This window comes from Phoxinus phoxinus (assembly GCF_949152265.1).
Source record: "Phoxinus phoxinus genome assembly, chromosome: 17".
NCBI classification, from domain to species: domain Eukaryota; kingdom Metazoa; phylum Chordata; class Actinopteri; order Cypriniformes; family Leuciscidae; genus Phoxinus; species Phoxinus phoxinus.
In genome coordinates this window covers 18,800,855-18,944,214 of record NC_136892.1, presented here as the reverse complement: position 1 = coordinate 18,944,214, position 143,360 = coordinate 18,800,855, and the positions used below count along the sequence as shown (strand labels likewise).

Below are 143,360 nucleotides of genomic sequence, written 5' to 3'. Positions count from 1 at the left end.
GCAAATGTTTGCGAGAAGACAAAGGAAAGGACCTTCTGGGAAAGCCATCTTTCATTCTGACAGTGTTAGTACTGTGGAACTTTGGCCTTCTAATTGTTGACCGTATCCTTGGAGATCTGGCACATTAATAAGTCAAGTCATGCATGCCCTGCTGTGGCTCAGGCATGTAATTTCCCTAACCTAAAAATTAATTTCACTTGACTAAATTCCTGCAGATATTCATTTTCAGTATAATGGCTTCCTGTTTGGAGTTCTACTTCTATCAATTGCCAGACATTTCCAGGTATTGGTTATCATTTATGTGTGTCAATTAGAGAGTTTTAAGACATAACTATTATGGAATTTTATTTAAATGTGTATCATACATGCGTTTTATTTGAATTTCACTTGGACTTTGTTTTGACTCGAAATGTCTTTCTGATTTTCTGTGTTTACAGAATAGACACTTAGAGGGGGCTTTGCTGTTTTCAATACTTCTAAACTTGAAGCATATATATCTATACATCGCCCCTGCATACGGTATCTTCCTGCTGAGATGTTTTTGTTTCACCCAAAACAATGCAGGTAATTAATGGTCTTTGTCAGAATATGGAAAAATTTATTTCAAAATGACATTTGATTAAAAAAAATACAGAAAAAAACACTGATATTGTGAAATATTTTAAAAAAACTTTAAAATATAATTTATTTCTGTGATCCGTCCAGTCTTCAGAAATCAATCTAATATGCTGATTTTTTTGCCTATGAATTTTTGCATATTAGAATGATTTCTGAAGGACCATAAAGACTGTAATGGCTGATGAAAATTCAGCTTTGCACCACATAAATAAATTATATTTTATATTTCACAATATTGCAGGCTTGATGATCATAAGAGACTTCTTTCGAAAACATTAAAAAAAGCAATATTTCAAACTTTTGACCGGTACTGTATATTTTTCTTGCTTTTCAGATGGGTCTTTGCAGTGGAGAGGATTCAGTCTCTTGCGACTGGTAGCACTAGGAACTATTGTCTTGACTACTTTTGCAGTGTCATTTGGACCCTTTATAGCACTGGTTTGTTATCTGTATATCTAACATTAAAAATAATTTTTTGATGAACAGCATTTATTTGAAATGGCTGAAAAAAAATGTGTTTTTATATTTAATAGATAAACTGATCAATTGTATTCGTCTTTAATAGGGTCAGCTTCCACAAGTCCTGTCACGACTCTTCCCCTTCAAACGTGGTCTGTGTCATGCGTACTGGGCACCAAACATCTGGGCGCTTTACAATATTGCAGATAAAGCTTTTTCCATTCTGGGTGTGTTCAGTAACTCCAATGATTGTGTTGTATTACTGTAGATAAAATGGATTAATTTGATTGTATGTTTATTATGAGTGTTTTTTATACTGATTGTTACTGATTCACTTATTCAGGTGTGAAATTGAAACTGCTTGACATGAACAAACTTCCCAAGGCCTCAATGACTGGTGGTCTGGTTCAAGAGTTTCAGCACTCTGTGCTTCCTTCAGTTTCTCCTTTAGCAACCCTTGCTTGTACGTTACTGTCAGTGTTGGTGAGTTCTTTTTGATTTCCATTGTTAATCTGAATATTCAAACGGATGGCCTTAATTTCATCCATTGACAGAAACTCTAAAGTGTATACCATTTTTGTCACTTTGTTCCTTGCAGCCTGCTCTTCTCAGAATATGGCATAGACCTGATGGAGCGAGAGGATTCTTGCGCTGCCTTGTCATTTGTGCCCTTGGATCCTTTATGTTTGGTTGGCATGTACATGAGAAAGCCATTCTGATGGTCATACTTCCTTTAAGGTGACGATGGTATCCTCACATAAGCACGCCTTGCCAGCCGCCTACTCTCAACAACAGTTTCTTGTTTTTCAGTTTGCTCGCTGTGGAGAGTAGAGAAGATGCCAGGATTTTTCTTATCCTCAGTATAACCGGTCATTATTCCTTATTTCCACTCCTCTTCACAACCCAAGGTATGTCGCATTCAGGGATATACCACTCATATACAAAAAGCATTTCGCATCATCGCTGATTGTAATTCTTAAACATTTCCATTCTCAATTCCAGAGTTGCCCATTAAAATATTTCTAATGTTGCTGTTTACAATCTTCAGTTTCACTTCCCTAAAAATGCTGTTCAGGTCAGTATTTAAAATGGGATTATTGGACTTGATGTTTAATCAAACGATTGGTAATGTAATTCATTCTTTGATTTTTTTCAGGAAGGGTGGGTCTTTGTTGAACCCGCTGGAAGCCACGTATCTCTTGGGCCTGGTTCCTCTGGAGCTCATCTGTGAGTTTGCTTACCCGCTGACAGTCTGGCAAAAGACGTTCCCCTTCCTCCCTCTGATGTTCACCTCCGTTTACTGCGCACTGGGAGTGACGTATGCCTTCATCAGACTATATATTTCATTGCTGACATGTTCAGACACCACTAAAAGGGTCAAAACGCAGTGAATCATGTGACTCAGAGGCTAGGTTTAATTTCTAGAAACTTTTTATTTCTGTTGAATTGGACAAAAATGTTTTGTTGGACCAAAGTGATAGATATGTAGATATCTCAGGATTTTTGGGGGGATGGTTTGTGGAATATGAGTATCTCGGTACTCAATTGTTTATTACTTTATTGAATATAGACTATGGATACAAATGTTTATTTTTTAATGTATTTTGCTCATTAAACTTGCCTATAACCTGCAGTGTTTTTATTGTTCACTAAAAAAAAAGTGAATTGAAATAGAGCTGAAATAACTTAAAATAGAAATATTGATGAAAAACTTAAACGATCATTAAAAGAACATGCTTTGGCAACTAACTTAAATTAAATAAGCTGAAGTACTAAAATTACTTAAACTGAAATAAAAATAAATAAAGCTTAATAGAAAAAAAGCACATACCAAAATGGCTAAAACTGAAAATATAAAAATAATAGCCATTTAAAAATATTTATAAATACTTAATAATTAAAAAATATATATGATATATAAATAAACCTAAAACAACACTGAGGACTTCTTTTCACCCATTTATTATTGTTTCCGATCAAATGAAACTGGTTTGTTTAAACAATTTAATTAATAAGGCAACATAAATATTCCATACCAGATGACATACTACCTGATTATGACTAAGTACAGGAAGACAATACCTCATTCAAGTACTTGATGCTTTTTTTTACCTGAAATATTTCTAGGTCAAATGCAGAGATTCGTCACTGGAGGCAAGTGTACAGTGCAGGGTATGAAAACATGATCATCTCACGAGTTACTAAGCTTGAAATTTGTGGCTTCCATTAAAACCATTTAGAAAACAAAGCAATCAAAAACAGTTCACACTCGCCACGCCAGACCTTATGAAGGTGCCGACTAAGTATAAAAACCCTTATGGAAGTCGCATCACTGAATGATTCCCACCTTATTGCTTCAGTTCTGATCTGTATTTGGTGTGAATCGTCATGAAAAATGTCATGTTGGCAGAGCTCCTCACTGGACTGTTTCTGCTGTATACTGTTGTTACACAATTTAAATGTATTTCTAAAGGTGCAATCCTGTGTCTAGACACGCATCCTGTTACTGGCTGCTTACTAATGATGTCGTTAAAATATTTCAAAAAGTAAAAGCACTTTTTCGAGTCCTTTTGTGATTTGCCTGCGTTTTCCAATGCAAGGCTTATCCAAAGGTCTCAAGAATGTTAAAACACATGCAGACCTCTATACAGTGATATTACAGAATTTGACATTTAAATGTGTGCATTGCCATTCAAAAGTTTAGGGTTTGGGTCAGTAAGATTTTTAAAATTTGGAAATAATCTATCATGCTCACCAGGGCTGCATTTATTTGATCATGTTTGAAACATGGTACGAACAGTAAGACAGATAGTGTAATATTATTACAATTTAAAAATACTGTTTGACTTTATTTGAAAATGTAATTAAAAGTGGAATTTCAGCAGCCAATCCTTTAGAAATCATTCCAATATGCTGATTTGGTGCACAAAAAAACATCAGTGATTTTTAACAGTTTTAAACCAATACAAAGTTTAAAAACACCACAACAGAACAGCTGTTTTTTTATATTATAATGTGCAACATTATAATGTGTCATGGCATAATATACATATATTTCATTAAAAATATATAATCTTACTGACCGCAAACTTTTGAACAGTAGTGTATATGAGTCTAAAACATGCACTTGCTAGTATTTAAAACTGTGGTGGAAATGCATTTAATGAATTTCTTTTGCACCTACTGTCAGATAACTTGATCAGGTAAATTTGATACGTTCCTTGTATAAAGTGCTGTATTTGTGATATGTCATCAGTGGTTCTCAAATGGTGGGTTCCAACCCAAAAAAATGTGTCTTAGGTCTGTTCTGATGGGTCATGGAGAGCAAAATAAATTGACCTCAGTATATGGGAAGTTGATGAGCCTAAGACGTGTTCAACCTTTGTTACGTTACTAATTTGTTTACTGTGCCGCAATAATGCAGTTCATTGTAATAATATGTGGAATACAACATTTTATAGAAATGTTTGATTTACTGATTTACAATTTTCTTTGTGTTGGGTTGGGTTGCCATTTGATGTCATATATAAAATGTAGGCAAAAACAAGTTGAGAACCACTGCTCTATAGGTTGATAAATTCACAGTTTTTAGGGCAATTCAGGCCACGTCAATGGACTGTCTCAGAGTTTACTCTCGGAGCAATCTAGTGATGCCATAAACAGTTTAAGCACAAGTACATGGATTATATGATGTGCTCACCCAATGAAAGTCACTAGATGAATGCTCAGTGTTCTCCTCTGAGCCTTTCCTTAAAAAGCACCACATCGCTCAGGCCTAAGTCTTGCCAGCAGTTCCTTAGTCTCCTGAACCCCTTATAGCATTAGAGGATCAATGTTCAGCTGAGGACAGCTCGGATGCAAGGCTTTGTATCTCCGCTGGAGTCGTAGGTCACCGTGATTGGGCAAAAGTCAGAGTTCTCATGTGAACTTTCGGTCAAGGAAATCGCACCGGTGCCGTGGGAAGCTACATCTGATCCTCAAGAGCTAGACCTCCAAACTCCATTTTCAGTTTCAAGAGGGGAATTTTCTTCATTGTCCTTTAGATGGAGTAAACTCAGCCCAACTTGCCTTGATTTGTTTCTGTCGCCCCATTGAAAATAATAACCAGGACTGGAGTGAGGTCCATCAGTTTATACAGCATATCCATAATGTCAGGATGTCCTTTCGCTCCTTCAATGAACTCCTCCAGCGTCAGTTCACCTGAACGTTTTGAGCAGAAAGAGTTGCCATTAACTCACTAGAATATATGAAAGCATTCTGATGAGGACTTTCATGAATTAACTGGTGCTCACCTTCTCCATGAACATCAATCTTTTCATATATAAGGGCCACTATTTCCTCTGGCACAATATCACGATTTCTTGTGATGTCTTGTATAGCCTGTTGAAGAATTGTTATTTTATTTAATAGAAACAACACTGAACATCTTTATACTAGAATTTTGTTTTTTAAGTAGCCAACCAGCCACCTGAGGTCAGCTGAACATAAAATGGCACGCAACACTATTTCCGCTCTAAGAGGCGTCAGTCTCAGAAACCGAGGTACAGAAACAGCTCAAGGAAGACCGTTCTGTAACTGGATTAAATCAGCTCATCTGCAAGTTAAGAAGACTGATCCAGGGTTCATGTTAACCCGACCTATCTTTTGAATCGGTTTCTGCAATGACTATTTTGGTTCGTTCACAAAGACTTGATGTGGAAGCAAATTTACATGTAGAGAATCCAGCGATAATCATAAGCAAAGGTAATATCACACATAAAAAAGTAAGCTGTTGAGGATGGTTTATGGTATTTGATGAATCATTCACTCACCGTAAATATTGTTTCCAATTCATCCTTGTCAATTTTTCCATTGCCGTCCTGGTCAAAAAGTTTGAAGTACCACTTGAGTTTCTGGTTAATTCCCCCCTTGAGCATCAAGCTAACAGCAGCGATATATTCCACAAAATCTATGTATCCATCCTAAAGAAAGAGAGCGGAACAGTTATTTTCTTTTTTTTTCTTTTTTATCCCAAAGAGACCATTTAAGATGTTTTAATATGAATAGTCCCCCTAAGGAGATCAGGTGAGGTCATCCTGTTGAATCTTTTTAACCTGAACCGATGCAGGCTTTCTAACATTGTTGCATTATAAGCTTTTCTCTTCAAAGCTGAACAGTCAACACTGACATCTCAATGTAAACCAATCGAGTGCGCTTGGGAGGATTACACTACAAAATGTAGCCTCCATATTTCGTATTATACATCACATATCATATAGCCTGTTATGTCTTTTTATATCGATATAAAATATATGGCAAAATATAAAAGTGACCAAAATACATGGCTAGTGTAAACGTTAAAATATATTGACAATACGTGTTCTAGTTATTTCCTCATATATTTTTGGTCCTTTTCATATAATTTTTTTTCAATCTAGATGTATTTATACTGTCCAAAATATATTTTTTAAATTACATTTTGCGTTGACTCAAAATGTATGTTAGGAGTGGATTAGAAGTATTTTCTTGAAGTAGATTTTGTAATGTATGCGTTGCATTTTAACGTGTTATTACTATTAATGTTTTTATTAATATTTTAATCGTTTTTATTTTTATATTTTCCCTTTTCATTTTAAAACAAAGTTTTAGTGATTTTGTTGTATTTTTGTTCTTTTAAAAAATATGTCTGTATAGTTTTAAAACTGAGTTATTTTAGTACATCAAGATAAATTAAATTGGCAATAGCTGAAATAAAATAAGAACAAATTTACATGTATATGAAAATGTAATGTATATGTGTATATATAAAATTGTGGTTTTAGTTTTAGTTTCATTTAACTATAATAACCCAGATTTGAACTAAATGAAACGGTTGAATTACATTATATATATATATATATATATATATATATATATATATATATATATATATATATATATATATATATATATATATATAAATATATATATATTATTATTATTTATTTTTTTTATCTGGAAAAAATAAATATATATATACATTTTTTTATACGAAAAATATGTTTACTTCTATTTTGGCCAGATTATTTTTTCTATATTCTTCAGAAGGCATTTGACCACAGTAAAGCGATAAAACATTTACATGTATAATTTAGCATCCAAATCAGATTCACATTTGTCTCCTCTTCTGAGGTACTAATACCTGTGCAAAGGATAAATGGTTTACCACTAGAGTTGACCTCAATTTACCCATCTGATCCCTGGTGCACAAATCCTTTTGAAATATCCATTTAAGTTCAAACTCTAAATGATAATATGTAACAAGCATGAATGATGATCTCGTGCTTTGCCAGACTGAAGATCATCAGAAATTACAATGATGATTTTACATGCAAATGTGAGCTTATAAACCAGAGGATGCAATCTTACCCCATCCATGTCGAAAGTGAAGAACACCTGATCCACGTAACTGTTGGCGTTCTCATTCATCCCCTGCAGTCCCAGAATGGACTTGAGCTCAAAAAGCGTGATCAGGCCTGATGGAGACTCCCTCATGAACTTGTTGTACCAGTGGTGCATGTCCTCAGCGAGGATGTCATCCAGACTTGCGTGTTTGTTACCCATGGCTGTGGCCTGCAGAAGTAGGGACCACCCTCGCCTCGCACACCTTCTGGTCCAGGCAGCAGCCCGTGACTACTGGCCTCCGCACTCTCCAGTGTCTGAACCTATTAGATCCAGCTACTAATAAAAAGAGGTGGCACCTGAAAATAACTCCTGCTAATGGGATGATGGCAAGACCGGTCCCTTAAAGAGTAACTGGCACAGAGAGAAGGCTTATGTAACAGCCTTCAGCCTCAAGATGAACCGTTTGCACGGTCATTTTAGTGCAGAGTGCATTAGAGGCCACCTCTCAGTATGGTATTTTACTGGTCCTGAACTCTTTGACGTAACAGTCATAGTCTCTTAAGGCAGACTTTAAATCATTCTTATTTTCACTAAATAACAATTCAATTAAAAGTACAACACTTAAAACTATGGTTACACTTTATTTGAAGGTGACATAGGCTAGATACATTGTACTTACTCAAATAAGTAATTACCTACAGTGGGGAGAACTTTGTACCCACTTACAAAGTAGAAGTCTGTAATTTTTATCATAGGTAGTACTCTTCAACTGTGAGTGACAGAATCTAAAACAAAAATCCAGAAAATCACATTGTATGATTTTTAAGTAATTAATTTGCATTTTATTGCATGACATAAGTATTTGATACATTAGAAAAGCAGAACTTAACCTTTGTTTGCAATTACAGAGATCATACGTTTCCTGTAGTTCTTGACCAGGTTTGCATACACTGGGGATTTTGGCCCACTCCTCCATACAGACCTTTTCAGATCCTTCAGGATTCAGGACTGTCACTGGGCAATACGGACTTTCAGCTCCCTCCAAAGATTTTCTATTGGGTTCAGGTCTGGAAACTGGCTAGGCCACTCCAGGACCTTGATATGCCACTCCTTAGTTGCCATGGCTGTGTTTTTTGGGTCGTTGTCATGCTGGAAGACCCAGCCACGACCCATCTTCAATGCTCTTACTGAGGGAAGGAGGTTGTTGGCTAAGATCTCACGATACATGGCGCCATCCATCCTCCCCTCAATATGGTGCAGTCGCCCTGTCCCTTTTGCAGAAAAGCATCCCCAAAGAATGATGTTTCCACCTCCATGCTTCACGGTTGGGATGGTGTTCTTGGCGTTGTACTCATCCTTCTTCTTCCTCCAAACACGGAGAGTGGAGTTTAGACCAAAAAGGTCTATTTTTGTCTCATCAGACCACATGATCTTCTCCCATTCCTCCTCTGGATCATCCAGATGGTCATTGGCAAACTTCAGACGGGCCTGGACATGCGCTGGCTTGAGCAGGGGGACCTTGCGTGCGCTGCAGGATTTTAATCCATGACGGCATAGTGTGTTACTAATGGTTTTCTTTGAGACTGTGGTCCCAGCTCTCTTCAGGTCATTGACCAGGTCCTGCCGTGTAGTTCTGGGCTGATCCCTCACCTTCCTCGTGATCATTGATGCCCCACGAGGTGAGATCTTGCATGGTGCCCCAGACCGAGGGAGATTGACCGTCATCTTGAACTTCTTCCATTCTCTAATAATTGCGCCAACAGTTGTTGCCTTCACACTAAGCTGCTTGCCTATTGTCGTGTAGCCCATCCCAGCCTTGTACAGGTCTACAATTTTATCCCTGATGTCCTTACACAGCTCTCTGGTCTTGGCCATTGTGGAGAGGTTGGAGTCTGTTTGGTTGAGTGTGTGGACAGGTGTCTCTTATACAGGTAAAGAGAATACTTTTTGTGCGCAAAAAACAAACAAAACTAACGACTTTATTCCACTATTCATTATATTCTCCATGGGTCTGAGTATGTTTACGTAGTATAACTGCGCAGCGCGTCTGTGTTGCAGTACGTCACCACGTAGACACACTATTGGCCAACGCTGGTCATGTGTGTGATGCGTGTGACGTACAACACAGAAGCACTGCGCAGTTATACTAAGTAAACACACTCAGGCCCACGGAGAATATAATGAATAGTGGAATAAAGTTGTTAGTTTTGTTTGTTTTTTGCGCACAAAAAGTATTCTCATCGCTTGATAAACATATGGTTGAGCCACTGTAGTCACTTGGACTATTTTAACGATGTCTTTAATAGCTTAATGGGCCGGCAAGTTTCAATCCCTTAAGAAGCCTGAAGGAGTGAGACAGCTCTCAGATTTCTTAAAAAATATCTTAATTTGTGTTCCGAAGATGAACGAAAGTCTTACGGGGTTGGAACAACATGATGGTGAGTAATTACTGACAGAATTTTCATTTTTGGGTGAACTATGCCTTTAATACAGGTAATGAGTGGAGAACAGGAGGGCTTCTTACTGGTTGGTAGGTGATCAAATACTTATGTCATGCAATAAAATGCTAATTAATTATTTAAAAATCATACAATGTGATTTTCTGGATTTTAAATTCCATCTCTCACAGTTGAAGTTTACCTATGATAAAAATTATAGACCTATACATGCTTTGTAAGTAGGAAAACCTGCAAAATCAGCAGTGTATCAAATACTTGTTCTCCCGTACTTACATGTACTTACTATAGAGTTACGGTTAGGGTTTGTTTTAGGGTTAGTTGTAATTATGGATAATTTGCTGTTTTTACTAGTACATGTAGTAACGTGTAACTACGTCACCTTAAAATAAAGTGTTACCAAAACTCTAATCAGGCGTTTTAGATACTACAAACTAATTTAGACATTGCAACATTATAAGTGAAAAAATGGATATTCATTTTGAGATTTGCAGATTATTACATTTAACAACGTTATTAAATGATTAGTATTTTGGATGATTATTACCTTTGTGTGATGATTGAAACGTAAAATAATGTGCAGTTAAATATCAGCCAAAAGAGATCATTGAAAAACCTCATGGTAGCCTACCTATATAAATATGCATTCCTAAATTTAATTATTTAATCAGCGATTGCACTTTATACAGGTATATTATTTTAGGATTTATTGTCATGTTTTTATGCATAAATTAATGTGAAATAAAATATTTATGTAAATAAGATGTTTGATTTACATCAGCTAAATCATTGTACAAAATAGACAAAAAAATCAGCTGCAAATTTTGTAATTGAGTTTGAAACTGAAAGCTCAAATAAAAAATAACTGTTTAGCGTGCAATCACAATAGGCTAGGCCTTGTTGCGGATGAGAACGATTTAATTTTCGGTCAAGACAATGCACTCTGAATTAGTTATACATAAAAGGTTAGAAGGCATGTTTTTTTTTTATTATTATTTATGGGTAATAGAGACGCATAACACTTTATTGCAAATGCTATTGCTGACGATGATCTCCCACCCCTTTTTGCCCGCTTGCCAGTCAGATCACTGACTTTTCTCACTTGAAAGTGACGAGGCAGATCCGTGCTCTTCGTAAGGGTCTTAAGGTGGTTTGTATCCACTACAGTAAATGGGATTAAGTGACTGTAGTCATTAGCTCAAACGTTCATTGTGGGCATTATAGCCTGAACCTCTCAACTCATTAATTTCCTGCCATTTCTAAACGCCTTCCTGTAATTTAAGATACGTTTCCTATGATGGGATTAGCAGTGATTCTGTTTAACGTCACGTGATAGAACGAAACAAATTAACGAGGTGCAACACGTGCACACCGATACCATTATATGATTTGCACTGAAATATGATATTCAGGGAAGATGACCTCGTGTTTAGTATGCAAGAGGAGAGTTTTATATCTGGTTATAAACAGTATTAAAAGTATTATCATTAATAATTATATGTAAATTATAATACATGTAACGTGCAATCAGAACAGTAGCTAGGCTACTAGAACAAAAAGTGAACAGGCTATATTTCCGCCTAATAGTCACCTGTCTTTTTCTCATCGCAACAATGATAACCTCATTCGTTTTTTATTGTGTTTTTAATCAGACTTTGCTGTGCCTATATTAGCAACCAGGACAAACCAAGGAGTCTGGCAGTATTTCAGTAAAAGCCTGATTAGGAAACATGAGTTGATCCACCGTAATCCTTCCTCCCCTGACCTATCTGATTCCAATCATTAATTAATCTCAGTGCCATTACTGGACAATAACGAATCCTTTCAGGACCTAAAATCAGTATATTGGGTCTGTGTCATTGTAGCTAAGTATACTAGTCTGTTGTGTTCAGGGTAAATATTAAAACACAAAATGCATGCTGAATGAGAGCGCTAGAGAGATCTATTTAAATGGTAATCTGTCCCTTACTAGAGCTTCCATGAGGTCAACACTGATTCCAGAGATGAGAACAGGTCTGGGAGGTTGAGCTTGTCAATGACCTGATTAAGAGATGTTATAAGAGAAATGAATCGCTTCGGCAACATTTCAATGGTTCTCAATGTTTTTTCATTCGAAGGCCACCCAATATATTTCTGATATTTCTGCTTAAAACGGCTGGTTTTTTAATATTTGTATTGACAGAAACTAGAAATGGCAATTTATTAAAAACAACCAAGTAAAATAATTATAAATAAATATTAAATAATACATTCCGTAATTCTAGAAGTTTTCACCGAATGTTCTTTAAGGTTTACACTCTTTATGATAAATGTATTTATATTACTTTTCCAGTTGTTCATGATTAGGGGATAAGGCTTTTATTTTTTAAACAATTTTATTACTCACAAATAGCAAGCAATTGTCAGTAATTTATACCCATTAAAATATTTTACATCTCGATAAGAACAACTGTTAACACTTTATTTCGATGGTCCACTTTAGACATTCTGCTAACTATAAGTAACTTTGCAACATGTCAGTATTAGACTGTCTGCTTTATATTTGCTATTTTGATGGTCCTCCAACAGACATTCTACTGACTATAAGTGTTGCAAGTACACGTCAACTTACTCTAAGCCTAACCAAACAATCTACTAATACTCAAGAGTTGTAGCTGCAAAGTTATAGTTGAATGTCTTACTCTTAATGGACTAAGTGTAACCGAAAAACTAGAAATTTCCTTTACTTAAGTTTATAATTTCCAGCTTTTCCAGGTCGAGAAATCACACTTCACATATTAAATAAAATTCTTCCATAAAGCTAATTATTCAGTGAGAACCTTGGGTTTTAAATAAGTTAAAGTTAAAATAATCTTGATTTTTAGCTTTAGCTCATTTTAAAGCTTGTTATATCTTTTTTTAAATCATTTTATTGTTAACCCATTGTGCTGAGACTGAATCCTTGCCCTCTGAACCTACTGTATTATACAATAGTTGTCATTTACACTATAGGCCACTAGTTATCAGTGAATATTTTGGCCACTAATGAGGCAAGCTTAATATTGGAATATCCTGTCAAAATGTTGGGCAGAATAGGACTAGCCCTAAATTACAACCTCGGGTGAGGCTTCTAGAACCAGAACATTTCATCTTAATGATTCTTACTATTATACGCACACAGGGCTTGGCATTTACTTTTTTGCTCACCAGCCACTGTGGCTAGTGGTTTTCCAAAGTTACTAGTCACGCATTTTCATTGGCCACACTTTTCCAATATGGGGAAAACCTACCATATATTATCTCATAATTTGGTACTGAGTACTGAGAGGCGGCTTTATGTGCACACACTTCGGGTGTAAGCACAAAATCTGTGGGAATGAGTAAAATTATGCGCAATGCGCGCAATTGTTTATTGTTTAAAATGTTCTAAAATGGCGGGTGTTTATGTCAAGCCATTTGTTTTACATGCAACAGTACAATAAGAAAACAGTATTTTCCAATGAAATGTGTTAGTTTTTCATATTTCCATTTTTAATTTCTGCAAGTAAAAATCGCAAGATCAATATTCATTATTTTGATAGGAATACAGCTACGCACAACACAAACAGAATAAAAAAAATTGTTTAGTGGAGACAAATAATTATATACAAAAAGTATATCTCAAAACCAAACTTTACGTGTAAATTCATACAAGCGGCTCAGAACAGAGGTATTATCAAAATATCAACACAACTGTACAGGGAATATACTGTTGTTCTCTGCATCTGAAGGATTCACTTCCACATTCAAACGACTCAAATGTTTGACATAGACTAGAAGTCTAATACCAAGTTATTCACATTATCTCTTCTCCTGATGTCTTTGCTTTGGTTAAGCAGAGCGTTTAAGGGAGTTCTTCGGCATGAGCCAGTTGATTTGACCTTCTTCTCAATTTAGAGACTTTAAATCCCTGCAAAATACAAATGAAATCAAATGAAACAGTAAGTCTGTGAAACACTAAGACTTATAATGAACATAAATATGCTAGTGTGGCATTGTCCTCTCTTCCTCCATCCTGGAGCTAAAGGTGTAAATGCTAACTCACTTGGTACTAATGGTTCACTTCATCTTCTTTCTGTTCCTCTTCTTTCTCATCTGTTGTGTCAGGTTCTGTCTGTGCTTTCCCATGAGGTACAATGACTGGCTCTTCACGTGTTTCTTCTGTACTGTTAGCCAGCTGTGGTTCAGCCTCACCTTTCTCTTCCTTTAGCTCTTGTTTCATCTTCTCTTCCTTTAGCTCTTGTTCCATCTTCTCTTCCTTAAGCTCTTGTTCCATCTTCTCTTCCTTAAGCTCTTGTTCCATCTTCTCTTCCTTAAGCTCTTGTTCCATCTTCTCTTCCTTAAGCTCTTGTTCCATCTTCTCTTCTCCCTCTTTCTTTTCTGAAGTCACAGTCTCCACTTTTCCCTCTGGTTCCACCTTCTCTGAATCTGTCGATTTAGTTTCCTGCTCAATCTGTTGTTTAGAGGAGAGAGATTCTGTGTTTGGTGACGCCTTCTGTTCTTCAAACACATCTCCTTCGTGTCCATTTGGAGTCGTGTGTTCGAGGGTTGCTGAGGCTGTTTTATCCTCCTCTTCATCGGCACTAGACTTCCTGTTTCGGCGAGACGGTGGCCGCCGCTTGATGGAATGTCGAGCTCTACCCTGCGCAGATTCAAAAAACACATTCGAATTCAAATACTGCACCAATTTTTATCGGTTTAAATCAAGTGTGCCGCGCACGTCCTGAAAAATGAAGCCAAAGTTTTTCGATCGCCCCCTGGTGGCTGGCTACAGTATCGGTCATAAACCCCGCCCTCTACATGTAATCGAATGGAACACGAGCCAAAAAAAAAAAATCACATTTTCTGTCATTTTAGCCTTTAGGTAGTTATTATCATGTAGACAACCCGGTCACACTAAATGCGTCTCTATAGCACGCTTTGTGTTTATCGTGCAATTTATACGTGAAAAGGAGTTTTTACGTGCATATGATACGCATGGGTAGGTTCAGTAGTGGTGTGGGGTACGTATGTATTATACGTTTGGTAAGGATTTGTGGTGTGGGGTGTATGTGTATTACACGCAATAAAATGCGTATCATATGCACGCAAAAAACTGCGTATCATATGCACGTAAAAATTCATTTTCGCATATAAATTGTACGATAAACACAATGCGTGCTATAAAGAAGCATTTTCATGAGATCAGGCTGTGTAGACATATGTTTAAGTATTCATTTCCCAGTAAGTTTGGTTTTAGTTAGCAATGTGATGTGATGTGTACAAAAATGTGATGTAACATCATGATTGACAGCTGTGCTTGCAATTGAGTTTGCTCCACCTCAGGATAACTACTGTGCAGACTCTGGCTCCAAATAATCGACAACGACCCCTTCTGGGATATTTTGGCTTAATTTTTCTCATCCATCTTTGGTTTTAATTAATTGACATATGAAATTATATAAAAGCCTCAAACCTTAATGATGCTTTTGAGAACAGTTCCCTCTGTGGGATTCTCAAAGCTGGCAGCAGTTTCCTCCTGTTTGGGTGTGACAATTACAGGAGGACTAGAGGGGCTGCTGGGAGAGCTGGGAGAGCCGGGGGAGAAGGACGGCACCGGTAACTTCAACACCCCTTGGCTCTTTGGGAAGGGCAGTGGCCCCGTGGGAGAAAGCGCAAGGTTGGCCTGTGTGAAATGAGATGGAAAATTACGTCCGATTCTAAAGCAATACAACCTCTGTCCACTAGAGGGAAACACTGCTGTATAAGATTAGGGAACGTGAGAATAACAAACCTGCAGTTTCTCAATAAGGGCAGAGTTTCTGTTCTTCCTGGGTGATGCTGTTTCAGCTGCTTTCTGAATGGATAAAAAAAAGAAAAGAAAATCTGTATCATTGCTACACAAAATTGAATACTTTGATTTGAGGTAATATAAAAACTAAGGAATTATATTAGAATTAAAGTAAATTAATTGAACCCTCTATGGTACGCATTATGTTCGAACCATGAAATATTTTATGAAATACGTTTTATTACATGAAATCGCTTCAATCATAGAAATGCAAAAAAAAGATTGTTGAAAAAAAGATTTACTTAGGCTGTACCTCAATGGAATATGGTAAAAAAAAGTAGTTTTTGTATAAATTTATGATTTTCTTTTCTATTTAATGTTTTTATTAAATGTATAGATTTATATACTTGGAACTCATGCAAACCAAAAATAAGTAGATCCCTATCATTTAAACTCATCCTCTAATCACGTGGAAGAGCTAACGTTGCACTCTTCCTATTGCCATTTCCGTAAAATATTGCTGTATTCATTTTCTGAAAATAAGAAATAATTTTTTTATTTATACACAAATACAACTATACTACAATAAACACTTCAAATAAATAAATAAATACATAACTGCAATCATATTGTTGATGCTACTATCTATAAAAAAAATCCCAATGGGAAAACATATTCCTGCAATTCCACTGTGGTACAGCGTTGCCATCAAGCAACATACCTATTTTTCCATAGTGCTACAGCATTGAATAAAATCGAATTTACTTATTTATCTCACCCCCTTGAGAAAAGAGGTTTAGAAATTAGGTTAATAGATCAATTCCTGGAGCACTTCCACAGGTGTCTTCCGTGTGAGGGAAGAGAGATTTGGAGGGACATTGAAAATGTCACTTGACTTAAAAACAGCACATCATTGGCTGCCTTACGGCCTGCCCTTTTAATTCCCACAGTGCAATATATTGTTTTTTTTCTGAATAACAAGGAAATGAGTAGAAATTAATGGTTGCCAAATGGAAACGCCATACCATAAAGGGTTAATTAACTCCCTGACCCTCTCACCTCATCCTGGGCTTGAGCAGCATCATTACTAGCGGGCAGCTGGAGCGTGCGTGGGGGTCTCCTCCGCACAGGCTTGTTCTGGAACAAAAGACGTACGTCCACTTTATCTTATATACCGACAAAATACTTCCACAGAATTCTAGTTATCAATAACGTAAGGTTACACTAGTTGACCCTTTAGACATTCTGTTGACTATAAGTAATGTTGCACCTGTCAACTAACCCTCATTAGAGTATTAGTAGAGTATTAGTAGACTGTTAAGGTTAGTAGTAGAATAAGTTGACATGTAGTGCAAAGTTTCTTATAGTCAGTAATGTATGTTGGGGGACCATCTCTAATACTCTAATGAGAGTTAAATTAAATAAATGTGATTATTTAAAAAAAAGTTTTATATTTTAGAAACAATAAATATAAATAAGAATGACATTTTTTAAATTATGAATTAATAAAAAACGACATAGTAATGAATGAATACAATTATTTAAAATAAAATATTAAATATCTAAACAATAAAATAAATTTATTTAAACAACCATATCTAAAAAAATGAAATAGTTTGGAATGAGGAAATGTTTGAGAAATGTTACCAAAGAGAGCAACAGCACTTAAAAAGGAGGGAAGAAGGAAGATAGTGGTAAAAACAAGATAACCCATCTGTCACCTGCATAGACATGCAACGTAATATTTCTGTATTGCATAACGTTCGCTCTTATTAATATCTGTGCTTAGGTACTCCTTGCTTCGGTGTCTGTTTCCAAAGCGATAGAATGACACTTTGCAGTACATGAGGATTTACACAACCAATCTTAACATTAAAACCATAAGGACATAACAAGAGTCACACATTCAAAGGAAAAAAATCTGGCACGCACAAAACCAAAAATACACTGTGGAATTGTTCCAAAGAATGAGACTGGGAAATGTGTTTCCTGGTCTGAAATATAGGGGAAAGAACCAACTATCTCTGAGATTTTCCTCTGTATTATACACTTTCCGTTTAAATGAACACACAGGGTATCAGGTAACAGGTCTGTGAAACAAAATAATTCTACATAACTGTTCTCATATAGCAGTATAGAGATCTTAATATAAGTATACCTATTCTTTAGCTTTGGATAATTAACCTCACATATTTGACTGGTAATGTCATTTATATTATCATTTGTGGGTTTTGTTTCGTTTGATTTTGTCTTTTGGGAAGATTCACGTCTTCTTTTATCGTTTTGGCAACACTAAGGGTTAACTGTTTAAGGAAATTTAAAAGAAAACGAGGAAAAAGCAGAAAAACTGAAGACAATATAAAAAAAATAAAACAACAACAAAGCAACAGCAGAAAAAAACTAGATGACTTTGTCCAGACTTCGAATCACAGACGTCCAGAAAAAGGAGATGGGACACATTAGGAATATGAAGTGCGAAAGCAGAGAGGATGTGATCAGACAATATGAAACCTCACCACTTCAGCATCTGTCGTATGGGGACAACTGAATTTTCCAGCTAGTTCAGCCACAGAGCGCTTTTTTACAACAGAATGCTCCTGAAATACAAAATGTTAGTGTATGAATGAGAATGTCCCATTCTTTTTGATGAACTATCTGTAATATTAAACCATGTCATCCAAGGCAAAGCACTTTAAAATGAATTTAATTGTGAAATCTCCGCCCACCTTAATATACAACAAATCTTCTTAAAATGTAGGAGAACACACAATATTGCAAAGTCCAAAGCAACACCTCCAATTAGAAGAGTTTAGTCCAGCTTTTACTCTTCAATCTTCTAGTAAAGATTTCTAATGACAAGTTTTGTAATGCCGACTTTCAGAGAGAAGAGTGAAAAGTCTTGTTTTTCACCACAGGAAACCACGAGAGTCGTGAGCATTCATTAGAGCAAAGTGATGGAAAAAAGTGCATTTCATAAGAAATGGTTGAGAAATATCCTCAGGGGGACACAGGCTCAGTCGGGTATGACTTCACTGTTATCATCCCGAGCTCAGGCTCTTCCATCCACATGCTTCCATCTACGACCATTAGCGCTCTCACTATCAGTGGAGGGAAACCAGTTTGCCTTGACAAGAGTGATAGCACAATGTGGTATTTTTAGGGTGAGGCAATGTCTATGGACTCAGACAACTGTTTGCCGACAAGGCGTTCAGTCACTGAGTTTTGTGGGAACCCACCATTACTGAGCTGCATGCAGTCTATAGTTTACAGGATGTTGGTTATACAATGATGAGGCAACTGAGCTGATGTATATAAGACAAGTCAAAAACAGGAAGGGTGTTTGAGCGGGCCAAGAGCTTAAAATCATACGTGTCATTTCCATTTAAACTATTCTTGAGTTGATTTTGAATGTAACTTTTTGCTGAAATTGTGGGAGAATTCGCAGGTATAATGCAATGCGGATCGAATGCAATGATTGGACGAACATTTTCTGGTTCTGAAACTTCCACATAAAATATACGAACACATTTTTCAATATTTAGACCACTTCTTTATTGATTTCTATGAGGATGTGAAGAGAGTAGGGGTGGAGCCGAACCCGAATACGGTATTCGGAAAGGCACAAATAACGTGTTTTTTACAAATACTTATTTTGAACAAATACTTTTAAAAATATTTGTATTCGGGAACAAAAAAAACTTTATATCAAAAAGCTGTGTTTCCTTATGAGACCGCAGTGCACGCCCGGATGAGTGAGAGAGTGACGGACACAGGCTGCTCCACACAGCAACAGAGAGCGAAAAAACTCTTAACTCCATCACTATTTTTGTTGAATAGATTTCTGTACCTTAACTGGGTTCCTGAGGCAGTTTATAACTTTCGGGAAGCGGAGTTTGATCGGGAGATTATTCCATTACGCTGCATTATTGAAAAAGTTGAAAAATGGTTGTGTATTTGTGTCGAATTGTATGCACATGTGGGAGTTATATGGTACGTTTAGGTTACTCTGTCTTTTGCAGACAGCAAGGTGTAGGCTGTATGCTTCATAATGTTCACAATGGTATTTTATTAGTTGTTGGTTTAACCATGGATGAGGTAATGGCTGTTATGTTATTTTCTTTTCAATGACGTTCATTGTTTCATTGCTGGATTTATGGAAAAACATCAACCAATATTGCATATACATAATTATTATAATGGATATAATTAAAGAATACTTACACTATAACGTAAATTAGAAGTGTAACGCAAAAAAAAAAAAAAATTACGCCTATTTTGAATTTTATCCGAATACAAATACAAATACTTTTCCCCCCTCAACAAATACAAATACAGATACAAATAGCGGCTGCTTTGCACACCGAGTTTCAACCAGCATCACAAAAAGTATATATATAATACACCGGTATATATATATAAAAAAAACTACCATACCTTTAAAGTAATATTTAACTGTTGTATAAAAGCAATTCCGCACTAACAATGATGCTGTTTTAATCTAATTTTATATTCCTTTTAATATGTAAATATATTAGGTTGGGATTTGAACCAGAATCTTTACTACTACACTAAACATGTTGAACTAACACAAGTCTATTTAAAAAAAAATAACTTTATCTTATCTTGCTTAGCTGTTTTATGGTGTGTTCACACTTGTAGTTCGGTTCTCTTGTTTGTTTGTTTTTGGACCAAAAAACAATGATAAATTTAGTCCTGGTTTGCTTAACGTTCACATTGTCATTCTAACACAGAGCCTAAAGATACAAAACAAACAAACAGCTTTTATGATGTATATTTTACAACTGAACTTACCAACTTACTAACATCCACAACAATGCTGTCTGCTGGGCTAAATGCACTTGTTGTATATGAGTACATATGACGGTATTTTTACCGGCTAAGAAAACACAGAGAGCTTATAAAATGTGTAAAGGAATCGAAACAGTGCCAGGAATTCCTCCATTGCCACAAACCATGATCTACTGCAAGGAGACGCGAGTCCGACGCCTGTACCGAACTGTGATGGGCAACATCGCGGCTGTGACTAGAGGAACCAGGTATGCTTGAGCATTCTGTCCTTTTTATGGTCACATCTTGTGATATCACATCCTGTTTTTAGTTCGTTTAGATGTCTTTGATCCGTGTTGGGTTTATATTTCAGTTGAACTGCATCAGAGTTTGGTGAAAAGGGGTGTGCACCAGGGTTCGGTTGGCACCGCTCACACTTATTCAAATGAACTACACTAACAGGGCAATCGCAGCAGAGTTCGTTTTAATCACACTAAACTTGCCAAGTGTGAACACACCCTAAGTGAGCCTGGAAGCCCTTTTAAAATAAAAATAGGTACATGACGCCACTGCTTAAAATGGCAGAAAAAGACACCTAACTTGACGCATTTAGACCTCTGTTCAAAAGGCCTCTATTTCCCCCCCAACCTCTTTCTGTCTGTTTCTCTCAGTCGTGCCTGTGTCTGCTGCCCATGTGTTCCAGCTTCACTAGATCCAGTCCTCTTTAAGATAAAAGCATTCCATCTCATCATGACATCATTTGCCCTATTTAGTGTCCAAGATGGAGAGAAAAAACTTGTTCTGTGAAAATTCTTGTTGCAATATTACATCTAGGCACGTTTAGGATTCACTGATGCATCATTGCATCTCCCAAACTTTGATATTCTGTGTTTTGTTTAGCATTGTTACAAGAAAACTAGAAATTAGTCGTAAGAGAAACAGATACAAGCAGTTTAGCCCATATCATGACATGAAGTTACGCATTTTATTTTGCAACCCAGTTCACTGCAGAATCCAGCATGAGAAAGCTTCCTCCAGTGTGACCCCCAAGAAACGTTCATAGAAATTCTTAGTGTCACTGACAAATTAAAAATGTTATGCTAACTGCCAAAAACAACATGGCAAGACGATGAGGACCTGCCCCAGAGACTGATCCGCTCCCATGCCTGAAATGCAACGTAAGAGCATGTTTGCCATTTTAAACAACAGCAACTGAGAAAACACTGTATAGAGGGAACTGGTTGCAGGAAATCAATCACATATTTGAAGTAAAAGTGACATTACAGTACATTTTATGCAAATATATACATGATCTGCCATTGTTATGTATTTCTGCTCTATACTCTGTGGGAATATTTTACAGAAGAAGTCCTTAAAATATGAAAATAAAATCACAAATGGTGTGGTTTACTTTTGAAAGCTTTAATACAAGCGCTGTGTATCTCACATGTTAAGTACAGGGCGTTGAGCTCATTACTACTCATTTAAGGCAGGGTGCGGGCCGCTTTTTCTCTTGAGACCCAGTGGGTGGTGAGATTTACAGCATATGTGTGTCTGAATGTGTGTGTGCCCCACAGCTGTGCCTTTGCACACATTTAACACACACACACACACACCTGCAAAGATGACCCCCGATCATGTCATCACTGTTGCAATCGTCACTCATAGTTTCTCTAACTTTTGCTACCGTAATAAACACCGTGTAAGCAACAAAAGCTCAGATTCGTTCCAAAGCTTGCTTTACCTTTAAAACAGTTGGCAGCAGTCAGATGACACACAGCGAGTAAACAAAGCAACAAACAGCACAAATGCATTCAAATCAGCATGAACTTTTCTCCAAAACAGAGACATGCTCATGATGACATACTGGATTTTTTACCGCACACTGCAGTGCTGGAGCAGGACTCAGCTCATTAAACACAAGGCCATCATGAGTGTGGGAGCAGTTATGTGTAAAACAACATCCAAGCAAGCGGGACTCTGGGGTATTTCATCTGCGTTTCCTCTTCAACTGTTTCAGCCACACTGTGACCGTGGGTGTTTTTTTCAGAGGCAGAAAGGGAGTAAAAAAAATTACGAAAATTAGACAAATATTCAAAACTTGAGATTGAACAGAATGTGAAGAATTCAATTTCTAGTAGCAATTTACAAAAGCAAAAGCTCCAATTTTCGTTTGTAACAGCAATATCATATACAAACTACAACAAATACTTTTTACTGTATTATTGAAATACTTAGTTCACTAACAGTCAAAAGCCTGGGGTCAGTAGATTTAAATAGTTAATAGTGAGAACTGGACCCTAAACTAAAGTGTGACCAACTAAGACTTTTGCCTCACTAACTATTATTAATCAGTAATTAGGAGTTTAAGGCAGTTGCTAAATTTAGGTATTGGGATTAAGGAATGTAGAATATGGTCATGCAGAATAAGGCATTAATATGTGCTTTATAAGTACTATAAACAGCCAATATCATAGTAATATGCATGACAATAACTCACTAAATAATAAAGAGAATTGGACCATAGACTAAAGTGTTATCAAATAAATACTTATATTTAGCAAGGGTTCATTAAATTTATCAAAAATGACAGTAAAAACATTATAAAGTAACAAAAGATTTCTTATTTTGACTGCTGAAAATTTTGTATATAAATATTAAAATAGAATACAGTTTAAGTTGTATTAATATTTTACAATATTATAGTTTTAGCTGTTTTTTTATCAAATAAATGCAGCATAAGATACTTTTTCAAAAACATTAAAGATCTTACCGACCCCAAACTTTTGAAGAGTTGCGAGCGTATGATGTGACCAAATACTACTAATATAACAGCACACATACATTTGATTTTTATAAACCTTTGACCCGGAAACTATGAAAACATCAAATGTGACTGGAACATTAACTTCATTAGACTTCAAAACTCCAAAAGCAAACCCAAACACCCTCCTCATTTTAGAAGTCGACCAGCACACACAACGCTGATTGTAACCCAGGCAGTGGAAAACAGAATCTTATTAGTGTCTCACAAAGAATCTGTTGTATATCAGAGAGTTGAAGAACACGAAGCAGCCATGATTCAATTTACACTGAAACATGTCCCCTAATGGGAGAGGGTGCACAGGAAGGAAAAGACAGAGACTTTCCATCTTAAGGCCCAAAACATGCGCTACAGAATGCCATGATCACAGACGCTTTTACCTGCACAAACTGTCCTTGCTTTTCCAAGCATGTCAGAATGCAATGTGAGGAAGGAATTCATTTTAAAGGAATAGTCAAAGAGCTAGCACACTTTTCTTTGAAGAATGTTGGTTACAAAACTGTTTTGGTTACATTGACATTCATTGTATGGACAAAAAATAATAATCATTGAGACATTTCTCAAAATATCTTCTGTTTCACAGAACAAAAATGTAAAAATTTTTTTTCAAAATAAATAAAGTAAAAATAATTAATGTCCCCCTGTGGTGAAAATCAAGCTTTTAATGTTGTTTATGTGTCTATGTGGTGTTTTTAATATGCTTTAAGACAAACCATGTGAAAATTCATAAGTCAACACCATTGCTAAGTATCTCCGTAAAACTGCAGTGAAAAAAAGACTCAAAAAGGTGGCTTGAAATCGCTGGTGTTTCTGACGGATCTCTGAGCTGCTGTGAGTGAGTGGAGGTGGGGCTAATTTGCATATTCATAGAATATACTAAATTGAGGCAAGGAAGTTACATTCAAGCTATTTTTAAGGAAAAAAACTTTAAATGTGTCATTTTGGTGATCAAAGATTCATTTAAGACACAATTATTGACTACAGTGGGGCTTTAAATAAAATACAAATTTGATCACTCACAAAAATCGATGATATGTTGAAATATTTACAATTGATGTTCCTTGCAAAAAAAGAAAAAGAAAATACATTGCCACTTTTAAATGGCAGTCAATAGAAAAAATATACCAGCTGGGGAAAGCTGGGTCATGCTAAATAGCCAAACCTTGACCTCTTTAGTTAAAGTTAGCTAAAATGTCTATATGTGTACAACTAGCTACCCGAATAATAACACTTTAGGCACTGACAATTGAGGTTTGTTAGCGCCCACATTAACGCATTTTCTGTACAAAAATACCACACATTTGTGTGTAGAGAACATTTAAGGCCTAAGCCACCATTTCTTCACAAAATAACAGAGATCAAGGACAATCACTTTCGTCTATCTAGAGTGATCTCCAGCCAGAAATGCCCCAGTACTATGACCTCATGTTCTGGCTCTAATATATTTGGAGTGGAAGGTGTGTTGGAAAAGTCGAGCTTTCGCGAAACACTCTGGTGTGAGTCAGTGAGTTATGATGACGGACTCCACCTCACACCCATATCCCATCAGGGTCCAGGTCTTGAATCAATCACACAGTGTTCCAGGAGTATATAAAGACTCCATCTACAGCGGCACGGACATCCACATCCTGCCATTATCTGACATCTGCAAGATTTGCATGGATGGAACGGCCATTGCCTGACAGTGATGCCACTATTTACCAAACAACACTTTCATGAAACATGGCATTAAAAAGAAACGGACATTATGTCCTTAAGACAGCTGCACTGCACATTTACATCATTTGCTACTCCAAATGAAGTCATGTCCATGAATTTTGAAGGGTGGCTGGGACAAGTTCACACCCATATGCTCTCACAGTCTCCCAGCACAAAGTTCAGCAAGTTCTCTATGAGGTAATGAATGATTGTTCTCCTTAACACTCTTCAATACAAAGAACAAACAAAATATACAAGTCTTTTAGGGAGGAAGCTTGTTGTAGTTGGTTAATGTCATGTTGCAATAACATTTCCCTTCTCCAAATCTCCGTTTCATCTCTGAGCAAACTGAGAGGTTGCGTACAGCTCAGTCAAGAGAGGGCCGTCGCCCATAACAGCTGCCGAGGTGGGACTGACACTGACCCGCATGCTCACATAGCTGACATTCAGGAGATAATCAACTTAAATAACCAGAAGTCCATGCGGTACAGTGCTCTGAGAGTCAATTCAGTCAGTCCAGGCTTCACAACTCCTATAGCAAATACATTCTTTGATGGCAGGAGTTAAATCATCTTTAAATGTGGCTCAGCTCAGATTGTATTCAGAGAATGGTTTCTCTGGCTTAAACATATGCAAAAGTTAAATATCATAATAAATTGAGATGAGAATCTTGTTTATTTTGTCTTTCTTTCACACCAATCTCAATATTTGTGCAATTTGCCACTGCATAAACTCACAGTTCTCCTGACCAAGTCTTTTCTCAAACAATAGAACCACATGCAATTTTGTATGTTATATACTAGGTTCCCAAGAGGAACCAGCACATTAAATGTATGCTATAATATTGTGTAACGCCACACTGTACCCTCTGCCTCCATGATCAGCCATTATTATAATAATAAAATAATAATAATTATAATTATATTAGACTCATATAACATAATAAAGAACCAATTTTAACTATATGATGAGTAACATTTAAGTTAAGATGTTTTCAGTTGCACTCATTTTGCAAAAGTTGCAAAAGAACTGCATAGAAGGCACTTTTTTTTACATGAAGATGAATTAAGAATAATTAAAATTTCTCAACTCTTATTAACTATATCTTATAGAAATATAATTTGTTAATCAAATGCTAATTTATTTTTAGGAAGAAGACTTCAATAATACGTAAATGTTAACTGATGATGGATTGTTAAATATTTATTTTGCTATGTCCAACTCTCACTTTTTATTGAGGTAGCATAGCTATTTGTTATCTTGACATTTACAAAGACACTAAAATATGGATGGCAACTTTATAGGCACGTAATATATAGAGGTTATATAGGAGCAGACAGTGTTGCCAACTATTTTCAATGGAAAGTAGATAAAGCCTGTCAAAAAAGAGCTAAATGTTGCTAGATGACGTAAACTGTCAGCAATTTACATCAGATTTCTATCCTAATCCATGCTCACATAGCCTACTGTATTTTAATCAAATATATAACCGAATGTCCAGTGAAGCTGTTCTTGTTTACATATTTTCTGTCAGACAGTGGAAAGGATATGATAATAATGGTTGGCTATGTTAACCAGCAGTCCAGAAAGTCACTAGATTTATTTTAAAGGTGCTAATGGCTTCTGAAAAGGTGCTAATATAGCGTCAAAGTCATAACACACGTTGGCAACACTGTATAAGACAAATAGTAGAACAGAAATATAGGGTTAGAGCCTCCAGCTACTTTAAATTGAAAGCAAGCTATTGAAATCAGTGATCAAATCTGCAATCACAAGAATATATGTGCATACAAACACAAGCACGTGGGTCTACCATCCAAACCCGCCATTTTAATCTGTCATACGGATGAGGTTACACCACTTCCTGTGTCAGTTAGCTTGCTGCCATTCCAGTCATACTTTCTTTCTAACTTGAGACAAGGGAGGCAGTTTCAAGGCAATATAATTCATTGGTCAAAACGCAATTCAAAGAGTCATTGAGACCAACACAACCATAAAACTACTACTGATGAGAGCAGCCTCTGCAAACAAGCTTATGTAATTATGATTGATGGAGGTTTGCAGGTGGGGTTACAAATCTGAATGACACAGCCACAGCTATGCTTTATTCATCTTTCACCCACTAACTCCAAACTCGCATATGAACCACCAGACAAATACCTGCCGAGAGGAATATGTGGAATGTAAGCCATTTATTATCTCTTAATCAAGACCTGCAGTTACAGACATTTTAAAGCATAATTAATTGTTGTAGTAGAAACATTATGAATTTAAAATAATAAAAGCTGCACTAGCAATAACTTATTATTAATCCAAACATACTGTATGTATTTTTTAAAACAAAATATGTTGTGTACAGTGTACTGACCACAAAATCTGATTTAAAATCCAATTTAAAAATAAAATTATGATTTTGAAATATTTTCAAAGAAACGTTATGATGTAAAGACATTCAAGAAGATTTAAGAAACTATTCAATATAACAATCAGGTTCCACACAAGGCAGTTCATGCTGATTTAGTGCTGCTGTCATTAAGCAAATGAACGAACCAATATTTAGGCATTTTCAAAGTTAATGCAAATACTAAAATTGTCAAGCTGATTAGATAAGTTGTACTGAAAATTAATTAAATTATAAAAATGCAAAACACAAGCTTTTCACTAGTTATGTTTGAACCCCACTATAATCAAGACGACATAGCCTTCTGCATAATGCAGTTAGGGCCTATATCTGTCAGTCATATAAAAGTTGATGCTTTGACGTCTTCAATATAATAATATCATCTCGTGGCATCTCATGGACTGAAATGCAACATAGCAAGTTGTTGTTTACTCTGCTGCTCATCACATGTTGTCTAGTAGCTACTGCAAAGGAAATAAACTTTCAAAGTTTGAAAAAAAAAAAAAATCGCAACAACAATGTGAAGCGAAAGCATAGTAAATTATTTCATACCTCCATCTTCTAGCCCTGTTGACGAGTTCTCAATTTATTGTCGCTGTTTTGGTGTGACACTTGCTGAAGTAACCCGCGCTCTCTCTCCTCCTCACATGAACGCAAAGTGTGCACGCGCTCTCTCTCTCTCTCAGAGTCAAGAGGGTGGTCTTTAGTTATATTTAGGTCTGACTCTTACAACATTTCCACGGTCAAAAGATTGAGCCATGCACAGCAAGAAGAGCTGTTGCAGAGAACTGACCTGTAGTTTCTTACACATATTCCCAGATAGATTACAGAAACTACTCATGAAATATCTGTGCTGCTGCTGCAGGCTAATTGCTTCAAATAGCCTATCGTTATTACCAAGTAAGAAAAATACCAATGTTCACTTGTTAATGTTTTGCAAAAAGAACAGCACTTGATCAATATGATTAAAATGATGTTCATGTATTGAAGACTCCAGACATCAGTCTTCTAGAAAAAACATTTATTCTACATTGAGCAGGTCGCCCCCTCATGGGCGCAGCCATATTTACATCACATGACGAGCCACATCACATTGAAATTAGTTTAATGCCTGAAGATACGCTACCAGTAGTTTCAGTTGCGGTTTAAAATCGGTCCGTTAACACCTACATGATATTAATATTATGAGTTTCTTATATCAATGTATCATTGAACAACACATTTTTCACAAGATACAAATATCTGAGTTTTTAAAATCTCAGAATACCCTTTATAGTTTGGTGACCAACATATAACGTGATTTTAAAACACTGACTAAAACAAGTGAGCTGCCTATCTAGACAGCTTGCATGTATAATGGCAAACATTTCTGCACAGTACCCAAAAAATACTGTCTAAGTCTGTAGCTCACAAGTCTTCGAGGCACAACCTTGTGTTGATGCTGAGGACCTTCTTATCTACTTCAATCAGGTTGGTCAGCATGTAACATAATGGGAGGGGCTTCTGTAAGAGAACATCAGTTTAGTGACATATTTCCATTTATGGATGAAATGAAAGAGGAAGAGGTTTTTTTTTTTTACTGACCTAAGACTATTGATGTATAAACAAAACAATCGCTGTGGAAACGGTTTCCATGCCACTTTTTATATATATCGACTCTCTAAGGATCGCGTCTTGATTTTTTTTTAATGCAATCTACATAAAACGCATTTCTAATGAACTCCTCGTGACCATATTTCTAACATGATAAGATGTGCAGATGTGAAAAAGATCAACTGATATCAACCACACAAAACTGAGCTTCCTCATGTGAATCCAATGACAAATAAACATCACAGATATCTACCACATACATAACTATAAAAAAAAAATGTCAATATGTAAACCTAAAAAGAGGAATGAGCACAGTTTTAATGTGGCGACAAGGAGAGCAGCGAGAAGCAGGTGTGTGCAGAAAGCCACATGCTTTGCTTGCAGTACTTGGGCTTCCTGATCACACAGACTTCAACATGAGACACGTGCCAAAGATGCACAGAGAGATGTGAAACCTCAGTAAAGGTCCAACATAATTGAAGACATTGAAAATAAACATTGAAAACATTATGCTATAGTATGCCTAAATATTAGCATGATAATTCAACACCATAATAATGAGGCAGTGTTCATGCTTACAGTGATTTGCAACAACAGCAATCACTAGCAAAGCTACAAAGTTGAGAAAAGTTCAACTTTATGTAAATGAGCAGTGACGCATTGCAGCAACTAACAATGGAAGACGACAGAATGGATTACTATGGAAGTCTGTTTCCACTGTGGAATAAAACAATTTAAAAGATAATTGGTACTTTTTATCCTACAATTCTGACTTTTTTCTCAGAATTGTGAGTTATAAACTCACAATTGCAAATCATAAAGTCAGAATTGCGAGATATAAGCTGCGTCCCAATTCAGAGGCTGCATCCTTCGAAGGCCACGAAGGACGAAACGAGCATTGGTAAATGGGACAGTCTGGCCAACGGAGGACTGTTCTTGTCAGCTAGCAACTGTAGGCGCATTTCCATTACAGATTTGCGCAAAACTTTTTTTTTCTTTCTTCTAAATGTCGACAAAAAACTATTGCGAAATGACGGCGTTTCCATTAACCGATGTTATGCGACTAAAACTTATTTTTTTCCTCTCGTGATAAGTCATTCCAAAAATCATGATGACGGATGTTGGTAGGTTTACATATATACCAGCCACTGCACTGGCCATTATTATTTATCGAAGGAGATGTGTGCGTGTGTGTGTGTGTGTATGTTATCCAAGCATTAATGGTAAGGAAAGACCCTTACTTATTACTTAATTACCCTTACTTGGAGCAGCCAGTGTTTCTCCCTCATATCTGCTTCAAGGTCTTGATTGTGGCATTTCTTTGAGGTTTAGAATCCAAAAATTTCTATTTGCGCAATTTGAAGGGTAATGAAAACGCGGCTTGTGACAGCTGCTGTTGATGAGTGACAGTAACGCTTGTACATCCTAGTAAGATACAAGTCAACATTTGAACCGCTTTATAGTTTATTTTTATTTTTTTATATTTTCTTAATTTGGTGCGCAATGAATTCTGGGGTAGGCAAGGACGCAAATGATCCATCTGTTTTATCCTCCATTTCACGGGAAACGAAGGATGCATTTGGAGGCTGCATTTAAAGGGATAGTTCACTTTAAAATGAAAATTCTGTCATTATACTCACCCTCAAGTGGTTTCAAACCTGTATGAATTTCTTTCTTCTGCTGAACACAAAGGAAGATATTTTGAAACATGTCAGTAACAAAACAGTTACCAGGTCCCATTGACTTCCATAGTATTTTTTTTCCCTACTATGGAAGTCAATGGGACCTGGTAACTGTTTGGTTACTGACATTTTTCAAAATATCTTCCTTTGTGTTCAGCAGAAGAAAGAAATTCATACAGGTTTGAAACAACTTGAGGGTGAGTATGATGACAGAATATTAATTTTAAAGTGACCCATCCCTTTAAAGGAGCCTTTGAATTGGGACAGCCTTCATCATGCCGCTGTGACGCAATCGGCCTTAGAAGGATGCAGCCAAGTTTATATCACGCAATTCTAACTTTATACAATGCAATTGCGAGTTTATATCACGCCATTCTGAGAAAAAAAAGTCAGAACTGCAAGATGTAAACTCGCAATTGCTAGAAAAAAAAGAGTCAGAATTGTAAGATAAAAAGTCACAATTCGTTTTTTTTTTTCCGTTTTTTTTCTGTGGTGGAAACAAGCTTCCAGACAGTGATCTGCTGCCTCATTTAATTAAATATGGAGTGGGAAAACAACAACTTTAAATAAATACATTTGAAAATAAAATGAAGGAATATACCTAGTTCAATACAAGTTAAGCTTAATCGTCATCTTCAGTGGCATGTTATCACACACAAAAAACATTTTACATTTAGGATACATTCAATTCCTTCTGGGAAATTCGTATTTACGAGTATGGAAGTCGTAATTACCTCTTTAGGCGAGTTTAAATCACAATGGACGAAGCGAGATGGTGATGCACATTTCCTGCAAAAAATGTAGCAAGATTTTTTTAACTACTTCTACAAAAAAATTAATAATCAATCAGCATCAGGTGTGTTTTGCTTTTTCGTGCTTTTAATTCAAAACTATTTTGTACATGCAACTTATCTGCATTTATAGTTCCCCCCTCTTTGTGGTGACGATCAGGTGCGTTCAACATGTAAATATGAATTTTCCAACATGACTTGAATGTACCATTACAATAGAAGTACATAGGGCTAATTTTTGGAGGATTTACAGCTTTTCATTATATAAAAGCATGTTTATTCTTTTGTTAAAACCTATTTGAGCTGTAAAGTTGTTCTCGTAATTTTTATGGTAATTTTTATGGTTTATGGCATTGAAGGTTTATGGCATTGAGGGTTTATGGCATTGAAGGTGATGAAGTTGTACAAATTATCTTTACACAGAAAAGTTCTTTCAATTGTAGCCATTGAAAGTGAGTAGCCTATTATCATGAATGTTAAATTAGCCTAATTCAGTTCCATTGCCAAGTAATAACCCAGACATTCTTTTTTTTAAAGAAAAATTAAGGAAAGTCATAATTAATTTATGTGGTAATCAAAATTATGTCGATTGAGCTTAACTTGTAATGAGCCCAGAATATTAATTTAAACACTGTCAGTTTAAACGCCCCTAATGCCGGGGACACACTTAAAGCTGCAGTCGGCACGTCTGGCAGATTGAGGGGACTTGTTTACAACTCTCATGCCCCTTACCCACAACCACAGAGCACCGTGCCATCGAGTTTGCGAGCTCGTCAGTGCGTGTGCACTTTATCGCTCCATCACACTTTGCACAATCCAATACATCTGCGAACTTCAGACGTGTGCATTTGATATTGTAACGTGCGCTAGGGGCGATCTGTGGCGTGTGCACGAACTGTGATTGACAGTCAGATCTCACACAGCCCTGCTCTGATTGGACCAGAACAACCAGGGAGCGGTGGATTTTTGCAAAACAAGTAACAGGCTCTAGGTGGAGGTAGAAGCGCAGGTTTTTTTTCTAAAAAAGTCTGATTTATGTTGTTCTGTCGGAGCATAGTGTCAGTTTCAGTGAATATGATAAAAAAAAAAAAATCTTGCCGACTTCAGCTTTAACGACAAGCCGAAACATTCTAAGACTTTTACAGAGTTTCCAACGACTGCAGCAGATTTTAAACGCCAACTGTGAACACTGACTGAACGCAACTGTCTCGGACTAGTCACGTCTGGGCATGATCAGTCGTAAGTATCAAATACTTCATGCTTGAAAACCATAAATCTTAAAAGGCCAGTCAGTCAAAATATGACCTTTTTGTGTTGTACATCTATTTATGAAGTACCTAGAAGAATGAGGTACTTCTGGTCTGTTCTTTGTTATCTGTTAAGCCTTGTTTCATTTACTTCTGTAAAACCTGTAACTCTTCCTGCTGTGGGTTTCTCCCTGTAGCACAAGCGCTACTTTTTCTTCCTCCTGTCCATTTAGCGAAGAAAGATCGTGAATTTTCCCCAACGAAGAAGAAAAGGATAGGGTCCAGACAACTGTTAGCTGTACACAAACAATGCGCTACAACGGCAGCTTTGCGGACTGCCAAAATAAAGTCACACGAGTCTCCGTATCCGTTCATCTTGACATGCTTCTCAGCTGATAAGAAGATCGTCCGCACTACGTGATAAGGTAAAAAGCACACCAGAAAGATCCCAAGGCTGATGATGACCAGAGCGCATGCCTTCTTCCTGCAAGGTCTGGTCCTACCTAACGCAGGACTAGGCCTCAGAAGATTCTTTGCGACAAAGACAGAGCAGAAAATGATGACCACCAAGGGCACCACAAAGCCCACCGGAAACGTGACGTTGTTGATGAGGAGCAATTGGTCCACACCGTCCATCGCCAACTCCAAGCATCGAGAACTGTTCTCATCTTGAAGTCTTCTCTTAGTTAACAACAGCGGACAGCAGGCTAAACCCATCAAGACCCAAATGAGGCCACACACGATACCGGTGACGTAGTGGGTCTGTATCCGTATGTACAGGTATGGCCGCGCCAGCGCCAGGTAACGCAAGACGTTCAGGGCAACCATGAAATACACCGAGCTGTACATATTGAGATAGAACACGTACATGATGAGTCGACAGGCGACGTGACCAAACAGCCATTGAGAGTTCATCATGTAATAAGAGATCCTCAGGGGCAAAGAGCACACCAGCATCAGGTCTGAGGCCAACAGGTTCACCATTAATAGGGTGACTGGAGTGAAACTCTTCTGGGTCCTCCATTGGCTGAAGAAGACGCAGATAGATAAAGAGTGGCCGACGAGTCCGAGGACAAAAATCAGAATGTATGCTGAAGGGTACACTAGGCGTTTGAAGTGATCGGTGTTATTGAGGCCTGAACAGGAGACGTTTTCCCAGAGCCCTGGAACAGACAGATTCATGTCCTTCCCTGGAGAAAGATGACAAGGTTTGGATGAAGATTTAGTGATTTAAAACAAATTTTTTTTAAAGGGATAGACCCCACCCCCTCCCCAATAAAAAAAAAACACACCCATGTCTTCCAAAAGGAAGATATTTTGGTCCATACAATGAAAACAAAACAAAAACAACATTGGACCTCATCGACGAAAAAAAGGGACATATTTTAAAAATATCTTTGTTTCTTGAAGTAAGCAAGCCCTTTTTAAGTGAACTATCCCTTTGAGAATATATGCATTACCTTTTTATTATACTGTAGACTCAAAGTTATTTATTGGCATCTGTGGTTCCATGACATCCATGGAAACTTTCCACTGCATTCCATTCTTTATAGTGGAAAAAGGTTCTTCAGATTAAAATATTCTTCACACTAAGAAAACAGTGATTCTTCCAAGAACTGTTTAATGAACAGTTATTTGAGGAGTCCAAAATGGTACTTTTATTGCATCACTAAGAAAACCCCCTTTTGGAACCCCCCCCTTTTTTTTTTAAAGAGTGCAAGTGCTTTGTATTCTTACTGGAAGTTTTACTGTATGTAGCATTTGCAATTCACATTCTCATTGTCTTCTATTTTCAAAGGCTGTACGACAAAACAGGCTTTTCTAGTCAGGCACGAACAATCTCCGTTACATACCCAGTTAATAACATGTCTTTTAAAAATTAATCCTGAAATCAAATTACTTCTCAAACATTCAACGAGAGACACATTTAAGAGTAAACATTAAAAGCAAGACTTTACCTTTTCTGCAGTGTGAAGAGGTGAAATCAGGTCTTCCAAAAGCGGTCACAGTTTTGTCACCAGCCCAACCAGCCCAGCATTGTCATCTACTGGAGGAGGTGAGGTACAAAACACAGTAGGAGGAGGATGTCCCAAGAACGACCTCCCCATCATCACTTCAAACAGTTCAAAAGGACTGATTCATTTCCTTCTCGAAGAACAACAGCCATCCTATAACAGCACTTGTTACATGCATTGTTCAGTATGGCAGTTCTACTAATGGCTTTAGATTTAAAGTATTTTGAATGCTGTCCTGATATATAGCATGTATAAAAAGGTCCAAAGTCCAAAGCTTATCTTTATTGTGCGACTCAGGCCATTTAGATGCAAAACACTAAAACACTCGATATTCTGTTTTGTGCACTGCAGCTTTAAACCACAACTTATGCAGATGTGCATCTTTTCCTCCCCTTTATTCAGTTCCTCTGGTAATATATAATTTAAGCCACCTAGTTGTGCTGCCCTAAATTTTCTCTTTGATCACAAGCACTTCTGATGATGATGAGGATGTGCTGATAACCTTTTAACAGAAGCCACAGCTGACAAAGCAGAGCCTTTGTGAGCGTCTATGACGATAGCAGTACATTAAAACCCATAAGTTATGTGCTGGGGAAATTTAAATGAACAAACTGCATTGAACTTCAGCTTCTGCCTTTAAGTTCCAGTATTTGAGTCACGATCATGCTGAAGAATTCAAACGAGTGATGCACGTATGAAATAAATGATTGGGAAGCAGGCATGCAAAAATGATTTCATAGTAAATATGAAGTCTCTGCTAAGAGATGATTCTCGGAACTTCAAACTCAACTAACGCTAGCAAGACATCTACAAGCTTGCCATTTCCTGACAAACAGCATTCCGGTAGGGAATAAATCAGCTGACACTTGCCTAAACAGAGCTAATAAAAAAAACATAAGTAGTGCGATTAATCATTTTAGCACCATGTGCTATGGCTAGTCTCAGTTTGTGGCTACAAGAAGCAGGCAAAGGTGCCACTGTCCTCCTTGAATCAACAACAGGACACTTTATTTTTCTTAAACAGGACACTTTATTTTTCTTAAACAAGTCAGTTGTTAAACTTGATGCATTACATAATTTTTCAAAAAGAACATTTGAGGTATAACATAATTTTTTGAATATTAGTAACAAAAGCTCAAAAACAGTCTTAAAATTAGCAAAATAGCAAAAACAACAACGCGGCCCAGGAAGAACATAAAAAGGTCAGGCCGCACATATGCACATCCACTCACACAGCAATCACATCCTAAAAAACTCAGTAATGCCGAAACAGCAACACATTTATAATACAGTCTCCAAATTAAATCAGTTTACTTTTACCACAAGCGGGGTTCACATCTGCAAAAGATGTGATGTCTTTACCTAAAACATGATTAAAGGAAACACTGGTGTAAAATTTGATCTTAAACCCTATGTCATTCACAATTTACTGTACAGCAATACTAAAACAGGTGAAGTCTAAAATGTAGTAACGTAAAACACTCCTCAGGCAGTACAGAGTGGATTCATTTAGGGCTCTAGATGCTCTTTAACGGACTCTTCCTTCAGTTTCTGTTCCTGCATACGAGAGCGTGTCGAGCCTGAAGAGACGAGAACAAATGTTTAAGCAACAATACCGTATCACGTGATGTTAAATTATACGCAACAATGACTATGCCATTTTGCTATGATTCTGAATTATAGCAACGCATGTCATAGCATTAATTTGGCTGGATAGAAAATAGGTTTTATTCATTGAATATTTAGCTAGAAAATATGGGATGCTTGTAATTCTTAACTATTATTAATAGAAACACTATCATTCAAAAGGTTTGGGGTTGGTTAGATTTTTTTAATGTCTCATTCTCACCAAGACTGAATTTATTTGAACAAAAATACAGTAAAATCAGTAATAATGTGAAATATTATTACAAATTAAAATACCTATTTTTCAGTTTTCTATTTAAATTTATTTAAAAAAGTAGTTCCTGTTAAAGCAAAGCTGAAGTATCAGAAACAATACTACAACAATACTTGCTGCTCATTAAAAATGTATTATTATTATCAATGTTGAAAACAGCTGTGCAGCTTAATATTTTTGGGAAACCGGGATTAATTTTTTCCCCAGTATAAATGAGAGCAAAGAACAGCATTTGATTTGTTATATCATTATAAATGCCTTAACTGTCACTTTACATGTTGTAAAGCTTTTATTGCACTGATGCCAGAATTATAATTCATTTAAGAACAATTTTTTCCTTTAGTTTGCATTAAGTTACAAAATAAAGAGAAAATAAATAACTTTTTAATAATTTCTGAGGTATTAATTTTATTACAATGTGGTTATTTATTGCACACTACCGTTCAAAAGTTTGATGTCAGTAAGATTTCCTTGAAAGAAATTGATATTTTTATAAAGCAAGAATGCATCAAATTGATCCAAAGGCACAGCAAAGACTTTAACAAACGATTTTTAATGCTGTTCTTTTGAACTTTCTATTCATTAAAGAATCCTGATTTTTTTTATTTATCACGGCTTCTCCAAAAAAAATTAAGCTGCACAAATGTTATAAAACTTGGATAATAATAGGAAATGCTTCTTGAAGGATCATGTGACACTGAAGACTGGAGTAATGGCTGCTAATAATTCAGCTTTGCCATCACAAGAATAAAATAAATTTGAAAAAAACAGTTATGCATTGTAATAATATTTCACAATATTACTGTTTGTGCTGTTTTCAATCAAATATAATCAAATAAAACCTCAATCGAATAAAGCCAATAAAAACATCTTGCTGACCCCAAACTTTTGAATGGTAGTGTATAAACCATTGATTCATTGAATTTCCTATTGTGATGTATAATGATTTTGTTTACTCAGAATTGTCACAGCGCCTACCCTGTTTTGAAGTATATAGTACACAACACCACCATTTGACTCAAAACAAAAAAATCGGCCTAAAAAAATGTCTAGACAGGAAGTAGTGTGACTGCAGAGCATCTTTGTGGTTCTGTGAAATCCAGGTTACAATTCAGACAACAGACATGTACGAAGGTTAAAGGAAACTTACTCATCTCAGCCAGCTTCTGGATCAGCGTTGACTCGCCACTTGATTTGCTAAAAATGACCAAACAGTCTCAATGATTCACTGGATTCAAACTTCGAGAGATAAATGAAGAAAAAATAGAACATAAATCCCACCTTCCATCAGCTTCATCTTGTCCATCCATGTCAAAGCGCAATCTCTTCAGGGGTTTGGGGGCGGAGCCTCCATCCAGACTCCTCTTGAGGGACCAATCAGTGCTGCTCATCATCTGATTGATCTTCTGAAATTTGTCTGCAGACTGTTGAGATTAAGAGAGATTTTTAAATCAAGTCAACACATTCTAAATAGTTTGAAAGTTTAATAAGTGCTTTCCATCACTAACCCCAAAGGATTCGCCGATAGATATAAGAATTCTGTCCAGGACACCACAAAGAAAAGATACAATTAGCACAAATCAACACACATAAATCCACATAATCTGAAAGACTTCGAAGTTTACGTTTTTCGACAATATATAAATATATATATATATTTTATTTTTTTTTAAAGAAAAAACTAGTCAACCTCACTAATAATCCCGCCTCACAGTAAAAGAGAAAGTTAACAAGTCACATTTCAACACAATTCAAGGTTTAAAATGTAAAGGTATTAAGATTTAATTCTGTATATGCCCAAAATCAGTAGACAATCTCCCGAATGTAATGACAGATGTGAACACTGACCTGCTCCGTGGTGTCATGGGTACAGGGGACATTCGGCTGCTTTTCAAGGGGGAGACGTAGACGTTATTGCTGCCGGGCACGCGCAGAGGAGAGTTTTTATAGGGGCTGCAGGGGATGTGAGGAATGGGAGACAGAGGCGGCGGCTGGGAGACAAACAGAAACATCCTCAAGTCAACCACAAGTTGTTTGTAGGAACTCTTTCGTTCAATTGAACACGATTTCAGGCCACAAGGGGGCAGTATAACACAAGAAAGCATTCAAAGAATGTGTGTAGCATGTCTCACCCGAGGAGAGGAATATTGAAGAATGTTAGTCTTGAGCTTCTGCATGAAGACCAGATTGTAGAAGACAATGATGGAGTCGTACTGACCCTCTCTGATCAGCACACGCTTAAATGTCTGACACATCCGGACAAATCAAAGAGAGAGCGATGTTGTTTGTTAATATCACTTTAAAGGCATTCTTAATATACTTGAATGATCATCTGAAACAAGTCATTTGAAAGGGAACAAGACATTTGACTCTCACCTCCTGATTAGTATTGGGCAGCTCTTTATAAGCGGTCACAATAGTTTTGAAGCGCAAGTCCACGTTCTTCACCTTGCATATCGCATACATAGCCGACATGATCAACTGCAATGAACAGAGGAGCGAGTCAAGTTTCGAAGACATATTATTGAACATACCCAGAAAGCTTAAAAAAAATAAAATATGCAGCATATTATAATGTTTCTGAAATAAAGAAATGGTAGTACCTGGTCTAAGTGTCTCTCTTGCATTAATTCGTGCTCATTCTGGAGGGTGTGCTGAAGTAGGGTCCATATTATAGGTTCCAGTTCTGGGTGTGAGGTCAGCAGGTGCGAGAACAGTGTTTTCAGTCGCAGGTAGGCCATCCTGTACACTGCAAAAAAACAAAACGACAACAAAAAATAGTTTTATCTCAACAAGTTAAAAAAATGAGTATGTTATGTATTAATGACTCTCTCAAAGAATGCTTTATGCTTTAACGTACACTTTTTGTAGAAAAGGCTCAGAGAGTTTGAACGGGGTGCTTTGGTGCCTGGTGTTGGGGGCTCAGCTTCTGTTGACAGGGGTTGACGGCTCGGTCGCACAGGAGAGAGATACCTGGGGAAGGTGAGAAGGTTAAACAAGTTACATACTAATTTTGCAGATGAAAAGAAGATAAAAATGAGCGAGCTAATAGATGTCAGAAAGTTTAGGGTCGGTATGACTTTTTAAATGTTTTTATAAGAAGTCTCTTATGCTCACCAAGGCTGCGTTTATTTGATAAACAATATAGTAAAAAAATATGGTGAAATATTATTACTAATACCAATTTTCAATAACTAAATGGGAAAGCTCTGAAAGCTGAATTTGATCCCTCTGAAATCATTATAATAATCTGATTTGCTGCTCAAAAACATTTATTTTTTATTATCAATTTGGAAAACAGTTGTGCTGCTTAAAGGGTTACCGGTAGTTCACCCAAAAATGAAAATTATCCCATAATTTACTCACCCTCAAGGTGTATATGACTTTCTTCTTTCAAACAAACACAAAATCGGAGAACAAACACTGTTCCAAGCTTTATAATGGGAGTGAATGGTACCATTTTTTTAAGCTCAAAAAAGCGCATCCATCCATCATAAAGGTAACCCATACGGCTTCAGGAAGCAAAGAAGCGATGTATTTTTGTAAAATGTGCCCTCTGACCCAACATATGACGTCTTGATAAACGCAGAAGCGTAGATGATAGAGCAAAACAAAAACCTGGTCACGAATTAGGAGGACTTTGAGAATGAATTTTATTGACTATCTTTGGATTTGGCGATAGGCTTAGGCTCTAAGGGGCTGAAGCTGCCATACTAGACAGCTTGAGATACATCCTTGAGACAAACCCCCCAAGCCTTTTAATAACCAAATGTTTCTTAGCATATGTTACTGAAGATATACAATGATTACGTACATAGAGTTTCTATACAGCATCCACTGCTTTATTATGAAGATGCTAGGAGGTGAAGGGGTGGAGGTGGGTGTAAATATCTGTGCGACAGACTGCGGAGACTTAAGAAGGCCTTTATAAACCCTCTGGAGCAGTATGGATTACTTTTATGATGGATGCACTTTTTTGTAAAAAAAGAAAAAAAGAAAAAAAGCACCATTTCCTCCCATTTGAAAGCTTGGAAGAGCCAGGTTCTTTTTTTAAAATATAACTCTGACTGTGTTTGGCTGAAAGAAGAAACTCATATACACATAGTATGGCTTGAGGGTGAGTAAATTATGGGATCATTTTCATTTTGGGGTGAACCTTTGATATTTTTTAAGTAACAGTGACACATTCTTGGATTAGTAGGATTAACCCTCTGATGGTCTTCATTTGGAGTGACACTTGTGGTCTTTGGGGTCTCCTGAACCCCAGACAATAACATTTTAAAATGTTTTTTTTTTTTGCAAATATAATTTCACTGTTTATTAATGTTTTTACTCAAAATTTGTGCAGTTTTTGTAGGATTTATTATATCTTTCAAATTTCTATAAATAAATAAATATTTATTTAAAGAAAAAAAATCACTTTAACCACTAGATGGCTATAGAGCTCCACTATATGCTATTTGACTAACTGAAAGATATCTTTTCACAAGTTGGATTCATAATCATATCTAAATATTATTAAATCACAATTATAACAAAAATCGTTATTTAAAAATCGTTAAAAATCCTCGGGTGGATGAGTTACCCCTCTCTCTATCGGTTGCGCTGTTTGTTTACTGCTTACTATCTGGGTGCGTTGCCTCCTATTTAGTCAGCTGTTTTGGTGAAGTGACGTGCAGGGTTTGGCTAACATGGTTCTGCTTGTGATTGGGCTCTCACTTTCTCAGTATCAACATGCCTTGGGCAAAATTTTTTTTTTCTTTTTTCCTCTGCCTCATTTCTTGTCTTTCATCCGTGATGGATATTGAATATTTTCCATCGCAACTGAGGGCCTTTAATTGCCGCCCGCGTCTTGATCCGATGACGTATGAATACGGTCAGAGACTCGGGATTCTCTATCGCCCAAGATACATACACCGTTCGCGGCGCACACTCATGAGTTCCTTCTGTTCAAAGCCTGATGCTCCTCCATGCATCTGGACCAACAATAGACCATCATCCATACCTAGACAACTGCCTGCCGGTCCCACCATTCAGCGCTCTCTGATCCATATCACTGATAGCGATCAGCAACATACATCTAATTTAAATCTCTTGCATCATCACTTTGAAATGATCACCGACAATAAACTTGACATATTTTCCTTCTCACTGAAACTTGGAAAGTTCCTGAAGATTTTCTACAGTTAAATCTACTTACGCCAGATGGATACAAGTATCTGTCTAGACCGCGACTCCATGGTAAAGGGGGTGGTCTCGCTATCATCCATCATAATAACCTCTGAATCAAGCAACTTGACTTTCACGACACCAATACATTCGAGTACATGGTTTTGAAGGCTGAATCTCTCATAATTATCTTGCTCTATTGACCTCCTAAGGTCCTGTCCAACTTCTTTTCTGAACTCAGTGAACTGTTGACCCTTGCTTGCTCATTGTCATTTCCCATTCTACTGCTTGGTGACTTTAATATTCATGTTGATGCTGTTTGCTCTAACACCAACCAGTTACTTTCTATTTTTGATTGTTTTAATCTGACTCAGCATGTTCATTTTCCTACTCATACGCGTGGTCATACCCTTGATTTGATCTGTACATCAAGGGCCAATATCTCTTCCATCTCTTCTATTGACAATGGTATTTCTGATCATAAATTTCTTGATTTTAGCTTCAGCCTGCCTATGCGTAAGAACTGTTTATCAACTGTTATATCCTACAGCAATCTCAAAGCTGTTGATACTGCATTATTTTGTACCTCCATTGCCTCTTCTAATCTCTCTGATGTCTTTGATATTTCTTCTCCCTCCCTGATATTATCTAACTATCACTCCATAATCTCGGATATCTTAGATAAGCATGCTCCTGTTAAGACCAGAAGCGTGCATCCCTTCCGCCCATTCGTCTCCTTGGTACACACCTGAGCTCCGTATCCTAAAGGCCACTGTAGACGGCTTGAGCGTCATTATAGGAAAACTGGCCTGACGGTTGACCATTTGGCTTTTATTGAACATGTAAAAAATTACAAATCTGCCCTGAACTTGGCTCATTCTAGTTTTGTATCTGCCACAATTAATAAATCAAGCAACAGACCAAAAGCATTATTTAACACAATAAATAAACTTACCAAACCTCCATCTCATGTTACTCTAGCTTCTGATGAACTTCATTCTTGACTCACTTGCTAGAAAAGACAAATGCCGTAAACCAGTGCCTCTCTACTGATGCTACGAATATTAGATATCTGCCGAATCAACCTGGTCAATTCCTGCCTTTCTTTTCTCTGACTACTCCTGTCTCCGAGTTAATCTTGAAATCCAACCCTTCATCTTGTCGTCTTGACCCTGCTCCTACTCTACTTCTGAAACTTTGCCATTCAGTTATCTCTGCACCTATCCCTCACTTCATTAATGCATCGCTTACCTCTGCCTCATTCCCTCTGCCACTCAAAACTGCTGCTGTTACCCCTGTTCTCAAGAAACCCAGCCTTGATCCCTCAGTTTTATCTAATTATCGTCCTATTTAAAATCTACCCTTCATAGCTAAATTACTAGAAAGTACTGTTGCCTCCCAGCTTCAGTCTTTTCTAGTGGAAAATAATCTTTTTGATTCTCTTCAATCTGGTTTTCGCCCTCTACATAGTACTGAAACTGCACTAGTTAAGGTACTGAATGATCTGCTTCTCTCTGGTGACTCTGGTTCTCGGTCTATGCTCCTGCTGCTCGACCTCAGCTCTGCTTTCGATACCGTCTCCCATCAACTACTCATTTCTCGCCTTTCGGATGTGGGTATTTCCGGTGCTGCTCTTTCTTGGTTTTCTTCCTATCTCTTTGACAGACAATTCTACATTTCACTTCAGGATTTTCGCTCACCTTCTGTCCCCCTGAAGCAAGGTGTCCCTCAGGGATCCGTTTTAGGGCCATTATTATTCATAATTTATATAATACCTCTTGGTCAGATCCTCCGCCATTATGGTTTTAATTATCATTTTTACGCTGACGACATTCAATTATATACTACCTATACATCGACTTTATCTATCACAACCGACAAACTCTCTGCTTGTGTGCATGAAATAAAAGATTGGCTTCATTCAAATTTCCTAAAACTTAACATGGACAAAACTGAGATTATTTTTACCGGACCTCCGTCACTCACCAACTTCACCTGTGAGATCGCTGGCTCTCATATCAAACCATCCAGTACTGTTAAAAATCTTGGTGTAATCTTTGACTCCTCTCTATCTTTCCACTCTCACATTAATTCTATCACTAAATCGGCATTCTTTCATCTACGTCGTATCGCTCAACTCCGTCCCTTCATCAGTATCTCAGACGCTGAAACTGTCATCCGTGCATTTGTCACATCACGTCTTGATTACTGTAATGCACTTTTCATTGGCCTATCTGCTAGCACCATTTCCAAATTGCAATACATTCAAAACTCTGCTGCCAGAATACTCACCCACACGAAGCGTTCTGCACATATCTCCCCAATTTTGCATGATCTTCACTGGCTTCCTGTGGCTTACCGTATAAAATTCAAAATTCTCCTTCTCACTTTTAAATCTCTACACGGCCTGGCTCCCCCTTATCTCTGTAACCTGCTCCTCCCCTACACCCCGACTCGCACTTTATTTTACGATCCTCTGACTCTAGCCTTCTCGTCGTCCCTCGGCATCGCCTCGCTTCTATGGGGGGCAGATCATTCAGTGTTGTTGCACCCAAAATGTGGAACTCTCTCCCCCGATCACTCTGTTCTGGTAACACTACTTCTGATTTCAAATCCATGCTCAAAACATAATTTTTTACTGAATGTCATATGAATCTCATTTTTTTTTACTATCTGTTCAAGCTATCTGTTTGAAGAAACAAACAAAGAGAACAAAAATGAACAGAAACGAACAGTTATATTACATATGGAGTAAAAATACATGACATGAACATCAAAATGGAATGAAGTGAACAGCAATAACAAATTACAAAAGCAGTAAAAAAAAAAAAAAAAAAAAAAAAAAAGGGAAAAATAATTGGTGGTCTTATCGCAGTCTCAGTCTACAGTGCACTGCAGGTGTTTATGCGTTAGTGCACTGCAGGCAGTATGCATGGTAAACCACATGACTTCCGCAGACAGGGTTGGAGCAGGTTTGTTGTGTGTGTGTGTGTGTGTGTGTGTGTGTGTGTGTGTGTGTGTGTGTGTGTGTGTGTGTGTGTGTGTACGTTGTCGATGCGTCAGTGTCATCAATTTATATTTGTGGTGGTTCTTCATTTTGTATGATTTTATTTGATAAATTATAAGACTTTTATAGCCTCCTTACAAATGTATTCCTGTGTGTGTGTGTGTGCACATTTTCAATGTGTCTTAGTGTTACCAATTTATTTTTGTGGTGTTTCTGCATTTTAGATTATTTTATTTTACAAATGATAAGAGAACAGTTTTTATAGTCTCAATGTATTCCTCTATATGTGTGTGTTTGTGTGTGAGTGTGCGCATGTGGTGAGCATGATCATTTTGGATTGTGGATGTTTTTTGCATTGTTGGAAGTGTGCCACTTTATTTCTGTCATTTCTGTCTTTGTGTTCTGCGTTGTTTCTGATTTTGATGATAAATTTTGTTTATTTTTGAGTGCGGCTCCATTAGACCACGAGTGTCACTATTTTTGTCACGCCAACATAAAACCAGATATCATTCCATTTTTTTTTTTGTGTAGATCTAGAAAGTGTTGAGAGCCGTAGAAAGTTTTATACTGTAAGATTGGAAATAATCCAAGATATTCTCTCTCTCTCTCTCTTAAAAGGTAAGGGGTTAAAAGGTAAAGAAAAAACAGCATTTATTTGAAGGAGGAATGCATCCTTGCTGAATAAAAGTAAAACAATAATAAAAAATAAAAAAACTTGCTGACCCCAACCTTTTGAACACAATTGTAAGTCTGTACTATCAAGAATCTTTATGCCACTGTTACTTCAGAAGTCACTGTGAACGGATCATTGAATCAGTAAGTTTTAAGTTCAATCTGTCATTAAGGTGAACAAATCATTTAGTCTGTTTTAGAATCAGATCAAATCACTGATTCAATGATCCAATTGCAGTGGTTTTTGAGAGTTAACTCAGTGGGGATGTGATGGATTTATTAATTCACCTTAACTAACATTTATTTTTCTTGCAGGAATAACATTCATATGCTTTTGAAACCTAAATGTTCCCAAACACTTTGGTCAAAGTAAAAAAACAAAAGGGGAAATTAAGCTAGACAGATGTGTAAATATATAAACTCATGAACCAATCATATTGGAGAAAAATTATGTAATGAATCATGTCACCTTTGCCATGCTCCTATTCTATAAAAACTGTTATTCTTTTTGCTGGTGGGATTCTCTCTGAAACTGGTCTGAGATCCGTGATTAAAGCATATTCTAAGGCATTGTCTGGCGTCTGTCTATTAATGCTGCGCAGTAGCTGTAAATCGATGTGTATGGCCATTTGCCGGAAGCTAGTTATTTTAGTCGATAAAGTTTAAAATATGAATATTTTTCTTAAACAAACCCATCGCTTCACTTCATAAGGCCTTTAAAATGTTTTAAGGCAGGCCAGTTATTTATAATTATACAGGCCAGTTTATATATTTTGCTGTAGTGTGTTAGTAGGAAATTTTCAGTTCACATTTCCAAACGTTCTTTTTGCCATTCATTTTAAGATTTTCTATGCACAAGGAGTCAGACAACAGACAGTATAATTCACATGGAGCACCGCCTGTTGTCAGACTTCTTGTGCATAGAAAATCTCAATGGATTATTACAATTAAAGGTAAAAGGAATGTTTCCTATATTTCCTACCTATTACAGCAAAATATATAAATAACTGACTCAAAACCATTTTTTGGGGCCAAAATATTAACGTGCCTAAGACATTTGCACAGTACTGTATATGTATCTTCTTTTTATAAATGCAACATGAATCTCTTCAAGATCTGAAATATCGACTGTTTCCCACCATCACGCGCAAAAATAGCACATGAGGCAACAGACACATGCAATGGTGTTGACCTTGTTTTACAGACAAGACTAACATAGAATAACCACAGCACACAGCCCCTAGGCCTAATATCCTATGAGCTCGTGTTAGCGACCTCAAAGGTCAACCGGAGAGTTTTTGGTTCCCTGTTCTGCTTGTTAATCAAAAAGGAAGCACGCCACTTCGTTCTCACGAAAAGGTTCCTTGAAACTAGCATTAATCTCTTAATCTATGACTAATCTGACATTATACAATAGGCAAAGCAAGTGTATTTATGTAGCACATTTCATACACTATGGCAATTCAAAGTGCTTTACACAGAAAGGAATTGAAATAATCACAAAATAAAAGCAAGAAAAATTAAAACGGTTATAAAAGGAATTAAAAGAGATGTATGACACAGCTATAAAATAAATTAAACAAGTAAAAAGATTAAGGAGAAAAAAAATTAATATCTGTCAAAACACCGGTGTATCATATTTTTCACAATTCAAAGTTTTACTCTGAGATTTCCCATGGTGATTAGACTGTGTCTGTGGTGTTCTTTCAGCGCACCAAATAAATCTATTGGACGTCTCCGAATGGAGCAGATTTTACCCTAAAATCGGACAGGAGCAGCTCTAGGACTGACTCACGGGGTAACCTCGGGTTCAAATCCCCACCAGTCCGCACCCCAAAAACCCATTTGTTCGTAAGCTCTAGGAATGGAATCAATCCAGTCCGCACCCCACAGAACCCTGAGTTTAACTACACATCAAACTCACTACTCCACCACAGACCCAGGCCATCAGCATGATTTCATCTCTCAAGTTCCCCAATTAAGTAATTTATGTTTGTCTCTTACCCAATTCTCAGTGCCAAATATTTACAATGGTGAATGCTTCTGTAGTTTATAATCTACCACTTTATTTTAACTTATTTTGTCATTTTTCATATTTTTTGATGACTATACTAACTTAATACTAGTTTGGGGCTGCTATTTAGTAGCTTTACCTTATACTGTTATTCATCAGCGTTGAAATTTGGTTCGCTTCATGACTTTGGGACAATGTGGGTGCCATGGAGAACCACTGAACTAAATTATAGGCCCAAGAATCACAAAAACAATTTTTTTTCTAATCAGAATAAACTCTTAAATAAACATATATATTTAGTAGTTCATGCACTTCCTGTGAATCAGACCATGATCTTTGTGTTGCGTGTACCATGCTCACTATATTTTAGCTACAAGTAGACCAATTAAAAATAATCCTTTCAAAATACCCCAATAAAAGTCAAAGTAAAATCATATTCAGAAATTATTTAGCAATTCAAGGAAATTTCAATCCCCTTTGGAAATTAAGATTTTAGCTAAACCATTTGCTAATCAGTGTAGAGGTATTTTATGTGTCAAAGGTTGATGGTAAGGCCCTAATGCTTGAAGCCGGACTAAAAACCTACTAAAGGTTTCACAACAGGGACATGCACATTTTGAGGGGCAGCGGCCAAAACCAAGAAAAAGGGCAAGAAAAATAATCATTACTACAATAATACCCTCAAAACAAAAATAAAAAACATTACATATCATGATTACATAGGCTATTGTATGCATTGACATTCATTTTATTTTAAGTCCTAAACAAGTGTCAGAAATCTCCCTTTCCATAAAGTGGCAATATTTGCTAGTAGATGGCAGCAAGTCACTGTCTTCATGAGTGAGTCATTGAATCATTTAATTCAACTGATTCGTTCCAAAACAGATTCATTTAGGAAACGAAACACCACTGTGTGTTGCTCAGACACACATCTGTTCGCCGTTTGTTTGGAACTATTTTGTTGGCAAAATAGAGCAAAAACATTGTGTATTGATTTTGTATAAAATCAAGATCACATTTGCAATCGTGCTGATAGGTATTTGAGAAAAGACAGCTCTCTTGCATGTGATATCTTATTAAAAAATAACTCAGAGGGGACTCTTGAATTAAACCATTTTTATTAATTATGGTGGCATTTTTGCCCCATGCTCCCATTAAATTCTGAAACTGGTAATTCTATCTTTTAGCTTATTAATTGACTAATAGACTAGACTACTGAAATGTGTCAGTCTACCATTTAAAGATTTCTCGATTCAATTTGAGGAAAATTTTTCAGAATTTAAATTTGTACATTTTAAAAACCGACAGAAATATTTGAGCGTAAATCTTAAATTGCTGAATAAACTGCTTAAATTTCCAGACTGAATCAGCTTTCCTGTACTGCGTTAATACTGCGTGTTTAAGCCCCATTCATTCTACATCAATCCCAATAGACATTTCCAAGCACTGTGTGATTAATTCACTTCAGTATTCTGTGCTGCTTCATAAACGTATGTATTGCAAAAGTCACATTATGTTGATAAACAGGTTTATAATTCATTTTTGTCTCGCAACGTGTTGTCTGCTAAGTTCTGTGTGAGCGGCGCGGCAAAAAGTCAAGTTAACGAGACTTTGTAGCGACAATGACATCCGGCCTGCTGCTTGTCAAATTAGTGAATCGTGATTCTCGCAAACACTTCATTCGTTGTGTGAACAGACGAGAGCTTTGTCTCTTTCTCCCATTTCAACACACACACACAAAGAGACACGTAACATGACACCCACATGTCTTCACACAAAGAAAAGGACTGCTACCATAGTCACTCTTAAAGGGCACCTATTATGGAATTTTGAAATTTACCTTTCATGTAGTGTGTAACATAGATCTAGGTGAACAAAAACATCCTGCAAAGTTTGAAATATGAAAGTGCACCGTATATAAAGTTATTGTCTTTCAAAAGTGAGAGTCGACTCTGAGTCATTTTTATGAATCGTTAGAAGACCGAAGCTTTTTCTCTGACTAGATGACGTCAACTTGAAAAGTTATTTGAATACGATACGCCCACTTATTGCGCTCCAAGCCCAGGGAAAATATCATGGCGACGAGACGCTGTGTTCTGAAGTGCGACTCAAACTCAACTTTTTTCATCTGCCCAAGGAGGAGCATTTGAAGACTAAGTGGCTACAATTCATATAACTATACCACAGAAGTATAGTCCGAACCTTGGTGCTTTGTTCGCGTCATTTTGTATATGCGTCACTTAATAATTATTTTGTTTGTTGTGTAAGCACCGTTTAGCTTCTAGGTCTTCAATGACAATTGTATTGAGATATGTGAAGTGTTTGTCGTTGTTTTCGGAGTTGTCTAAAGAATAGAGTAATACCTCGTAGTAACGTAACTGCATTTTTTTTTTTGTAAAAAAGTTATGTTTATGCATCGGGCTAATGCAAACAAAGACTGATTGTGCTTTTACAATATGAACTATGGGCTATGCTCGCTAACATAACATTAAATTATTTATCTTATTTTTCGTTTTTTACTACAAACTATAAAGCAGTGGACTATAACCATTATTATAACACGATTTAATTGATAAAAGCATCATTGTACTCCGTGTTAAAAATAAGTATTATCTCTGTAAACACTGCTGGGTCATCTGACCAATCAACGCAGATTAGCGTCGCGCAAAGGAGGGGTTTGAAAAACGAGTCGTTGAACGAATCATTTGGGAGTCGGTGGGCAAATCAGGTAAAAATAAATGCATATTATACGAAAACAAAAGTGTTTTTTGTCATTGCATGCATGTAAAACTGTTGTTGGGGACTCCCACAACAACATTAGGAACATTTTAAATGTCATAATAGGTGCCCTTTAAATGTAATAAATATATCCCTTTTTGTGTTAAGATGTGTTTATAAACCATAGGAAAGCATATATATGTCCTAGTGTAACATTAATCGAACTTTAAATGTCTATACTAATGCATAATAATCAAACGTTGTATTCAATGAGATTTACGATCCAAGAGCTACCAGCGCTCATTATTTACTACATTGAGTAGTTTTAATTTTATAAACACCGGAAAATTAATGTTCCCGGCCGGAAGTTAATGTTTCTTGGAGTTTATAAGGAGGGATAGCTTTACTGAGAGGTTGATGGGTGATCTTTGATGGTTTTTGCGGGACAAACACCTATTTGATCATTACATGAATTTCCCTTAAAGGTTATCTCATAATCGAAATTAAATAAGATTATTGATATATGAATGAGGAATTATAAGACGTTGTGATCGATTATTCATATATTCATATAATCTATACATTTTCAATTTCGATAATTTAATGTAACTGTAATATGCAAAATATTAATCATATTCATGATTAGTTATTAAAATTCCCTATGGATCATTTGAGTTAATTCATACGGACCCAGAGTCCGAGGCATTTACCTTACAACTTAAAGTCACCAATACCGCAGACATTTATTTAACAGTGAAACTTGAAAGGCAGAAGACTGGTATGTAAATGAATATGACACTATTGGCGCTTTTCCACTGCATGGTACGGCTCGGTTCGGCTCGGTACGGTTCGACTCGGCGCGGAACGGTTCGGCTCACTTCGCTTTTCCACTGCGTGGTACGACTCAACTCGGTACGGCACGGTTCGGTTCGGGTTTAATGTCTCCTGTCGTGTTGCAAATACAATGACGCTGAAGTGACGATTCTGTCTGACCAATCAGTGATCTGCAGTGTTTTCACGTCACGTTTAGTATCGGTACGGTACGCTTGGAACCTCAACAGAGGTGGTACCATTTAAAGCGAGCCGAAGCGAGCCGTACCGTACCGTACTATGCAGTGGAAATGCGCCATAAGTGAGCCGTACCGAACCGAGCCGTACCGTACCATGCAGTGGAAAAGTGCCAAAGCGTGCCGTGCCGTACCGAACCGAACCGTACCTTACCATGCAGTGGAAAAGCGCCATATGGAGGAGCGAAGGGAACTCGGAGCGCGGCTGCGGTGAAATGAGAGTCTGCTACTTGGGTCTGGAGCAGAAGATTCATTAGAGAATGATTTGAAATCCACTCCACTACAGTAATCTGCCTGCTAGAGGAGCACCTCAGCCAATGAGGGCAAAGGGGCAGTGGCTCGAGAACCTGTTTCGCAGTGACAGAAAAATCTGATTTTGTCTACTTTCCCATCATTGGTTATGCAATAACTTCCTATGTTAGAACGTGTCATATTTGAACTATGTTAGAACGTGTCATATTTCCTCTTTAAGGCAAATTATATTCAGGCATTGCAGCTGCATGTGCAACATTCATTGAGTAGAGCGACTTCAAAAGAGTTGATTCCTCAATTTAAACTACCCCTTTCTTTTAACTTATGCCACTGTATCCTTTTGAAGAGGACGTTGTGACTGGCTCAGAATTACATAGCCCTAGTTTTAAGAGACGACTCACAGGTCAGCAGCGGTGTGGTTGTGATGCAGGGGTTGGTTCAATGTTGCTGGGGGCTCTGCTTGTTCACCAGGTCCTTCCTCACGAGACTGTTTGAGGAGCTCAAAGAGAGGAGAGTCCTGTAGAGAAGAACAAGACAGTTACATCACTGATCTGAAACCGAGAGTATTGCCGGCTCAGTGAAAAGGGAACTGATTATAGGATAGTCAGGATACAATGAGTCTTATACTGAATGGGTATACTTATACCGTTTGACATTTCATTTGAACACTGTTTGATCAATACATCCATTCATTTAATTCATCTGAAGTACTTTATTTACACCCAAAACCTCATGATTATGTCTGCATGTAAATCAAGACATTTTTTGCAATAAATAACTTATTAAATAAATGGTGATAATTTAAAACAATACTTAAGCTATATAATAAACTTTTTTTAAATATAAAATCGATTAAAAAAAATGTCTTTAGGAGATTTAATAATGCAGCAAAGAGTTAACTTAAAATAATAAGAAAAAAATAAATAAAACAAAGCTTTCTAATTCAATAATTGTATTAAAATAACTTCCAGGTTTAACAAACAGTAAATTAACTCTAAACACTCCCTTGATTTACAAGCTCAGAGTTTGCATAGTGTGTTGCATGCGTGATGTCACATTCAGTTAAACATGTAAACTTTGGACTGACAATCCCTCTTTGTATGCAGTGCACCAAGGAATCAATGAGCAATGTGCTGTTACATCACACACACACACACACACACACACACACACACACACACACACACACACACACACACACACACACACACACACACACACACACACACACACACACACACACACACACACACACACACACACACACACACACACACACACACACACACACACACACACACACACACACACAGAGAGAGAGAGAAAGAGAAAAGAACAGCCCAGAGCAACAGTTACAATCTTCTTTTATCCCTTCCTTGACACAAATGTGAGACATTCAAACTGACCAATCAGAAGATGACAACTCCCCCCACCATACTAAATGTGTGACAATTACCAAGACCCCCGAAGTACACAGATCTTGGCCTACAGGCTTTGATCACTATCAGCACCTCTCTGCCTTTAGGAATTTCAAATGGCCCTTGTAGGGGGTTGGAACAGGAAAGCAAAAGTCTTTGTTGATCTTCACCCTTACAACATCCATTTTACTTAATAAAAGAAAGAATCAGTCTTTGAGAGACTGTTTTCACTATTAAAGGTAGGGTAGGTCAGAATTGTCTAAAAAAACTTTTATTCACATTTGTTTAAACTGTCTTTATATACCAATACATAATTAAAATGCAAGTACTCTGAAATAGAGAGTATAAAAAACTGAGTGACTCTAGTGTATTTAATCTTCAATAAACACAGCTCATTAATTCCATTCACTCCCACCTAAAAACGGGTGCGCGACTGCGCGCACATGGGCAGAGCCAATAATAGCGGCGGTAGTCATGGCGACGGAGAGTGACAGTCGCGCAAGCCAATCACTTGTTTCGTCCCGAATGAAATTAATGAGCTGTGTTTTTTGAAGATTAAATACACTATAGTCACTCAATTTTTATACTCTCTTTTTCAAAATACTTACATTTTAATTATGTATTGGTATATAAAGACAGTTTAAGCCAATATGAAAAAAAGTTATTTAGACAATTCTTACCTACACAGGTTTTTTGTATTCATCCAGTATAGAATAACAAATAATTAAGAGATCATAAAAATATTAGAGCATTTAATAGTTAACAAATGTGATTTAACAAGAAATAATTGAGATATTATCTTTAATATAAAAGAAATGTTGCTAGACTGCAATATGCTAAAACATAGTTCACTAGGTATTCAAACCAATAACGTGTGAACTGTGTTTAGAAACTCCTTCTGAAAGTGTGCTACGTGCAAGAGGGAAGAACAAGGGAGCTAGATGGTAATTTACGGGGGAGGTGCTTTAACCTCAGCCCCACCTTCTCTTCTGCTTTGCAGTCCACCACATTTGATTCACATCTCATTGTGTAAACTAGAGACTGAACAGCAGGTTGGGTACTAAATACCTCACATTGCTACAACAAAGTGACAAACTATGACTAAAATCTTGAAGAGACCAAGAAGATCATCAAGTCACAGTGGAGGGAATCCGAGAGGAGGAACAAGACACTGAAATCAAAACTGGGCTGATTTAGATCTTGTTGCTTTTTTGTGTGAAGAAAATCAACAGGCTATGGATGAACTATTCATCAAAGGGTAAATATTCATTAGTATCACGAAACTTGCGAGCACCTTGGAACTTTAGATACGAAGAGCAAACAACTACAAACCAACTTCCTGTGATGATAAGGCAGCTATTCATTGAAGCACACACAAAGGATCTTCCACCATACCTTGTTGAGAAGAGAAACAAGGTAATCTAATGCGGCTTGTTAATGCAAATGCTTACGTGTGAACTTCCGTTGCACGTTGAGAGTAGGATTATGCAACATCTGAACGGTAGGAAGCTTCTCAAGGCAGCCCTGTGAAATGTATACAGACTGGATTTGTATACTTTTACATGGATCTCCATGGAATTTCATGTTGTGGTTCTCTGACCTTTGAAAGCAACACACGACACTGACTCCTTTTAAGCCAAACTCTAAACATTAATGATGGCCGATAATAAGAGTTGCGCCAGCAATGATGTTTTTAAATATGTATTATACAGCTCTGTTTTCAGTATCGTCTTTATTCTCGGGCTTCTCTTCAACATGATGGCCATGTACATTTTTGCATGCAGACTGAAAATACGCAACGAGACCACGACGTACATGATGAACCTTGTGGCCTCGGACACCCTCTTTGTCTTCAGCTTGCCTTTCAGGACGTTCTACTTCATCAATCGTGAGTGGCCTTTCGGTAAAGCTCTCTGCCAAATCTCAGTGGCCTTGTTCTACACCAATATGTATGGCAGCATCCTCTTCCTCACGTGCATCAGCGTGGATCGCTTCCTGGCAATCGTTCATCCCTTCACATCTAAAACATTGAGGACCAAGCTCAATGCTAGAATAGCCTGCTGTGCGATATGGGTGCTTCTGCTGTCAGGAGGCCTAACCGCAGGGTTTGTGATGGACACCACATCGTACACGAACAACAAAACCTACTGTTTTGAGAACTACTCAAATTTGCAGTGGAAGTCCAAGGTATCAAAAGTTGTGGTGTGTATGTTCACAGTGGGCTTCTTGATTCCGTTGTTGATCAACTTTACCTGCTCTATGAGGGTCCTGCAGACTTTACGACACCCAGAGTGCATCAACCGTGGAGGGCAGCTGAACAAGGCCAAGATCTTGCGTATGATTGCAGTGCACTTGTTCATTTTCTGTTTTTGCTTTATTCCGTACAATGTCAATCTGGTCTTCTACACCCTGGTCAGAAGTCAGGTTATTACGAACTGCACTGTGGAGTCAGTGGTCCGGACGATTTATCCAATCGCGTTCTGCATTGCTGTGACCAACTGTTGTTTTGACCCAGTGATCTATTACTTCACCTCTGAGACGATTCAGAACTCTATTAAACGGAAGTCTTATGCTGTCCGCGAAAACACATTAAACAACATAGTTGACACCGGTGAAAACAGAAGCAATTCGATGAATAAAATCATATCTCTAAAAGCTAAATTCAAAATTGAAGAGTCTACAATTTAACCAAAGTTCAGGCAGCCATTTTTTTTATACCAATAGTATATACCAAATTCCCATCTGACATATTCAGCCAATGTTAGCAATTGGTTGGCACAGGATATATTAGGCTGAAGACTGAAAAAATATTAAGTATATTTTTGGTGCTACAATGGATGTGTTTACAACCCAAACTCTTAACATTTGCCTTAATGGATTAGTGATCTTGAAATTGTAAAACAAGTGTATTTGACTGTGACCTGAATAAGAAAAAAACAGTATTTCTGGACTAAGCGCTACATTTCAAGACAGACAATAGATGAAATAAGCCTCAAATTGTCTTGCTTTACATTACATTAGTTAACATTAGTTAATGGATTAGGTATCATCAGTTAACAATTGATACATTTTTTTTACAACATTCAATATTCCAGGTTAATGTTAGTTTATAAAGACACTTACTGTTGTTCATTGTTAATTCATGTCTGTTCAAAATACATTGTTAATTTATACAAAATGGATACATACAAAATTAACATTAACCCAGATTAATTAATGCTGCAAAACTGTAAAACTTGTGGCTGCTGTATTGTTCATTGTTATTTCATATTAGCTCTTGCATTAACTAATGTTAACTAATTGAACCTTGTAAAGTGTCTGTTTTGTTTTACATTTAAATGTATTAATGACTATTAAATGATTCATTAAACCTCTAGTTTATGTTTACCAAAACTTCCGTGCCAAGTCACAATTATACTTAATTATATAATTTCATTACATCCGCTCAGTCGGAGAACAAACAGTGAGAGTAAGGAGGGAGCGACCCACAGAGAATGATGACATTAACTGATGACGGAGAGGTCTGCAGGGTGTGCCATCTTTTATGTGGTTAGAGATTTACCCAGCAGTAGCTCATGCAGTTTTTTTTGTTTTGTTTTTTGTATATGACAATTTCTGATTTTTATAATCTCTTATTTTATTTTTAAATAACTTTTTTTTTTTTTTTAAATACAGTTTTTAAAACATACCATGAAGGAATTGAATAACTCAAATCAAAATTGAAACTGCATTTCAGGAGCGTTTAACAGGTCTGAACGAGCCATGATAAATTACACTCATTCCTCGCATGCCTAGGGGCTACGCTCTCAAACACTCTTGAATTGTACCTCTAAAGGACATTTTAAACAGAATGTGATAGGCAGGCAGGCAGGCACGCAGGCAGGCTCGCACACACACTGTAATGAATGTCACTTCAGTTCTACTTTATGAATATGAATTATCAAATGCATTGAAAGACAACAATATAAAAGCACTGTAAAAGGTTTTGCCACATACTCAACTGACTGGGTTTTCTCCTGTATGATTTCACATGAGTCTCTTCAGACCTTACCGTACATGAATAATGAACTTTCAGATCTTCTGATTGAGGCTGTGTGACCTCCTAATTTAACTCCTTTCCACAAATTGAACATAGAAATTAAAAGTATAAATAACAGTCTTAAGTGCAAACAATAAGTTCAAGTGCAACCATAATCAAAGTACTATAGCGCACAGACTCTATAATTGCAGTTATAGGGATAAGCGAGTACGGGAAAAGGCCGGGAAGAGAGAAACGTGCAAGTGAGTTAGGCTGGTTCGTTTGTATAGAGTTGTTCTTGCATTCCAATTAAAGGTTCAGAAACGGAGCCTCCCTTGTCTGGCGTTCTTCAGACGTTACAGTACTATCTAAATATTCAAAGTGCAAACAGAGACCAGAGCCACAACTACACACAGTCCAGAGATAGGTTTGATATTGGGAGACAGACTATTGTGTGTAGCCTAATTTGCGTGCATTAGGGAGCTCGCGTTTCACTTTCGGGTACACAATCGCACATATTCGGTGTATAGGAAGCGGCGCATTCTACAAGATAACATATTTATCAGACGCTATAGACCTTATGCGCCAGAGAAACAAGTGCGCACCCATCTTTTGAATATTGTGTTTGAACTTCCGTTTTAGCGGTAGCTCTGTATATTTCTATGGCATCGCTGTCGAAGAGTAATTAGCTGCCGAAGTAGATTTACTTATTGTAGAGTTAACGAAAGTTATCATGAGCATTGTAATGTTTAAAGCAGATGTCTTAACAAATGTTAGTAGACCGGGAATATTTAAAAACGGGCAGTTCATTCATAAATGCTTAAAGGGGTCATCGGATGCCCATTTTCCACAACTTGGTATGATTCTTTAGGGTCTTCATGTAAAGTTTGTAACATACTTTGGTTAAAATTCCTCAATGGTTGTGTAAAACAACACCATTTTACCTCCTCAAAAACAGCTCTGTTCACAGCAACCAGTTTCGGTGCATGTCTCTTTAAATTATAATGAGCAACTGCTCACCCCACCCCTCTGTTCCATGGGGCGTGTCAACACAAAACACACAAAGTGCTGCCTTTGCAGACAGTATACAAATGGCTGAGGGCGGAAATATGCTAATACGGGACAGTCCGTCAGTGGTCGTGGGCGGAGCATGAGCAATATGACATCATATTGCTCAGAAAATCCAAGCTGCTTGATTTATTGAGAGTGTTTAGGCTTTTTGAGGATTGAAAAAAAAAAGAAGGAGTGAATGGATTTTTTTCATTGTATGGTGGTTGTGTATGAATGGTGGACTGCAACTGGTGCTGGATGAGAAGAGCAGACGTTTACAATAGTTTTTATTTTTATAAAAACAGCAAAATGACAGTGGGGGCGGTGCCTGTAATGTAATGTGAATGTAGCGGTGGCATATTCTATGCTAATTTCACTCTCACACTCGCAAGACAACTTTTCACTCGACGAGAAATCTCAGTCTGCATGAGCATTCACAGCGGTAGGTCACACAAGTTTACATGCTGATTTAATAAAGCCATATTTCTTGTAACTCGTTGTTTCATACGTTATTATACTGGTGTAATTGTGACCAAGTCCCTCTGTGATGGACATACGTAGGTTTTATTAATTATTAGGGATGCACCGATACCACTTTTTCCAGACCGAGACCAGACTTTCATTTTTGGTACTCGCCGATACCGATACCATAACCGATACCTGTATTTTTAATTTTCAATTAATTTTTAATTTTCAATTAATTTTTAATTCATGCATTTGTAATTTGTAAATGTATTGGTAGAGAAACCAAAAGAATATCAATCATATTAGTTGTTTATTAAATTTAAACTTAATTTGTTCATCAAATATATATTTATTGCACTGCATATTCATTACTGTATAAATTAAATATAGATGGATCTTTTTGTAAAGTTAAAAAAAGGTAGCCTATTTAGTCAAGAGCAGTGAGTCATTTATTTGTCCTTTGTTTGATTAACATTAAAACACAGCAGCAGATTAATTACACTGCTGCACCTTTAAGACCGAACGCACGGACCCCATTTGAATATACCGTCTACGTTCACTTGAGATATAACAGACTTTATTTATCAGGATACTTGCCAAGATGGGCATTTTTACATATTTTTGTGTGAATTCATCCGTACAAGTGCAAGACGTGAAAGACTTCAGTTCAGTATTCGCGCGCTGAGACGCTGGTTTTCGGGGCGCTCGCTTTGGATGTTTGAAGTTAATGGAACTTCTTGACCTCCAAATGTCCTGTAATAATGCAGGCAACCACTTGTTAAACATAAATAAGGTAACAGTTCATGCAGTGTTTCCTCTAGGATTTTTTCCAGCTGTGGTGGCAGGCCCATTTCCCCAGGGGGAGGGGGCGTCGCCCATGCGTGATATTCCCATGGGCCACGCCCCCTTGCCCCAGGTGTTTAAACCTCCCCTAATGGGTATCGATTCAGATGTTCCGATTCGATTTCAATTCGCAAGCTCTCAATTCGATTCAATTTCGATTCTCGATTCCACTCAATGAATATACTGTAGATTTAACACAAAACCTATATTTATAAAAAAGAACAGTGAACATAAGTTTACGAGTGGTTAATTAATAAAAAGAAATTAAGAGCCAGTATATTAAACTCTTATTATTTTAGGTACACTTGGGTACATTAAAACAGCATATATCAAATGCATACAATGAATAGACAGGATTTTGATGCAAGATGAAAAATTGATTATTGAAAAAGTCAGAACAGTCTCATGCCTTGATCAAACAGGATCAGGTTATTTTATGTTTAAGATAAAACAAACATAAAATCTCACTGCATTAGAATAACATGGAGGCTGCAAGCCTATGAAGTGTAGGAAAACTAATAATGGCTTTTGGGTGATATATAAATAAATATGGGGGAAAAAAATCGATTCATAGCCTTTGAGAATCGATATTGAATTAACCACAATTTAAAAAACGATTAATCGAAAAATAGTTTTTCTAGTTATAATATGAAGGTTCCAATTTACAGCGGCAATGCGATTATGCGCATCCCGTGCGCCGAATGATGCACTTGAAGTAACTCGAAGTCACAGCGTGCAGCGCTCCGCATTGAAAAGTGTTAGCAGAGTACACAGACAACACACGAAATACTGTTTCACAACTACCAGTCTCTCTGACTGGCACACTTTATTTAAAAGCGAAGAGATATTTGATGCTTACTGTATTATATCTATGCAACAGTTTATTTAGCCTTTTCTTTTAACAGTTTTACATTTCAGTTACAGTGCGCATGAAGAACAATTCGAATTCAGAGTGCTCAGTGCTGTAATCTAACAGAACTAACGCAATAAACTCCAGTAACAGTAAGATAAAGTAATTTTATGCAAACCATAGACCTTTATCTACAAATAAAGTATAATAATGTGAACATTGATCTTGGAGAGTGTCATCGTGTTACTCGTAACCGAACGCGACGCGCCGTTTGAGTTCTGAATGGAGAATGACTGAGGAGAGATGAGTTTTCATTAACTTTAACTTAACGACTTCAATATTATTTTTTACCTCACATTATGCTATCGAATGACTTTAGAAGTCTTGGAATATAGTGCACGAAAACTTTATGGTGCTTTACAATGTTTTGTATGCCTTTAGTGGGGCTTAACAATAACACAATAGTATGCACAATATCGGACGGACCTCACTGAGAAGCTGCAGCCGTGGCGGGAGGATTTTTGGTGTGGCGGCCCACCACGGCTGAATGAATGTAGCGGAAACACTGTCATGATTTACTTACATATAGGCATATAGCTGCATTAAGTTTACTTCATAAACAGCCTTCTTTTTTATCCCCATTATAATTTCTGTTGTCAGTGTGTCTTTGTCTGGACACAAAGACTGTACACACGCTGCCTGGTATCGGTTGTTGGTATCGGGGCAGTTTTACAAGTACGAGTACCAGTATATGAGCTCAGTATCGGTACTGGTATCGGTGCATCCCTATTAATTATTCTCTTTCTTGAAGTAGGTTTCTTTACGTTGATTTTATCCTTTATCCTTCTCAAATAATACATTTGTTTCTTTACAGTTTGAACGTTCGTGTCACTGTTGCGGCTGATTAACAACTGATTAAAGATACCTTTTATCGCGTGTCGTGTGTAGTTAGGACACGTGTTCGTTGACAACGCAGATAACACACCGCTACGCTCACAAATAATTGTTGTAATTTCAACAAAACCTGATATTTATGTAAGCCAGTTAGATAACATCATCTTGATGTACCATGTCACAGAAAACCAAAAATGGATTTACAAGAGCAATGTAAAATTTGCACATTTACAAACTGAATCTAAAAACCAATGGAAAATAAAGCTACATGAATTCAGTTTGTTCCAAAAATAAAAATTAAGTAACAGATGAAATGTGCTTACTGAATGAATTTTAGCAGTCACTAAAGTTTACCATCTTCTGTATGAAATTTTAAATGTGGGGGAAAACCCCCCAGAAATAACTTCTTAAAAAAATTGTCATGAACAAAAAATAGCGTGTTTGCCCACTATTTCAAGTAGAGTACATCTGTATCCAGAGCTGAACTACTACATTAATAAAAAATACACCCCCCCCCATTCAGATCTGAACAGATATATGGCACATGCACACACATACGTTTATTGATTTAGTGTGACAATATATTGTCTCAATACCTTTTAAAGACACCTTCACTCAAGCCTGAAAGCGAACAGAGCATATTCAACTAGCCAGGAGAGATCACAGAAGATTTAGATAAAAATGGATGAGATAAAGCAAAATGGTAAGTTTATTCCATTTATTTATCTGTGCCATCAACAATTATTTCATGAAGAAGGGATTATGTTATCAGTTTTTGTTAGTCTCTCCTTTACTACTCAAATTAATAATAATAAAAAAACGCTTTCTACCTAAAACTACCACTATATGTGCATTTCTGTTAATACATCCCTGGTGAAAAAAATAAAACATGCTAAGTATACTTGCAGCCAGACTAATTATCCGTATACTTCAAGTGTGTTAATGATTAGTTAACTTGAAGTGTGCTATTTTGAAACAACTCATTTTGTACTAAGTACTTTTGTTAGTATATTTGCAATGTACTATTGAAAAAGGGAATATATTTCAAATACAATAAAGTATACTTTTCTCACTAGGAATAGCATTTAACAAGCTGTATATTGAGCCACATAACTACATCTTAAATAGAGGCTCGAATTATATAATTAACTCGGGTTTTAAACATAAAAAATTTGTTGATCAATTAAATTAGTAATATGGATTATTTTATGCTGCCTTTATATCTATACCTAACCATTTCTGAAAATATTCTTAAGTATAGCAGACAAAATTGAGTTTTCAATTAATTTAACATGCATAAGACAAGTTTAAATATGCACATTTGCAGTGTGTATAAATAACAGGTAGTTTAACATGGAAACTAATGAAATAATGAAAATAATGAAACTTCTACAGTCCTTTACTAGCAGCATCGGCTGTTTCTTTAAATTAAACCCTCCTCTGTCATAATTCAATCACTTTACCTTTCCATTTCATAAACCCAGGTCATATAGACATAGCTGTCCTAGCTGATTATGTCCAAGTGAGAGCAGGTGGTTCACTTTATATGAAGAGGAAGTAGTAACTTTTCAAATTTCCTTTTACAGTTTCAGGTGACTGTATGAAGAGGAGTCATTTGAACTTCAAATGATGTAACAAAAAAAAAAAAAAAAGCCTAAGATGTGAGATTACCAAGCCATGATCCTTTAAACCTTTTTTAAACAAGTCGTGTTAAAACTATAAAGCTATTGTCCCTCTCGCCAAAAGAAGATACCTCAATTGGTTCTGGACTACAAGAGGCAGGTTTTTTTTGATTGATACAATCGAGGGCGACCCAAGCCGAGAGTGATCATGGATCTCCATAACACAACATACACATCTATTCAAGCCAACTGCACGGTGGACACCAGCTACCGTTTCACCTACTACAAGATCTCCTACAGCGTAATCTTCATATTCGGTGTAGTCAGCAATGCCACAGCGCTATGCCGTTTCTGCCGCATGCCTCGAACGTTCACCAGCACCGCTGTCTACATGGCCAACCTGGCTGCTGCGGACATTTTCTTTGTGATCTCCCTCCCCCTGCGTATCTATTATTACCACAACAAAGCCGCCACCTCCAACCGCACCAGCGACTGGTCTCCAGGAGGTGCTTTCTGTCAAGTGACCTTCACGTTGAAGTACATCAGTCTATATGGAGGAATCTTCTTCCTGGTTTGTATTGGAGTAGACCGCTACTTTGCTGTGGTTAACCCTCTACTTCAGCACCTGAGGAAAGTCCGTACTGCCCGCATGCTCAGCGCCGGGATCTGGTGCCTGGTCCTAGCCCTCAGCCTCGCTCTACCATTCCTGCATTCGGCAGCATCCCGACGGCACAAGTCGTGCCTTATGGATCCTTCTTCCAAACGCCACCGTACTATTATTTTAGCTGCTCTCAGCCTGGTGCAAATGGCCTACTTGCTGCCCGCACTGCTCCTGCTGTTCAGCTACTGCAGTATACTGCGCGTGCTCCACAGGCTGCCTCACCGCAGGAAGATCAGGCACCAACGCACACTCACCGTCATCTACTGGGTCCTGGTGGTCTTTTTCCTTTGCTTCACCCCTTACCACCTCAATCTACTGGGTTACACTCTCACACAGGTGGGCCTTGTGCACAGCTGTGGACTTGCTCAAGTCACTAAAGCTCTCCATCCGGTAGTGCTCTCGCTGGCCAGCACCAATTGCTGCCTAAACCCCCTCATTTACTACTTTTCCAGTAGCCTGGTGCACAAAGAGCCAACTGGCAGTAGAGGAAGTGCTAGTCAATGAGGTGTTTGCTCAGCAATATAACTAGTTGCTAAAATAAGCTGAATGCTTGCTAAACAGATGATTCAGTGACTGAGTGGATGAAACCATCAACATGAATGGCAGCAGACAGTTACTCACCGCTCTCCACGCAAGGCTCTCCATGATAACATGTTCGCACTGCTCCAGGTGCTTCATCATGTCGTGCTTCAGGGTGGGCTCGGCTTTGATGAAGCTCTCGATCACCTTGTAGAAGTCAAAAGCAGGCAGCTGGAAGACGTCCAAGATCCAGGGGAAGCACAGATCAGTTTCAATGGAATCGCTGGCCCCTGAGCTGCAACCAAAACCTCCATTCTTCAAAGAGTTTCCTGGAAAAGGAAACAACATGTGTGGTTAATGTATTCCAGCTAATTCGGTCTTAAATGCAATTTACCAACAGAAACTAAAAGGGTGACTGGGTAACAAAAAAAAAGGTATGCCAAAAAATACTAACCAACATAAGTTGCCATAACAACTTCCAGGGCACATGCAAGCAATGAGGTATGAAATGCTGCATTGTTGAGAAGTTTACTAAAAAAAGGAAGTAACATGATTAATTGTCAGTGTACATTTCATAGATTTATGACCATAATGATCTGATAAATGACAGTTAATGATCTGAGAAGAAAATCTCATTGTTTTTACCTGAAATTCTGCACTGATAATCTCTTCTCCTCCTAAAAATACAGCACACGTGGCCATAATATTTTTTTTTTTATGAAACGCATGTAAATGAAAGCATGTCAAATGTATTTTAGGTTTCTATAAGGCTTACCGATTTAAGCATTGACTCCATGACTTTGTAGTAGAGCTGGGCACCAAGATTAAACCGCTGAAAACACACACACAAAAAAAACTTTGCCCTTTTGTTGTAAATAACCTACACTACCGAGCAAAAGTTTGTGGTCTGTATGATTTTTTTGTTTTTGAAAAATCTTGTATGCTCACCAAGGCTGCATTTATTTGTTCAAAAATAGAGAAAAAAAAACTGTAAAATTATTATAAATGATTAAAATAATGGTTTTCTATTTAAATGTATATTAAAAAGTAATGTAATCCTGTGATGGCAAAGCTGAATATTTTTGCATCATTACTCCAGTCTTCAGTGTCACATGATCCTTCAAAAATCATTCTATGTTGAATCAGTGCTCAAGAAACATGTTTTATTATCAACAATGTTGAAAATGGTTGTGCTGCTTAATTATTTTTGTGGAAACCATAAAAAAAAATCTTACTGACCCCAAACAGTAGTGAATTTCTGAAAGTTGCAATAAATATAGCACTTGTCTAATCAATTACTGTTATATAGGGAGTCATTTATGGATTCACAAACATTGAAATTATACTTTAATTCGCTCTAAGCTGCAATCTGGAATTGTACATGCTTCAAATGAATCAGGTATACAATGAATAAGAAATGAAAAAAGGCCTGATATTATCTGATTCAAATAAGACAAATCTGCAGCCTTATCAGAATGATGGCAATAAATGTAAAAAAATTAAAAATTAAATAATAGCTGGCAGTACCTTTCTCCCCAGTCCCTCACAGTGCTGGCCCACAGCCTGTGCAAACCTCTGGATGAAGACCTGGCCCAGCTCCTCAACCCTCTTTCTGATCTCTTCCGATGGGTCAACAGTGCAGTTCTGACAAACACATTTCAAATAAAGCATATGACATATTACTTTGTTTCTGTGTAATTTAAATCCAGCTATCCTGTATAGGAAACAGATGTTGTTGTTTTAAAAAAAAGGAAATACCTTGTAATAGGCTAGGAGATTGCTTGAGGGCTGGTCACTAGCTGAGGTGAGATCAACCCTGAGCTGCTGTATGGAGTTCATTGCAGCCCTGGAGAAACAAAACTGGGGAAAATGAGTGAAGTGTGGCAAGACCGGACAAACCTCTGTTATGTAAGGGTTTCTTTCGGTGAAACGTCTTACACCCAAAGAATTTCCCTTAAGTATCTATTTTTCGATAAGTGTTGCATAAAGCCCCTTAAGTGTCACTTTCCCAAGTATAACATAAGGTTTGGAAAACTTCACCTTAAGTGTTACACAGAGCGAGCAGGTTCAATCCATGTCTTCTAACGAGACGTGATCGGCCGCTTTATATAATAAACAAATTTTAATTAAGACGTTTTCACATATAAACAAAACACATTTTATATGGTTAATGAAAGCTCAAACGCGTGTGAACGTGTGTGAACAAATCTCATTGGTTCTTGCACGCATGTATGATCTTCCGAAACAGCCTGAATCATATGGATTATTTTTATGTATTTCCATAAATGGACAGAAATGATAAGCGAATATTAAAAAACATATTTATTTGTTTCTAAAGATGAATGAAAGACTTATGGGTTGAGAACGACATGAGGGCGAGTATGATGACATAATTGAGTTTCTGTCTCATCTGGTCTTTCTCTTTCATATTTGTTTTGTTTTGTTTTCCTTATCGATGTTATGCTGTTTTCTGTGAAACCGCTATCTGTATTAACAAATAACATGTCCATGGCAGCAATAAAATTCTATAACGGAAAAACCTGAGTCGCTGTCGTGAAACAGACCGGTTTCCGTTACCTAAGAGAACCGTTTATATGCAGGGATTATATGCAACACCCTTAAGTCATTCCCTTAACTGAGGGGAAAATCATGCCTTAAGTCTCATACTTAAGGTGCTTTATGCAACCGGGCACAGAGCTTTAGGGGCTTTATGCAACCGGGCACAGAGCTTTAGGGGCCATGTGAAAACACCAGAACCAGATCTCAGAGGGAATCCCATCATGTGATGTTAGGCATAAGCGTAGAGCATTATAAAACTGCTGGGTGCACATAATACCATACAAATGACTGTGACCCTAATTTCTAGTGAGAAAATTCCCAAGCTGCTTTTCTTCAAGAAAGGTTTAGGATCTTTCAGAAATCGTTCTAATATGCTGATTTGGTGCTCAAAAAGCATTTATTTTATTATAAGATTTTTTGCTTAATAGCAAGTTCTAAAGAACAGCATATATTTGAAATATAAATCTTTAGCATTTCTTAAATTTGTCTCTTTCATGTTTTGGGTACTGAAGGAGCACAGTCGCACCTGATTGGGGTCTGTGGAACTGGAATTACAACATCCTCTCCAGGAAAATTCTTTCTTGGAGTCACTTCCACCTTTGACCTATGAGGAATATTGACATTAAAAAAAAACATATGTAGCTGTCTGCAAAAATGTCTAACAACATTTTAATTTGATGAAACTCACACTTCTATTTCGTTGGGGGAAAGAGTTTCATCATCAACTAAGAACAACCTGGCATCAAAGTCCTTGTTTTTGTGGTACAGCTCTTCATATTGCTTGGAAAGTGTTTCCATCTATAATAAAAATAATACAGATGGCCACAAGGATTACTTTAATTCAAAATTGTATTGTATGTCCTTCTTATACCCGTTACTTTATTGCAAATAATCAGAGCTGAACCTGCAATTACATTCCTAATTATCACTATGCAAACAAAGAGTCCATAAAACAGTGTACATAGTCCAACATATTACAAGCTATGAAATACAATACAGGCAAGTACAAATTCATAGTACAAGGTGGGAAGCACCCGATGGGGATTTGATTAGTCATTTGAACACTCTGTATAGCTCTCAAAAGCAGAAGTTGCGTTTTTAAACCATTTTCCATGGGCTATTACTCACAGGAGGAAGCCCTTGGAGTCCTGACAGACCCACAGAGTCCAGGAACGCACAGAAAGTGGTCTGGTACACGTTTTTCACCTGCAGACAATAACATGACCTCTGGTTAGAAGAAAGAAAAAGCTTCACCATGCATATGATGAGCTAATTTTCACATATGGTCAAGTTTGCAATGAAAAGGGTTTTTAAACACAGACTCATGTTGTGTTTCTGAGATATAAACTGAATGTAAACTTAGTTGCAGTGTTGGGGCATTAATAATCAGATTTTATTTTTTTTAAGTAATGCATTTCTCTTACATTTACAACAAAATATCTGAGTTGCTTTTTCAAATAAATAAGCCCAACCCAGCCCAGATGAGAAAAAGTAATGCAAAAGTTATGTAATGCATTATTTTCGCATGTACAAATGAAATTAGTTACTTTTTAGAGGGTAACGCAATTTTTGTAATGCATTACATTTAAAACGAACTTTCCCCAACAAGCTGTATTTGAAAGCTTGCAATGGTTAATGGGACTGTCTAAATGAGAACCAACCTCATCCACACTGCAATCGCCCTCCTTGCACAGTGTCTCTAGCAACTGCATGTCCATCTCCAGAGGACGGGGTTTGGTTTTGCCCTGATTACGTCGGGATGCCCTGGTCGGAGGACTCAAGGTGGATGAACTAACCGCTGACTCTGGAATTAAAATATGAGAATAAGATAATTTTGCCAAAAACAGCCTCAAAATACATGTAATTCCAAGAAGATTCCAAGCATCACAGATTTAAATTGACCACATTCACATAGCAAAATCAAAACTAAAAAGATTCTGTTATTGTACTAAATCCTGCAACAAACAACGGGAAACACGGAGAACAATTATTTGTATATGCCAAAGTCTGTGGGGGAAAAGGGTTGTTTGCTGGTTTCTCATGAAGTTCTTTAGTGTGTCATTCATAATATTTTCTCTCATTAACCTAAAATGTAATTTAAAGCATTTGGCCCTGCTGCCTAGGAGCAGTGGAATGCGAGGAAAACTCACTGTAGGGGGATTGAAGGAGAGAAGGAGTGAAACGCTTGGTGAAGAACTCCAGAACACACAGCAGCAACTGGAAGGCTATCACAAGGTCATCCTCCATCTGCAGAGATGTTCCTTTACAGGGAACATGACACAAAAACAAGTGACAATGTGGGCATGTGGATACGCTGTCCATGAGTCATGGCGCATATAATCCATAGAGAAGATAGGGGAAAACTTCACTCACTATAAACAAGGCTAATTTCTTACATGGACGAAAATACCAGATGTGACAAACATTTATCTGTGCAATTTTTCCTTATGACTCACCCTTGGCCAAGAGGAACATGGTCCAACTGCTTTCCCAAAGCTCTTTTCTCCTTGAAGGAAACAGGCATGGGACAGTAAGATCACTATTGTTTAATGGAACAACAATAAATATTATTTTGGAACTACAGCTGGGCAAACAGCTCAGACTGAAACAGGATTTCTACTCACTTTTCTTTGTCAGGCTCTGCGAAGATTTTTTCAAAAGTCCTGGAAGAAAATTTAAGATGTACTTTATTAATCTCAGGATACTTATACCTTTATTGCACTAAAGGTGCACCAAAATGGCAAAAAAGTACTACTAAAAATGATATAAAATATTATTAATAATTTGTATTTTTAAAGCCACTTTAAACAAAGAGAGAGAAAAAAGACCAAACATGTTAAATTTTTAACATCCAATAAAGTGAACTGAAGGCAGAACAAATGAAAGAACTTAAAACAACAACATTAATAATACTAATATTAAAATGTGTTTAAACAAATGCTACAGCCAATTTAGAAAAATCTTTTTTTCAGCACTGTGTACCTAGATTTTCCTGGTTTTGATCATGAATTTTCATTTTGGTGTATCATTAACACTTACTGTGCGTTAAATATAAACACAACCAAAAACCAAACCCAAATATGATGTCAACCAGTTTATCGACTGTTATAGACACAAATGTGAAGACTTTATGATGCAGTGAGGAGGCTGCACAAATAACCAGTGTCTGTTGGCACGTGGCACTCGAAACACAAAAACAAGGCACTACCCAGCTTAATCAGACTTATATACGACCATTATGTGACCCTGGATTACAAAATCAGTCACAAGTCGCACGGGTATATTTGTGGCAATAGCCAACAATACATTGTATGGGTCAAAATTATTGATTTTTCCTTTATGCCAAAAATCATTAGGATATTAAGTAAAGATCATGTTCCATTAAGATATTTAGTAAATTTCCTACTGTAAATATATAAAACATTTGTTTTTGTGAGTGAATGCAGCACAATCGCGAACATAAATGGACAACTTTAAAGGGCACCTGTTGTGCCCCTTTTCACAAGATGTAAAATAAGTCTCTGATGTCCCCAGAGTGTGTATGTGAAATTTTAGCTCAAAATACCCAACATATAATTTTTTTACAGCATGTTTAAATTGTCACTTTTTGGGGCTGAGAAAAACATGCGCGCACAAAATTTAGTGTGTGTCCCTTTAAATGCAAATGTACTGCTGCTGACAGCACAGAGGGCGGAGCCTCACGAGCTTGGACTGTCTCAGGACAATCTCATCTCACAGAATGACAATATCAAAACAGAAACTCCCAGTAGCGGTGTTCATTTAGACCCGGAGTCAGACAATATTCCCCACAGAGCCAGAGAATATCTACTTTATGGAGATAGAACAGGTATAGTTTGGTTCAATTACTTTTTTTTTTTTTTTTTTTTTTTTTTTTCATCTTGCTTTTATCCACTATTAATACAAGCCTGCTGTAGGGGACCGCGTCAGTAAAAATATACTGAGTTTAAATTAAGTTTATTGTGGGCTACATCACACAAAAGATGAAGTGTCAGTTTTACTCCAGAAACTCACTGTAAGAGCTGAATAAACACAGTATAAGTAGTGCGCAATAAAGTCTTATCCACAAACTCTCTCCCGTGCATTAACATCAACATACACATTACACAATTACACTTGTTACAACAGTAAACAAATATATACACACCTTTTCAGGGGGTGCTTTATATCCGTAAAACAATTCCTATGAATTTGTAATAAAGTGCGTGCTCTACCTTTCATTACTTCCGTGACCACTATCAAACCAGAGACTATAAGCTAGATCATGAACGGTTGGTACAGACCCATCCTCGAGTCACAACGAGAGTAAATGACAACTGCTATGTTCATTCTGATAACAAAACACCTTAATCGCTTAGGAGACATTCTTGTCTACAGTACAGCTGCTCCGGCGTGGAAACAATGTTGGACTGCGTTTAGCTCACTCAGGGCGAGTCTACGCTAAAACGGCAGTGTCAGTCAACAGTCGTGGGAGGGGCTTGTGCAAAAGTACGTCACATTTCCCAGAATCTGAAAACGGCTAGTACTGAGACACAGCTTATGATTTATGGGGATTAAAAAAAAGCACTGGGTGGATTTTTAGCATTATAGGGTGGTTGTATACACACAGTCCCCAACACACATTTGTTCAAACACCATGTAAAAAATGTTTTGCACCCTCAGATTCCAGGCAATAGGATATTGTCTTATCCTAACAAACCATACATCAAAATGGAAAGCTTATTTATTCAGCTTTCAGATGATGTATAACCTCAATTTTAAAAAAAATGACCCATGTGACTGGTTTTGTGGTCAGGAAAAAAAACAGACTGAAATGAGGCCAGCTGGCTCTGATAGAAAGGCAGATAATTCAGAGAACAGGTCTTTCCCACACCCAGACGGCTGCTGCCACCTTCAGGTTTAGAAATGACATGTACGAATGTTTCAAAGGTTTTTTACCATTCAAATAGACAACATAATGAAACAAGTCTTAATGCAAATCATGCAACATAAAAGCTTGAGCAATTACTGAAGACAAAAACAGAAAAACGTTTTAACGGAGTGATGCACAACAGGTTTCATCTCAGCAGTGACTGGAGATGAGTCACACGTTCTTTAAATAAAATGCAACGCAGGCACTATCTAAATAAAGTGAGATGCTGAGGGAAGGGCGAGCACACCCTGAGGCATGCCCTAACATCACCCGGTAGTAGCTGTTCAGTGTAAAACTTATATCTGTAAACATTCAGGGATAGTTCTGTTTCCCTCTTAGATTTGAATCTCAGACACTGTATTGAAATGTTTGAACACTGTGTTGTTTGAAAGAAAATGATGGTGCTTTCACACCTGCCTCATTTAGTTCGGTTGAATCACACGTTGCCCCCCTTGGTGCGGTTCGTTTGGGCAGGTGTGAATGCAGCAATCGCACTCGGGTGCGCACCAAAAGCGGACCAAAGCGAGGAGGTCTCGGTATGCTTTTAAACGAACACTGGAGCGGTTCGTTTGTGGTGAGAACGTGATCCGACCTCGAACAGATCCAACTGCCAAAGAACTCCACATTTTTGGACTAAACCAGCTGCGCTGTGCATTATGTCACTGTTTAGCAACATTAATGCACGTCTCCTCCTTAAGTGACTCGCATTAAAACATTATTTTCAAGCCGCATCCTCGCTTCATTCTCAAATGTTATTGTTTGCCTAAAGTGGTGTAGAACTATATAGTAAACTATGACCAGGGATACAATCAGCCCATGCAGTCGTCTCTCCATAGTAAAAAGAGGCGCGTTGTCTGCCGGATTTTCCTCCTCTTTGTTTACTTCCAAGAGTTGGAATTTCCCCGCACGTTAATTCTGACCAATCGAAATGCAGTTATGGAAATACGTTCAAGACACATCTGGCCAACGAGTGATGTGGATGTTGTCACGTGACTGCATTTTGGTTCGTTTCATCAACTCATCAACTGATTCTGACCAGAGCAATTAGTGTGGTGTGAAAAGGAACCAAAACGCCTGAAAAATGCTACTAAGTATTATTTTTCGCCCCTTGGTCCAGACCAAATGAACCGAACTACAGATGTGAAAGCACCCTTAGGTAACACTTTATTTCGATGGTCCACTTTAGACATTCTGCTAACTACAAGTAACGTTGCAACTACAACAAGTTATTCTACTAACCCAACAGTCTACTAACAGTATAATACTACTCTAATGAGAGTTAGTTCACAAGTGGTTGCAATGTTACTTGTAGTTAGTAGAGTGTCTAAAGTAAACCATCGAAATAAAGTGTAACAAAAATTTATACTTTTCTTCAGCAAGGACACATTAAACTGACCAAAAGTAAAGACATTTACTTTGTTCCAAAATACAAAATTTCACTTGTTCTTTTAAACTTTCTATGCATCAAAGAACCCTGAAAATGTTATAATGGTTTTACCGGTGTATTAAGTAGCACAATGGTTCAACATTGCTAAACTAATAATAAATTATAATGATGCTTAAAATTCAGCTCTGCCATCACAGGAAAACATTTTAAGATTTATTAAATTTGAAAACAGCTTTAAATGGAACTAATTTTTCATAATGTGATATTTGTACTGTATTTTACAGCCTTGGTGAGCATAAAAGACCTCTAACCCCAAGTTATTAGCAGATCTTGGAACTAAACTGAGGAACTGTGACCAGTTTGATCAACAAAATGTCAACACATTGTGAAATTAATCATATATTCGTCATACATCACTACGGCAAATTCAAAACTAAACTGTACAACACTTACTTCACAAATCTTTGGTAGAGGGCAAAGGCCACATCATATTTCTTCTCCAGTCGTGTCACAGCAGTGTTCACTTTAGGGCTTATTGTGTCCACATTTACATCCATCTTCCTCACAAGGCTGATGAACTGCTTCACACTGCAAAGGAACGGCATATTCATGTGATCAGCTAAAGACAATAAAGAAGGAATACCTGACCCACAACAGCCACCCCGTCCCCCTATCAACTATAAAGCGCTTATTACTATAAAAAGTGGTATTGTACAGTAGAATTAATTTTTATTTATTTAATAATATAATAATTGAATACATTATAATACAATATGTTATAATAAAATAATTAACAACTGCTATATTATCATGTTATTACCATTATTATTTTATTTTTAATTTCATTTTACAGAACAACAGTACTATTACAATACTAAAATTTATGGTTGCCTACTTGCCTTAATTTTTTTGCTTTCAAATGTTAAACATTGAGTGAGGGTTTACTCTGAAACATGCAGCGTGTCAGACTATGTATTTTTATAATTACATCAGAACTGTTGCGATTTGATGATCGCACTAAGCCATATCACATTCTCACAACCATGCATTGTCAAAATTCATAAAAAAAGAGTTACCGGGCAACAGGCGAGTAACATCGATTCATTGCCGATTTTTACTTGTCTTTGACACTTTGAACCCCCTGGCTAACATGCTACGGGTGTCTTGCAAATGGCGCTGCGAGCTTGCGCAGTGTTGTTAGAAGCAATCCGTGCATGAAATAAATGTATTAGAAAAACTAACAGTTTGCAGTTTATTTATTAATAATTGTTTATGGCCATTTGGTGATTTCAATCATTATATATATATATAAAAAAAGTGTTTTTCTCAGATTAACGCAATTAATGAAGGTCATACTTTTATGGTCCTTGTTTTGTAAAAACAGAAATCTGTATAAATACGAAAAAATTCCACCCCTGCATATTAAAGTGTAGAACATACATTATTAAAACTTTATACTACAGGGCCGTTGAATGCATGAATCTGATTGGTTGACGAACGTTCTACGGTGTGCAATTATTTTCAGGGAACCGCGCGGCTAAAGTAGTTCCAGGCAGGTCTTGACCGCATTACAGTTCCATATCACTTCGCGCAGTTAACTGTAATAACGGGAAATAGGATACAATTCATAACAAGAAAACCCATGCAGCCCCATGCGCTTGATCTGCAATGTTCGATGTCTAACTTCACAATCAATGGAAACATGCAGTTTAATTTTAATAAATAAAGTATATAGTCCTATATATAATCAATAAACTGAATATAAATAAATTGATAGTCCTGCTGCACGGATTTTTTCGTAATTAGTGCAGAAAATATAACAAATAAATAATTATTGATAGGCCTATACTTGTTAAAAGGGCTTTGCGTTTCATTTATTAGGCTAGTCTACTGTCAATCGAAAAAAAGAATGAACGAATTAATTAAAACGAATTGAATTAAGAAATAAATAATAACATTGATGCACATGCTTCTCTCTCTCTCTCATAACTGCATTAATAACTGCATAAAGCCAGGGACACACTTACTGTAAGGCCGGTTATGAATGTAATTTGATAATTATGACTGATCATGCACGTGTTTTCAGCGCGTTCAGTCTGTGTTCACAGCGGTGTTTAAAATCTACTGCATTCACAGTCAGAGAATGTTTCTAGTCGTTAAGTGTGTCCCCAGCATTACTCTGCTATCAGTGGCTCAAACCTCCGTTACTAACTCTAAAATGATGTTTTGGAATTAGCGACGGAGCATGGGTTTAGATGCGCAAGGAATTACCGGTAGTTCTACATAACAAGAGCGTTTTAATGACAAAAACTTTACAAACGTCTTGAAATACATCATCTGAACAATATTTCGTGGTGTGGTAACTGTAGCTTCGCATCGTGACCGCATTACCACCTCGGGTGTGCATTATTTTTCAAATAATTCAACGGCCTGTCGTCAATTATTCCTTACTTAAAGGCAAAACCACACTTCGACAGAACAATTTGCTGATCCTATAGTATAGGACATTTCAAGAAGTCCGATAATCAGGACTTCTCCATGACATGTTAATTTGCCATACATACCTCAGTCCAACCACTTTTAGGAATTGTGTGAAGGTGAGGCTGATGCCTTCAAGCTCCATGCCAGCAATGAACAGACAAGCTCCCCACTGCTGTCTGTTGGAATACGCCATCTAGCATGGAAGACACATTTTTTGTGAATTGCACAATTAAAAAACAATACACAGTGGTAGTGCATATATCAGAAGAAAACATACATTTGCCTTTTCCATCGGCCTGATCTCCTTCTCCCAAATTCTCCACGCATGATCACAGACGAGATTTGTGGCATGGAGCTCCTCACTGAGAGACACGAATTCAGACTCCTTGTCCTTGTGTCTGGTAAAACACCACAGTTGACAGACATGAGTAAACACATTGCAATGAGATTTTGACACTATTGTGGGGAGGTCGCTCGCTATACTGGCGCTGCTGGTCAAACAACACTACGTAAAGACATAACTAACACCAAGTTGTCAGCTGTTTAGCCACCACATGAGCCCTAGTATTCATCAAAAAAGCATTACTAGTCAGTGATGTATACCAGATATAGTGATAATAGTCTATTATATATTATACTACAATAGACAATAGTATGTGTGGGTATATATGACATGTACACAACGACTTGAAGGAATGGAACATTTCATTTACACAATAATTACTTGAAATTTATTTTAAAAAATGAAATCAGATATTGTGTATCCCAAATGGCCAAATAAAGGCAGATACACTGATTACAAATCACCATAGTAGTTATAGGCTTATCTGTGGCATTTGTAATAATACCATAATAGGCGCAGTAAAATATTGGCTGCGTTGTAATTACCATGATATAACAAAGTAACTAAACTACTAAAAAAATGTAATCAAAAATATCCGCATTAACATAAAAAAAACCTGTAATTTGTAACAATGCTATCTACAGTTACAATAGTACAAAGAGGTTACATTATCATTAGAGTATGTCTAGTTTACTGAAGATGGTTGACTACTTTTATTCAGTCAGGCATCTTTATCAAATACTGTTGGTTGCTGGCTTCCTCTGTCACCGTAATCTACAGCTAAAGACGGCCAGTACTAATAATTCGTTGTGTTTATTATAGAGCCAGTCGCGCGGTGTCCTCACCGTTCAGGGCTCAGCACTGCGTTCTCGCTACTGTCCGGAGATTCGCTTTTCGTATTCCCTTTGAACTCTTTCTTCTGCGGGGTTCCGCTGCTGCGCTTCTTCGGCGGCATATCGATGGTCTCGTGATGGGGAGAGCGCGCTCACTCACAGCACGGCGGCTTTGGGGTTGTGTTTGTATTGTGGTTAGTGGTTGGATGTCGGAGCCTGAGAACACTTGTTTGTGTCCGCAACTCTCCACTATTTCCTCAACTACCCAAAACGCGGGAAAATTGATCGACGCAACGTCCGCCACTGTGGCGTCACGTCCGGTTCTTGCGCATAGTAAACAGTAACGAACGACCTGTAATGACAAATCTTTCTTTCTTTTTTAAAGATAGTTATCCAGTTTTACAGACAAGGCTTAAACCTAGTCCCAGACTAAAATGCATGTTTGAGCTGTAAGCTATACTTGGATTGACTTATCTTAAAATATGTCACTGCCATCAATGGTAATAAATACTTTGAAATTACGTGCCTAAAATGAATGGTGTTTCGTCCAAAGGCACAATAAAAAAATGAAAAAAGATTAACAGCAAGTAACATTTGACTGAAGCGTTTGACATTTGACCTATGCATTTGACATTGCCTAATTTTCCAATTAGTTTTTACACAAACATGTCATGAGACCACAAAACACCTTTTTTGTTTTACATTACAACAGACAATGCACATTTTTGAAACAATTAAATCACAATATTTTATATATAATTATCAATATTACATCTAATATTATCCATGTATCCGTCCATCTATCCATCCATCATTAAACATAACTTTTTTTCAGTTAAGAAAACAATAGTAGTCACCATCAGAACAGAAGACAAGTCAGTGAGACTTTATGGAATATTGTATTCTTTCTATTAAATTAAGTGATTATTCATCATAGAAATGTATTGAAATGTAAAGAAAAACAGACAGTATATCATATTTGAGTTTCTATTTTGTTTATTCTCTCTCATTTTTTCCCCCAAATTAAATATTGGTCATATTTTTTGTCCCTTATGAAAAAAAAGAAGTTTGACTCACTGTTGACCAAATGGCACCGAATTAATGCCAAAAACAGCTTGAATGAACCGTCTATGTAAATACAGTCTAATGTTTTATTCCATTTAGGAACCTTTCTTCTGTTTCTCCATGGGTTTATTTATAACAGCAGTTCACCCCATGAATTGTGCGTTATTCATTAAAGAATGACTTGAAAATGTTGCTGTTTAAAAAGAAAAACCCAGGTGCTATAAACGGGAGCAAAGGCACTAACGTGCGTTGTCTGGAGTGAGAGATGTAATAAATAAAATTTCCTATATCAAAACCCTGCCCCCATACCAAGACCATCACAGTCTCAGCAAAGAACCCATCATGTACACATTAGACATTTAGCTCAGAACAAATGCATTTCTACTATGCAATAATACAGAAAATAAACATTTGCACTGAATAATTTATCATAGATTTCAAATGTAGCCAGATAATATTTGGCACACACATCTCCAGATTTCATCACATTCTTTCTTGTGTAGAAATAAAACTCATATTGCGCCAATGAATGTGTCAGGTACAGACCATGAGACTTGGCCATGGACACAGACATTATTCTTTGATCTAGTGGCAAACAGACTTACGGTGTTTGTAACAACATCCTGAAGGAAAATGGAAACCCTTGTCCAGCAATATCTTCCGAAACTCCAGAAAATGACCTTAACAATGACTTGGGTTGAGAGGTTACTTCAGGCTTTAGGAAGCAATGTGATGTACAGTATATGAAAGGGAGTATGTGAGTGTGAAAGAAAATAAAAAAAGAGGAGAGAGAACAACCTGTTGTATTTCCCAGGGAGAGCATATAACCAATGAGAGAGACCTCTCCAAATCTTAAAGTCCACTGTTTTTAAACTGCTTGCTCACAGGAGCATGGTGAACGGTTTCTCCAGGAACTTGCGGAACTCAGCCAGCCACTGTGCGCCGACAGCACCATCTACCACCCGGTGATCACAGCTCAGAGTCACCGACATCATGCTAGCCACGTCAAACCTGCGAGAGATAGAAAATGCATTCATCTATAGCTTTATCTATATTTGTGAGGATGTGGAGTGATCATGGCAAATTGATGTCCTTGCTCACCCTTTTTCATTGTCTGCAGGCAGCAGTCTCTTTTCTGAGCCACCCACAGCCAGAATGCAGGCTTGAGGAGGGTTAATGATTGCTGAAAAATTCTTGATGCCATACATGCCCAGATTCGAAATAGTGAAGGTGCCACCCTAGAAAACCAAGAGTGTTTATGTAATGCGTTTTTATATACAACACATATTTATATTATTTTATTTATATGCAGTGGTGGAATGTAACAAAGTACAAATACTTCGTTACTTTACTTAAGTACATTTTTCACATATCTGTGCTTTACTTTAGTAGAATCAATGGTGCATACATCTTCCTGACTGTCCGTCCGTCACACGTTTTTCTCACCTGTGAAGTTTGGTTGCCATAGATAGATATATATGGGTTGCTCTGCTTTATTTTCGTTTTTTTCCGTTCGCGCTGCTTGAAATTAAATGCTTTTTTTCTTTATATTTTTTTGTTTAGGCCTACACATATTGTTCAATGTTTTCAACTAAAAGAAAACCTTAAGATATATAGTAAGCTTGATGTGTATATTGCTTAATTGTAAGTTTGTTCAGAAATGGTGATAATTTTTTTTTTTTTACTTAAACTTAAAAAATAACAGCTTTTCTATCATTATTGAACATCATTTAAAAGAGTTATTCAAAGAATCCTGAAAACAATGTTTAATGGTTTCCACAAAAATATTAAGCAGCATGGCATAATTTAGCAGCATGGCACATTTTTCTTGAGCACCAAATCAGCAAATTAGAACAGTTTCTGCAGGATCATGTGAGACTGAAAACTGGAGTAATCACTAGAATAAATGACATTTTAATTTGTAATATTATTACTGTTTTACTGTGTTTTAATCATATAAATGCAGCCTTGGGGAGCATAAAATACTTATTTTAAAAACATAACTAACTACATTAGTTAACATGAACTAATAATGAACTGCACTTCTACAGCATTTATTAATCTTTGTTAATGTCAATTTCAACATTTACTAATACATTATTAAAATCAAAGGTTGTATTTGTTGAGATTAGTAAACAAACATGAACAGCTGGATTTTTATTAACTAACGAGAACAAATACAGTAAAAAATGTATTGCTCATGTTCATGTTAACATACATTATGTTCATGTTAACATACATTATGTTAACCTAATGTTAACAAATGAAACCTTTTGTTAAGTGTTACCATATATACAGTATATATATTTCTGATATCCACATGAAGTACCTAAAGAACTCACCTGGAATTCATGCGGCTGTAGTTTACCATCTCGTGCTTTAGCAGCTAATGAGCCTACATCTTTACTGATAGTCGCCAGGCCCTTAGTATGAGCATTAAATACAATGGGAGTGATTAGACCCACAGGTGTACTGACTGCGACATTAACATCCACCACGTGATTTCTGTCCGGAGAGAAAAAGTGCTTGATTAATTCAGATTCACTTTCATTTAAACGTCACATTTACTACTGATATGTAGCTACTTTACATTTACTGATATGTGAGGAAAATACTGCTGCCCTCAAATGGTTAAGATCAGAAGTGTACTGTGGGACTCCACTCACTGTCTGATAACTGTGTCCATCCAGGAGGAGTTGGCCTCTGGGACCTTTAAACAGGCTAGAGCCGAGGCCTTGATGATGAAGTCATTGACCGAGAGTTTGATGTTATCAGCTTTCACCTCCTGATCATGAGGGAAAGGTACCATTTTAATCAGGACTACGGTAATGTGGAGCTTATCATCATGTTACAGCCACAGGAAATGAGTTCACTCACAGCATTGAGCTCTTTCCTAAGTTCAAGAACTTGGTCCATGTTGACATCAATAGACAAATAATAGTGAGGAATAGTCTGTTTTGACTGCATCAACCTCTGGGCGATCACCTAGATAGCACAGCAGTAAAGAGACAGGCAGGGAAACAGAGTATCATGGGTAACATAAAAGACTTCATGTATTCCTAGAGAATATAAAGTGTCTTCGAAGGTCAGTGGACTCACTTTGCGGATGTTGCTGATGGGGATGTCGGTGAAGGTTCCTGTAGGTACAGCAGCAAAAGCAGGGGCGGCTGGAGGGCTGGGTGTGGGTGAGGCAGGAGAAGGTGCAGCGGCTGGGGCCTGGTGGTATCAAACAATACATGTTATTTAGGTTTAATTAAGTTATTTATTTATTTTCAGTTATAGCAACCATTCTAATTTTCGTCTAGAGCAAAAAAGTTTTTAATAGATTTAGTTCATGTTAACTCAGGTGAAAGGTTTGAAGAACTTCGGAATGGCGGGAATTCTGTGGAAATTTGTGCAGCATTATGGCACATTTTCTATCTGGGCTTTCTTAAAGCTACATTGTGTAGGAATTTTCTCCCATCTAGGGGTGAAATTGTATATGACTACCAACTGAATATTACTTTCTAGCCCCTCCCATTCCGAGGGCGTTTTAACTCCTACGGTGGCCGTATTATTTCAAATCTGCCGGCATTCGCGAGTAATCTCCCCCTCGCATTTGTCACGGAGTGTAAAAACATGAAAGGCGAAGCTTTAATTTCCCGGTATGTCCCTCTTTGGCTAATGTATTTTCAAGATGGAGGCGCAACATGGCTTCCGTCATTCGAGCGTCTCACTCGTAAGTATTATAAATAGCAGATTCTACGCCTACGAGAATACTTGATTAGTTGGTAGAAGTAATTATACATTAATGAGCACATATAATTTTGAAAGAACAATGTATTTTTTGCTAAGAAGAAACTTACACAGTGTAGCACAGTGTAGTAAAAGGAATTGAATGACTTACAGGAGTGAGCTTAGGTGGAACGAAGCTGTCGATATCTTTCCTGGTGACTCTGCCATCTGGTCCAGTTCCTATTGACAAAGCAGAAGCATATTCCCAATTCACTGTGAGTGACATCTCCCATGCAAATTAAATGAGGTAACAGACAGCATCAAAGCTCTCCTACCTGTAACTTGGGCGATGTCGATTCCCTTCTCGGCAGCCAGTTTCTTGGCTAGAGGGCTGGCAAACACCCTACCCTTCCTAGGAGCAGCAGGGGCGGCTGGAGCAGCGGCAGGTACTGGGGTGGGAGCTGCTGCTGGAGGTGGGGTGGCCACCTGAAAAATGAGCTACAATTAAAAATCATTTCTTTATAGTTAGGTTAAATATTTAAATCATCAACTTCTTAAAATTTGGATTAGAACATGTTATGCTTCTAAAAATGTTCTGGGCTGCATTTCCCAAAAGCATCTTGAGCCCTAGTACATTGTAGAACCAACGATCAACTTAGCTCACGATGCTTTTGAGAAACACAGCCCTGGCTTAGCGGTTAGTGTATGTGCCAATGTGTGTACATGCATAAACAATTTTTTAACAATCTTAATATCTTGCCAGAACATATCATGTGCACCACAACCGACAGTAATGTGTTGTAGTCTATTCTTGATGGCCACACCCACAACATTGGCATGGCGTGATTGCAGTATTGCAAAACACTACAAATATTGCAAAGTGACCTTTCACTTTCAGTCATGGCATGAAACTTGATATTACGATGGCAGTAAAAACAAGACCTTGATTTATCACGACGGCCTTTAGGTGGCCACACAAAAAGTATACTACATCACATCATGACATGTGGTTAATAAATGACTGCTGATCACCAAAACAATCAGGTTAAGTGTGCATAATTAATCATAATCACTTTAAACAGCAGACAAAAATAAACAACAGCTCTTTACCGGTGCGGGTGCAGGAGGCGGGCTCGCAGCCACACCGGACTCTACATAGTCTGCAAATGCGCTAATGTCGGATTCCTTTTCCACAATGATGCAGAGAGGAGTGCCGAGAGGAACGTCTCTGGTGCCCTCAGCAATCATAATTTTGGCCATGTAGCCCTCCTCTTGTACCTCAAAACCTGAAAACCACAGGAAGGAATTACTACACTGTGTTAATGCAGATATTAATATCTCATCATACAGCAAACTTCTTAAAATCTTGTTTATGCATATACATTTGTCCAATCAAACGTTCACAATCGAATATATCTGCATTGTATTTCAACAATTTAAAAATGTAATTTATTTCTGTGATGGCAAAGCTGAATTTTCAGCATTATTACGATAGTCTTCAGTGTCACATGATCCTTCAGAAATCATTCTAATATGCTGATTTGGTGCTCAAGAAACATTTCTTATTATAATCAATTTTGAAAAGAGCTCTGCTGCTTATGTATGTATATTTACACAAACACACATGTATCTATCCATCTATGGGCCTGTTTACACCAGGTCACTTAATGCATTTTCTCTGATTGAATAGCTATCCAATCGTGAAAACACCAGTTGTAAATGCCCTCCAATAAGCTTTCGAGATTTCAATTCGATCACCCAAATCACTTCAGGAGGTGGTCAGACGCATTCCAGACAAAACTGGACAAGTGTAAATGCATCTGGTTGTTGAAACCACATATGTACATTTTTCTTCATTAAAAATAAAATTACATGTTATAGCCAGATATGACAGCGCTACTGCAACACGCATCACTGCAGATGTGTAGCTAAAAATCTCTTCAGCAAGCCAACGTGAAAACTGCCGCAAATGAAACTGAAAGTTCAGAGTCGTCACACAAACATCTTCATAGTGGTGTTGTGGTCTTTGATCTTGAAATTAGCTGATGATAAATAAAATGCAGCTCATATCTGCTGTTTTTGTCGATGTGAACTCTGTTAAATTTACATATAGCGCGAGAATTGAAGATCGGATTTATATTAGTTTTGCGGAGACAAGTGTAAATGGAACAGTTTTAACAAGTCAGTAAAAACGCAAGTGTTAAGGTGTAAACAGGCATCATCAAAGCACCATTGAGTGGAACCAACCAGTTTTGGACATTGACCACTTTTTCACCTCATTAGAAATTATGTTATCAATATGTTTAAGGTGTCTATGTTGACAGGGATATAACTATTAACTATTTAATTATCAAAATTAAAGTCAAAATAGCTGATAATTTACCGATTGTTGCCTTATCGGTCTCAATTTCAGCCAGCAGGTCTCCCTCACTCAGCTTCTCACCCACCTTCTTCTCCCAGCGCTGCACTGTGCCCATAGTCATGGTGGGAGAGAGAGCAGGGAGAAGAACCTAAAGAAAGCGAGACAGTGAGTTAATGACGCGATGCAATAATATGCTTGCTTATGCTTAGGCTGGCCAATATACCAAATGCTTTCACTTCTGATTTTGTTTGTAGTCACTTTAATATTTGGTCAACATCTCATCCTACCTTCAAATGAGGTGGGTAGGAGCTTCCAGGAACTTGAGGCGCTGCAGGAGCAGCAGTGGGCGCTGCTGGAGGGGGAGGGGCAGCTGGAGGGGCGGAGCTAGACAGTTTATCCAATGTAAAGTCCTTAAATGCAGGGATGAGGTCAGGACTAAAGGTCAAAAGACAGATGAGGTAAATTAAGTGGGAAATACAAGTACACATCAATATTATACATTCCGTACCTTCTATTTCAAATCACACAATATTGAATTGTCAACACAGGTATCAAACATGCAAATTTATACTTTTATTAAAGGCCAAGATTAAGACACATTATAATTTAGGTACATCACATTTATGAGGCAGCATTTATCTGTGCTACAACAGAACTCACAAAATTGCATTTATTTCCAAACATTTTATGTTTAAGGACAGTTTATTACGTAATATGCATTATGTAAAACAACAAACATCAGATCTCATGGTGCTCTGTATATCTTGGCACTGCAGATACAAATTGTGCTTACTTGTCAACGGTAATACAAATGACAGCTCCAATGGCCACATCTCTGGTACCCTCAGAAACCAAGATCTTGGCTAGGTAGCACTCCTCCAGTAGTTCAAATCCTACTGTAGCCTTGTCTGTTTCAACCTGACCAATCAAAACAGAAGAATTAAATCAGAATTATACCATGGGGCTGTTGATTTGGATTGGTTGACAGACATCCTAATCTAAGTTGTCCTAAGGAATCATTTAGTTATATTTTTTATCTACAACAACATTAAACAATCAAGTGGCTTCTTGGTGGTAAAACCCTGAATATGCCTCACCTCAGCAATCAGATCTCCCTCATTAATTTTGTCACCTTCCTTCTTTTCCCAGCGTGCAATAGTGCCCATCTGCATAGTGGGGGACAGAGCAGGCAGTTCCACCTGTAATAGAATGAATTAGGTTAAACAGAAAGCATGCATTTGGCATACATTACTATCAAATCTTCTCAGCATAATATATGATCTGCATTGAAATGATAGTTAAATGGTTTTGTTGGTTTTAGATTTGTATAGCTACTCAGGATTCCCACACATTCTGACTATTGCACTATAAAATACTATCTGAAGAATTTTTCACTTATTTAACTTATGTTATAGAGATTGGACTAACAAATTGGTTTAATAAAAGTAGTATAACTGGAAAAATGTATATTCAATCACTAAAGAAATATGCTAGACTTTCTCATAACTTCTTATTTCTTATGTGTTTTCTAGGCCTGGAAAAGCACAAGCAGTTTGTGACTGTGGACAGTTTTATGTTCTGAGGCTAAATATTTAGATTATGTTAAGCAGTATGAGAAAATGTTATGCTGTCTCGTGTGACAGTATGTTTCGTATAGGCATGATTCATGAAAACATGGATGGACCTCTGGCAGCCCACAGAATTCATGACACATATACTTCTAGACTGAGCATCTTGAAGGTGACACCAGCAGAAGAAACGCAGTGTTGCAATATAGCTGTTCTTAAAGAGACAGTTCATCCAAATACGCATACATTTTTGTCAAATTTTACTCTCCCTAATGTTGTTGTTCCGAAACCGCATAATATTCTTTCTTCTGGTGATCACAGAAAGAGAAGACAGATGGCATAGTGACAACGTCGGTCACAGTTAATTTTCATTATGTAGAAAAAGACGCAAATGATAGTGAACTTTGACTGAGGCTGTGTTATCTTATCTCTTTTTGTGTTCCAAGTCAAACGTTTTTGGAAGCACATAATAACATTATTTAGCTTACCCTCTGATGGGGCGGTAGACTGTACACTCGCATGCTTTGACTGAAACTAGCCGTTTGGCTTCGCAAGACCCAAGATCTGTTACTGAGGATGCTGTTGCACACACGCCGACCATGGCACAAGCTCCGGGTCCGGACCGGGCCGTTGGAGTGGTATCGTTTTAGATGATGGCATGACACCGGTCCGGATCGAGGACTGGCAGCAGCTGCAGGGCCCGAGAGGACACTGGGCCGGGTAACGTTAAGCCTGGCAGATGGGCGCACTCGCAGCGCTAAACGCAACATTTTGAACGTGATGACCCCGTAACACTTCGCTGGATTTAAGTAAGGCTACTCTGGTATCAGAATATCTGACACCTGTGGTAGCAGCAGCAGTCTGTTCTCCCCAAAACGTACAGAACAACCTCACTTTCCAATGACCTCCCCACTCAAAACATCCCACTTTACGACACTCCTTTGCTTCGTCCTCCGGGTGACGCACAAGGGTTGCCAGATTTGTAATTTAATTATATACAATATATTGATATATATCCTCTTTTAAAAATAAACGAATTTTGAGTTTTTAAATAGGTTAACTAGCGAAAACAGCAACGTTAATGTTAAAAACGTTGTACAATTAATTACTCGTTTAAATGGTGGTTTAAGATTGTAAAAACCATAGACAGTATATAAGAGGGTAAAAACATGGCAACCTTAAAACTGTCAAAGCCGGTGTCGTAAACTATCAAGCGCTGACGTAAAAGTGCCGTCAAACACTTTCTATCCATCCAGAAGTTGTCTGGACCACTTTGCATTCTTCCACAAATCCTCTATTGTCACTTAAGTTTGATTTACCTATTAATAAAACTTACTCTCCCTCATGTTGTTCCGACCCTTATTACTTTCTATCTTCCGTTGAACACAAAGGTAAATAGGAGGCAGAATGAAACCCTGTCACAATCCTTTTATAATATGAAAAAAAAAAAAAAAAAAAAATTAAAATGAATGTTAACCAAGACTGTCAGGTGATACCATTATGCCTAACATTTTCATTTATGTTCCACAGATTTTTAGTTATACAGGTTTGGAACAATGGATCAATTTTCTTTTTTGAGTGAATTGTAAACTGAAAAACTTCAGACAGCCTAAAACAAGATTATGTGCCATTGCTGGAGTTTATTGAGGTATTTTTCAAGTATTAATTCATGTAATGATAACATAAGGTAGGAGAACAGGCAAGTGCTTAGAACAGCATTTATTGTAAAGCATTTTTCAGCATAATAGAAAAATAGAGAACACATATGTAAGGAAAAGCTCCATGTAGCGTTATGTTGCGTTGGAAGTGCATTGGTCTTTTGGATGTCTATTTGACAATTTTAGCGAGGGCAGCTGCTCTCCTCTCTGTGTTCTTGAACAGGGCACGAATGAGGCTCTTCATCTCATTACAGGAGAACTCCACTGCCAGAGGTCCTTTGCCCTCCGCCCACCTAAACAAAAAAAAAGACCTCTGTTAAATATATAAACGAAATACATCATTCTAAAGTTCCCAATGACCAAAAACAAAACAAAAAACAAAACCTGTCACCAGAGTTACACAGACTAAAATTAATCAAATTTAAAAGATTAAGTGTATGACCTGTCCACGATCTCCTGTAGATTAGCATTTAGCACCATGGAGACCTCTTTTAAGGTCATCCATTTCTTTACATAGACTGGAACCTCTTCTTGGTATTTTTTGTTCTTGTTTTCATCGGGTAATGGATTGAAGACCAGCGGCCCTTCCTCTATAATGGTTTGACACAGTGTTCGCAGTCGCTCACCGTCCACGTTAGATATGTCCTGGAATGACAGCCCTTGGTTTACACCTCAAATAGTTTGGTGGTGTAACAAAAAACAACAGCATTATGTATCGTCTTACCTCCAGCATCATAATCTTATTAATCAGCTCTGATATTGCAGTATTGAGGAGAGTCCCAATGGCTTTGCAGTATATGTTTACTGGCAAGACATCTTGCCAAACTTTTCCCAACCTCCTCAGCTGATGAATTACCTAAAATTCACAACAGCAATAAAACCCCAGTGACAAGTACACTAGGCACAATGTATATGCTAATATACTGGTACCTAAATTTAAGCAGCAAAAGCCTATTCAGAAAATAATTTGTGTTGTTTGATCATACTTGTCTGATAGCCTTGCTGGCTGCAGAGTAATTGTCTTCATCATCCAAATTGGAGAAGTTACGTGCAGTGGACAATCTCTCCAACATCTCAGCTTTTTGAACGTTCATTTGTGCCACAAAGCACCGAGCACCTTGTTTAAAAACAGAAAGAAAAAAATACTTAAAATAGTCATCTCATCTTATGTACACTACCATTTAAAGTCGACATGAAATTTTTCAAGTTGCGATCATCTTTTCTTCCCTATTGTGACTCAGCCAGCTGAAAACGCTAGGCGTTCTGCTGAAAACCCCTATCTGTGGGCACTTGAGAGCGTTTTGGCATCACAGCATTTTTTTTAAAAATTGAGATGCTTTGCTCACTATGATACGGAATATCCACGGAAGTATTACTAGCATCTCATTTCACAGATTGTTTCTATAAAAATGTTGATACAATGTAAAGTATTTGCTCTGGCTCTTGTTTTAAATGACGGTTGGTCTGGGTGGTATTTCTCCCGCACCTCCTCCACTGTGATTGGACGGCTGGATAAAAAGTGACAGTGATGAGCGCTGCATTTTACCCTAAGTAGAACATTTTTCAACTCTCGCCGACCGGAAAAAAACACAAAGCACACACTTCAGCGTGAAATAGACAATTAGCGCCTCGTTACACTCGTGGCGGTTTAAAAACGTGGCGCTCCCATTAAAAACAACTGGAAGAATACACTAGGCGCCGGGAAAACGTTTTGGTGGACACACCCTTTTATCCAATTGAAAAGGTTTCTGGAATGAGAAAAAAATAGCAGGGCTAGATTACAGGTACACATCAATTTAAAGGTGCCATGTGTAAAAATTTATGTAAAAATATACAAAAAATGAGCTACACGCATAAAAAGAATGAGAAGAAATAAGGGCGATGATGTCATTAAAAAAATGTCAAGTTATAGTGCTGCAGAGATATCAACCTTAATTAGCATTAGCATTACTAGCCACGGCCCGACAGGTGTCGTAATACCAATTTCGGCCATGGGAGGCGGTATGCGGGCAACATAACCACCAGCCAACCTGCAATACACGAATAACTCGCACGGCTTGTGGGCGTACTTGAACCTGATGTCAATCGTGTGGAAAGAACAGCCCACTACTTCATTTCAATTCAGGGAAGAGAGCGGAAGGATGGCCGAAAGAAGGTTAGCGCGGGGGACGGCGAGCGAACTGCAGCGCATAGCCCTGTTTTACAACGTTCAGCACCCATTCTGACACGCCCGGGATCGCTTCCCATGCTTTCGCACGCATAGCTAGGGGCAGAATGGTCTCCGTGTTCTGACCGCCGCACTGCGCGGGTTCGAGAAACTGGAACGGAGGTATCAACGCGGCGCGCGCGCCCTCGTTGTCTGAATATTGCTGCTCGCTGACGACAGCAGCCGCTGTTTCACATTCAATGACTCGGTCGCTAAGGACGGAGAACAATTTGTGGCGCGAACAGGTCATTTGTAGCCTACTGTATCTTTCAACAGTGTTCGTGTTTTTTTACTATAGTAGAGATGATCGATTCACGTGCGCTGTCTGATGTTGACCAATGATGTTGACAGAATGCTGTCTGTCAAATTAATTTAATTCAAACAATGTGTATATACTCTAGGGCTGCACGATATGAGGAAAAGCTGCGATGTGCGATAACATTGTTTAATATTGCGATGACGATATGACTTGCGATAAATGTGATTGTTAACTATACTGTTCCCATGTCTTAGTGCTTTAATAGGTTCTTTGCGTAATAGGTCAAACGTTTATTACCTGTCTGGTTCAGAATACACGATTTTAGCGCGATTTTGGCACGATCCGTTTGACGTATGGGCGTCGTGGAGATTCGTAATAACGACAACGGGCGTCGGGACGCAAGATTCGATCGTTTCATCTCGTATAGTGTGTCATAGTGGGCGACAACCTACGTCGCGTCTGCGATGCTTCACGACAGAAAGACTATAGCATGTTTAATTATTTAACGGTCCTCCACGACGGGTTGAATATGTGAGCGAGGCGAGACGTGAGTGAGTGCAACAGTGAGTGTGTGTGTGCGCCAGTGAGCGTGTGAGCGTATGTGTGTGTGTGTGTGTGCGTGCGTGAGCGAGTGAGTGAGCGAGGGACAGTGAGTGTGTGTGTTTGTGTGTCTGTGCGTGCGAGTGAATGTTTGCGAGTAATGTGTGTGTGTGACGGCACGCGATGACTGGTCGGAAAGCAACGTGTAGTCTGACATGTTTCTTGTCCACGACAAGATTTTAGGAGTCAAAAACGTGCAAGTTAGTAGTGCTAATCTGAACCAGGCATTATTCATCGTGTCAGGTTGTCTGTTGCGATGTGTTCATCGCGGGAGTTCATATCGCGATGACGATGAAAATTCAATGTATCGTTCAGCCCTAATATACTCAAAATGGAATATGAACATATTCACTGGTAAAGGTGAAGGGGAGTAGCTTGAAGATGTTTCGATTCTGACTCCTGTATAAGTTCACTGCGAAAGAGAATGTTGTTTGCTGGGTTTACAGCTGCAAAGAAGACAATTATACAGAATTGGTTTACCCCGCACATGTGTGCAAAAACATATTGGATTCATAGTCTCCATAAAATAGTGACTTGTACAACAGCACAAATTAACAAGGCTAAACCTAGAACCATTGATGCATGGCAATGTTTTTCTTCCAACATATTGGACTATATAAAGGAATGACTATATAAAAGTGTTTTTTATTTTATTCTATTTTTTATATTCTATATTTTTTTATTAGTTTTTTTTTATATATATCTTTATTTATTTAATTATTTTTCCTCTCATATTGTTAAATTATGGATAATATGTCTGTTGCTCCCCCTTCCCTGTCTGTTTTTTTGAATGTATGTTATTTCTAAAGACAATAAAAAGTTGATCACAAAAAAAAAAAGATGTCATGACTCCTGTTTCAAAATCACTTGACATCACCCAAAGTTCCTCTGGAGGCAAAACGTCCTCTATTAGGCTTCGGCTATGGCTCTTGTGTTGTTGTGAAGGTAGGGGCGGAGCATAGAGACTATGCCGTTTCTCGTCTGTTACTCTAGAGTAGACCAATTCACTTTATGGAGGTATACTGCCCCCATCTGGTATGGAATTTGGAGTATGACTTGATTTTTTTGCCAGACATTACACATGGCACCTTTAAATAAATAAATGTGCACTGATAAATCATTCATAATAAACTGCGACATTGTGTAAAAAAAATAAAAATAATCAGCAGCCATTACTCAAGTCTTAAGTGTCACATGATCCTTCAGGAATAATTGTATCATGATGATTTGGTTTTCAAGAAAAATATCTAAGTATTACCCTCAATGTTGAAAACGGTTCAGCTTCATATGTGTAAACCTTGATTTTTTTCTCAATTCTTTGATGAATAGAAAGTTTAAAAGAACAGCATTTATTTGAAATAGAAATCTTTTGCATCATCTATGTCGTCACTTTTGATCAATTGTAATGTACACTTGCTGAATAAAAGTATACATTTTTATTTAATTTTTTTTATCTTACGGACCCCAGACATCTAAACAGTATCATAAAACATGTAAGCGTGCCCTTACCTAGTCTCCTGAAACCTGGGACCAAGTCTACAAAATAAGACACTCCATCTTTCAAAGGAAGGTGAGGTTTAAACTGGAAACCCAAGGTTAAAAGTTGGTGAGCGATGAACATGCAGTTATTGTGTTGGATGGCAGCCAAGTGAGGTAACTTCAATAAGTTGTCCCTAAGTTATAAAAACAGCATCACATTAAAAACAAAACCCAGTATACCAAGAATACTGCTATAAAAAGACATCAACTTACTTGTGATATGTAGGCACAACATCATAGAACAGGTGAAATATGTTTCGAACTGTGTAGAAAAGCTGGACAGCACTGAAAGAAAGAGACCAAATTTATGTAGCTCCGTAATTACAGCTTTCACATGGACCTAAAAACATATCTGTGCTCATTGTAGTGGCTGCCTGCTACATACCACTGGGGGGAGCTGCCCACTGCCTCAGACAGAGTGTGTATGGCCAGGTCCATTAGCTGCTGCACTGACTCACTAATGCGACACACAGGCAGGCATAGAGTACTGGGACTCAACTGCTTCTCGTTTTCCAGGCTCTGCTGATCGTAATGGGCACTTTTCTTACCCGACTCCTTCCTCTCCTTCTCTCCTCCACTGGGACTCGGTAGTTTAGGGATCGAGAGCTTATACTCTGGAGTGATCTGGACCACAAAGAGCACACAAAAGTCCGTCCACAAAAAGCTTTTATAGCTTAATTAAAATGAGAGAATTTACAGAGGTCTTACTTTCACTGTGTTGTGCATCTCAGAAGTCATCAGTTTTCGTGCAGCCACTATGACATCTTGGCATTTTTTGCTTGCGAAGTGGCAGTTGACATTCCTGGCGTATTTCAGGAGGTCCGTTGAGTCCCCTGCGAGGTACCCCATTTCTTTCAGACATCTCTCGAAATCCTCTGTCTGTTTAATAACCTGACAAAACAATTGAACAGTGTATTACAAAGAGTGCTGTGCAGTTGTCATGCTGACAGACCCTTCCAATCTTACCTCGCTATACTCGGCCAGCTGATTACTGTTAGTCGGAATGGAATGGACCAAGCATTCACGAATGATGCACTCTGACATCTCCTCCCAAATCAGGTCTCCTAAAATCTCAGACACTTTCTTTTCGTCGATAGACACATCTGAAGAAAGAAAACAACAGAGCCTAATGCAAGCAATGCAATAATCTAGTGTAGGGGTCTTCAAAAAAAATTCTAGACAACTTGTTGGATAAAGTCACAGGCTAGGCACCCCATGTTCTACAGTATATTGTATAAAATTGAGTGTTGCAATTTATGCTTGATTATATAATTGTATTAATTAAAAATATAAGTACTTAATATTGAAAGTCCAAAACAGAAAGTAATAACTTATGGTGTTCCCAGAATTCCCTTACATGGACAAAGGCATCCAGCTATCAATGTAGCAGAAAAAGCAGAAACATTTTGACATGAAATGTAAAGACAAACATGATTGTGACGATATATGGTTTATGTGTGTTTTTCAAGCCATCTTGGGGTATTTTTAAAACTTTTTGATGCAATGCAGTGCTTATTGACATAGCCTTTATTACAGTACAGAAACTATAAAATATATATATATATCCTGGTTTATTCTGTTTTTTTTTTTATATTGTACATAATCCATGATGACTTAATGCACAAGTGTTTGTAGTACCTAAACCAATCATATAATTGCCATTAGAAAACAAATTATTGGTTATTATTCAGCACTGTATTTGATTTCTTAGCCAATTAAATGCAAGAGATAAGAAAAAACAAAACAAAGGTCAGAAAATAAACTGGTATTAGACTTGACATTTCTATCCCCCTCACTTCTGAAATGATGTCTACGTCCCTGGTGTATGCATTACAATTAGTGATGACTACAATGTCTGTAGTAAACAGAACCACTTCCTTGGATTTTTTTTTAAACGTACTGAAAAGGTTTCCATGTAGCGTCTTAAGCACGGTGAGCACTTTGTTGTAAACCTGGCTGGGATCTGGATGCTCTGCTTTGGTTTCTTTACACTGCAGGGTGAGGACTGCACCGTGCTCCGGCTGACTGCTCACTTCCACCATCAACGAGGGATATACGATTAGTGGCTTCAGCATGAACTTAAACAACACTTGCCCTAAAGGATTGACAAAGAGTCAGGCAGTCAATTAACAGACCAAAATATAAACAAAGCAATGCAGAGGTACTAAAGGGCTGTAACACTAAAACTTATTCTTATCATCTATATATTGTAATCATTATGTTCACAACTTAAATGAGCTCATTGTTTATGCCTTAAATTAATACATTGTTAGCTAACTGCATGATTTGTATATGTATTTGGACACAGTCACCTCTGATAACAGATCTAACACTCTAAATTGTAATGTAGACATGCATTTTCTGTAAAGCTGCTGTGAAACCATGTTTTGTCAAAAGCGTTATACAACTAAATGTGAATTGAATTGAATTACCAAACAGTTTAATCTTTTTATGAAGCTCTCCTTGAATGGAGAGGGCCTGGAGAACGCTAAGGAGAAGAGCATGTGGGACAGACTCATCCGCCTTAGATCCTCCTCTGTTCAAATGAAGCACTGTCTCCAGGAAAGATTTCACGCTAGTGAGCTCAGCTAAAATATGGAAATAAAAACAAATCAGACCAGCAGACCAAGGCAGAATTTTCATAGAAATGACGTTTCTCTACTCAGATACCACCAACATGTATCTGAGACAGAAAAAGTCTCCGATTAAAATTGCGATGAAACAGACTGAGTGAAACCGATTATTGAACAAGAAAAAAATTTGTAGGACGGGGATACTTGGTTCTATCCATCGGTTGTTTATTGAGTGGAGGCAGATCTGATCTGGTCAATTTTAAGAAAGTGGCGGGTTTAAGCTGACTAAACGATTGAAAAAGTCTGACGTTTCACTGAAAGATCTAATTAAACTTTTATTAAAAAGTATGACAGTTCCTATGCAGATTCGGAAAAGAATGGTAATTTCCAGATCTGGATAAGTATAGAAAAAAGACAACCGAGTATGGAAAAATATTTGCGTTTCAAGACTGTTGCCCCTATTCAGTTAAAATAAATTTGTCAAACCACATTTAAAGAATCCAACTGATCTTCTTTTCATTCCTATTTTTTTATTTTGTTATTATCCTTTATTTTTCCAGGAAGGTCCCATTGAGATTAAAAGAAATCTTCTTCCAGGGAGTCCTGGCCAAGATGGCCTATTGAAGTTGAGCTTAACGCTGTTCTGCCCCGCCCCAGAGGACACGCACAGTAAGGGATTTAAAAGCGAGGTGTAAAAAGAGGGAAAAACTCCCCCGGTGATGTCATACGTCAATTAACAGGTGGGAAAATTTCCTCACCGTCACAGCCCTAGTCAGAGGTGAAAATATGCAAGTTATAAAGCGTTTTAGGTTGAAAACCAATGAAAAAAAAAGATCAAATAAACGTATTACAGATGACTGTACTATATATCAAATATAATCCTGAAAATAATGCAGTATGAACCATTTATGGTAAATATGGTCTGAAAAATCTACAGATAGGTAATTTTTTTTAAATGAAATATGTGTAGGAACTTTGTTATGAAACGAAACGAGCCAGGACGAATCATTCACAATAAGATCATTAGCATACGTTTAGAAAATAGAGAGGTCGAATTTTCATTCCATGATGACGTTAAGGTTAAAAAAAATAAAAAAGTTACTTTTAGGGGAAGGAAGTTTCCAGTCTGCCAGTTTCTGCCACTCTACTCCAAGGTGGTGGATGAGATTCTCTCTCTGTATTGTGACCTCTGAGCTGAGGGCCCGAACTAAAGGTAACTCGTTGTCTTTCCAAGCTTTCAGGGCATCAACACTTGCTCGTGCCTGTATAATATAAGTAGAAATATGTAATTAAGCCCTTAGCACAGTACGTTTTTGCACAGTAATTCATAGGGCTTTTAATATACTAAAATGTTAAACAAATTAATTACAAGATATGCCAATAAAACTAATCAAATTATTCTGAAATATTTGGTTTATTATTAAATAGACTTGTTAAATTCACAAAAAGGTAATGTGAATTTATTGTTGAATGTGACTTACATTTCCATGCTGCTTGGCTGCAATCACATAATTCTTTTCCTGCAAGGCCCTGTGATACTCCTCTACTGCAGTGTCAAACTTAAAGAGCATATTAAAACAATGAGAGAATGTTCCTCTTATACAAAACATGTGCCTGAACTTAAGTAAACAAGCAAATTACTGTGAGGCTTTTTTTTTTTTTTTTTACATCAAACGACACACATGCACATTCTTTGAGACATAAATCTAGCTTTATGGTTAGAAAATCCTCTAAGCATACACAAAATCCCAGCAGCATTACCTCTTGGAGATGTTTGAGCAGGTTTATTACGGCAGTGTTTTTCTCTAGTTGCTGTTTAAGCTTGGCATACTCTGTTACGGCATCATGGAGGTTCTGCTGAACCTGTAAATGCAAACACTTAGTTGACATGTTTAACTACTATAAAAGTCACTCTTTTTGATTAGAAATTGAACTGTAATTGTTTATTAATAGTGAAATTAAGTACCTCATTCTCAATGCAGCTTTTCAATAAATCAATGTCTTTGGAAACTGATAAAACCTGGGCCAAAAGCTCCTCTGCTCCCTCCATACTGGGTATAAACTCAATATATTTTTTATTTATCATGTCTGTAACCTCTTCCTGCATGAAGAAAAAACGAGGGTTAAACTCATACACCGAAACACACAATGCTACTAAATAAAAACCTGTTATGCATTTAAGTTTTGATGTAGATGGAGACCAGTGTTTTACACTTCTTCACTAATACATGGAAAAACAACTGGATTTCACCAATTCAGATGACAAATATGAAACATAGTAAGTCATTTATTTGCTTATTACATTGCAGGGGAAAAAACACTGAATGCAAGATAATCTTGTTAGAGACATATATCGTAAGTCCCAAAACAAAAACAAGAATTAAACACAAAAAGGCAAGTCTGATAGCAAGAATTCAGAACCGAACACACACAACGTAAAACGAGGTCAATAACATTACATCAGTTTTTCTTAAGTCGAGCTCAGACTGGCACTGACAGGCAATGATATCAGCAGCGTGACACGTCAGCCTACCAAAGTCACATCAGTACCCCTCTATTCACTATGAAAACACGAATGAACACTTCGTTCATTATACAACGAATCTTATTAAACGTTTATTATTCTTAAAAGACTTCATATGTCAGGAGGAAGGTAACGTTAGTCGCACTTTAAGAGCTTTGGTTAACGGTCAATGTATGCTAACATGAGTAACGTTACCAAAGAGATGCAAATATATGCAGAGCAAATCAACTTAACATTGATTCCTTTTCATCGTCAAGTTAACTCGGGTTGCATTTTACACGTTATATTCGGGTATTTTACAAGTTAAATTCGGGTTTGACAGCTGGTTAGCTGACCTCACTGTTTACCTTAGTTTCTTCCACTTTCCGTGACAGTTTGGAGATTTTGCAGGCAAGGTCATCCTTCTCCAGTTTACCTGAGCTGGCGAGCACTTCTGTCACAAACGACGACATGATGGTCACGGTCAGACGGGTGAACAACAACGAGCAGGATAGTTTACCACTTCATACCACTACCCGCCATTCCGCGCGCAAGGGATGCTGGGAGTCTGACTGTTGGATGAAGAAAAAAAGCTGTCGTCGATTTAAAAATACGCGGTTAGAAGTGCTCGCTTGTTATCAAACACTTTCGGTTTTATATCAGTTTTTAGTAATAATTCCACTTTAAATTTAAGTCCGAAAGTGAATTATTGGTAAATTAGAACATTAGACATTAGAAAAGCACCTATATTAATAATAATAATAAATTATTATTAAATTATACATGCTAGAATCTTTAGTTTACTTTAAACTTTAACAACCAAAAATGCCAAAATGGTTTAGATATACAATAAAGTAAATAAATAAATTAGTGTTATTTAAAATGTAATGAAGTTTTGGTAGCCTATCACCAGAGTGTATTTGGGTAATATTAAATATATTTTGTATTGAGGAACACATTTTTGTAACCTGTGATACTGCCTTGCAGAATTTGGTGACTCTGCTGTAGTAGGCTATGTATGCAGCTGTTTACATCAGACCAACTTGCCTTCAGGGATATAACAAAGACATTTAGACATCATTAGAGTGAATTTGGCTTGAGTCTGCCCCCTCTATTCACTGACAACATGTCATTATTCGTTCTTCAGATATTGTTCTATAAATAAAAAATGTATCAGCTGTATGCAAAGTGACCCACATTTGGTTTTGGACCACTGAAAATGTGTCCCATTCACCAATTTACTCATGGAGCCAAATTTGAAATCCCATATCTCTGTAAATAAAACATGCCTTAAAAATTAAGATTATAAAAGGAAAGTTAAACCAGAATCTAAAACAATATTAAGAGATATTTAATACGTCTTGAGGCCTGTAACTTGCAAACTTTGGGCAAAAAACACATGAAGTGAATTCTTTAACTGTCGCCATTGGCATATAACGCAACAAAGATTGTGAATGTCAACAGAATTCACTAATAGACCTACCAATTCCTGTGTAAAAATAAAATAGCAATGCTGACATCTTTCTTAAGTCATTTTCGCTGACATGGCTCCAAATGTCAGGTGAAAATTGTCATTTGTCAATCCATGACATTTCATATTTTGGCATTCAGCACTAGCTATGTTTGTGTGTTGATTGAATGGAATGACCCTTTAGTCAATTACCTTCTGTGGGTGTGTGAGAATTCCAGGGATCAAGGAGAAGGTGCTTCGCTGTTAGAAACAGTGGTGGACGGGTGGAGTTTCAGTCTTTTTTTCTCCATTGCACCTGCAAAGCAACTGTTACAGATGTAGATGTGTAGACCTTCACAGACAGCACGTGCCTTCTTCCTGAGGAGGACAGAGGAAAGTTTTCAAATGTTCACCTGAGACTCTCAGAAGTATTATACCCAAACAAAGATTTTGAAAACGGATTTCTTATTCGAGGAGTAAAATTATCCATTATAAAACGAATAGTTCCGGTCCCTGATTCTGAATGGTTGAGCCGTGGTTGAAGCCGTTGTAAATTACTCTACAACTGTGACCACAGCATCAGTATTACTGCGCAACTGCATCTGTGTGAATAAAATAAATATTAAAATAAATATTTTCCTAATCATTTTGTAAAAGCAATAAGCCCTGTAAAGCCATGGTTTACATTGAATTTAGAACAGATAATGGGGATTTCAACGCCCCTTAGCTGTTCTAAATTCACTGTAAACCACAGCTCTTGGGGCTTTTTGCTTTTATAAAATGATTCGAAAAATATTTATTTTATTTATTAGCTCTATATTAATTCACTATGATGCAAACATAAACAGTTTAACGAAGAATTAGTATTATAAATCAATTTATTATTTTCTTATATATTGCTGTTGCCTTCATATGAAAAGCCTCTTCATTTTCTGTATGTTCTTAATGTTTTGTATAGGGTAATAGAAGAGTATATTCCTGATAAGTCTGTATAATGACGTGCTTGTGATAGGCTTAACCAGATGGATCCAATGCATCTTATCTTTCTTATACTCTTCGCATGTAGCCATAGAAAACCACAATCCACTGTGCTGAGCAGCGTTTTGTTGCATCAACACAATCATGGCCGTGTTCGAAGTCTAATTAAACTCAGGAGATTAAGTCTGATTCTCTAAATGAATCCAGGGAGAAGACAAGAAGAAATGTTGTGGTGATGTATTTCAGAAGATTATAGATTTTATGCAGATGTACAAAAACAATTGTCCTCATTTACTCTGATTTTGTCACTCATTCTCTATTTACTAACACAGCATGTTCAATTTTGGATGGAAAAACACAGTCAGGTCAGGTAACAAATCTGATTTTACAAAAAAAAAAGAAAAGAATAAAATAAATAGATGAGAACAAATGCAAGTTTTTCTGTTGATAACGAATATAATAGTAATTGGACTATAGAAAATGTCTCTTTTACTTGCCATTTTCATGTCTTGTACAGACATAATAAGTCAACACTGCTCAAGGGAATCAATCAAAGAGACGTAATTAAAGAAAAACAATACCACTACCTCAATGTAGATGAAAAATTCTAATAAAAATAAATGCATAAAACTGTAGCTCCCCTTTAACAACTGTAACAGGCCATTCTGAAAGCTTCTAATCTAAGAGAATAAGGTAAAACTATTCTTTATTAAAAGCAAAGATTATTGCTTGTGCTTAGTTTTGTACTCTTTTGAGAATATTTTATAAACAGCCCAGCTAATAAAAATGTACTTCAAATACAATTCCAATCTTATTTTAATAACCGGAACTGGACAAATACTCTGATTCATTCTGAACTTCTGACCTGTAATGCTCCTGAATCATAATCATACACTGTTCACTCATTGGCCAGAGGAGAACTGGCCCCCGACTGAGCCTGGGTTCTCCCAAGGTTTTTTTCTCCATTCTGTCACCTGATGGAGTTTTGGTTCCTTGCCGCTGTTGCCTTGCCTTCTGGCTTGCTTAGTTGGGGACATTTAATATTCAACAATATTATAGATCTGCCTTAAAGGTGGACGATGATGAAATAGTTTTTTGTATTATTTTCATGTTATCACTTTGAAGCTGCTTTGATACAATCTGTATTGTAAAAAGCGCTATATAAATAAAGGTGACTTGACTTGACTTAATATTTAGAACACTATATATATATATATATATATATATAAAATGAAACAAAATCTACTTATGTAAATATATATTAAAATCTATTTTAACCATCTATTTTTGCCAATTTTTTTTATAGTTTGTAATATCATTAAAAATGCATCTGATTTTTTTTTTTTTGCCATATGAGGTCCACGACACAAAACAAGTCAAAATAAGTGTTCACAGAGACTTACTAATAAACAGACATGCCCGTGTTTTCCCACAATAATTGAATATTCTCAGTGGAGCTGCAGTAAATGTACAGTATTAATGACACCCCTTATATACAGTTTGAGTATGTAGTGAGAACTTAGAAGAAACTTAAAAGAAATGGAAAATATGAACAGAAGGTGGAAAAAAAATAGAAAGCGAGAACTCAGGACAGGGCAACAAAGTGAGAAATCAAAGTTTTATTGAAAGGTAGCAGAGGGGTAGGACAAAGGAGTGGAAAACGTTACTGTACAAAGAAAGAATACATAGAGGATGTTCAGCTAAGCGTAGACTGAAATAAAGTGGCTTCAGCAAATCTCTATAAAACACTATTTTCACGCTATATGTCTACAGTTCACGTGAAAAGAAGAACAGGGTAAAAACGTACACTACCTTCACTGCCCTCTCATCAAACCTAGCTTTACAAAATGTCATCTATTTGATCTTTCCTGAGATCAAACGTCTACAAAGAGCAGCCAATCAATCTCCCTTCAAGGAATTCAGAACACAGTGAATATGTGTGCCGTGCGAAACAGAAAGCGTCATTGTGCAGCAAAAATGAAATCCAGCTCAGTCTAAGACAGAGTTTAGATCACCTTGTGACTGTACCGTGCTATTTTTTTATTTATTTTTTCAACCTTGCCTCACATAATGTCATGTCCGACTTCACTTCACGATGACGACTGAGGTGCTGTGAATGGACTCCATGACGGCAGTCAGACGGCTGCACAGATCAAGGGGGGAGTTCCTCACTTTGGGGGGCTCTTTAAGCACCACCATTTCTGCAGAACAGTCCAGGACTCTGGGCAGGAATTCGCTGAGCTTATCCTGAAGAGAATCTGAATAACAGACAAATATGAACAACAACAACATGAGCTAAGAATGTTATTAAAACGGTCTATATACAAAATCTGAAGGGGGGAGGGGAAAGCCCACCATCCATGTCCTGCCCCAGGTAGGAGCACCAGCAATTCCTGATCAGCTCTATGACATCCAAATCCTCTTGGCTGACACTGTCTCTGACCATGAGGTGCATGCAAGGGATGACACACTCGTTCATGATGGTCACTCCCTCCGCCACGTCATTTTCATCTTGACTTTTAAAGAGTCTGGCCGCGTTCTCATTCAGCTCCTGCAGGGTGTAACACGTTCACAGAAGTTTCATGAGATGATGTTAAAATATACGGTCCCACTCAAAAGTTTCGCATGAGCCTAAAGAAGTGCTTAAATATTTGAAATTAGTTATGAAGACAGATTTAAATTATGACTATATACGTATATATGAATATCTTTACAATACACTACCATTTGGGATCAGCAAGATTTAAAAAAAAGAAAAAAGAATTGAATACTTTTATCCAGCAAGGGTGTGTTAAATTGATCAAAAGTGAGAGTAAAGACATTTATAATGTTGCAAAAGATGAACTTTCTATTCATCAAAGAATCCTGATACAAATGTATCACGGCTTCCAGTAAAATACTAAGCAGCACAACTCTTTTCAACATCGATAATAATCAGAAATGTTTCTTTAGCATCAAATCAGCATATTAGAATGATTTCTGATAGATCATGTGACACTGAATGTAATGATGCTGAAAATTCAGCTTCGCCATTAAAGGGAATAAATTACCCTTTAAAATATATTCAATAGAAAACTTTATATTAAGTAATATTTCACAATATTGCTGTTGTTACTGTATTTTTGATTATAAGAGTTTTTTTCCAAAAACTTTTCCAAAAATCTTACCGACCCCAAACTTTTGAATGGTAGTGTATGTTTTGTGTTATGAAAGTGGACATACTTTCAGACACTTTCTCCTGTAAAGTGCTATAAGCGACTGATCCACTCCTTTCTTCTCTCCTTTCCTAAGCAGGGCTGAGTTGTCCTGGTGTGCATGTGCGAGATAATTCAGAGCTTCTCTTGTCCTGCAATGGAAAAGATCAATGCTGTAGACTCTTCAACACAATGCACAGGCCCTTTCTGGAGTCAATGAGTCTACATACTTTCCATTCTGATACTGCTCGAGACCTGTCAACAGGTAGGCAAACACTGTCTTGAACATGCTGTAGTCATCCTGCCATTGCTGGGAGGAGAGGGAAGAAAATACATGAAATGTTTGAAATGATCAAATACATGCATTGCCACTCAAAAGTCTCATATGCTTACCAAAACTGCTTAATTTGATCAAAAATACAGTAAAAACAGAATATTATTACAATTTAGAATAACTATTTTATATTTTAATAAATTATTTTAAAATGTAAGTTATTCCTGTGATGGCAAAGCTGAATTTTTAGCATCATTACGAAATCATTTACTGTTTGAAATCATTTACTGCGCTCAAGAAACTTTACTGTTATTATTAATGTTAAAAATCATCGTGCTCAATGCTTTTGTGGAATTTGTAATACAGTTCAGTTATTTAAAACAGCATTAAATCTAGTACATTTTAAATCTTAACATTATAAATGTCTTTACTGCCACTTTTGATCAATTTAATGCATCCTTACTAAATAAAAGTATTAATTTGTAAAAAAAACAAACATTGTACTGACTTCAAACAGCAGTATACATTTTAAATTAAAGAAGTAAAAAGAAGTGAGCCTTATTGGTCTTACCAAGTACTCATCCATGTCCATATCTTCTGGTTTAATGAGACGAATTTTAGATCTGGCCTCTCTCATGATACTGATGGCCCTACAAGGGGAAAGTACCAGTTTAGATTAGTCCAATTAGTCAATATTAACTTGTTCCAATAAAAAATATACTGCATTAAGTCATTGATTTAAAAGAAAATGTGTAGCTACCGATCATCAAAACTCAGGTTGCGGTCCGCAAACTGCTCTAGCAATGTCCTCTCAATGATACGGTTAGGGGCCTGGTTTTGGAAAAAGTAAACCAGCACATGCTGGAGTCGAGGGTCTTGCTGCGGTGTGGTCTCTTCCTGGGACAGCTCATACAATCTGGAAAATTCCTCATGGAACGCCTGATAGAGAGATCAATGAGAGAGATCAATGCATTAGTTGATTTCCAAATATATATCTAAATATATACATATATATTAATTATCATCTATATAGTATTTATATATTAATAGCGCCATTTAGTTTGTTCAGCCACAGTTGCATTGAGTCATTTTAATTTGTATACCTTGATGAGTCCTGCTTCAGGCCCATCTTTGTCAAAAACTTGTCTTGCCTTGGCAATGGCAAAAATGACACCCTGCATGGCTGGTGTTAGCATCATCTATTCCATTACAGATGAACAGAGGAAAAATGTAATGTTAAACCGAATTATAAGTAGCCTCATTTTACAGTTCATGGAACCAGGGGAATGATCCTTTACCTCTTCATTGTAGCCATCTGCATCAGAGCGCACCAGAATCCTGCCTACATTAGGTATCTCTACCTCAGAAACTTCATTCTCAGGCTGGCTGCGCGTGACCGTTGCTGGGTTCTCCTCTGTGGACGAGGCCTCTGGCTCTGTCTGGCTGTCTGGTTCTGCCTCATCACTGATGACCTGCTCCTCCACCTCGACCTCTGACCTCTGAGCTCTGTCTGTAGAGGCTGAATCCGCCACAGGCTGCTGAAAAACACAGAGAACGAGGCTGTTGACTGACTGTCAATGATCCTATTCACTTATCATAGTCTAGAGATGTTCACTCATAACATCAATTTGTAGGCAAACCAGGAAGTGTAATTCACAATGGTCTCCCTCAAGAATTTCTAATTGGTTTTTAAAACAGCGGAAATGCAAATCTCTGATGGACGTCTGACCAGATTTATAGTTGTTCCCCACCCCTGGAGGGAGATGACGATGAGCTGGACAAGGAAATGTATTTTATTTCCATCATGACAACTCTCTGGAGATTTTTAGCATGGTAATGGATATGGCAACGTTAATGTATTTGGTCTTCCCCCACCCGTTAAAGAAAACTAAAACTGATAAAAATGACAAAAACACAACTTATAATTCTACTATAATTCTAAAAAAAACGAAAATATAAAAGTAAAATCTAATTCAAAATATTAACAAAAACTATAATAGTAAATTAATAAAACTAAGTCGTTAAGTAGCGACTTGCTGCAGATTACGTTTTGTTTTAACGTTTTGTTTCTACATATAATGTACGTTGTAGAAAAATCACTTCAAGTAATGTCAATCACCTCATTTTGCTCATAAATACCCTTGAATGCAATATGAGACACTGACCACTAGAGGTCCTATCACTACCATTTATGACAAGGCCTAGGAAAACAATTCAGCACAGCTGTAAATCAGGAGCACCAATAAAACCAATGAGTCAAAGAGAGAAACAGCAGAAGAATACGTCGTAAATACAGAATCGACATTCTAACCCCATATACTGAGTCAATAATATCCAAGATCACTCTCTCTAAAGACTAGACACCAAGAACACAGAGCGCTGAAACAATTGCCTGTTGATAGAAGCATCTTCAGGAACATGTTCTCCACAATCGTTCAGGAATCCAGTTGATCTTGATGGTGCATGCAGGAAGCACAGAGCTCAGGGTCTATATAAAGCTCTTCTCTGACACACTGTCCCCAGCAACCCCGCATGGGACTTCAACCAGAACGACTGAGGAATGTTGGACGGCTCTCAGCTGTCCGATGAACCTTATCCCCACATCCCTTTCCAAAACGTATCCTCTTACAAAATACCAGAGCTTCGCGACACAACAGACAACACATTAAACACTAGGCAAGTACAAGCAAACAAGTTTGTAGTGTTTTAACCACCAATGTAAATCTACGAGTTTCTCTCCCATATAATTGCACCATATAGTGATGCACATACCATATTTGTCAAAATATACACAAACATCTTATGTTGTGACTGACTAATACTCTAATTAATTTATTTTTATTTTTATTAAAATGTATAAAAAACCTTGCCTATATTGAAATTCCTGACAAAAATATTATAATGTAAAATATCTCTCTCTCTCTCAATATATATATATAAAGAGAGAATACAAGAATATAAAGAGTATAAAGTAAACTGTAATTGGTTTGCTATTTATCTATTTAAGTTACTTTGTGATATGCAGTTAAAGTGAAAAATTATGTTAGATTTAATATAATGCACTGTAATTTTACTGTAATATATACGTTTTGGAAGTATATTTCACATGCAAAATACATGTTTTTTAAAGTAAAAACTAAAAGTATAATTTGCAATTTAATGTATGGTAAAAAGGTATATTGTATTTAACAACACATGTACTTAAATACATATTACTTAATGAAATATTGTTGAAATTATTTGTAAATATAACATTATAGTTTACAGTGAAAAACTGCAAAAGTTGTTTTATTCATATTTAATTTACATTTAATTTAAACGTTTATAGCATTATTTTGTTAATTGTATTATTTGAGTGCTGTGTGTTTTTCCAATGCTATTGACCCATATGTACTGTACATAAAACCTCCAGTGCTGTATACGTGACCTACTTTTTGCACATCTCAAATAACGCTTCAACGTCCTCACCTGACTCTCGTCTGGCTTCTGTTCATCTGGCTGGCCGTGTGTCTGGCTACTGGTGACATCCTCTTCACTTCCCTCTCCCACATTCTCACTGGGCTCTGGTGATATCGAGCTGAGCGCTGCTGAATTGGCCATGGGCTCTGGAAAGGGAAAAGACATTGAAGATATACCTGCAACAGATGCATGGAAAACATCTGACCTTTTGAAGAAAAAAGGATCTGACCTTCACTCTCCTGGGCAGGTGCTGGTGTTGAATCTGGAGGTGGATCTTCAGACACTTCATTTGTTTGTTGTTGGGCAGGTTCTTGCACTGGGGTTTGTGGCTCTTCTGGGACGGGTTCCTCTGTGTTGGTGGAAGTGAGTGTTTGAACTGGCGCTTCTTCACGTTGGGCTTGGCAGAACTGCTCTTCCCATTCTCTCAGCTCCTGCTGGAACCAGCGGTTATCCTCCCGAACATAGCGCTTCAGGATAGCCGGGAGGGAGTCCATTCCTTTCAGAGCCTGCCCTGTCTCATCGTCTGTGTCTTCTGTCACTCATAAGAAAGAAAATATAATGTCCATTATTGTGGCAAAAAGTTCCCAGATGATAGGACAGTTCCTTATAAGGAATTTTACGAATTATGCAGAGTGCATAATTAAAGTCACCATGAAATCAAAATTTACATTTACATTGCCCTACATTTTTTCACTCAGATATACACAATTTCACAATAGTTAAGAAAACACAATTGCAACATCCATTTAATGGCCACTTTAAATGTTTTTTTTTTTTTTTGTGGTTACGGCATTTTCATATAAAAATGGCCGGATCATTTCCATAATGACCAAAGCAATCTACCAAGAGCAGTGCAAATTAGCGACATGCTTTTTTTGGACTGTAAATAATGGCGCAAATACCAGTAAATTGACAAGCGCAAACCTTAGTAAATCACCTAGCATGATTCATTTAAATACTCTCCTTCCATAAATTTGCATCTGAAAGGGAAACTCCTACCAAATGCATATGCAATAAGATCAGCCACAAAAATAACCCAGTACATAACCCAGTTTACACTGCGTGTCTTCAGTAAATCCTGACAGTGGGGTTTTTTAACACCAAAAGAGGGTTTGCGCTGAAGCAAGTAGTTAGTAAAATCTGGCCCTAAATGTTCACCCCTACGTCATATAAATAATCGTAGCAATTCATCACAGAAAACATCAGGAAAATGAATCAAAATAAAAACCATTAGAAAGAGTTTTTGATGTTCACAGCTTGACAGACAATCTCTTATGCCCAAAGTGTGCCAACAAAGCTATCAATGTTAATTTATGAAAGAAATCGGAGCTAATGCCAATGCCTTAAATCAAGTGAGTGATTTGCTTCAGCAAAATCTGAGCGCAGTTGCGTAATCTGAGAGGCACATGGGGAAAGTACCTGCTATGAGGTATGGTAGCTTGTCATTGATGTACATGAGGCAGTAGGCGCTTGCGTTGGTCATGCCACCGTACGAGTCTCGAACAAGCTCTTCCCAGGTCGACTCGGTCACCATTACATCGTTGTACTTCAGCCAGCGTTTGTGAGCATGATCATAGATGTACGCCCAATAATGGCCAGCGGAGGCCTGTCCCTCATGGACGAGCACAGCGTGTAGTCTGTAGGGCACCTGGAAGCATCAAATATGAAGTCAGGGTTCATTGAGGCGTCATGCAAATTTCTTGAAAGGGCTCAGTCAATATTAAAGGACCAACGAGTGTTCAGGATATAGACTTTACCTGACACAGACTGTTATCTGAGTACATGCCCTCCAGGGCCTGGCTGACCTTGTCAATGCTGGCTTTCAGCTCTGCACACAGGGAGAGAACACAGATCAATACACTGCGCCTGAGGCCAGGATCCTGATACAGTCACAAACGCATTAGGATAACTGCTTGTGAATAACGATGGCCTTCAGAACAGAAAAATTAAAATGCACATAATTACAGCTCAGGTCCAAAACCTAGTGAGTTGCCTCACTGACTACATAGGCAGTTTTCTTCTGTGGCAAACTGGTAACAAGAACTGTGTCAAACAAATAGCGCTCGGCACGCAAAGTGCATGGGAGACACGAGTTGATTGATTCCAATACTGGCGACAATATAATAAAAGCATAAATATACAAAGCACACAGTTTTCAATTTTAGGTAAACTAGTTTTTTAATTATTTAAAAGCATTTATATCAATTCAGTATTAAATTCATTTTCAGTACATTTTTTAAAACGTTTTTATTAAACTATCTGCCATTTTGAATTTATATTTTTACAGATTTGATTTGCATTTGATGAAGAACTTCTCAACTGTTAAAAATAGTACACTCTGTTATTAAGTATGTGCGTAGTACAATCCAGACATACGACATCTGCCATATTGTCACCTACACATTTAGATGACACCATTTATGAACAGGACGACTTTTCTCCTGTAGCTTCATGCGATAGTAAAAAATGTCCATCAGATGTCTAATTTAAAATCTCAAAGGAATCCAGGTGTTTCACCTACTGTTTTATGAAGAATGTACACATTTATATGCTGATTTTGTGATTTGGTGCTCAAGAAACTTTTTTCTGTGTGCTGGAAATTGTGATACCTTTTTGGTATCATCTTTCTTTGATGAATAGAACGTTCTATACATTACATATATGTCAGTTTTGTCAACTGAATGCTCTGGTGTATCACACTGAGCTTTTTAGACACAGATTTCAACCGTAAGAAAACATTTACTTGAAAAAGTCAATACTGTAGTACACAAAAAGAAAATGAATGTATTTATACAGTACATTTATTTTTGTAGAAATGTATGTTACATGTTAACTGAAAATTCACAATTGCTTGTTAATTTTTTACACACTCTATTATGTCTTTGCCTAACACCAACACCACCACCACCATTAGGGTTGCCAAACGTTCCGTATAATACAGAATCGTCCCGTATTTGACACATAAAAGTCTTGTTCCGTATTGAACTGATACGGAACGCACTTTGTTCTGTATTTTTGAGAATCAATTTAGTGCAAATCTATGACAGACACACACATGGCTTCTAGTATTATGTCAGACTATGAACGAAGACATTTGTAGGCTATGATAAGAAAAAAAACCTGACGGTGCGTGCGGTAGATACTAATTTCTCCCCCTGTTTGTCTATGATCAGCGTTGCGTTTTTAACATCTTGGAACATCATCAGAGAATGCCCTTTTAATTGGTCGTTTCAGTCATTGTGAGTCATGTATTGTAGCAACGATGACGACAAGTGACAACAGCGGGAAATGTAAAAATGACTACCTCCGAGCAGCCGGCGAAAAAGAAAAGAGCACAAAAATATAGAATTGAATGGGAAAATAGCTGCACAACTCCACGAAACTCCATGTGACACGAAACTAATTGTTCAAAGATCTGAACTTACTGTTTTGAGAAAAAAAAAATCTAATTTGAGAATTGAGCCAAAGTGACAAAGTAAGAAAAACAAAGTGACAAAGTAAGAAAAACTGTAATGCCTTGCTGAATAAAAGTTTGAATTTATTTACAAAAAAAATCATACTGACCCCAAACTTTTGAACGGCAAATCAGCATTTTGATAATACATGCGTTACCTTTTAGGACAGTCTACGCATCGCAACTAGATAGGGCACCTATGACATCTTAAAATAAGGCAGCTTACTAAGGCAAAAAAAGAAAACATTGATTCAAGCTTACGGGGAAAAACAACATTCACTAAGTGAAGGATCTACCGTTTATGGTGTTCTCAACTTCTGCTCTCCAGCGCTGTAAGCAGCCCTTGACGAAGTACAGCTCCTCCTCGGTCACGCTGTGGGGGGATGGTTGCAGTGGCATCTCCATGGGGTGTCTGCACTGAGTAAAAGGCTTGTGTATGGGAGTTCTCTGTGTGGCTGTCTGCGGGCAGCCCGAACCATCTGACGAGCCAGCATCATCTGGTTCTGTCTGACTACAGCAAGAAATGAAACATTTAGAGGAGGACAAACTCAGAAGAGGGCACGATTTCTCACATAGCCGATGAAGAAGAACACAGGAAAGCGAGCCTTGCCTGCTGTCACCTGAGCTGGGTTCTGTGTGTACGGGAGGGTTTGTAGGTACTGGCGAGGCTGGAGACACACTTGTGGGTTTCGTGGTGGCAAACTCCAGCACATACTGCAACATGTCTGCCAGGGGGTATTTGGTTGGCCCTGAGCCATAGTTTTTATATCTTTGAAAAAGAAAGTTATAGTTTTTATCTTCAAAAATTTAAAAATAAACCCCAAAGAACAATATCAAAAGATTACTCGCAATGTCGACCATGATTTGACCTCTATTTGGTTTTTGAACATACCCCTCAAGTTTCTGCTGCAGAACTGTTAACTGGTCCTTGAGTCTCTTGACCTCTCCTCTTCTACCATGGGTCTGATCAACATTGTTATGGAGGTATCTGCACACAAAAATAGTAATTTGTCATTTACCATTGATAGATATGGATGGATGGATGGATAGATAGATACGGATGAATGGATGGATGGATAGATCTTAACCTGTCCATATAGATCACTTGGGGAAACTCCAGTTTTTTGTGTATTTTTTCTGGTCGCCCTAAAGACTGATTGAACTCAAATCTGGACAGCTCAAAGGTCAACACTGGTGGCAGCTTGGAGAACCACCTCTGGAAAAAGAGACATACTTGGATTCATAAAAGTAGCTTGTGCATACTTCAAAATAACATTTTAATAAATGACAGGAGTGCATATATTTGCATGAGGAAAAACTGACCTCCTGGCCAGAGGAGATCGTCTGATCTGAATGAAGGGACTCAATCTCTCCTTCAACCATGGCGCCCTCCAAACATTCGTCTAAATTGTTGAATCCGTTCACTTGGAGAGGGTATTGTCCAAATTGCTCAATGTTGGACACAATCTTTCCTGCACACAATTACACAACTATAATCAATGAGAGTGATAAACAGAATAATTACAGGAGAAATGTTATCCTCCTACCTTCATGAAGTCTCTCAGCCACAAATGTACCATAAAACAGCTGGACCATTGGGTTGTTTTGTTTATCCTCTGGGTTACTGAAAATAAAAGCTGCCATGTTTTATTGTGGGGATAAAAAAAATTCCTGGCAAGTACATTAGCAACCAAATATGCTATAGGGTAATTATTCATCATTCTTCAACAAATGCTACACTCATTACCATTTATTAATTAACCCTCCACAGCAAGATGTTGCCTCAGGGTAACAAACACATTTTCTTCATGTTGCAAACACATGATGCATATAAAATGGCAATAAAATGATTTTAAATAAACCATTAAAAGCTTTTTCTTGGTCTCACTATTATTTAAATACATTTTAATTTCCCACCCATCAAAAATATCATTCACATTTCTTAGTGAGTAGTTCATTTTATAACAATTTATGATGAATTGCTTTAATGTGTTTGTTGACCCCTACAAAAAAAAACACATGAAACTGGAATGGATTACGGATGCAGTGGATAGGGATGCAGCACTACAGATTTTTTTTTTTACTTTTGTTAAAATTACATTATGTTATGCTTTTACATGCATTTAAAAATGCTTTTATATAGGGTTATATAAATCCTTAAAATTTAGTCACTCTCACTTTATCATACACTATTATTATTATTTATGATTTTATGAACTTACGTTCCGTTAGCAGCCAGCTGGAACGCGTCTTCGAGCCAGTCAAGCAACTTGTGTGTGAATTCACTGACATCCTACAATAAGCAACCTTAAAATAAACACTGTTTTCCAAGAATACAGCACAGTCTCCATTTAGAAGAAGCTCTTATATAGCTTCATAAACTGTTGTGAATGGTAAACATTTCAAGACACCTTTTATTAGTGCATCATTTGCAACGGTTTCATTTTAAAATTAGCCCCTGACAGAACAGCTGTGAATCATATCATTCAAATGATGTACCTGTTGTGCCTCGCTGGTTCTGAACGCATCCCTGAGAAGCTCGACTGCTGCAGAGGGGTCTACAAACCTACGGTTTGAGCCCACCATCAGAGCAAACAGGCAACGCAACTCCTGCATGAAGGCAATGTTTCTTTTCTCCTGCAACAGAAATATAGTCAGAATAATCCACATAGTCATTTAGAGCAAATGACTTTTTACATTTACGTTTTAATTTAACATGTAATATATCTGCAACGTTCAATACAACACTCGGTTACACTTCAATAGTTCCTAGTTCAATAGTAAGAAGTTCACTTTAAACACTTTACTGACTATAAGTAACTTTGCAACTACATTTCAACTAACTTTTATTAGTTCTCTTTCATCATCTCGTGTTCGAGATCCACCTATGGGGAAGGGCATCCGTACCTGACCTCTGCAGAAGCATCCAATTGCACCAAGTCTGGCTAGACAGACAGAAGCGCGCAGCCAATGTCAGGTAAGGCCCCGCCCCCTTACCTAGTGGCATATAACGCCTGCAAGCGCTGCTATTCTCCAGTTGACATTCGCTTCTCGCGATCTCTGCACTGACACAGTTCGGTTGGATTACGCTGCTCACTTTCGTGTCTTCAGGAGGACATATCGCCTGATCAGCCTCCGTCAGACGTGACAGTCGTTTTTTCAGCTTTTCTGCTGTGTTCTGCATTCGGAGCCGCCCGCGCTCTCGCCGTTTTTCACCTGCTCCTCCTTCCACGGCTGCCCGCCACGGATTTTTCCGAGTTCTTCTCCGGAATGTCGCTGTCTAAACCTTCCGCTTCTCCGGGGAACAGCCTATCACGGGCCTGCCCGGCCGCGTGTGGTGCGCTCATCGCCGCTAAGGACCTTCACCCGTTCTGCGTGGTCTGCTTGGGCCTTAAACATGCTCAAGAAGCCTTGGAGAACCCGGAAAATTGCAGTCACTGCCTTATGCTGCCCAAGAAGCTTTTACGACGTCGTCTGAAAGTTGCAGCGACCCAGTGCTCCGAGCTCGGCCTCTCTGACTCGGATGGGGGACACGGTGACGACGACGCGCTACCGGGGGACTCCCGGGGCGCCGCCTCTCTCATTTGGGCTGACCAGCCCAATCCCGCATTCCCCGAAGAGGACATCTTCGCGGGCAACCTCACGCTCGTCGACGAACCGGCCGGTTCCGGCGATGAGGATGACGCGGCCCTTCTTGGGGTCTCAGAGGACGAGGAGGCCATCCCGCCCTCTGGCTTTCCCCAGGCTAGCGCCCACACGGCCTTGCCTCAGTCCATCCTCCTGGAAGTTTGTGAGCGAGCGGCCGCTCGCCTCAACATGGAATGGCCGGCTCCACAGAGCGCCACCGACCAGGAGAGGGATATTTACGACGGGAAAGTGCTGGGACCCCCTCCCGGTCCGAGAAAACAACTCTTCCCCGTCCTTCCAGCGTGCGCTAAGCACATGAGGCACAATTGGAGCGACCCCCTCGACTTCAAACACGGTCTCACGGGTCTTGAGGTGAAGGACATGGCAGCTCATGGTATGGGTGACCCCCCCGCTATCGAGCCTTCCATCGCCAGGCACCTTAACCCCGCTCAGGGAGGGCTGCTCGCTCCCCCGAAGCCGGTCTTGCCCAACAAGATGGACCGTTTTTCTGCCTCAGTTCACCAGGCCGCATACAAATCCTCGGCCTTGGCTGTCAGGGCCCTGAACGTCTCTTCACTCCTCTCCGCTTACCAGGCGGAGATTTTGGACGAATTAGGGCAACAGCTGGAAAAGGGAACTCCTTCTCTAACCTTGTGGAAGGAGATCCTCACGGTGAACGACCTCGTCCTCCGTAACGCTCGGCAGGCCGTCCAAGCCTGCGGGCGCTCTATGGCGCTTTCTGTGGTGGGAGAGCGCGCGCTCTGGCTTAACCTGTCGGGCCTTCCTGACAGTGAGAAGCGGCGCATCGCGGGCGCATCGGTGGAGCCCGGCCGGGCTCTCTTCGGCCCCGCCGTCGCATTGATGCAACAACGGTGTGACGACAAAAAGAAGGAGGATGAGGCCTTCAAGTTATGCCTTCCTAGGAAGGCGGCCCCACGCCAGGCACCCCCTGCGCGTTTGCCTAACCCACCTGCCATGGGACGACATTTCCACCAGGGCAAGGAAAGGCCCCGCAACAGACCCCCCGCCACACGGCAGAATAACCCACCGCCTGCTAAGCACTGGGGAAAATCTACTCCCGCCGCGGCCGCGGCTGGAAGACCATCTAACCCTACCCCCACCGACTCGAAACGCAAGCGGCCTGCCTGATGTTCGGCCGGTGGGGGCATCGAGTCCACTTTCACGGGCTACGAGCCCTTTGGACTCTCTTCATGTCCAAGAACCCCTGTCCAAAAGACGCAGGGTCTCTCGCGAGGCTGCCCAGCCCATGTGTTTGTTGAACGTGTGTTCCCCCCTCACGTTCGAGGGGTCTGTTGTGAGGAAAAGTCACAAAGCAGTGTCACCACACCGCACACACTCACTTCCCCTCACCGAATTATTAAAGGCTTCGGCCCCAGTGTTCCCCCAACACAAAACACACAAAAAAACAAAAAACACATTAAAACAAACGAATCAAATGAATTCGTTACGGAGAGAGGATCTCTCTCCGCAGAGAGAATTCATCTCCCTGCAGAGAGACAACATCTTTCTAAACCCCGGCATGCCGCCCCTAGTTCATCCACTAGATGGCGCCATTGCATCACAAATGAGTCAGCTGGGCTTACACAGCTCCGCTGCGGCTCGGGTGGGAACACTCGCGAGTCACGAACGGGCTTGGCAAGCGGTTTCGGCTCCCGAGTGGGTGATGCGCACTATAATGCAGGGCTACAGATTGCAGTTTGCAATGAAACCCCCGCATTTCAACGGCGTTCTCTCTTCACACACGGAAGAGAACGCTTCACACATTCTGAAAGAGGAAATATCCTCCCTCCTAAACAAGGAAGCTATTCAGGTGGTGCCCCCCAGTCTGATGAATCAGGGATTTTATTCTCGTTATTTCCTGGTCCCAAAGAAGGACGGCTCTCTCCGCCCTATCTTGGACCTTCGTGTGTTGAACAAACATTTGAGGAAATACAATTTCAGAATGCTAACTCATGGCTCGCTCGCCCGCGCCATAAAACAGAACGACTGGTTCACATCGGTAGACCTGAAAGATGCTTTCTTCCATATAAGCATTTATCCGCCACACAGGAAGTTTCTTCGTTTCGCCTACCAAGGCACATGTTACGAATTCACAGTTCTGCCATTTGGACTCAGTCTAAGTCCTCGCAGTTTTTGTCTGTGTGCGGAGGCGGGTTTAGCACCCATGAGAATGTCTGGTCTGAGGATTCTGACATACATAGACGATTGGCTCATAATAGCCGAATCGAAGGAGAAAGTGTTGCAGGACACCTGCCGTGTGCTCGCGCACGTCACATCTCTCGGGTTCAGAGTGAATGTGAGCAAGAGCAATTTTACACCCAGTCAGAATGTCATTTTCCTGGGCTTGGAGTTGAACTCAGTCTCCATGCGAGCGCGTCTCTCTCAAGAACGCGTTCTCTCTCTAATGAACTGTCTATCGCAGTTCAGAGAGGGGGCGAGAGTGCAATATCGCACATGTCTCAGGCTGCAGGGTCTTATGGCTTCATCCATCCAAGTTGTGCCACTGGGACTCCTGAGAATGAGAGCGTTCATGAAATGGGTTTTGTCACTACATTTCAGCCCGATTCGCGATCTTTGCCGCTCTGTAATAGTGACGCGCGCCTGCTCGGCAGCCGTGCGACACTGGAAGAGCGCAGACTTTTACGCACAGGGAACCCCTCTGGGGACGGTTAAGATGCGGAAAGTTGTGACGACAGATGCGTCCTTAACAGGCTGGGGTGCCACCCAGGAGGGCAGAACGGTGAACGGTCTGTGGCCGAGCAGACTACGTTCAGCGCACATAAATTATTTAGAGCTGTTGACCATTTGGAAAGCTCTGAATCATTTTCTGCCTCGCCTGCAGGGACATCATGTTCTCGTACGCTGCGACAATACCACGGCTGTGGCTTATATCAACCGTCAGGGCGGCGTGCGCTCGTCGAAACTTCACGCTCTAGCTTACAAGCTTTTGGTGTGGAGCAGACGGGTTTTCCTGTCGTTACGCGCGACTCATGTTCCGGGCATTCTGAACAGAGGTGCGGATCTTCTATCAAGGGGAAATCCAATCTACGGAGATTGGCGCCTTCACCCCCAGATAGTGGATATGTTATGGATGAGATTCGGACAGGCAACCGTAGATCTATTCGCCTCGCGCGAAAACTACCATTGTCCTATGTTCTTCTCGCTAAAGGACGTGGACGCACCCCTCGGGGTAGATGCACTGGCCCACCCATGGCCCAGAGTGCTGCTGTATGCTTTTCCTCCCCTGTGCTTGATAATTCCAACACTGGCCAGGGTGAGAGAGCAGAGCCTGTCTCTCATTCTGATAGCACCCAGGTGGCCCAAGGCACCGTGGCTGGCGGAGATAATCCCTCTGTTATATGCCGAGCCGTGGCGCCTCCCCCCACGCACGGACCTATTGTCCCAAGCGAACGGGGAGATTTACCACCCACACCCGGACAGGGTGGCTCTCTGGGCCTGGCCCGTGAGAGGACGAACCTAAGCGCACTGGGGCTTTCGCCGCGTGTTATTGCCACTATACAGAATGCCAGAGCCGTTTCTACACGGTCCTTATATGGCTGTAAGTGGCAAGTGTTCGAAGGGTGGTGTGATGGGCGTGGTCTCACATCTTATCAGTGCTCAGTTCCTGATATTTTGTGTTTCCTTCAAGACCTCATGGAAAAAGGGAGGTCTTTTTCCACCATTAAGGTCTACCTGGCTGCGATTTCGGCCTGTCATGTGGGCTTTGAGGGCTCAACAGTCGGGCAGCATCCTCTAATCCGCAGATTTATGAAGGGTGCCCGTCGCTCTTTGCCAGTCGTCAGGAGAACTGTTCCTGAGTGGGACCTCTCCATGGTGCTGGAGGCTCTGTCTCAACATCCTTTTGAGCCTCTGGGAAGTATTTCCCTTAAGCTGCTGTCCTTCAAGACAGCTTTGCTCTTGGCCTTGGCATCAGCTAAACGTGTCAGTGAGCTACATGCACTCTCGGTTCATCCCTCGTGCACTAAATTCTCTCTTAGTGGAGATAAGGTTTCCCTTAAGCCTAATCCGGCCTTCATGCCGAAGTGCTTCCCTGCGTTCACTTCGGAGGTGTTGGAGCTCTCCGCTTTTCACCCTCCACCGTTTTCCTCCCCGGAGGATCAGAGGCTAAATGCTCTGTGTCCTGTCCGTGCTTTACAGACATATATGACCAGGACCAGTGCGTTCCGGAAGAGCGACCAGCTCTTTATTTCATGGGCGCCCCCTCACAAAGGGAGTCCCATATCTAAGCAACGCCTCTCACATTGGCTTGTGAATGCTATAGCTGTGGCTTATGAATCAAAAGGAGTGCAGCCCCCAGGGGGCATCAGAGCTCATTCCACAAGGGGCTTAGCCGCCTCTTGGGCTTTGTTTAGGGGAGTGTCACTGCAGGACATCTGCTCCGCTGCCAGTTGGGCTTCTCCTCATACCTTTGTGCGTTACTACCGGCTGGATGTCACCAGAATTTCGGTAGCACATTCGGTTTTAGGGGTGGGGTCTTCTTAGCCCTTCCCTGTAACCCCGTTGGAAGTAACGAATAAGGAGTGAATGGGCCGGCTGGCCATGCACATTCCTCTCACCAAGCACGTATTTCCAATCCTTCCTGGGTGTATATATGCACATTGGTGTTGCTGGGGTTATTACCACATACATGTTTCATGTCCTGCATGTGCACAGCAGTTATGTGTGTGCGTCAGGATTGCAGGTTCATGATTATGGGACGTGTCTGGCACCGCCCCCCTGGGGCGACCGTCCTTCTCTGGCTTTCAGAACCTCACTGTGAGTGTATTGGGCAATCGGGGAGCTGTCCATGTCTCTCCCATAGGTGGATCTCGAACACGAGATGATGAAAGAGAACAATAGGTTACTGTCGTAACCCCGGTTCTCTGAAACATCGAGTGGAGAGATCCACCAGCTTTGCCCCGCTTGCCGCACGAGAAGCGAATATACTTACTGGAGAATAGCAGCGCTTGCAGGCGTTATATGCCACTAGGTAAGGGGGCGGGGCCTTACCTGGCATTGGCTGCGCGCTTCTGTCTGTCTAGCCAGACTTGGTGCAATTGGATGCTTCTGCAGAGGTCAGGTACGGATGCCCTTCCCCATAGGTGGATCTCTCCACTCGATGTTTCAGAGAACCGGGGTTACGACAGTAACCTATTGTTTTAGTAGACACTGTAAAAAAAAGTTGCTACCTTAAATTTTTAAGTACAATCAACTTGGATGTTTAAGTTATTGTAACTTAAATTACATTAAACTGACTTAAAACATTTTTTGAATCTTGTATAATAGAAAAATATTTGAAAATTAACTTATTTTGATGAGTTAAAACATGTAATAACATATGTCGTCATAACTTATTGATCACATACAGTGTGCACTGTTCATGATTCATTACACACCTTTTTATCTTTAGCCAAATCAACTTAGATAATGAATGTGGTTCAGGTAACAATATTTTGAGTTTCTATTTATTAAACCAATCTCCTTCATTTTATTAACTCACATTTTTGATTTCAATGAACTCAAATTTTTAGGCAACCAGGTAACTTAATTTTTAGTTCAGGTTAGTAGAATAAGTTGACATGTAGTTCTTATAGTCAGTAGAATGTCTGTTGGAGGACCATCAAAATAAAGTGTTATCAAATATTAAGCAGGCAGTCTAATAATACTCAAATGACTGTTAGTTGACATGTAGGTGCAAAGTTACTTATAGTTAATAGAATGTCTAAAGTGGACCATTGAAATGAAGTGTTACCCAACATTCTTCACAAAGACTAAATACTAGTCATGCTCATCTGGCAGATTACTCACTGAATGGCTCTTGCATTTCTCCAGCACACGCTCAGACAGGCAGTAGTTGAGCACCAGTCTACGGAACACCGGCAGGTGGAACAGAGACTAAAAACAAGAGAATTTCTTTTTTTTAAGTCCCATTAGCTCTCTTCCCAGCATGCACTAGGCCATGAACAGTTCCATTATTTGACCATTTGTCAGTTGTATTTACACAGTTGTTGCTGATTTTATTGTACTGTATAGTAAAGTCTTGTCTTGTGAGGTCAGGGTCCATTTGTTCCCCATAAAAAGTAACATTTCTTATCATCATCAATGTTGACAAGCCTAATATTTTTGTGGAAACGATGATCCATTTTTTTCAGGATTCTTTAATGATGATTGGAAAGTTACAGCATTTATTTGAAATAGAAAACCTTTGTAACAATGTAAAAGTCTTTACTGTCCCTTTTGATCGATTTAATGCAATCTTACCGCCCCCAAACCTTTAAACGATAATGTATTTGTAAAAGAGATATTCATATCCACGTTGGGACTGTTTTCAAATGACATCATTAAACTGCATTACGTTACGCATTAACGAAAGATTGTTTGTGACTTATCTATAGGCCATAAACTCACTCCATGAGTTCATGCCTCTCTTTATCATCAAAACAATGCTCTATTTAATTAGCTCAGACATCTATCAATATCAGTGAAGGCTTATATTTCAACACAGACATCTGAGAAGCCTCGCTGAATTCAGTCTGGTAATGGATATAATAAAATTACAGCTCTGAGACACTTCTGCAGTCAGGAACAAAAAAAATAAAAAACAGACATTCCACCTGATCTTCTCTATTCTCCAGTCATTAGCAACAGCGCTAATGTAATTTGCACAATATGATCCGATCATATAGTAACAGGTCAGACGAGAACACTTACAGCAGTGCTTTTGTTTTCGAATTGGATTTCTCAAATAGTCCGTTAAAATTAAGGAGTATAGCACTCACAATTACCTTTTACAACTCAACATATATGCCATGTGAAACCCGTCCTAAAAGGGAAACTAACATGCAGTACACTACAGAATATACAAACCGGCACAACAATCTAATTTTGCTGGACTTTTTTCCTATTCTATCGTATTAAAGCAAAATTGGTGATTAAAAAACTTCACACACCTGAATGACAGCACTGAACCAGCAGGTATTTCCTACATTACGGATGCCCACGGGACAGTCCTCCTGTCGGATCCAGTCAGCGGGGCTGCAGCTCTCTCCAGATGCCTCACACCTCTTCCTTTTCATGCGGGCCGCGTTCTCTTCTGCACTAACCTCAAGAGCCCTAGAGTAGAAATAGGAGTGGGTGAGACAGTCAAGACCAGTGTCTGATAGTTACTGCTGTGCCCATGATTCTTAAATTCACAAAAATCACTGTCGTAGGGGAGAAGGGGGAAATTGTAAAGCTCTAAATTGGTTCATTCACACTCAGGTTTGAGCGATTCTCTCTTTCTCTGCCAGGGAAAAATGAGTTTAAGCTAAGGATGTTTAAGTCTTATAATAATTTTTGGGGGTGTCCAAGAATGTCCTTCTGTTTTGATGCCTTTGAGTTTAAACATTCTTCAGGTTGTTGGTTAAAAGTTAACATACATGTAAATGATTTTGGAGGTAGCACTAACATTAATTGTAGTATGGAATTAAAATGTATTTTTCATCAATTTAAAGGATTAGTTCACTTTCAAAAAATGTTTTGCTGATAATTTACTCACCCCGATGTCATCCAAGATGACTTTCTTCAGTCGAAAAGAATAGTTTTTGAGGAAAACATTCCAGGATTTTTCTACACAGAATGGACTTCAATGGCAAACTTCAATCCCAATGTTCAAAAGAAGTTTCAAATGTCCGTCTCAATGCAGCTTCAAAGTCTCTACACGATCCCAGTCGAGAAATAAGGGTCTTATCTAGCGAAACCATCGGTCATGTTCTAAAAAAAATAAAAATGTATATACTTTTTAACCAAAATTGTTCGTCTTGTGCTGGTCTGCGACACGCCACATATTATGTCATCATGTTGGAAAGGTCACAAAAAAATAAATAAATAAAAACAAAGATGTCGGACGATTTTGAAGTTGGAGAAGAAAATGAGATGGAGTTTTTCGCCCTTCCCTACTTTTTTGAACAGGAGTACACAGACAAATAACTTAGATAGATGAAGTGAACGTGACCTTTCCAACGTGATGACGTAATATGTGGCGTGTCGCAGACCAGCACAAGACGAACAATTGTGGTTAAAAAGTATATAATTTTTTTTTTTTTTAAAGAAAATGACAGATGGTTTCGCTAGATAAGACCCTTATTTCTCGACTGGGATCGTGTAGAGACTTTGAAGCTGCATTGAGACGGACATTTGAACCTTCTTTTGAACATTGGGATAGATGGTTGCCATTGAAGTCCATTCTGTGTAGAAAAATCCTGGAATGTTTTCCTCAAAAACCTTAATTTCTTTTTGACTGAAGAAAGAAAGACATGGATATCTTGGATGACATCTGGGTGAGTAAATTATCAACAACATTTTTTTTGAAAGTGAACTAAGACTGAAGAGATAAAAAAATGAAATCCTTTAAAGCACATAATAAACATTACTTCATCAAAATGTCGAGCTGAAGGAATGTTTTAGAGACTTTGTCAGCCGATCAATGCATATTTGTAGAGATTTAAAAATTGTCATTTACCGGTACTTAATGTATTTTTTGTAATGTATTTTTAAATTTGTCACAGTTAAAAAGTACTATATAATAGTGAAATAATAGTGTATAACCGAAACAGAAATAATTTCACTATATAAATCACTATATACACACTAAAAAAATAATAAAGTGAAAATCATTCATTACTATTCAAATGTATTAAAGCAATGATATAACTTTAAGGAGTGCATTATTTGAGATTCAGCGTGTTAATATAATCAACTATTACAATTTTCCCCAACCACTGTTAAAATCAACTATTTTCCAGTATTTGATTCAATATTATAATATGATCTAGTCCTTTTGATTATAAGTTGATTATAACTTCTGGCACAAGTGCGACATACACTACGTTTAAAAAGTTTGGGGTCGCTAAGATTTTTGAAAAATGTTTTTCTTAAGTTCACCAAGGCTGCAGTTATTTGATCAAAAACATAGTAACAACATTAATAGTGTGAAATATCATTAGACTTATTTTCAATTTTAACATATTTTAAAATGTAATTTATTCTTGTGATGGCAAAGCTGAATTTTTCAGGAGTCTCACATAACCCTTCAGAAATATAATTTTTTTTAGGATTCTTTGATGAATAAATAGTTCAAAAGAACAGCATTTGTTTGAAATATACATCTTTTGTAACATTATAAATGTCGTTAATGTCAACTTTTGATCAATTTAATGTGTCCTGGCTAAATAAAGGTATTAATATCTCTTGAAAAAAATAAATTAAAAAAACTCACAGACCCCATACTTTTAAAGATAGTGTACTTTTGGCGCACATTTTTATTATGCCAAAAAGATATATGTAGCAGTCTATGAGTTTATGAAGAAAAGTGTAAAAATGTTACAATTGCCCCAGTCTACCCTATCAGGAATGAACCTGTGCAGCTCTCTGCGCTCTGCTTCAGTCTGCTGTGACTCCTGAAGACTGAGCTCAATGGCGGTCTGCAGGTCGTCTTTAGCAGAACCTGAGAACAATTACAATTACATAAATAAACATCACGGCATTATGACTGCTATATTAATCAATCTTTGGAAAATGTGATGACATGAAAGTCATTTTCAGCCCACCATTCTGTGCATTGGAGGTGTTCCTCTCACTGTTGTCTTTAGTGGGTTCTTCGGGCATGTGCTCCTCCTCTTTGGGCTGGCTGGTCAGAAGCCCAATGGCATGGGTGATGTCACCCTGACTAGCCTAGATAAAGAGTTTTCTCGCAATTAGTCATCACTAGAGACATACAAAAGAACATGAGTTCGGCCACTAAAAATTTAGCTTTAAGGTCATCAGACATACATGCTTTGTTTTAGTACCACATCTAGGTTACCCAACCCTCACAGATGAAAGTAAGGGAAACTCTGGCACATTGTATGATTTATAAACTTATTTTCTATTAATATCCGTGTCGATAACATTACATCTGCTGCTTGTGTTATAAACGCACAGATAACTGCTGCTGTGCTAAACATACGTTCAGGGCGCTCTGGAGAACCTGCAGATCCTGAAGGCCAGTAATCTCTCTGAGCTGGTTAAGTAGCATTTGGCTCTGAAAAAGACAAGCAAACATGCTGCTTTTTAATTTCGGTGGATCAAAAAATTCAAATGCTTTGCCACAGGCATGTTGAGAATACTTCTGTTCGTGATAACAGGACTCACTTGAGCAATTAACTACTCAATAACAGGATCCGTTCCAGCAAAAAAAAGAAAAAAAAAAGAGAGCAGGTGTGAACTGATAAGTTAAAAACAAGAATATGATATGAGATGTAATTTGCACTTGGATTTAACACCCGGCATAACCGCATCTCTGACTCAGGTGTCAAAAAAGCGTGGGTTGGAGGAGTCTATAGCTGGCCTGATCAACATTTATGAAAGTCTCCTGCATGAAAATGTACATTAAATCCATATCAGATTCGATTTTTTCCAAGTACAGTATGCCTGAAAATAGGCTTTAGCATGTGCCATGTAAACGTTTTTTGTTTTTTTTAAGTCTTTGGCCCAGATAATAGATGCAGGAGCTACAGAACTATATAAAGAAACTCTGACAGCAGGTGGGAATGTTAGCATGGTTGTGAAGGCAGCCAGTCACCCTAGGCAGGGAGCAGGAGACATATATGGTGAGCTGGAGGCCTGTGAGCGGCACTCAGAGCTCTATTTTGGGCCTTCGACACAGATAGCGCCTGTGTTTATCATGAGCTTGAATGACACAAGCAAACATACAATAATTCCTATTCATTCAGTCTGGATAACATTAAAGATTAAATTCAGGATTTAAGGGAAAGAAACATTTCAAATTAAGCCCTTCAAAACAGATTTCCAATCTAGACAAGATTACTATTGAAGTTTCTATCATAATTTGGAAACAATCCTAATGGGAAACAATCATAAACTCATAAGAATCCAACAAGTGGATAAACAGAAAATGGATTTTGTATACTGCTTGGATTAATGATTTTCAATAAGAAAATTTCTATTAGGATCCTTCTGTATTGGTTCCAAATTAGGAACCATTGTTATTCCAATTGTATTTGATTAGGATTTTTAAAAAACATCAGGCTATATGTTACAATTTAAATGACAGTGTGTTAGAGTCAGTCAACCACTAAAAACAGTTTAAATGGGTAAATATTACAGTGACAGTCACTGCTGTGTCTAGATCTCATTAACACAAGCATTGTCACAATTAGGCTATTCTAATGTGACTAAGTTACATGTTCTTTAAAATACAACACTCACCGAGTTTTCAGACGTTTCCCCATGTTCAAAATCCTGTTCAACTCTCATGGCAATGACTTGTTATATATATATATAAATATATATATTTCTCCAGATTGCTTCGCCCTGACTCCAGAGAGTGACCTACTCCATATGCCCACCCCCACACACACACACACACACACACAAGCGCCGCGCGGGACAAACACTCACTCAAGCGCGTGCTGGGAATCGTCGTGCGCGCGCTTGGTACAGAAACGAATCCTCTCTGAACAACGTTTTCTAATTTAACCCACGAACCAATTAATCATGAAAGTCTCATCCAGACAGAGGTAATTGTGGATTAAACGCAAATAAATAAATGGATGCCCAAAATGTAGGCAACGATTTAGCCTAGAATACTACATTTAGGCCAATATGGATTTAATTTCAGATCATTTTGTTTGACACTGTTGCCCAGTAGGCTAACGTTAGTAGCCTAACGTTACGCTATATTTTTGTTTGTTTTTTTTGCGGAAAATATTGTTACTTTAGTTAGGGTATGTAAACAAAACAATAATAAATCTAAACTAGTATAACATAGCCTAGCTTAGTTTTTTTAATATCCCCAAAAGGATATTTCTCAAACCGACATCATATCTGATATTTTTCCTACGTAGGCTGTTACAATGCTACTCAAAAATGTCTTAGAAAATATCAAAATAATTTGTAGATGGTGACACATTTTCCACACACAGCCTACTGTTGTCCCTTTACACTTTGAAAAATATTTAGGACCAAACTAATAATAAAAAGCATGAACAATGTTATTAGGGTAGAGATCTAGCTTGCTGCTGTTTGACAGAATAGTCTATGTGGCACTACTTTAGGGATGACTTTTAGAACACCTGTTGAAAATATAAGAAAAACTTAAAATTTACACCATGCAATGCTGTTTGTTACATATCACTCTATTTATTGTGTATTTGATAACTGTTCAATCCTGCTCATGCTCAACATATAAATAAGAAATAAATTATGTGTTTTTGGACGATTTTACTGATAATAGTTGATTGCATAATTGTGCTTATGAATGTAGTAGCATGTCCCATTATTCTCTATAGTATATAGGGTCCATGAACTGAGCAGTCAGTGTACACATCCTATTCACTAAACCCAGATCTTCTTACCATCATAATGGAAAATCAATTTGCTAGAGTGGTGAGCAAGTTGCTGCTGTGCATTTGTTGCAGTCATGTGTACAACGACCATTCTGATGCTCCATGGCATTCTGCTGGAATAAAAGGCACTTTGTAATTGGGGAACATTTTAAAAGCTGGGACAAAGGCTGTGGAAAGTGATTTGAATAAGTTTGCATTTTTTCTTCTTCTGAAGTTCCTGGAATTGAATTGCCAGGATGAGTCCTGTCCTCTTGCTATCTTTGGTACTGTCAGGTAAGTCCAGTCCTGCTTCTTTTTTTTTTACTGTATTAAGTATACAATCATTCAGTTATAGCTGCTTGCATTAACATTTATTATTCAAAGGATACAATACAATTAGAAACATTTGACCTTTCAGTGAACGTTGTACTTGCTGTGAATTTTATAGAATGAATGTGATTGAATTCTGCATGCCGCCAATCCATACTGATAATTATAGCATAATCAGGATCTGCACTTATTCACATTTTTGTACAGCTATTCCACAGGCTGAGTTAGTCCCAGAGAAACCAAAGAGATCTGCTCTGAACCAACTCACCAGGTTACTGCTTCGCAAATACAACTGTGGAGTCCGGCCTGTCCAGAACTGGACCAAACCAACTACCATTTACATTGACCTTATAATCAAATCTGTCCTGGATGTGGTAAGTAGCCTACATTTGAACCTTTAGAGAGATACAGTGTACAATTACTTGCTCATTGTATGATAAATATTGCATATACATCTATCACGTAAAGTTGTTTTATATGCAACGCATATGAGTGTTCACTGTTAGAAGTCGTTAACTTAATAAACATACTATACAGGTGTTAAAATATATTTGCCTCCCATGTCAATATAATAAAGTAATTTTGCGCCTGCCTTTTCACAGGACGGACAGACTCAGAAAGTTACCACCAGCATTTGGTATCGCCAAGTTAGTATCAATTAATTTGTCTAATTAGTGGTAATGATTCGTAATGAAATCAGCAGCATGGTTGTATAGCATAAACTTTCAGATTCAAATTTTCGGATTAGTCTGATGTGCATTGTTTACGCTAGCTTAATTATTATAATTTTTTTTTTAAATCAAACGATCTGACATTTGACTTTAACCTGAACATTTACTTTTATTCTGAATAATATCAATAAACCTATATATATATATATATATATATATATTATAATATAATATAATATAATATATAACATAATGTTATTATGTTAAAGTTTAACAACAAAGTTTCATAAAATCCATTTAATTTGACCTTTCTGAGACAGGTCCAGCAAAGAAACACAAACAATAATCCGATTTTTTAAATGCATGAAATCTAAACGTTTCAGAGATCTGAATCTTTCTCATGGGACCTGCTAGGTGGTAACAGTAAACCGCATTACTCTAATGTTTCAGATATGGAACGATGAGTTTCTTGTATGGGATCCTGAAGAGTTTGATGGAATCACTGAAATATCGCTGTCCTCGGATGCCATCTGGGTGCCTGATGTCATCATAAGTGAATTGTATGTAGGGTACATGATAGATGTATCTCTCCTGCCCGCATCACAAGCTCCTTTTGTTTCCTGGAAATGAATTTTTGTCGAGTTATACTCTCATTGCATCATATGTCTTCCTCTCTCTCTCTCTCTCTCTCCAGCGTCCATGTTGGCAAATCCCCAGACATCCCATATGTTTATGTCAACTGCTCAGGAACAGTAAAAAACTACAAACCCATCCAGGTGGTCTCAGCATGTCACCTGGAGATGTATGCCTTTCCCTTTGACAGGCAGAACTGCACTCTGACCTTTCGCAGCTGGCTCCACTCAGGTAAATGACTCTCTCACGCACAGCTCGTGCTTTCACTCCTTTGCAAACAAGCTGGTCTCCGTATAATGAGAGTCGCTGTGATTACTGAGTGTTTTTGATCAGCCCTGGTTAGAATCTTTTAAAAGCTGACACTTTAAATGAGGTTCTCACAAACCTGCCGACATAAATACTTAATTCTACCATAACACAGTGAACCGCTGATGTGTTTCTCTGACAGTGAGTGAAGTGGATTTAGCTCTATGGAGGCCGGCGGAGGAAATCGCCAGTGACACAAGAGAGTTCATGAATGATGGTGAATGGGAGCTGCTGTCTGTCCCTTCTCACTACTGGACATTGAATCTAGAGGACAGAGACTACGCGCAGGTTCAGTTTAATGTGAGGATTACCGTAATACTGAGTTTATTCAAGCAGTCAAAAATGACATTCAATGGCAGCTTTAGACTTCAATTACACATTGTTTCAAAGCAGCTTTGCAGTAAACCAGAAAACATGAATGTTTATAATATCCTAATATCTTTAGATTAGATCTGGGCGATAATAAAGTTTACATTCTGAATCTGAGATGATATAATCAAGCAGTTGGGATTTGCTATGATGTATATCGCTTTACGTGAGTGCGACAATGAATGAAATGAAATTAATAAATATAATTTTTTTTAGCAGTGCAATAATATTATTTAATTTTTGAGACAATATGTGACCCTGGACCACAAAACCAGTCATAAGTCGCACGGGTATATTTGTGGCAATAGCCAACAATACATTATATGGGTAAAAATGATAGATTTTTCTTTTATGCCAAAAGTCATTAGGATATTAAGTAAAGATCATGTTCCATGAAGATATTTAGTAAATTTCCTACCGTAAATGTAAAAATATATATGTTTTTGTGAGTAAATGCAGCACAATCGCAAACATAAATGGACAACTTTAAAGGCGATTTTCTCAATGTTTCGATTCCCCCCAATTATTGTCATATCCTAACAAACCATACATCAATGGAAAGCTTATTTATTCAGCTTTCAGATGATGTATACATCTCAATTAAAAAAAAATTGACCCTTGTGACTGGTTTTGTGGTCCAGGGTCACATATATGCAATCACACAGCCGGGATATTATTTATATAAATAATGGATTGCTTTACGTAAGTGTACATATGTACATCCAAATGTATATATATTGCTGGACGATAATATTGTTTATTTTTTGCGACGATATAAGCAATTGATACAAAAGATTTGTATGTTGCTTTGCATGAGTGTACTGAATGTATGTGGGTAAAGTTAGATTTTGTAGTTATTATTATTAGACAATCATTTTGCCTACTTAAACTTTATTAGTCGACTGCAAGTTCACATTCAATCAACCGGTGGACAGAACCGAATCTCTCCACTACATTTTTGTTTCTTTTTTCAATCGTTTCACTCAAATGCACATCACTCACAATATAGAAAAGATCTGTCTCTACAGTACTTCCTTCACGTTGCGACTTTAAAATCGAATGTAATTTAATTTGAAATCATTTAAAAATATATCATATTTCAATTTATTTTAAATGTACTTTTCCATTTACTTATCACTGCCAAATTTGACTTGAATTTGACAAATGTTCATTTTGGAGGCTGACTGAGACATTGGCACGTAACAGTCCGCCGGACGCACTCGAGTACTGACAGCATGCAGTCTGACGCGTCACAACCCTTCTCCAACCTTTGCATGGGCTGTTAGCGGACTCACACTAATGCTAACAGATGAGGCTTAGCGGCAGACAACACACAGCGAGGATGATGATAATGAGACTGTCTTTCTGGCATTTGATCAATGAACGTCGTGTTCGGTGGGAGAAATAGGCCAATAGCTCACACTCGTGGGCAATCCACCCGGTTCCACTAAGATAGGCACACCATGGAAACGGCCGTGTTCTTTGATTACCTTTGCTCTGCGGCTCATTGACGAAGCCGTTTAGAGATCCATATTTGTGTTTTTTACTGATTGGGCAAATGGGTGGGGAACATGTTTAAGTCAGTATGAAATTGCTCTTTGTTGTACCCGTGAAAGCTTAAGCATCCTTAAATAAGGAAAGTGAAATGGATGGTCCTGATCCAGATGAGGGGCAGCGAGGGGAAATAGCTCAATGGCAGTAAGGTTCAGTTCTCAGGGGGAGCTGAGGTGTGGGAAAACAATTTCAGTTCTAGAATGAGAAATTGGAGCGATTTAGCAAATCCAGGAAATGGGGAGAAGGCTTAAGCTTGTTATGTAATTCCTCTTCAGACAGAGCCATTTCAGACTGCTCCGAGAGCACTTTCTCTCTCTCTCTCTCTCTGAAGGTGCTGATCCGCAGGCGCCCCCTGCTGTACGTGGTAAGTCTGCTCATCCCCAGCATCTTCTTCATGGTGGTGGATGTCACCAGTTTCTATCTGCCTCCAAACAGTGGAACTCGCATCACTTTCAAGACCAGCATTCTCCTGGGCTTCACTGTAATCCGAGTCAATCTGATGGATGAAATCCCTGCCACAGCCATTAAAACACCCCTCATTGGTATAGTACAGCCAGAGCTTTTCCTAATCGCAACGTTCCCCTATTAACAACACTGACGGGCAGCAAGCTCACCTCACTGACAATAATGTCTGCTCTTTTTGCCATAGGGGTCTTCTTTGCTGTTTGCATGGCGCTGCTGGTGCTCAGTTTGTCATTGTCCATTTTCGTAGTGAAGCTTTTGCATTACAATGAGAAAGAAGTCAAGGAGATGTCCATATCTGCTTGCTTGCTAGACAAATACGGCTCGATGGACCAGAGCTTTATTGAGAGCGCTTTCACTTCGATGAAGACGCTGGATGATATGGACCAATTAGGGGGTAGGAGAGAGAATATTATCCATTTATCATGTTTTTGGTTGAATTCGTTGACATTAGTTATAAACAAAAAATGTACAGCATTTATTTGTTAATGTTAACAGTACTAATACAGTATTGTTAACATTAAAGTAATTCTAAATATTCTTATATAACAGTTAATAATAATAAAAATATATTATGGACTATCAACCAAAAGTGTGTTTATAAATTATATATCAAATTTGACATCTTTCTCTCATCTGACAAACAATCAATCCTCTTTTGGAAAGATGTGGGAACTCTTTCACAGTTTTCTTTTGCTACGAAGCGAAATGGAAATGCAAAAATTTTGATATCAAAATTATAATTATATCTCCCATTCACCAATATAAAGTTTGAGTTTACACAACTATGGAAATGCGAAAAGGGTCCATCCCACTGATCTGTATAATGTTCTCTATATAGATCTGTGGTTCATTGTCCATGGCAACACTGTAGGCAATGTATCTCGTAACACATTGCAAATTTGCACTCTTTTTTTCTGTTGAAGCAAGTTAGTGAAAATGACCTCAAATGACTACCTATTATATCTGGTTTATTGTGTGTGTGTGTGTGTGTGTGTGCATTCTCTTTGATTCAGGCTACGAGTCTGATCTCTCTCCAGAGCCAGACCTGTTCTCCCTGACAGACGTCTCAAGCAGTGACTCCTCACTGGAGAAGATCCTGCAGGAGGTGGTGTCTCTCAGACTGTACCTTCAGGAGGAGGACAGCGAGGGCATTTCACAGTCTTACTGGGTGGAACTGTGCCTGAAAGTGGACAGGCTCCTCTTCTGCTTTTACCTGGTGTTTATGTTCATCTATGTGATGACTCTACTGCTGCTCTGGGGAACCTGGAGCTCTGCCTGACAAAAAGAGGTCGAAGAGCAGACGAAGACAAAAACAGAGTGACACAGATTCCACAACTGCAGTTTCAGTTTTAAATGTATCAAACAATTAAATGCAATTGATGCCTACTATTCACATTGATTCAGATGTGCTTCTGCAGATTGAGACTGTAACAAAATATTTGACCAGTTTCCCAAGGAGATTATTGTAAAACATTTGAACTTTCTTTCAGATGTAAAAATAAAAAAGACTAGCTGCAAGCAAGTATTCTTTGTGTTGTATGTGTTTGTATTGAGTAGAATAAAGGAAAACAAATGATTGTACTAATTTGTATTTATTGTCTTTCTCTTCCATGCTTCTCTTAATCAAAATTCAATTAATGATTGTAGCACATCCTTCTGACATATATCTCTACTCATAAGTATCTATAATTTTGAATGTTAGATATTTAAGTGGAGATGGAGTGGAACTCAAATGTAGAATCTTAAGTTGGGTTGATTACGTTATATAAACATTTTTACTATAACTGCTTTGGTAATATTTTGTACTGTTGCAAAATATTGTTGGGATGTTTTGAGATTTTGTTCTGCTAAAACTCCAAATAAATTATTTTATTTTGATTATATTATTGAAATTTATATTTATTGTCAGCATTTATGTCCTGGATGGTCCAAAAAATAAATCTTGCTAATGAAAATACAATGAAAAACTGTTTAAGCAAGAAATCTAAATCCTCTTGTAATTTCTAAATTAACTCATTTTTATAACACTAATTTAATATCTGCATAAATTTGACTATATAGGCTTACATAAACAAAGGTCATTTTTTAAGGGACAGAACAGGTGACCATCCTTTAAAAAAAGATTAAAGAGCATTCTTTGAAATATCACACATAACATATAATGAGAGTGAAGAACCCTTCCCTGTACGGTAACATAATCATATATCAAGCTCAGGTTTCCTTACTGAAAAATAAACCACAATCACTTCCACGTCACCATCACTATAGTACATTTTCATTACGAGCTTCTCAGAGCTGCCAGTCCAGTCAGAAAAAAACAAACAATTCAATTCCTCATCAAAATTCTGCTAATATTTTCCTGACGCAAATCTAATCACCTGCATATTGCCAGGCTAATTAAGTCTCATCATGGCTGGCAAAGTATTAGATCACAGTTTAATGTAGTAGCCTAAGTGCTCATGGAAATTGACTTGAACTGGTGGTGAAATATGACCCATGAAATGTCAAAGGTAGCTGTAATTCATCTGCAACCTCCGCTGTCGAGGGGGAAAACACAAACATAAACACACTTTATGCTGTTTAACCCATATTTATTTATATTTAAAATATTTAACACACAGCCTCAATGCTCTATTCTTAAGGCCTAATAAAAGATAGTGCTTACAAAATAATTGTGACTAAATAGTTATTTTCAAACTACACCAACTATGCATGTTTATACCAACTGTGTCACATTTACACAGTTGAGAAATAGTGTATAAGAAATAGTAAACTGTTGTTATTTTTTTCAAGACTATACTTGCTATGCTTATATAGTTAATACTCTCCTATGTGACTCTTGGGACAAGCTGAAGTGCTTTCGGACATGGCTAAACTGTGGGTTGATGATGCAAAGAAGGGAGGGTGGACTAAGTGCTGTAATGACAGCCCGAGCGCTTCTGGAAAGCTCAGAGATAACTAATGGAGCTCAGGGAGCATCACTGGAAGGAAGCAGCACCAGGCTAGAAGCCTGCGAGAAGAACCCAGGGCAACGCCAAACAGCTCGGCCGGCACAATGAAGTGTTCAGCACTCTGGACAGCTCTCTGCGTTTCTATCTATGGGACGGTGGTCAATTGCTCAGGTAACTTTTCTCAAACGTTTGAGCTTTAAAACTAACGAACCTGTACTTTCACATTAAATTGCCTCATATCAAAACCTAGTGCCGATCTATACCGCGCGTTTCGGGAGGTGCTTTCTGACGCTCCAAATTTCTGTATTTGTAGGCAGCTCGACAGGTTTTGAAACACTAATTATTGCAATTAATCGACATGCTTTCGCGTATTAACGGCTTTAAACGTTCTAATGCTGAAGCTAAAGTTGAATGAAGTAAAAGTGATAGTGACTATTTTTTTTGTCTCGGTGTAGTGAAGAAGCTGAGCAGTAACACTGGGCGCTTCGCCAATGCCACTCTGGTTCGATTAAATGAGTTTTTAAGTGCCGGATATAAGAAAGGAGTTCGACCAGTGCGCGACTGGAGACAGTCAACGACGGTGGCCATTGACCTCATGGTTTATGCGATACTCAATGTGGTGGGTAGAATTCTCAAACGTCTATTAATTATGTAAACTAATAATTTATTCAATTATTATTTATTCATTCAATATTTTGTGCATTTTTGTGCCACACAGGATGAGAAGAACCAGGTCTTGACAACATATGTTTGGTACAGACAGGTATGTTGGTGGAAAATATTAGATTCATTTAATATTAGAGAACCGACAACATCAAAAGTGACTGTTCCACGCACTACAAGTCACTGCTACTGAATCGAATCTACAGCGTGACCAGTGATCCGATTCCTGAACGAATGACTCTTATGAGCCGGCTCTTTTGAGTGAATCAACAACTTGTAGCGCGAGCAGTGTAACTTCGATAACTATTATGAGCGGATAGTGTATCAAAACATACAACGTGATTCACGAACAACTGACATACAAGACGGGTCTTTTTTTGTGTGCATCAACAATGTAGCCTACGACAAAACCAGTGTTGACTCCCAAATTACCTTTTTCTTGTTATTAAACCATAAACGCAAACGGTCGTTTGACAGAATGTATGACTGAACGGTTCGTTTTAGTGATTTAAAAACTTACAACGGGACAGTATATAGTCCGATTCATGAACCGATTTGCAAGTTATTAGGCCTTAACTTTAATTTCCGTCTCCAAATAAGAACAGTTATGTTGTACGGTACCTAATTTATTATTTGATTTGAATCATTTTTGACATGTTATTGACATTTATCTCACTTCAAAAGCAATGGGTAGATGAGTTCCTTGTGTGGGATCCTGAAGAATTTGATGAAGTCAAACAGATTTCCATTCCCACTGCCAACATCTGGATTCCAGATATTCTTATCAATGAATTGTGAGTAGACTTGACATAATTGAGATAATTGAGACGTTAATGAGACACTTTTTGAACCATTTAAGTCGGCTCTTCACAGCAGTCCTTTATAAACACTCTCTTTGTTCTCTGCAGCGTGGATGTAGGAAAGTCTCCTGATATTCCTTACGTCTATGTAGGCCATTCCGGGCTTGTTCGCAACTACAAGCCTATCCAGGTGGTGACTGCCTGCTCCCTCAATATCTACAACTTTCCTTATGATGTACAAAAATGTAGCCTGACTTTCCAGAGCTGGCTGCACACAAGTAAGTAAACATGAGTAAGCTTAAGATTCATCACTCACAAAATGTTCCTCCTACACACAGATTCCAAGTCTAAAACCACATTTTCAGAAGAAATAAGAATGCTCAAATGTAGTATTGAAGAAATGATTCAAGCTCGATAAAAAGAAGCAACGTGGCTTTTCCTAAAAGCCGAATGAACTGACCTTTAACCTTATCTCATCCCATAGCTAAAGACATCAACATCACACTAATGAGAACCCCTAAGGAAGTAATGAACGACAAGCGTGTGTTCATGAACCAGGGAGAATGGGAGCTCCTTCATGTCCTCTCAACATACAACAAGTTCAGCATAGATAATGATGATTTCTATGCCGAAATGAAGTTTACCGTGAGTAACGTAATACAAAATTAAGCCACGGCACACATTAGCATTTGCTTTTGAAAAAAAAGGGGAAGACTTTAGAATACTGTTCCGTCATTAATGAATAACTACACAGGAACAAATGAGCAATGCAATTTTAACATTCTAGACACTACTATTAACTAACAAGAAACGCTTGTAGTAACGAGTACCAAAATAGTAATTAATAGCGCTCAGTTGAACGAAGTAGTTCACTATTAGCAAATCAATAACTATTTTTTAATACCTCCCAGAACACTACTAAGAACTACTATACAGGTTCATAATTCACATGAATAATGTATAATTAATTCTAAAGTGAAAATCATGGTAACACATAAGTAAAAATTCACGTATCATCAAATCCTTCTGAAGGAATGACTAATTATTTGTAACATTATTCTAAAGTGAAAGTTTAACCAATTAAAAATGAACTACGGATAAATATGTATCAGCATATAAATAAAGTAACAGTTATTAACCAGTAAATAACCAGTGTTGGGGAAAGTTATATTTTAAAGTAATGCGTTACAATCGTTGTTGTAAATTTTAAAACTAATACGCAGTTACTTTAGTTACGTAAAAAAGGTAATCTGATTACGTAACTCACAATGTGTTACCTGAACACTGCCCAAAACTCTAAAGCTCAAAAGGCAGACGGAAGTAAGGTTTGAAATATATTATGACTATAATAATTATTACTCTGCAAGGATGCATCCAAATTAAATGCATTTATAATGTTACAAAAGATAATTCATTTTATTGAACTTCTATTTCTATTGAATTCATCAAAGAATCCTGACAAAAGGCGTCTCAATCTTTCCACAAAAACACTAGCAGAACTGTCTTCAACATTGATAATAATGTTTCTTGAGCACTAAATCAGCATATTAGAATGATTTCTGAAAGATAATTCCTAAAGGATCAGTCCGCTTTGCCATCACAGGAATAAACTACATTTTAAAATATATTAAAATAGAAAACAGTTATTTAAAATTGCCTGATTTTCTTTTCTTTTTATTCTAACGACTGCAAACTTTTTAGTGCACCACTACATGGACATGCACCAAATGCCAGGTCACATTTCTTTTGGAAAGTAGTTTTAAATTAGTGCCAAAGCGAGAAATATCAACAGATTATTGGCGGAAGGAAACACGTCTCTTTCTTTAATCGCCAGGTTGTGATCCGACGCAGACCTCTGTTCTACACAGTCAACCTCCTGTTGCCCAGTGTATTCCTGATGGTGATGGACATTGTTGGATTCTACCTGCCTCCAGACAGCGGAGAGAGAGTCTCCTTCAAGATCACTCTGCTCTTGGGCTATTCTGTCTTTCTCATCATCGTCTCAGACACACTGCCGGCGACTGCCATAGGGACCCCTCTCATCGGTAATGAGGTCTTTCTGTTTCATAGAACATGACCTGATGCATTTCAATCATTCATTCTTTATTCCCTGATTGAGGAAGCGTGTAATTATGTGAGAGAGGTGACGTTTTAAATTTAGTCCACTGCATCTAGAGCATATTAAATATCCTTAGTTCATTTTATTTATTATTGTTTGTAGTTGTGTGATCAGATACAGTTTCCTCTCAGCTGGGCGGAATTGCGCAGACAGAAAACAAGATATTTCTTGAGTGTTTCAACTGAAGTCAATCCGCATGTTTATTGATTTTCAGTATAGAACTGCAGCTGTGAGGAAGCTTGTGCGGAAAAACACTGATTAATTTGAGAGATAAGGAGAGCAGCCTCGAACACTACAGAGGTTTCAGGTTCAAACGCAATAGCAAAACTAATGCCGTCAAACACACTAAAGCCCACAGAGGGCACGCAATGGTTTTTCTTTCTTTCTTGAGAGAGATCATGAGAACTACTCATCTAAACAAGTGAATACAGAATACAGCAATACACCAGCGTGACTCTGGGAAAATCAGCAATATTATCATCTTGACACGGTTAGCATAAATTCAAAATCTATTTTAAACCAGGAAATAAAGATTTTAAATTAAATAAAAATTACAACACAGAAACATTATGTAATAATTATGTAATAGGAAATGAATGTGAAATATTTAAGATCCTATACACTGTAAATTTGTGAAATTGATCATGTGATTATATGGTCAACATTCACTTCTATCTAACACCAGGTTGTACACAAACTTGAGGAGTCCATGCAGCTAGTTATATACTTAATATTATGAAAAAAAAAAGTATTTTTGGTCAGGGGTCTTTTGGATAAAATAAGTCAAGTTATCATCACATACATTACTCTTCCAAATTTTGGGGTCATTAAGATTTTTATTTATTTATTAAATTCATTTTTTTATTTAGTAAAGATGCATTAAATTGATCAATGTAAATCAATCAATGTAAAGACCCCAGTTAAAAATCCCAGTTTCTACAAAAATATTAAGCAGCACAACTGTTTTCAACATTGATTATAAAGAAATGTTTCTTGAGCACCAAATCATCATCCTATTAGAATGATTTCTGCAGGATCATGTGACACTGAACACTGAAATAATGATGCTGAAAATTCAGCCTTGCAATCACAGGAAAAAAACACATTAAAACATATTAACATAGAAAACAGTTGTAATAATATGTCACAATATTACCTTTTTGACCATGTTTGTTAAAAAAAAACTGCATGAGACTTGTTTCAAAAACATTTTTTTTTAAAAATCACACTGACCCCAAACTTTTGAATAGTAGTGTATAATAAATAGATGAATTGTTCTGTATTCGATATTTGAATTCTTACATTCTGCAAGCATATGTTACATTCTGTGTTTCTGGCCATTAATAGCATGCTTTGCTCAGAAAGACCGTTGCATGTAACGGTGTGTTATGTCTGTGTGTTTGAGTGTAGGTGTGTACTTTGTGGTGTGCATGGCGCTGCTGGTCATCAGTCTGACCGAGTCTGTTTTGATCGTGAGGCTGGTGCACAAGCAGGATCTTCAGTCTCGTGTCCCGCAGTGGGTCAAACACCTGGTGCTGGAGAAGGCCACGGTCCTGCTCTGCATTCGCAACAGGAAGGTCTGCTCGCTCCTCTCGCAGGGATCTGACCTGCCGCTCTACAAAGAGAACAACATGAACACAGGTAACTGACCCTGCGCTGAGCCCCTCCTGACCAATCCTACCTTAGCAACTGTTTCCATTCGCTAAATAAGGGTTATTTAAAATGTATTCATTTAAATTTTGAGATTTTGGGCTTTTCACAAAGTGTTCTTTCAGAGTAGTGGAAAGATAACATCCAAAATACACTTTTAAGTGTACCTTTTATAGCACTTTATCTATTTGCGTCTGTAGATCTTCAAAGGTCACTTTCTGAAAAGTGTTTTTTGTTCAGATATCTCCACTTCAGCAGCACTCACATACATCAAACTATACAGTTTTATTCCTATCTATGTTCTGAAGGTTTTAGCATATGGGTTTGTTCATATATAACTTGCCTGATTTTATAATTTTATTCTCTAAAAAAGTGATGAGAATATATATTTTTTTCTGTCTTTTAACAGTATTTTCTGATTTATGGAATGATAAAAAGAGATATCCAAAATCCCCTCAAATACGTCAAAACTGGCTTTATCCAATGTTCAGCTTTTTGTTGTAGAAATGTATGCAAAATAGTGCATATTTAAACATAATTGTGACCCTGGACCACAAAACCAGTCACATGGGTACATTTTTTGAAATTGAGATTTATACATCATATGAAAGCTGAATAAATAAGCAATCTGGAATCTGAGGGTGCAAAAAAAAATAAAACATTGAGAAAATCGCCTTTAAAGTTGTCCATTTATGTCCACGAGTGATTGTATTCACTCACAAAAATAAATGTTTTATATATTTTACGGTAGGAAATTTACAAAATATCTTCATGGAAAATTATCTTTACTTAATATCCTAATGATTTTTGTCATAAAAGAAAAATCTATCATTTTGACCCATACAATGTATTGTTGGCTATTGCCACAAATATACCCGTGCTACACGTGACTGGTTTTGTGATCCCGTGTCACAATTCAGAAAACTTTTTTTTGTGCGCAAATTCTTATTGTAATCAATCAACTGGGCAAGTATGGTGATATCTATTAGTTCATTTATTTTTACCCTATTCACCTAAAATCTCAGTGCGTACTTCTGGTTAATAAAGGATGACAAATGTTTTTTGGGAACCCATGCACGAAATGACCTGGGCAAGGATTTGCTCTTTTCATAATGCAAGTGTTCTAAGTGCATCTTTACAGAAAAGTTCAAATATTGTATTGGACTATGGGTGGGCCAATAAGGTTTAGATCCAGTGCTCTTCTAGGTGGTCTGTTTTTACAGATTAAACAAACTCTGAAACTCACCTGTGCTTTGTTTTTTAGCGGTTCACTGCAACCACCACAGCTGCGAGGGATCCAGAGACTCCGGGAGAAACCTGGGCTTGAGCCTGTCCGCGCGAGACACCGGACCTCCCGTCATGGACGGCATCCTGCGCGAGATCACCACCATCCGTCAGTTCATGGAGAAGAAGGACGAGAGCAGGGAGATCGCCAAGGAGTGGCTGCAGGTGGGGTACGTCCTGGACGTCCTGCTGTTCCGCATCTACCTGCTCACCGTGTTGGCCTACAGCATCACTTTAGGTACACTGTGGTCCGTCTGGCAGACCGTCTGACCGCAGACGTGGGTCACAGAGGGAAGGCGCCAATTCTGTCTCACTGCTTAAAGGAAATGCAGTGTTTGACGTAGTTTAAGTGCTGGTAATGTGATTGTTATCTCACAAGAGAATAACTTGAGCACCGTAGAGGAGAAATGTGCTTTCAAATCAAGAGTTATTACTTGTAGACTGCTGTTCTTACCAGATGAAGGCTCTGAAGTCTCTGAAAAAAGCATACAGAATACATGTATGATTGTTATATCTGCTAATATTCAGTACAACAGAACAGTTGCAAGTGTGATATTCCTTTCATACAGCAAAAAAACATAAAAAGAAGTGACAAAATAAACAACTCACATTTTAGATACATTACGGGAAGCTATTTTGGTTATTTTTTTCCTCCGCTAATGGAAATACTTCCAAAAGAAATAAGCTGGAAACTCAGACAAAGCTTTAAAACATATGAAATGCATATATAACTCACTTTTAGCAGTCTTTTTAAAAAGTATTTCAATACTAAGAAAAAATATCTTCCTTGTATAGATTAATTGCACTGAGGTCAAACAATTGTTTTTCAATAAAATGAACACTTATTCAGCAACAATGCATTAAATAAATCAGAAGTTATGGTTGAGACATTTCTAATGCTACATTATAAAGATTTCCATTTCAAATAAATGCTGTTAAAAAAAAAAAAAACGTATTTACCAAAGAATCCTGAGAAAAATGTATCACGGTTTCTTCAAAAATATTTAGTGTAGTGATGCTGAAAATTCAGCTTTGCCATCACAGCAATAGCCTACATTATATTTTAAAGTTGTAATATTAGTTTTGATCAAATAAATGCATCATTTGTGAGCATAAGTTCTTTACAAAACATTAAAAATCATACTTTGACTTGAACGGTAGTGTATGCTAGACTACCAAAATGATTTGGGTTCCAGCATTTCAAAATGAAGTGTTTTATATTGTCATGAAAACAACAATCGATTATTTAGGTTCCAATATCCTCTTCTGTTATCCTGATCAAATCTGTGGTACTGTGAAAAATATGCTATCCTGTTACTGAAATGAAAACATCCTGTAAAGTGTCTGTATTGTATGTCTTGAGAAGATGTTTGACTGTGTCTGTATATTGTGTTCCCTCTCTTCCAGCCCAAGGGCAGTTGAGTTTTAGTCGTTGCCCGTGACACTAAATGTACTAATTGTAAAGATTTTCACCTCACTGGGAATGCACTCAGCAGGCCTGGGGTGATTGGATAAATGCCATCGACACCCTACATAATTAAAGAAAAAAAAAAATCAGTTAGACAGTAAATGGGAGCATTGATCCCAATACAATCAATGTGGCCACATCTCTCCATCCTGCTTTCAGCTCACCACAGTCCTGAATTTACAGAGTAATTTCACATTTTACAAACAACAAGTTGATGTGTGTCTTAAATGCCAGTCTTGATGTAATTAAATAAAATAAATATGTAATTATTATTAATATGATCATAATTACATTTCAACTTTAACCAGCAGAGGGCTTCTAAGGCCATGTAATGCAGGTAAGACACTGCTGATGTGAGGGACATCATATTATACATTACATACTTTCACTGGTATCTGTAATATTATATACAGTCTGCATTTGGATTCCATTGCCAGACGAATTTCATTATCAACCAAGAACGAAATGTTGGCATGGCGAAGTTGGCAGTGTAATTCCTGAAAGCCATGCACAGTCATAACAACTGGCTTCAAGTGGCATTTTGTAGGCTGTTACTTGTTTTGCAAATTCATGTGCTGGAGGTCGTCCACTGGGCCTGCTCGCACCCGCAGGCACGGCTTAGCTGGGAAAACAATTGAAGGGATTTGGGAAGACCACGTCCACCATTCAGTCTTTCGCTGTCTAAACTTCCCTTGTCCATTAGATCATATCTGGGTCAAAGAGCAACCAAAGATAGGACGCCCTGCTCGTCACACAAAAGCCATTCACGCTGAGGAGGTCACATGACCTTTGCCGAAAACTGGCGGTCTTGGTGCCAGCAGCAACGGCGTCGCCCTTAACGATGCTTCACTTCCAAAGCGAATAGCTAGACAATCTGAACCATGCAGTCTTTCACAGACGATCATTAAAAAAATCAGTTTCATCTAAAGAGATAGACCTAATTAAAAGTCTCATTAGCTCAGCACTCTGAGGTAGCATTGTGTGCTGCTATGAGGCACATGATTTACAAAGATAGTTCGAAGTGAAAAGATAGCAGCGTTCCATTAGCCACTGTAAATGTGCGGTTATATTTAACGTTACCGTTGTTCTGTGAATGAATTTCACTTCACGAAGATTTCACAGCAGGTTCAACCTTTTCCACGAATTCGTCGCGTTTCCCAACAGAATCTGGTTTTGAAAGTGACCTCTGATGGCAATACACAATGGACGAATTTTCTTTATGTTACTGCTAATTAGCAGGGACCAATCAACAGTGAGATGACGTCTAGTGATGGAGGAACTTGTATTATAAGTGTAGCCTATTCCTTATGATCAGTGATGGGTAGGTTATAAATGATAATGCATTACTTAGTAGGCTAATTAATTACAATTACTGTTCATTCTGATGCAATTGCATTAAATAGGCTATAGTCAGTTCAAGAATATTATTTAGTTAAAATAATTAAAAGAGCAGTTAAAATCTGTCCCTGTATAACTGGTCAAGGTTGATATGGGATTTAGAAAGTAATGATATTTTTTTAGAGAGTAATTAGTAGCCTACAGGAATCTAATTACATTGTTGACGATGTAATTAGTAGCTAGTAATTTAAGTAATTTCTAAGAACTTACTGAACCACTGCTTCTGATATAATATATACATATTCCATATTTATGTGGAAAGGATTCAGTACATGAAACAAGTTTGTAATTTGTGATCACATAAAACTTGTCTGTTTTCAATTACCTTCATAATACAAAAAATATAAATACAAACATTTGCCAGCAGTTAGGCTGAGCCTTCGCTGTGTCTAGCCTTAACAGTGGCAGATGTTTACAATAATTCAACAGGATCATAACTCAAACACACACACAGAGAGTGTTAGACAGATACAATACCAGAGGGAGCATTAGCATAGCAGCGAATTGCCATTATTTGCTCAGATGGTTCCTGGTATTAACACAGAGCTCTATGTAATGAACACAGGCAGACTCACTAAAGCACTAAGGTTTGTATTCTCAGCTTGTCTCCCCCCAGAATAAAAGAGAAGCAGAGACTGCTTTTGTTTCAGTCTATTTCCCTCCGAATGGTAATGAGAGCAGGCAGCGAAGGCACAGAACCTGTTCTCTTAATGATACACTACCTGTGACTCCACTTTGCTATCTTAAGGATTTATCGGATAATGTATTCGCATCAAGATCGGTCTCGCGGTCTTGTTTTGTCCCCCCCTACTCTCTTTAACTGTAATATTAAAGTTTGTTGGATAGTTGCCATCATCTCAGCTGCAGGTGGTGCTAACTGAAAATGTATCAGCCATGAGCTTTTATTTAGTAGCCTAGGCTTTTCCAACTCACTTTTTTTTTTTTTTTTAAAGGCTGAATTAGAATAATCAGCAGTGTTGGGGAAGATACTTTTAAAAGTAATGCAGTACAATATTAGTTAATTATTCTTACTTTTGCAATACATTTTCTCAGTTTTTTTTTTAATAATAAAAAAAAGTTATATTTTTGGCAAATGTACAGTAAAAGGCTCTACTTTTTTGAATTTTTTTGTTGTAAATTTAAAAGTAATCCATTACTTAACTAGTTACTTGAAAAAAGTAATTGATTACGTAACTTTCATTACTTGGAATGCGTTTCCCTCAACACTAACGAGTAATGTTTAATCAAACATAACCATGTTTTACAGGCTTTAAGATGCCTATAATGCATCATTGAGGACAAGCAAATTAACTCAAAATTTGAAAGACATTTTCAGGTGATTTAAGGAGAAAATTGTCATCATTTAGTCCCTCACGTCGTTCCAAGCCTGTACTGTACATTACATTGTTCACGCTCTACAATAGAAGTGGATGGT

The 143,360-nt window shown here is 37.9% G+C and overlaps 12 protein-coding genes and 1 long non-coding RNA gene across 21 annotated transcripts in view; 5 read left to right on the top strand and 8 right to left on the bottom strand.

The window, feature by feature from the left end:
- alg8 (ALG8 alpha-1,3-glucosyltransferase) overlaps positions 1-2,867 on the top strand; it is a 3,741-nt gene extending 874 nt beyond the window's left edge. The window contains exons 4-13 of the mRNA XM_079587253.1: positions 1-102; positions 216-283; positions 438-564; positions 953-1,056; positions 1,184-1,304; positions 1,421-1,560; positions 1,676-1,815; positions 1,888-1,985; positions 2,080-2,152; positions 2,234-2,867. The exon at positions 1-102 is cut by the window's left edge and continues 5 nt beyond it. Coding sequence (XP_079443379.1) covers positions 1-102; positions 216-283; positions 438-564; positions 953-1,056; positions 1,184-1,304; positions 1,421-1,560; positions 1,676-1,815; positions 1,888-1,985; positions 2,080-2,152; positions 2,234-2,468 — 1,208 coding nt within the window. The 3' untranslated portion in view covers positions 2,469-2,867. The remainder of the gene's footprint in view (positions 103-215; positions 284-437; positions 565-952; positions 1,057-1,183; positions 1,305-1,420; positions 1,561-1,675; positions 1,816-1,887; positions 1,986-2,079; positions 2,153-2,233) is intronic.
- A 2,107-nt stretch (positions 2,868-4,974) lies between these two features.
- guca1d (guanylate cyclase activator 1d) lies at positions 4,975-7,808 on the bottom strand. Its single transcript, XM_079587255.1, is given in 5 exon segments — positions 4,975-5,169; positions 5,171-5,277; positions 5,370-5,457; positions 5,889-6,038; positions 7,465-7,808. Coding segments are annotated over 5 exon segments (603 nt in total). The 5' UTR covers positions 7,660-7,808; the 3' UTR covers positions 4,975-5,106.
- A 5,727-nt stretch (positions 7,809-13,535) lies between these two features.
- On the bottom strand, positions 13,536-28,077 carry dub (duboraya). Of its 2 annotated transcripts, XM_079586658.1 has the most exons (7): positions 27,948-28,072; positions 18,201-18,281; positions 16,744-16,821; positions 15,688-15,750; positions 15,370-15,579; positions 13,960-14,556; positions 13,536-13,824 (listed from the first exon to the last, which is right to left on the bottom strand). In XM_079586658.1, exons 1-6 carry the CDS (start codon positions 27,951-27,953, stop codon positions 13,966-13,968), a joined length of 1,029 nt encoding a protein of 342 aa, XP_079442784.1. In that variant the 5' UTR covers positions 27,954-28,072; the 3' UTR covers positions 13,536-13,824; positions 13,960-13,965. The 2 variants fall into 2 exon arrangements, with proteins under 2 accessions (XP_079442784.1, XP_079442785.1); XM_079586659.1 differs by lacking the exon at positions 18,201-18,281 and having other exon boundaries at positions 27,948-28,077.
- A 3,918-nt stretch (positions 28,078-31,995) lies between these two features.
- On the bottom strand, positions 31,996-34,748 carry cysltr2a (cysteinyl leukotriene receptor 2a). The gene is made up of 2 exons (XM_079586903.1): positions 34,667-34,748; positions 31,996-33,898 (listed from the first exon to the last, which is right to left on the bottom strand). The coding sequence occupies exon 2, from the start codon at positions 33,888-33,890 to the stop codon at positions 32,856-32,858; it is 1,035 nt and encodes a 344-aa protein (XP_079443029.1). The 5' UTR covers positions 33,891-33,898; positions 34,667-34,748; the 3' UTR covers positions 31,996-32,855.
- A 993-nt stretch (positions 34,749-35,741) lies between these two features.
- rb1 (retinoblastoma 1) lies at positions 35,742-76,725 on the bottom strand. The gene is made up of 27 exons (XM_079585441.1): positions 76,408-76,725; positions 75,497-75,617; positions 75,303-75,412; positions 73,192-73,326; positions 69,046-69,084; positions 68,878-68,927; positions 68,572-68,682; positions 68,083-68,225; positions 67,550-67,627; positions 67,110-67,219; positions 66,948-67,025; positions 65,621-65,708; positions 65,390-65,506; positions 64,638-64,694; positions 64,508-64,539; positions 64,317-64,393; positions 63,965-64,191; positions 51,924-52,039; positions 39,484-39,596; positions 39,227-39,372; positions 39,000-39,104; positions 38,756-38,869; positions 38,472-38,614; positions 38,132-38,162; positions 37,905-38,047; positions 37,774-37,820; positions 35,742-36,303 (listed from the first exon to the last, which is right to left on the bottom strand). Exons 1-27 carry the CDS (start codon positions 76,515-76,517, stop codon positions 36,233-36,235), a joined length of 2,712 nt encoding a protein of 903 aa, XP_079441567.1. The 5' UTR covers positions 76,518-76,725; the 3' UTR covers positions 35,742-36,232.
- On the top strand, positions 53,974-56,323 carry lpar6b (lysophosphatidic acid receptor 6b). Its single transcript, XM_079585468.1, has one exon. The coding sequence runs from the start codon at positions 54,594-54,596 to the stop codon at positions 55,626-55,628; it is 1,035 nt and encodes a 344-aa protein (XP_079441594.1). The 5' UTR covers positions 53,974-54,593; the 3' UTR covers positions 55,629-56,323.
- On the top strand, positions 62,891-63,847 carry LOC306985159 (lysophosphatidic acid receptor 6; the record flags this gene model as incomplete). The annotated part of the gene is made up of 1 exon (XM_079587096.1): positions 62,891-63,847. One exon carries the CDS (start codon positions 62,891-62,893, stop codon positions 63,845-63,847), a length of 957 nt encoding a protein of 318 aa, XP_079443222.1.
- A 643-nt stretch (positions 76,726-77,368) lies between the features above and the next one.
- dlat (dihydrolipoamide S-acetyltransferase (E2 component of pyruvate dehydrogenase complex)) lies at positions 77,369-86,305 on the bottom strand. Its single transcript, XM_079585883.1, has 14 exons — positions 85,593-86,305; positions 84,634-84,735; positions 84,330-84,454; positions 83,824-83,971; positions 83,558-83,684; positions 82,285-82,460; positions 81,510-81,660; positions 81,347-81,414; positions 80,560-80,676; positions 80,338-80,445; positions 80,127-80,245; positions 79,803-79,965; positions 78,562-78,698; positions 77,369-78,471 (listed from the first exon to the last, which is right to left on the bottom strand). The coding sequence occupies exons 1-14, from the start codon at positions 85,872-85,874 to the stop codon at positions 78,342-78,344; spliced, it is 1,953 nt and encodes a 650-aa protein (XP_079442009.1). The 5' UTR covers positions 85,875-86,305; the 3' UTR covers positions 77,369-78,341.
- A 207-nt stretch (positions 86,306-86,512) lies between these two features.
- zw10 (zw10 kinetochore protein) lies at positions 86,513-97,052 on the bottom strand. 2 transcript variants are annotated; one of them, XM_079585443.1, is made up of 16 exons: positions 96,811-97,052; positions 95,906-96,040; positions 95,701-95,802; positions 95,421-95,498; positions 95,042-95,201; positions 93,799-93,954; positions 93,267-93,461; positions 92,333-92,469; positions 92,075-92,257; positions 91,752-91,990; positions 91,580-91,651; positions 91,337-91,500; positions 87,749-87,879; positions 87,487-87,618; positions 87,205-87,407; positions 86,513-87,055 (listed from the first exon to the last, which is right to left on the bottom strand). In XM_079585443.1, exons 1-16 carry the CDS (start codon positions 96,913-96,915, stop codon positions 86,932-86,934), a joined length of 2,316 nt encoding a protein of 771 aa, XP_079441569.1. In that variant the 5' UTR covers positions 96,916-97,052; the 3' UTR covers positions 86,513-86,931. The 2 variants fall into 2 exon arrangements, with proteins under 2 accessions (XP_079441569.1, XP_079441570.1); XM_079585444.1 differs by lacking the exon at positions 87,487-87,618 and having other exon boundaries at positions 86,727-87,055; positions 96,811-97,014.
- Positions 97,053-100,474: 3,422 nt separating this feature from the next.
- On the bottom strand, positions 100,475-124,348 carry usp28 (ubiquitin specific peptidase 28). Of its 3 annotated transcripts, none has more exons than XM_079585427.1 (26): positions 124,147-124,348; positions 122,885-122,959; positions 122,487-122,610; positions 122,296-122,383; positions 119,850-120,012; positions 118,708-118,794; positions 111,751-111,888; positions 111,474-111,544; positions 110,799-110,875; positions 110,575-110,723; positions 110,340-110,467; positions 110,144-110,239; positions 109,862-110,020; positions 109,548-109,762; positions 107,555-107,625; positions 107,217-107,445; positions 106,027-106,329; positions 105,807-105,943; positions 103,637-103,876; positions 103,442-103,537; positions 103,099-103,277; positions 102,910-102,988; positions 102,295-102,374; positions 102,093-102,216; positions 101,226-101,421; positions 100,475-101,128 (listed from the first exon to the last, which is right to left on the bottom strand). In XM_079585427.1, exons 1-26 carry the CDS (start codon positions 124,192-124,194, stop codon positions 100,956-100,958), a joined length of 3,525 nt encoding a protein of 1,174 aa, XP_079441553.1. In that variant the 5' UTR covers positions 124,195-124,348; the 3' UTR covers positions 100,475-100,955. The 3 variants fall into 3 exon arrangements, with proteins under 3 accessions (XP_079441553.1, XP_079441554.1, XP_079441555.1); XM_079585428.1 differs by having other exon boundaries at positions 103,637-103,873; XM_079585429.1 differs by lacking the exon at positions 122,885-122,959 and having other exon boundaries at positions 124,147-124,322.
- htr3b (5-hydroxytryptamine (serotonin) receptor 3B) lies at positions 124,297-131,172 on the top strand. Of its 4 annotated transcripts, XM_079585431.1 has the most exons (10): positions 124,297-124,457; positions 125,500-125,558; positions 125,802-125,968; positions 126,197-126,241; positions 126,716-126,825; positions 126,960-127,129; positions 127,347-127,504; positions 129,459-129,669; positions 129,777-129,986; positions 130,606-131,172. In XM_079585431.1, the coding sequence occupies exons 2-10, from the start codon at positions 125,522-125,524 to the stop codon at positions 130,869-130,871; spliced, it is 1,374 nt and encodes a 457-aa protein (XP_079441557.1). In that variant the 5' UTR covers positions 124,297-124,457; positions 125,500-125,521; the 3' UTR covers positions 130,872-131,172. The 4 variants fall into 4 exon arrangements, with proteins under 4 accessions (XP_079441557.1, XP_079441559.1, XP_079441556.1 ...); XM_079585433.1 differs by lacking the exon at positions 129,777-129,986 and having other exon boundaries at positions 124,333-124,457; XM_079585430.1 differs by lacking the exon at positions 124,297-124,457 and having other exon boundaries at positions 125,340-125,558.
- A 1,360-nt stretch (positions 131,173-132,532) lies between these two features.
- Positions 132,533-140,798, top strand: htr3a (5-hydroxytryptamine (serotonin) receptor 3A). Its single transcript, XM_079586749.1, has 9 exons — positions 132,533-132,714; positions 132,999-133,162; positions 133,262-133,306; positions 133,891-134,000; positions 134,115-134,284; positions 134,491-134,651; positions 135,841-136,051; positions 137,536-137,766; positions 139,040-140,798. The coding sequence occupies exons 1-9, from the start codon at positions 132,648-132,650 to the stop codon at positions 139,327-139,329; spliced, it is 1,449 nt and encodes a 482-aa protein (XP_079442875.1). The 5' UTR covers positions 132,533-132,647; the 3' UTR covers positions 139,330-140,798.
- LOC306984934 lies at positions 137,604-141,741 on the bottom strand. 2 transcript variants are annotated; one of them, XR_013794690.1, is made up of 6 exons: positions 141,608-141,741; positions 140,533-140,588; positions 139,494-139,534; positions 139,272-139,375; positions 139,022-139,146; positions 137,604-137,740 (listed from the first exon to the last, which is right to left on the bottom strand). It is a non-coding gene; the product is annotated as an uncharacterized lncRNA (long non-coding RNA). The 2 variants fall into 2 exon arrangements; XR_013794691.1 differs by having other exon boundaries at positions 139,514-139,534.
- Between the last annotated feature and the right edge of the window lie 1,619 nt (positions 141,742-143,360).

Bases quoted from the DNA above. Each gene is read 5' to 3' on its own strand.
- rb1 (XM_079585441.1), bottom strand. From the start codon at position 76,517: ATGCCGCCGAAGAAGCGCAGCAGCGGAACCCCGCAGAAGAAAGAGTTC. The intron at 67,628-68,082 runs GTTGGTTCTCAT...TATTGTCTGCAG, and splicing joins GCGATTGCAGTGTGGATGAG to GTGAAAAACGTGTACCAGAC. The intron at 65,507-65,620 runs GTATTTCCTTTT...TGTGTTTGTCAG, and splicing joins ATCTCCTAGCCTATTACAAG to AACTGCACTGTTGACCCATC.
- htr3a (XM_079586749.1), top strand. From the start codon at position 132,648: ATGAAGTGTTCAGCACTCTGGACAGCTCTCTGCGTTTCTATCTATGGG. The intron at 134,652-135,840 runs GTGAGTAACGTA...TTTAATCGCCAG, and splicing joins ATGCCGAAATGAAGTTTACC to GTTGTGATCCGACGCAGACC. The intron at 136,052-137,535 runs GTAATGAGGTCT...GTTTGAGTGTAG, and splicing joins CATAGGGACCCCTCTCATCG to GTGTGTACTTTGTGGTGTGC.
- dlat (XM_079585883.1), bottom strand. From the start codon at position 85,874: ATGTTGCGTTTAGCGCTGCGAGTGCGCCCATCTGCCAGGCTTAACGTT. The intron at 83,685-83,823 runs GTAGGATGAGAT...CGCTTTCTTTAG, and splicing joins CCTACCCACCTCATTTGAAG to GTTCTTCTCCCTGCTCTCTC. The intron at 81,415-81,509 runs GTAGGAGAGCTT...CTTTGTCAATAG, and splicing joins CGACATCGCCCAAGTTACAG to GAACTGGACCAGATGGCAGA.
- usp28 (XM_079585427.1), bottom strand. From the start codon at position 124,194: ATGAGAGTTGAACAGGATTTTGAACATGGGGAAACGTCTGAAAACTCG. The intron at 122,960-124,146 runs GTGAGTGTTGTA...TGTCTTTTTCAG, and splicing joins GGGAAACGTCTGAAAACTCG to AGCCAAATGCTACTTAACCA. The intron at 110,724-110,798 runs GTAGGAGGATAA...AATTGTGTGCAG, and splicing joins GGCTGAGAGACTTCATGAAG to GAAAGATTGTGTCCAACATT.
- htr3b (XM_079585431.1), top strand. From the start codon at position 125,522: ATGAGTCCTGTCCTCTTGCTATCTTTGGTACTGTCAG. The intron at 125,559-125,801 runs GTAAGTCCAGTC...ATTTTTGTACAG, and splicing joins GCTATCTTTGGTACTGTCAG to CTATTCCACAGGCTGAGTTA. The intron at 127,505-129,458 runs GTGAGGATTACC...CTCTCTCTGAAG, and splicing joins ACGCGCAGGTTCAGTTTAAT to GTGCTGATCCGCAGGCGCCC.
- zw10 (XM_079585443.1), bottom strand. From the start codon at position 96,915: ATGTCGTCGTTTGTGACAGAAGTGCTCGCCAGCTCAGGTAAACTGGAG. The intron at 92,470-93,266 runs GTACGTTTAAAA...TTCTTTCTTCAG, and splicing joins GCTACATGGAAACCTTTTCA to ATGTGTCTATCGACGAAAAG. The intron at 87,619-87,748 runs GTATGATCAAAC...TGTGAATTTTAG, and splicing joins CCAGCAAGGCTATCAGACAA to GTAATTCATCAGCTGAGGAG.
- lpar6b (XM_079585468.1), top strand. From the start codon at position 54,594: ATGATGGCCGATAATAAGAGTTGCGCCAGCAATGATGTTTTTAAATAT.
- dub (XM_079586658.1), bottom strand. The intron at 15,751-16,743 runs GTGAGAGGGTCA...TTATCCATTCAG, and splicing joins CTGCTCAAGCCCAGGATGAG to AAAGCAGCTGAAACAGCATC. The intron at 15,580-15,687 runs GTTTGTTATTCT...CATTTCACACAG, and splicing joins CCCTTATTGAGAAACTGCAG to GCCAACCTTGCGCTTTCTCC.
- cysltr2a (XM_079586903.1), bottom strand. From the start codon at position 33,890: ATGAATCTGTCTGTTCCAGGGCTCTGGGAAAACGTCTCCTGTTCAGGC.